At 44.0% G+C, this 121896-nt stretch overlaps 1 protein-coding gene across 3 annotated transcripts; it reads right to left on the bottom strand.

The window, feature by feature from the left end:
* Positions 1-54548: 54548 nt before the first annotated feature.
* On the bottom strand, positions 54549-121061 carry LOC134896886 (receptor-interacting serine/threonine-protein kinase 4-like). 3 transcript variants are annotated; one of them, XM_063913960.1, is made up of 13 exons: positions 120986-121061; positions 108522-108683; positions 106739-107060; positions 102603-102751; positions 99234-99283; positions 85394-85552; positions 83151-83236; positions 74386-74521; positions 74175-74269; positions 71089-71131; positions 64239-64303; positions 58413-58452; positions 54549-55378 (listed from the first exon to the last, which is right to left on the bottom strand). In XM_063913960.1, the coding sequence occupies exons 2-13, from the start codon at positions 108653-108655 to the stop codon at positions 54999-55001; spliced, it is 1659 nt and encodes a 552-aa protein (XP_063770030.1). In that variant the 5' UTR covers positions 108656-108683; positions 120986-121061; the 3' UTR covers positions 54549-54998. The 3 variants fall into 3 exon arrangements, with proteins under 3 accessions (XP_063770030.1, XP_063770041.1, XP_063770048.1); XM_063913971.1 differs by lacking the exon at positions 120986-121061 and having other exon boundaries at positions 106739-107047; positions 108522-108594; XM_063913978.1 differs by lacking the exon at positions 64239-64303 and having other exon boundaries at positions 55255-55378.
* Between the last annotated feature and the right edge of the window lie 835 nt (positions 121062-121896).

Genomic DNA, 121896 nt, shown 5'->3' on the forward strand with positions numbered 1-121896 from the left:
CGCACTCGAGATGGTGCCAACGACAAAGGCGGTGGACGCGCCGTGGCGGCCAGTGGAAGAGGTCGAGGTCGCGGCAGAGTGGGTTGACCCCCACTGTACCGGAAGAAATAGTGTTCAATCTATCTTCTCATGTCCTTACACCTATTGAATTACAGGTTCTGAGCAAGGGATTGTCATTTGTCCCTACAGTTAAATTTAAACCATTGCAATGGGAAATTGAGAAATATAAGCTGAACAGACAATTGAAGTTACATGAACACTTTAATGGGGCAAGGTCAAGTCAGAGCCCTACTGTGACTGAAGCACTACCTGTCCAATTGTCTCGTTTACAAAATCGCAGCAAATTTGATCCAGTATCATATAATGCGGCTATTAAAACCTATGGACGCTTACTTGATCATAATGTATCTACTGATGTAATTTCCCATTTGAATATTAATGGTTACAATAATCTTAGCAAAGTGGAATATGATGCTTTGAGAGATTTGTCATCGTATACAGATATCACAATACGCCCAGCCGATAAGGGTGGGGGTATTGTGATACAGGACCTGGGGACATATAAAGATGAATTGTATCGGCAATTAAGTGATACATCTGTGTATAGAGCTTTAGAAGGTGATCCTACCACTAGGTATGCTAAGGCGTTACATGATAAGTTAGAGATGGCAGTAAAGTCAGGGATTATCTCAAATACACTTATGAAGGCACTGATTGTGGAACACCCGGTAGTCCCAGTGTTATATTCCCTACCTAAGATTCATAAACGACTTGACAATCCACCGGGTCGCCCTATTATTGCTGCCCGTAAGGGCTTATTTCAAAATGTGGCAACCTACTTGGATTCATTGTTGCAACCGTGTATTGTCAGCCGTAATAGATATCTTCTTGACACTACTTCGCTCATTAATCAATTACAAGCCTTGAAGAATATTCCTATGGGCAGTATTTTATGTAGTGTTGATATTGCTAGTTTATACACGGTAATCCCTAATGAAGCTGGCTTATTGGCAGTTCGTAAATTGATTCAAGATAATTGTTTGTATTCCGGCTCTGATATTGATTTTGTGCTGGACCTCTTAAATATGACCTTGACACACAATTACTTTGTGTTTGATGGCAGGTTTTACCTGCAGATTGCTGGGTGTGCGATGGGGTCCCCTGTGGCCCCGTCGTACGCCAATGCATACATGTTCACAGCAGAACAAGAAATTTTCTTTAACGATACAGCTGTATCTGATGCAATTTTTTTGTATTTGCGTTACATAGATGACGTGTTGATTATTTGGTCCCGTACAGAGGAGGAATTCTGTGCTTTTGTCAACAATTATAATTTGTCTGAGCACCCTATTAAGTTCACCTTCAATACCAGCAAGGAAAGTGTGAATTTTTTGGATGTTCAGATTAAGTGTATTGATGGTGTATTGACTACGAATTTTAATCACAAAAGCACTGATCGTAACACCTTACTTCATTTTGAGAGTTTTCATCCTTATTCTTCTAAATTAGGCCTGCCCTATTCTCAGTTTTTGCGGGCGGTGAGAATTTGCAGTAACAAACAGGATGCTATCTCTCAGGTTGATGGTATGATAGTAAAATTTAGACAGAGGGGATATCCTTTGAAAGAATTGTTAGCAGCCAAAGGGAAAGCCCTTATGCAGGATCGACAATCCCTGTTGCTATCTAAAAAAATGAAACCTGTTTCTAAATGCCTACCATGGGTTAATCATTTCAATACTGACAGTACATCAATTGCCCGCACGGCGAAAGCTTTGTGGCCAATTGTACAGACCGACAAAGATTTAAACCTGACGGATATTACTATTATGCCCACCTATACGAGAGGTAGAAATTTAAGGGACTGGGTAGTCAAAACAGATGTAACGGGGCTACAATCTAGTCAAAGTGAACAAAATATGTTTCTATGCTTATGCAAGGGTTGTTTTAAATGTTTAAATTGTATCACCTGTAGATCTCTACTGACTGGTAATACCTTTAATCATCCGTTTAGCGGTAGGAAATATAGTATCAATTACAGAGTCACATGTACGACCAAATTTATTATTTATTTGATAAGTTGTCCTTGCGGACTCCATTATGTCGGCAAAACCGACCGTACTTTGAGGGAACGGATGGCTAATCATAAAATGGCCATCAGGAATGCAATTCAACACGGCACTAGTGACCAGCCGGTCGCTCGTCATTTTATGCAGGCTAGGCATAGCATAGCCTGCTTAAAATATATGATTATTGATCATGAACCAGCTAGATTAAGAGGGGGCAATAGATCCTTACGTCTGTTGCAAAAAGAATCCAAATGGATTCATGAGTTGCAAACCCTAGCACCTAAAGGGCTTAATGAATCGCTGGGTTTGCATAGTTTTTTATAGCCCATGTAGTGAGTACCCTTTGAGTATAGCATCTAATGAGTTAATGAGAAAGTCTTGATGCTGACTAGCACTTGTGGAAGTTTCTGTGGAGGTCAGATGGTGACTGCACATGCTGTTTTGCATATATATCGCATCTGTGTCTGTCTTTTATGTGTTGGTTTTAATTGTGAGTCTTGAAATGTTTTTAAATGTATTTCGAGTCATTTTCACTTAATTATTTGTTGATAGTAATTAGATACTATCTTAGTGTGATGCTTCTGGTAGGCGGGGAGGCTGGATGACGTCACTGGTGGGTGTCAGAACGCCAGAACCACGCTGGAGCTCACTGCACATGTGGGGGGAATAAAAAGGTATGTTTTGTTCTGTTATTTTGTAACCTGAGGACGAAGAATAAACTTCGAAACGTTGTTGCTGCAACCTGCTGTATTGTATCTTTTGTGACCAGTGTGCCGCCTACAGTGGATTGTTATATATATATATATATATAATATGGAATACATATATTTTGGCACTTAGGATGCCAAAATACCGTCAGCGGCATCCCAGAGATTAAAATCCTGACACTTACTAATTAAGTAATCTAACCCTGATCCCTAACCCCCCCCCCCCAAACCCTAATACACCTTTCCCGCAGCCTGACCCTAATTGTCCCCCCTCCCCCCCAGCTTACTCCTAACCCTAACCACCCCCTTCCTGCAGCCTAAACCTCCCCAGGTGTGCCTAACCCTCCCCCCACAGCCTACACCTAACCTAAACGTCCCACACGGCGGTCACGGTGTAAGAGGGTATGGCTCAATCCCGGCTGCACGGAGGACACAGGTGCAGGCCAGGGAGAGCAGACGCCGGACGCTGCCAGGAAGCAATGTATGGCGCGGCGATTGGCCGGCCCTCCCTGCACTGCTACTCACTTCTCGGCAGCATGAGGATGAGTTGCGAGGTGAGGACAGGCGGAGGGAGGCGGAGGGAGGCGGACGGAGGGCGGGGGTGGAGAAGCCCTCTCCACGTCGGGTGAAGGTACCGCCGAACCCTCCCTCCCCCCCCCCCCCGGCTCGAGCAGCTTTGTTGTCTCCGGCGCAAGAGGGGGAGGTGGTAATAGCTGCCTTATCTGACACCGAGTTAACAGGTAGCGGTTGCCTGACATCCCAATTTTTTTTTTTTTTTTTTTTGCTGCACACAGCGCCGCCTTTCAAGTGCTGCCGCCCATAGGCAGCTGCCTAATGGTGGCGCCGGCCCTGGTAGGGATATAACCAAAGTCATCATCGTACAACAGAGGTTCAACCAGATTCATGACAGCTCTGTCACCTTCTACCCCGTGTTTCTCAGCTACACCATTATGTTCCCCCCTACGTCCCCTAGCCACACCATCATCTTCCCCCTGCATCTCTCAGCCACACCGTCTTCTCCCCCCTGATACTCTCAGCCACACCATCATCTCCCCCCAATGTCTCTCAGCCTGCGTTCCCCCCTTCCTTCATTCTGTGTCTCTCAGCCTGTGTCCCCCCTTCCTTCATTCTGTGTCTCTCAGCCTGTGCCCCCCCCTTCATTCTGTGTCTCTCAGCCTGCGTTCCGCCCACTCCTTCATTCTGTTTCTCTCAGCCTTCGTCCCTCCACTCCTTCATTCTGTGTCTCTCAGCCTGCGTTCACCCACTCCTTCATTCTGTATCTCTCAGCCTGCGTCCCCCCTCCTTCATTCTGTGTCTCTCAGCCTGCATTCCCCCCACTCCTTCATTCTTTGTCTCTCAGCCTGCGTTCCTCCTCCTTCATTCTGTGTCTCTCAGCCTGCATTCCCCCCACTCCTTCATTCTTTGTCTCTCAGTATGCGTTCCTCCTCCTTCATTCTGTGTCTCTCAGCTTGCGTTCCCCCTCCTTCAGTCTGTGTCTCTCAGCCTGCGTCCCCCCTCCTTCATTCTGTGTCTCTCAGCCTGCATTCCCCCCACTCCTTCATTCTTTGTCTCTCAGTATGCGTTCCTCCTCCTTCATTCTGTGTCTCTCAGCTTGCGTTCCCCCTCCTTCAGTCTGTGTCTCTCAGCCTGCGTTCCCCCTCCTTCATTCTGTCGCACAGCCTGCGTCCTCCATCCTTCATTCTGTGTCTCTCAGCCTGCATCCCCCCCCCCCTCATTTTGTCTCTCTCAGCCTGTATTCCCCTCTCCCCTTCATTCTGTCTCTCAGACTGCATTTCCCCACTCCTTAAGTCTGTCTCTCAGCCTGAATCCCCCCCCCCACCATCATTCTTTCTCTCAGCCTGCGTTTCCCCCCTTTATTCTGTCTCTCAGCCTGCATCCCTCCCCCCACCATCATTCTGTCTCTCAACCTGTGTACCCCTCACCTTCATTCTGTCTCTCAGTCTGCATTCCCCCCCCCCATCATTCTGTCTCTCAGCCTGCATCCCCCCCTTCATTCTGTCTCTCTGCCTGCATCCCCCCTTCATTCTGTCTCTCAGCCTGCATCCCCCTTCATTCCGTCTCTCAGCCTGATTCCACCCCCCTTATGTCCCTCAGCCTGCACCCCCCTTCATTCTATATCTCAGCCTGCATTCCCCCCTTCATTATGTCTCTCAGCCTGCACCCCCCTTCATTATGTCTCTCAGCCTGCACCACCCCTTCATTATGTCTCTCAGCCTGCTCCCCCCCCTTCATTATGTCTCTCAGCCTGCATCCCCCCCCTTCATTATGTCTCTCTGCCTGCATTCCAGCCCTTCATTATGTCTCTCAGCCTGCATCCCACCCCCTTCATTATGTCTCTCAGCCTGCATCCCCCCCCCTTCATTGTCTCTCAGCCTGCATCCCCTCCCCCTTCATTGTGTCTCTCAGCCTGCATACCTTCCCGTTCATTCTGTCTCTCAGCCTACATTCTCCCCCCCTTCATTCTGTCTCTCTGCCTACATCCCCCCCCTTCATTCTCTCTCAGCCTGCGTTCCCCCCACTCCTCACCTCTGTGTCTCTCCCACTTTTTCCCCTCCACTCCAGGCGCGAGGGGAAAGCAAGGAAGGCATGCAGCAGGAGGAAGCTTCCGCTGCGCTCCCAGCATGCAGCGCTGAACCTGGAAGAGCCGCTGCTGTTGGCTGTGCCTTTCTGCGGTGGTGTGGTGCGGGCGGGTGTATAGCTAGTTTTGAAACTGGCTATATACAGTCAGCGGGGGTGCGGCGTGATTGCAGCACTTAGTGCCGGGGAGGAGGGGGTGTGGACACTGCAGACGTGTCCCAAGTCCGTGGATGGGATGGGGGTCCGGGTGTGAGTGCACGGCTCTATTTGGTGTCAGCCCATGGATGAGGGACACCTGGGTGCGGGCCACAGCCGCCGCACCCCACTCATGACGCCACTGGTACCGTGGTCTTTTCCAATTTATGAAGATCTGAAGATATGCACTTATAGCTGGCATAATAGTCAGCTATCGTGGGGTCAGACAGAGTTAGAGGTCTATTTATTAACATAATTTTTACAAAAATAATGTGCAAAAAGGGTGTTTTCACACCCTTTTCACATTACAGGTTGAGTATCCCATATACAAATATTCAGAAATACGGAATATTACGAAATACGGAATTTTTTGAGTGAGACTGAGATAGTGAAACCTTTGTTTTCTGATAGCTCAATGTACACAAACTTTCTTTAATACACAAAGTTATTAAAAATATTATATTAAATTACCTTCAGGCTGTGTGTATAAGGAGTATATGAAACATAAATGCATTCTGTGCACTGCAGTATTAGACTTAGGTCCCATCGCCATGATATCTCATTATAGTATGCAATTATTCCAAACTACGGAAATATCCAATATCCAAAATACTTCTGGTCCCAAGCATTTTGGATAAGGGATACTCAACCTGTATTTTAGTATCACCTGAATGTATTAAAGGGTATTTGGAGCAGTTTTCATGAAAAACTGCTCCAAACCCTTTAATTCACTTTTTTTTTAGTAAGCCACATCGCATTCCCTATACTTACTAAAAAACAAAATGTGAAAAAATACTGCAGTGTGCCCTGTGACAATCTCGCCAGCTCAGGCTGGCGAGATCACAGGGCAGCACTGCGATCTGCACCCTTTTGCCCTGCTTTCTCTGCCCCTGGCAGAGAAAGCTGAGTGGGGACACACAAGCTGATCAAAGTTTAAAAAGGAAACAAAAAGTAAAAAAAGCAAAAAACCATACTCACCTGTCCATGGAGCTGGTGTCGACTGATATACAAAAAGAAAAGACAACTCCTTTTTATGGGGCACTCATATTATTAATCTAAAACGTAACTTTTATTGAAATTGGACTCACATTTACATACAACATCTAACATTTATTCCATAAGGATATTTTGTGGTATGACTGGCTGAGCCTCTAAGCTTATCTCCCTATGTCGTGTTTCTTATTATATAAGTATAACCATCCCCAGTTGATAATATAATACTCCTTTAGTATGACTATAAACTTCATAAAACAAAACAAAACATAACCAGCACCACAGTACACCTTTTTAGAATACACACTGTGGCCGAAGTTTTGAAGTCAGTAGGTAGTGTATGTTCAATTAAATGATTAAACTTCATTAGAAATTTTATAAAAGTACCATACATTTGGGAGAGGGAAAATAGGAAGGAGAAAAAAAGGGTTAGAAGGAAGATGGGGAGGAATCGGTGACTAAATGCCTGGTTTCTGCTTTTGGAGATCTGCTTGAAAAGCATCGAATCTCCAATGAGAGAACCAACTGGAGCATATGCACCACTCCCAAGACCTGTATCTGCTGTTAACTTTATCTGCCCAATCTAGGGCAAAGTTAATGAGAGTGCAGGGGAGAGGTCCCTAGCCAGTATTAAATACCTATATTGCTGACTAATTATAAGCCCTTGATTAGTTTCAAATACAACGTTTACTTGAAGTATCAACTTGTTATGTACATTCACAATAAATTATGTAACATTTGTGAAAAAACACTCAGAAGAAAAAGAAGCAAAATTGCTTTAATGCCTAAATATATCATAACCAACAGATGCAATAATTTCTATGAAATACAACTTTCATATGCACCAACAACCAGGATGTCTACTGTCCCCAATCCTGTCTATAGACATCGAATTGAGGATGAGAGAGTCCTTTTAGGTGTTTCTGCAATATGAAAATAGAGTGCTTCTGCTGTCGTTATCTCAATAAATGAGTTAAGCCGATGAGAGAGCACCGAAATAATAAGAAGATAAAAGGAGAAGAAAATTTGTTTTGAATGATACAAATAATAAAATTCTATTCTTGTGAGTGTATTCACTGCAAATCTCGATATATATCAATTAACCCAATATCTGTTTCACCTTCCCATATAATTTTCATTTCAAGATAATTGAATAATGGGTAAATACTCCCAATAGGGTGTGGGTTAATCAGTTAGAAACACGATTTGTGTGATATATTCAGTACAAATATAGTGATATTTATCAAAGGTACGTCCAATATAAATGGATTTGCATTATATTTGCACTTAATAACAATATTGCATCATGTTTGCAAAAGCGGCATCATATACATGGGTGTCACCCAAACAGCAGCACATATACAATAGGAGATTATAACCACCTTATTTGTCTAATTAATTCACATTATGCAGTTTGGAAATAAAATACCTAGATTAATGTGCCAATTCTTGCTGGTAGATATTTAATTTAAAGTAAACAATGTTACTAATCTGCTGTCTGTTCTTATCAATCTTTCCCTGCTGCTGATAGTGTGTGGCTCATCATAAATCACATATCACAAAGTCCATAAGCAGTATGGGGGACTGTTGTTAGTAGCGTGCAGCCCACCTCTAATTAGATTAATTTTCAAACGGGTAACAGTATAAAACAAATGCTGTCCCGATGTGCGGCTCACTGCAGCTTGTAACAACCAATATGCAGCTCACCTCATATATCCTTGACAAATGACGTTTTAGTCGGGTGATAGTGCATAGTAAACACTGATCCCGGCGCACGGCTCGCCGCAATTAGCATTGGCATCTATACAGCTCACCTCAGAGTACCAAGTCCCAGTCAGATGTTTACCGTCTGGAACCGCTGCGGGCGGCGTGTGGCTCGTCGCTATTGCCGGGTCAGTGTAAAGAGACAGCAGAAGGAGTTGGGTGACATCCACGTGCGCCGCTGGACCGACGTGCACGTTTCACCTGGGCGGCTTCGTCAGGGGTAGTGAAGCTCTACCTGCCGGTCGTCCTATTTACCTGAATAGATGTAGCTCAATTAACCAATCACAGCAAACATACGGTCCGCTGCAATGTGACTTAGTCAGGCTGCATTATGGGATACGTAGTTTAAACTCCCGTCCATATTATGTAATTCCTATAGATATAGGTATATTATTTTGCCCAAACAAAAAAATAGAACGTAGATTGGAATATAAAGAAATCTATAATGTAGCAAATTAACTGTGGTGAAAAACCAAAAGGACAGTTCTACAATAATGAATTGAAAATAAAAATAAAAATAAAATTAAAATGAAAATAGTAATAATAATAATATAAAAAATATATATAAAATATATATAATGCACACATAACCACAAAAATCTTTATTCTTGGACACCCCCTTAAAATATAGGCCGTATCCAAAATTGCACTTTTAAGATTATATAACGACATCGTCCCCGCCTGCAATGCGTGCACTCAAGGACGATATCGGTAAACATAGACCAAATCAAAATTCAATGTTTTATATGTTAACATTATACATACATATATTAAGCTTTATTAGCCTGCTGGACAATCACCTATATGATGTTAAAGATATTACTTGATAGGTAAGTATAAGAAGAGATATGTAGAGGGGATATATGCGCATAATGCACAGAATAAGTATATATATATATATATATATATATATATATACATATACACATACATATACATCAACATACATATATATATATATAGAAATGAATGAATGAATGAAATGAATATTCCTATGTACATAACCACCTACATCTGAATGCACATGCAACCACATGCATATGAAAATAGTAATTATCATCAGGAGGTGAATGTGTATTCAAAGAAATGCTCCAAAATTTTGACTCTCATTAAGCCCATCCGGACTTAGAGTTCCCAGTCTAAATATCCATTTGCTCTCCTGCTGAAGAAGAGTCCTATTAAGATTTCCTCCCCTAATTCCCAGATGAATTTTTTCTAAACCAAAGACCTTCAGATTTTTGCTACAATCTCCATGTTTACTGTACATATGTCTTGCTACAGGGGAAAGTTTTTTCATCTTGTTTAGGTCAGAGGTGATGTTCCTTATGTTGCCAATATGTTCCAATACTCTCTGCTTAAGTGCTCTTGATGTCATTCCAACATATTTCATTCCACACTCACATTGTAAGCAGTATATTACTCCCATGGCATTACAGTTAATGAAAGATCTAATTTCCACCTTATTCCCTTGTCTGTCATAGGTATATTTAGTCTTGGTCATATATTGGCATGCCTTACAATTTCCACATGGGAAGGACCCATTGATTGTAGGTGTTTTTCTTGATGTTCTTTCAAAATGGCTATCTACCAGAATTTCTCTCAAATTTTGAGACCTCCTCCAGCTCATGGCTGGTTTTAAGGCAAGTTTTTTACTCAGGTCTCTATCAGTATGTAAAACTGGCCAATGATGTTGTGTGATGTTCACTATCTCTTGCCATTCATGGCAGAAGTCGCCTACAAATCTAATCTGATTTGTTGTACTGGGTTTAGCTTTGTTTTTGGGGAAGATTAACTCTTCTCTTGGGATTTTGGATGTTATATAAATTGCCTTTTTTATACTTCTGTTGCTATATCCCCTTTCTCTTAGGCGCATCCCCAACTCTTTGCTCCTGCTCTTAAAGGTTTCCAAACTGGAACAATTCCGGCGTAACCTCAAAAATTCACCTTTCGGTAGATTTTTAATTGTTGGTGGAAAATGACTACTATTTCTGTGGAGAACACTATTCGTTGCTGTGATCTTTCTATATAGGTCCGTAGTCAATTCTCCTTCTTCATTTCTATTGATTTCTAAATCCAAGAATGTGATTGAATCCTTACTAATATCTGATGTTAATCTCAGGTTCAACTGGTTGTTATTGAGATGTCTAATAAATTCTCTCAACAATGCCTCCGTATTATTCCAAATCATCAAGACATCATCAATATACCTAAGCCAGACTACAATGAATTGCGTGTACTTTTCATTGTCTTCTGTGAACACGACCTCACGTTCCCACCATCCTAAATAAATGTTCGCATACGTGGGTGCGCAGGCCGCACCCATCGCAGTTCCACGAGTTTGTAGATAAAAGGCATCCGCAAAGGTAAAGTAGTTTTTTGTAAGGACGAATCTCAGCAAGTCAATTAAAAAGGTATTGAAGTCCACAGTATCCTTCATCTCCAGAAAATATTGTACTGCTGCCAGACCGTCCTGATGGTTGATGCTCGTATACAACGACTCTACATCGAGGGAAACTAAAAGATGTCCCTGTTCCACCTTGATGCCCTGTAGCTTACGTAGGACATCCGATGTATCCTGAACATAGGATGGTAGACTTACCACGTGTTCTCTTAGATGGAGATCCAAAAAGACACTTGCTTGCTCACTCAGTCCGCCTATTCCAGAGACTATAGGTCGACCTGATGGAAGGTCCCTGTTCTTGTGGATCTTCGGGAGCATGTAAAACGTTGGAACTTTTGGGTTTTCAACTGTTAAGAAGGTATGTTCTTGTTTGGTAATCGTGCCTTCTTTCAATGCTCTTTCAATCATTCTCTTGTAGAAGTAGAGATAGTTATCCGTGGGATTGAAAATAAGACGCGTATAACATAAGGTATCCTGTAGCTGTCTCAAGGCCTCTTTAGTATATTTATCCTTAGACCAGAGAACTACGTTTCCTCCCTTGTCAGATTGTTTTACAATCGTATCATCCCAAGTTCGTATGTCCCTTAGGGCTTCCTTCTCTCTTCTAGTCAAATTATCTCCCAAATTAGGTCTTGTTTTAAGTGACAATTCCAATTTATCCAGATCCTTGGATACCATTTCTCTGAAGATCTTGACGGCTGGGCATAAAGTCTCTTGTGGATAAAAGGTCGATTTCCTTGTACAAGTCGGGCGACTTTTACTACCTTCCTGAGCATCATCCACCAGTATCTGGTCTACAGGAACAGACAATTCCTCCAAGTCTGACAGTGCCCTCAATTCCAAATCAGTCCATTCACAGAAGTCTTCTTCCCTTGATACCAGAGGTAGCATCTCCTGATCTAAATTCTTTCTCTGTTCATGGAACTTAATAAGTAAAAGCTTTCTACAAAACAGATTAAGGTCCTTTTCCCATTTAAATCTATTCATTCTGGAAACAGGGGAGAAGGAAAGTCCTTTACTCAGGACTGACTTATGATCTTCAGTTAAAATTCTATCAGTCAAATTTATGACTTGGAGAGAGTCACATGCACTATTGGGAGTTATTTCCTGAATCTCGGAGATTGTCTCTGTGGGAGTGGTGTTCCCCAGTTGTCTTGATTTCTTCCTCTTCTTTTTACTTCTCCTCGTCCTCCTCCTTGTTTTTTTTGTACCGACCCCTTTCCGTCCTTGGAAATTCTAAAAAATGCGCTTCTGAAGCATTCATCTGGGAATAGGTGGTTCCTGTTTTCTGATAACGCTCTGGATACTCCTCTGTACCAGAGGAATCTGCTTCAGATGAAGAGTATTGGTAGCTACCTGCCTTTTGATGTTCCTTTGGGTATGGCTTTTTCCATTTAAAGATGTTACCTGTAGCATAATCCCTCTTGTCTCTGATGAATTTGTTCTTTTTTCTGTCTATTATCATTTGTTCATAGCTCTCAAGATCCTTTTTATTTTTTTCAAAACATTGCTGGAAATTTATGTCTTTTTCCCATGCTTCCAAGTTCTTACCTAGGGCATCAATTTCCTTGTCAATCTCTTCCAGGATTAAAAGGTCGTGTTTCAGTAAAATATGAAGGAGTTCTGTAGAGCATTTATGTAATGTTTGTTCCCACTCAGATTTTAAGGTGGGTGTAGCCAGTTCAAAGGTTGGAAAGATCCTTGGTCTAAGTCCTCTAGGAGAAATTTTGTGTTTTATATATTGTTCAATTGTCGTTTGATCCCATGTTGTTCTCTTCTGTTTTTGTAACAATTTCTTGAGGCTAATAAAGTCTTTTTCCCAACTAGTTTGCCCCGCAATATCGGAGATTGTATTGGGAAAGATATTACTGTAGTCTTCATTTGTCCTCCGTTTGTTAACCAGTTCATTCTTCAAACTAAATGTACTCATTCTTGTAGTATACAAATGCCTTTGATCTCAGAGAACTTATTATAGCTCTTACTCATTAATTAAATTCCAATCATAAGCCTTGCAGGTAGAAACTAATAATTCATAAACCATGTAAAAAAAGATTAATAATAATCTACTAGTATACAAAATTGCGTATGAAAAAGTCTAAGTCCAAAATCGAAAAAGAGGAAGTAATCTGACTTATTTAACAGAAGCCTAAGCGAAGGCTTATATCAATGTTACTCGTGCTGCCCCCCCAGAAGACTGGGGTTCAACCCAGTAACTTTCAAGCGAGACTGGATTTGTTGTGGGGGAAATAGCGCACTGAGCTACCCTTCTAATGGTATATTATATACAGAAACCGGAATACAAGGAAATTATTATAGATTTAATATTACCCTTTACTTATAGGAAAAATATCATTTTGACTCATCAAATTAGTAAACACCCGGCGGTGCTCCCTTGAGTTGTGGAGAACAAATCGACTGATATACAAAAAGAAAAGACAACTCCTTTTTATGGGGCACTCATATTATTAATCTAAAACGTAACTTTTATTGAAATTGGACTCACATTTACATACAACATCTAACATTTATTCCATAAGGATATTTTGTGGTATGACTGGCTGAGCCTCTAAGCTTATCTCCCTATGTCGTGTTTCTTATTATATAAGTATAACCATCCCCAGTTGATAATATAATACTCCTTTAGTATGACTATAAACTTCATAAAACAAAACAAAACATAACCAGCACCACAGTACACCTTTTTAGAATACACACTGTGGCCGAAGTTTTGAAGTCAGTAGGTAGTGTATGTTCAATTAAATGATTAAACTTCATTAGAAATTTTATAAAAGTACCATACATTTGGGAGAGGGAAAATAGGAAGGAGAAAAAAAGGGTTAGAAGGAAGATGGGGAGGAATCGGTGACTAAATGCCTGGTTTCTGCTTTTGGAGATCTGCTTGAAAAGCATCGAATCTCCAATGAGAGAACCAACTGGAGCATATGCACCACTCCCAAGACCTGTATCTGCTGTTAACTTTATCTGCCCAATCTAGGGCAAAGTTAATGAGAGTGCAGGGGAGAGGTCCCTAGCCAGTATTAAATACCTATATTGCTGACTAATTATAAGCCCTTGATTAGTTTCAAATACAACGTTTACTTGAAGTATCAACTTGTTATGTACATTCACAATAAATTATGTAACATTTGTGAAAAAACACTCAGAAGAAAAAGAAGCAAAATTGCTTTAATGCCTAAATATATCATAACCAACAGATGCAATAATTTCTATGAAATACAGCTTTCATATGCACCAACAACCAGGATGTCTACTGTCCCCAATCCTGTCTATAGACATCGAATTGAGGATGAGAGAGTCCTTTTAGGTGTTTCTGCAATATGAAAATAGAGTGCTTCTGCTGTCGTTATCTCAATAAATGAGTTAAGCCGATGAGAGAGCACCGAAATAATAAGAAGATAAAAGGAGAAGAAAATTTGTTTTGAATGATACAAATAATAAAATTCTATTCTTGTGAGTGTATTCACTGTAAATCTCGATATATATCAATTAACCCAATATCTGTTTCACCTTCCCATATAATTTTCATTTCAAGATAATTGAATAATGGGTAAATACTCCCAATAGGGTGTGGGTTAATCAGTTAGAAACACGATTTGTGTGATATATTCAGTATAAATATAGTGATATTTATCAAAGGTACGTCCAATATAAATGGATTTGCATTATATTTGCACTTAATAACAATATTGCATCATGTTTGCAAAAGCGGCATCATATACATGGGTGTCACCCAAACAGCAGCACATATACAATAGGAGATTATAACCACCTTATTTGTCTAATTAATTCACATTATGCAGTTTGGAAATAAAATACCTAGATTAATGTGCCAATTCTTGCTGGTAGATATTTAATTTAAAGTAAACAATGTTACTAATCTGCTGTCTGTTCTTATCAATCTTTCCCTGCTGCTGATAGTGTGTGGCTCATCATAAATCACATATCACAAAGTCCATAAGCAGTATGGGGGACTGTTGTTAGTAGCGTGCAGCCCACCTCTAATTAGATTAATTTTCAAACGGGTAACAGTATAAAACAAATGCTGTCCCGATGTGCGGCTCACTGCAGCTTGTAACAACCAATATGCAGCTCACCTCATATATCCTTGACAAATGACGTTTTAGTCGGGTGATAGTGCATAGTAAACACTGATCCCGGCGCACGGCTCGCCGCAATTAGCATTGGCATCTATACAGCTCACCTCAGAGTACCAAGTCCCAGTCAGATGTTTACCGTCTGGAACCGCTGCGGGCGGCGTGTGGCTCGTCGCTATTGCCGGGTCAGTGTAAAGAGACAGCAGAAGGAGTTGGGTGACATCCACGTGCGCCGCTGGACCGACGTGCACGTTTCACCTGGGCGGCTTCGTCAGGGGTAGTGAAGCTCTACCTGCCGGTCGTCCTATTTACCTGAATAGATGTAGCTCAATTAACCAATCACAGCAAACATACGGTCCGCTGCAATGTGACTTAGTCAGGCTGCATTATGGGATACGTAGTTTAAACTCCCGTCCATATTATGTAATTCCTATAGATATAGGTATATTATTTTGCCCAAACAAAAAAATAGAACGTAGATTGGAATATAAAGAAATCTATAATGTAGCAAATTAACTGTGGTGAAAAACCAAAAGGACAGTTCTACAATAATGAATTGAAAATAAAAATAAAAATAAAATTAAAATGAAAATAGTAATAATAATAATATAAAAAATATATATAAAATATATATAATGCACACATAACCACAAAAATCTTTATTCTTGGACACCCCCTTAAAATATAGGCCGTATCCAAAATTGCACTTTTAAGTTTATATAACGACATCGTCCCCGCCTGCAATGCGTGCACTCAAGGACGATATCGGTAAACATAGACCAAATCAAAATTCAATGTTTTATATGTTAACATTATACATACATATATTAAGCTTTATTAGCCTGCTGGACAATCACCTATATGATGTTAAAGATATTACTTGATAGGTAAGTATAAGAAGAGATATGTAGAGGGGATATATGCGCATAATGCACAGAATAAGTATATATATATATATATATATATATATATACATATACACATACATATACATCAACATACATATATATATATATAGAAATGAATGAATGAATGAGATGAATATTCCTATGTACATAACCACCTACATCTGAATGCACATGCAACCACATGCATATGAAAATAGTAATTATCATCAGGAGGTGAATGTGTATTCAAAGAAATGCTCCAAAATTTTGACTCTCATTAAGCCCATCCGGACTTAGAGTTCCCAGTCTAAATATCCATTTGCTCTCCTGCTGAAGAAGAGTCCTATTAAGATTTCCTCCCCTAATTCCCAGATGAATTTTTTCTAAACCAAAGACCTTCAGATTTTTGCTACAATCTCCATGTTTACTGTCCAAGGACGGAAAGGGGTCGGTACAAAAAACAAGGAGGAGGACGAGGAGAAGTAAAAAGAAGAGGAAGAAATCAAGACAACTGGGGAACACCACTCCCACAGAGACAATCTCCGAGATTCAGGAAATAACTCCCAATAGTGCATGTGACTCTCTCCAAGTCATAAATTTGACTGATAGAATTTTAACTGAAGATCATAAGTCAGTCCTGAGTAAAGGACTTTCCTTCTCCCCTGTTTCCAGAATGAATAGATTTAAATGGGAAAAGGACCTTAATCTGTTTTGTAGAAAGCTTTTACTTATTAAGTTCCATGAACAGAGAAAGAATTTAGATCAGGAGATGCTACCTCTGGTATCAAGGGAAGAAGACTTCTGTGAATGGACTGATTTGGAATTGAGGGCACTGTCAGACTTGGAGGAATTGTCTGTTCCTGTAGACCAGATACTGGTGGATGATGCTCAGGAAGGTAGTAAAAGTCGCCCGACTTGTACAAGGAAATCGACCTTTTATCCACAAGAGACTTTATGCCCAGCCGTCAAGATCTTCAGAGAAATGGTATCCAAGGATCTGGATAAATTGGAATTGTCACTTAAAACAAGACCTAATTTGGGAGATAATTTGACTAGAAGAGAGAAGGAAGCCCTAAGGGACATACGAACTTGGGATGATACGATTGTAAAACAATCTGACAAGGGAGGAAACGTAGTTCTCTGGTCTAAGGATAAATATACTAAAGAGGCCTTGAGACAGCTACAGGATACCTTATGTTATACGCGTCTTATTTTCAATCCCACGGATAACTATCTCTACTTCTACAAGAGAATGATTGAAAGAGCATTGAAAGAAGGCACGATTACCAAACAAGAACATACCTTCTTAACAGTTGAAAACCCAAAAGTTCCAACGTTTTACATGCTCCCGAAGATCCACAAGAACAGGGACCTTCCATCAGGTCGACCTATAGTCTCTGGAATAGGCGGACTGAGTGAGCAAGCAAGTGTCTTTTTGGATCTCCATCTAAGAGAACACGTGGTAAGTCTACCATCCTATGTTCAGGATACATCGGATGTCCTACGTAAGCTACAGGGCATCAAGGTGGAACAGGGACATCTTTTAGTTTCCCTTGATGTAGAGTCGTTGTATACGAGCATCAACCATCAGGACGGTCTGGCAGCAGTACAATATTTTCTGGAGATGAAGGATACTGTGGACTTCAATACCTTTTTAATTGACTTGCTGAGATTCGTCCTTACAAAAAACTACTTTACCTTTGCGGATGCCTTTTATCTACAAACTCGTGGAACTGCGATGGGTGCGGCCTGCGCACCCACGTATGCGAACATTTATTTAGGATGGTGGGAACGTGAGGTCGTGTTCACAGAAGACAATGAAAAGTACACGCAATTCATTGTAGTCTGGCTTAGGTATATTGATGATGTCTTGATGATTTGGAATAATACGGAGGCATTGTTGAGAGAATTTATTAGACATCTCAATAACAACCAGTTGAACCTGAGATTAACATCAGATATTAGTAAGGATTCAATCACATTCTTGGATTTAGAAATCAATAGAAATGAAGAAGGAGAATTGACTACGGACCTATATAGAAAGATCACAGCAACGAATAGTGTTCTCCACAGAAATAGTAGTCATTTTCCACCAACAATTAAAAATCTACCGAAAGGTGAATTTTTGAGGTTACGCCGGAATTGTTCCAGTTTGGAAACCTTTAAGAGCAGGAGCAAAGAGTTGGGGATGCGCCTAAGAGAAAGGGGATATAGCAACAGAAGTATAAAAAAGGCAATTTATATAACATCCAAAATCCCAAGAGAAGAGTTAATCTTCCCCAAAAACAAAGCTAAACCCAGTACAACAAATCAGATTAGATTTGTAGGCGACTTCTGCCATGAATGGCAAGAGATAGTGAACATCACACAACATCATTGGCCAGTTTTACATACTGATAGAGACCTGAGTAAAAAACTTGCCTTAAAACCAGCCATGAGCTGGAGGAGGTCTCAAAATTTGAGAGAAATTCTGGTAGATAGCCATTTTGAAAGAACATCAAGAAAAACACCTACAATCAATGGGTCCTTCCCATGTGGAAATTGTAAGGCATGCCAATATATGACCAAGACTAAATATACCTATGACAGACAAGGGAATAAGGTGGAAATTAGATCTTTCATTAACTGTAATGCCATGGGAGTAATATACTGCTTACAATGTGAGTGTGGAATGAAATATGTTGGAATGACATCAAGAGCACTTAAGCAGAGAGTATTGGAACATATTGGCAACATAAGGAACATCACCTCTGACCTAAACAAGATGAAAAAACTTTCCCCTGTAGCAAGACATATGTACAGTAAACATGGAGATTGTAGCAAAAATCTGAAGGTCTTTGGTTTAGAAAACATTCATCTGGGAATTAGGGGAGGAAATCTTAATAGGACTCTTCTTCAGCAGGAGAGCAAATGGATATTTAGACTGGGAACTCTAAGTCCGGATGGGCTTAATGAGAGTCAAAATTTTGGAGCATTTCTTTGAATACACATTCACCTCCTGATGATAATTACTATTTTCATATGCATGTGGTTGCATGTGCATTCAGATGTAGGTGGTTATGTACATAGGAATATTCATTTCATTCATTCATTCATTTCTATATATATATATATATATATGTTGATGTATATGTATGTGTATATGTATATATATATATATATATATACTTATTCTGTGCATTATGCGCATATATCCCCTCTACATATCTCTTCTTATACTTACCTATCAAGTAATATCTTTAACATCATATAGGTGATTGTCCAGCAGGCTAATAAAGCTTAATATATGTATGTATAATGTTAACATATAAAACATTGAATTTTGATTTGGTCTATGTTTACCGATATCGTCCTTGAGTGCACGCATTGCAGGCGGGGACGATGTCGTTATATAATCTTAAAAGTGCAATTTTGGATACGGCCTATATTTTAAGGGGGTGTCCAAGAATAAAGATTTTTGTGGTTATGTGTGCATTATATATATTTTATATATATTTTTTATATTATTATTATTACTATTTTCATTTTAATTTTATTTTTATTTTTATTTTCAATTCATTATTGTAGAACTGTCCTTTTGGTTTTTCACCACAGTTAATTTGCTACATTATAGATTTCTTTATATTCCAATCTACGTTCTATTTTTTTGTTTGGGCAAAATAATATACCTATATCTATAGGAATTACATAATATGGACGGGAGTTTAAACTACGTATCCCATAATGCAGCCTGACTAAGTCACATTGCAGCGGACCGTATGTTTGCTGTGATTGGTTAATTGAGCTACATCTATTCAGGTAAATAGGACGACCGGCAGGTAGAGCTTCACTACCCCTGACGAAGCCGCCCAGGTGAAACGTGCACGTCGGTCCAGCGGCGCACGTGGATGTCACCCAACTCCTTCTGCTGTCTCTTTACACTGACCCGGCAATAGCGACGAGCCACACGCCGCCCGCAGCGGTTCCAGACGGTAAACATCTGACTGGGACTTGGTACTCTGAGGTGAGCTGTATAGATGCCAATGCTAATTGCGGCGAGCCGTGCGCCGGGATCAGTGTTTACTATGCACTATCACCCGACTAAAACGTCATTTGTCAAGGATATATGAGGTGAGCTGCATATTGGTTGTTACAAGCTGCAGTGAGCCGCACATCGGGACAGCATTTGTTTTATACTGTTACCCGTTTGAAAATTAATCTAATTAGAGGTGGGCTGCACGCTACTAACAACAGTCCCCCATACTGCTTATGGACTTTGTGATATGTGATTTATGATGAGCCACACACTATCAGCAGCAGGGAAAGATTGATAAGAACAGACAGCAGATTAGTAACATTGTTTACTTTAAATTAAATATCTACCAGCAAGAATTGGCACATTAATCTAGGTATTTTATTTCCAAACTGCATAATGTGAATTAATTAGACAAATAAGGTGGTTATAATCTCCTATTGTATATGTGCTGCTGTTTGGGTGACACCCATGTATATGATGCCGCTTTTGCAAACATGATGCAATATTGTTATTAAGTGCAAATATAATGCAAATCCATTTATATTGGACGTACCTTTGATAAATATCACTATATTTGTACTGAATATATCACACAAATCGTGTTTCTAACTGATTAACCCACACCCTATTGGGAGTATTTACCCATTATTCAATTATCTTGAAATGAAAATTATATGGGAAGGTGAAACAGATATTGGGTTAATTGATATATATCGAGATTTACAGTGAATACACTCACAAGAATAGAATTTTATTATTTGTATCATTCAAAACAAATTTTCTTCTCCTTTTATCTTCTTATTATTTCGGTGCTCTCTCATCGGCTTAACTCATTTATTGAGATAACGACAGCAGAAGCACTCTATTTTCATATTGCAGAAACACCTAAAAGGACTCTCTCATCCTCAATTCGATGTCTATAGACAGGATTGGGGACAGTAGACATCCTGGTTGTTGGTGCATATGAAAGCTGTATTTCATAGAAATTATTGCATCTGTTGGTTATGATATATTTAGGCATTAAAGCAATTTTGCTTCTTTTTCTTCTGAGTGTTTTTTCACAAATGTTACATAATTTATTGTGAATGTACATAACAAGTTGATACTTCAAGTAAATGTTGTATTTGAAACTAATCAAGGGCTTATAATTAGTCAGCAATATAGGTATTTAATACTGGCTAGGGACCTCTCCCCTGCACTCTCATTAACTTTGCCCTAGATTGGGCAGATAAAGTTAACAGCAGATACAGGTCTTGGGAGTGGTGCATATGCTCCAGTTGGTTCTCTCATTGGAGATTCGATGCTTTTCAAGCAGATCTCCAAAAGCAGAAACCAGGCATTTAGTCACCGATTCCTCCCCATCTTCCTTCTAACCCTTTTTTTCTCCTTCCTATTTTCCCTCTCCCAAATGTATGGTACTTTTATAAAATTTCTAATGAAGTTTAATCATTTAATTGAACATACACTACCTACTGACTTCAAAACTTCGGCCACAGTGTGTATTCTAAAAAGGTGTACTGTGGTGCTGGTTATGTTTTGTTTTGTTTTATGAAGTTTATAGTCATACTAAAGGAGTATTATATTATCAACTGGGGATGGTTATACTTATATAATAAGAAACACGACATAGGGAGATAAGCTTAGAGGCTCAGCCAGTCATACCACAAAATATCCTTATGGAATAAATGTTAGATGTTGTATGTAAATGTGAGTCCAATTTCAATAAAAGTTACGTTTTAGATTAATAATATGAGTGCCCCATAAAAAGGAGTTGTCTTTTCTTTTTGTATATCAGTCGATTTGTTCTCCACAACTCAAGGGAGCACCGCCGGGTGTTTACTAATTTGATGAGTCAAAATGATATTTTTCCTATAAGTAAAGGGTAATATTAAATCTATAATAATTTCCTTGTATTCCGGTTTCTGTATATAATATACCATTAGAAGGGTAGCTCAGTGCGCTATTTCCCCCACAACAAATCCAGTCTCGCATGGAGCTGGTGTCCACTGCTCCAGGGAGCGCTGCCGGGCGCCGGGTCCCCCATGTGCTGCAATGTGACCCCGGTGCTGTAAAGTGATGCAGCAAAGCAGCAGCGCACTTTACAGCACTGGGGGTCACCGCAGCACACAGGATCCGGCGCCTGGCAGCCCAGCAGGAGCAGCGCAGACCGGCTCCCTGGACTGGTAAGTATATTGATCTGCTATGGGGGGTCCGCGGCGTGCGGAGGTAGTCACGACAAGAGGGGTCGACCGGGTGGTGGCGGTAGCAGCGATGTCAGCGGGGGGCGGCACATGGGCAGGAGAACATCGGGGTATTTTTTATGAAAAATACCCCGATGATGCTGCTGCGGAGTGTCATCGCAGGGACAGAGCTTGACCGCAAGCTCTGTCCCTGCACAGGGCCGGATCTAGGGGGGGGCGAAGGGGGCGACCGCCCCCCCTAACACAGTCATTGCCACACCCACTTTTGAGCAGAAGAGAGCTCTCCGGGCTTATACCACAGCAGCACAGAGGAGCCAGGAGAGCAAGGGTTACAGAGCATTTGCCCCTCACTTGCTGGTGTGTGGGTACTAGGGCTAATAAATACAATTACCCCATAGCACAGTCACATGTACATAGAACAATCAGAAAGCTCTATCTCAGTCTCACTCAAAAAGTTTAGTCAGAATTGAGAGAGGAGGAGTTAGGATTGCAGATGGGAGGAGTTGGGACTGTAGAGGGAGGAGTCAAGATTAAACAGTAAACCGCCCCCCCTAAAGAAAAGTCTAGATCCATCCCTGTCCCTGCATGCAATAATTGATATATCCCTGCGATGTAATCAATGTAATCAATTATCGCAGTGCGAGTTGGGGCGATTTTATCACCTGTCCTTGATTCGGATGGTGATAAATAGGCACCTTAGTGGTATTTCACTAATTCTACTTTTAGTGAAATACCACATCACATTTGGTATATATAATAAATCTTACACTAGAATAGAGGAGAATTCAATTAGGCGCGATAACCCATTTCACAGTAAAAACAGGAATTTTATCGTAATCCGTGATAAGCACTATTCAATTTTCTACGATAAATTACAGATGATAATTCTGCATAGGTTTACCATAAATTTCACTTCACCACCTCTGAGCAGGTGATAAGCTTGGGGAAAACCCCCCTATTTTAAGATAATAATGTCAGGATTTGTTTCAGAACCCCCGGGACACCCCCCTGAATGACTAATTAGGTACTTAGAAGTTTTGGGGTACAACGTATGGGACAGGTACATTGGGGTGCTTTATGAGTGAGATAAGTGTTTTTAGGCTTGCAGATAGGAGTCTTTTTTTTTTTTAGGGAAGTTTTTTGAAAGTGCCTTAAAATGACCAAAATATATATACTTATACCCATTTTTATATACCCCACAATTTAATTTGAGCACTTATTTTGATGAAAACACTTGCTTTATATTGTTATTTTTTTACTTTTTTAGAAAAATGCATACAGCCATTAGACATAATTTAAGTACCCCAAATCTCTCTATTATGACGACTAATAGACTTCTGTACTGCTTTCCTATATTAGTTTGGTTTTCTTTGGAGCTACAGACAGATTTCTCATACACTTTTCTCTGGTTTTGACAGCAAGAAATATTACAAGAGTCCCGTTTCTGTGAATTTGCAATTGAATAGAGTGAAACGTGGGAGCGTGCAAACCAGCGATAAGCCGCTATTCACACACCAGGGATAAGCCACTTTTCAGAGTACTTTATTTGGTGATGTCCATGAAAAGTCAGCTCGCTGTAAAGTACCGCGTTATCGCTGAATTGACTTCCCCCACAGTCTGCAGACTCCATTGTAAAAATAACTAAAGGCAGTGAACTTCCCGGACTCCCGGATGAACAATAATGAATGAGATAGAGCAGCCACACTGAGCGATTTCATGAACGACTGAACGATATGCACCGTGTCGTCAATTATATTGCCAGAATTGAGCTGCAGAGACAGACAGACTACCTAGTTTACGACCCACAGGAGCGCATCGTTCATCATTTGCACCAGCCAGACTGGGCAATATATTAAACTATGTCGCTCAGAAGGGTGAAAATGATCGATAACGTTTAAAATATCGTCTAGTGTGGCACTGCCTTAAGTGGTTTGAATGTTGCTGCTTTATTTTATTGTAATGTTTTCTTATTAATATCATCCTACACATTCTAGTGCTAATTTACCATCTGCTAAGTCATGGTGACTATTCTGCACTATTGTTTGTTTTGTTTTGTTTTGCTGTTGTGTTGTGTATATGCTATCATCCCTGTAAGTGTGTGAGTTTTGTGTATAAGTTTACAATAAGTTACATTTTAATTTTCTATGACATCACTATTTGTAACTAAGCAATGGTATTACTATATAAAGGTGTATATTTAATAAATGCTGGATCCTCTCCGATGGAGAGGATCCGACAGTTCACTATTCAATGCTGGCCAGCATTCCGACAATGCAGATTCGCCTTGTTAACAAGTCGAATCTGCATTACCATAAAACTGTTTAAAACAGCCGTGTTTTCGACAGAAACACGTGGATCTGCGGCTAATCCACCGATCCACGTGTTTTTTTTTAACGTCAAGTGCCGGTTTTTCCGACAGTCAAAAAAACGGCACCTTCATTGAATAGGTCGAATGCAAATTCGACCTATCCTGTCGAAAAGTGTCGGTATTTCCGACTGAATACACCCCATAGTAGTAAATATGAAAGGAAATGTCCTGAAACAATGGCTGCACTCTTCCTGAATATGCTGGCTTGGCAGCTGGTAAAGGTATTGGGGTTGTATATTTGCCAGTGATTGAAACCTATGCTAATGCCATACTTAGAACTGTTCTGTGACACATCTGCAGACACAGATTCCAGAAAATTCATAAACCAATATAAACATTTTGTAAATCATTTTGTCATAATCCAAATAATAATCATCATGTTTGCAAATAAAAGTTAATTACAGGCAATATGTGGAATTTATTACATGCACTTCCCACACAGTAATGCCCATTGCAAATATGCACAATGGTTTATTTTTCATTAAGTTTTAATTTCATTTACTTTTGACCTTTTCATTCAAAAGCAAGTTTTGCTTGTCTCTAATACGAAACTCATAGAAATCTTTGCCAATAACTCATTGTTCATATGTCTGATATGACTGTCACAACAAATAACTGTCCCACAATCTGCTGCAGTCCCTCCATGGTACATCATATGGATCCTTAATTTTTTTTTTATTTTTTTTTACCAATGGCTGTTCACTACATTTCCCCCATAATGTTCATTAGGTTTGTCAGAATGTTAGTGGATATTTCTGAATCTTCAGGATAATCTATTGGAGTGACAAGTGTAACGAATGGTTATTGTGCATCTTTTCTCTTGTCTGGAACAGGGCATTACAGGTATACCTGGCTAGTATATAAACAGCCTACAGGAATGAAGTGTGATGAACCAATTCTAAGGTGGAATTCAATTCTTATATGCCCTGGCAGCCACTAGATGACGCTCAACGGAGAAATTCTATTTTTGCTTCTGTTGGACACAATCAGCTGCCGATGCCACCATTTCAGCTCACACACACTGAGGGTGGCGAGCTGAAATGTGTGAAAAGTGATATTTGGTCACCCAAATGGCACTTTTCACGATCGCACACATTCGTTTAGTCAGATTTCGCTGCTTTACATGTCTACACTCAACACTGATGGGCGCAGTTGGTGCAATAACAGGCATCAATTGAATATTGTCCCTGCAATATCCCGTCACTTTACACTTTAGCCTATGTGTGAGCATAAGAATGTTTGCATTGGTCAGTTTTACACAGATACAGTACAATGTAAGGTCAAAGGATGGGATTCTAGAGGACAAACATATGTAACAAGCAAGGGGAGTCATACAGCTGCATATTTTTCCAAGCAAAAATTCTAAGTATCTCTAAACATTGCAAATGAAAACTAAATAGAGATGACATAGGTACAAGCTCATACTTGTCAGTTGACTCAAATCTCCATGTACAAACTTCGGTTTAAAAAAAAAATAAGCCTCTGGTGGATATTTTGGGCCTGATTCAGAGTGGTTCACAATCACATGTACGAGTTGTGATGGATCTTGTAATGTTTAGCAACTGCATGTGTGTCAGAGCCTGCACATGCAGCTGTCATATGCAGAGGCAGAACTCTGGGAGGCAACGGAGTCTGCTGCCGCCGAGCTCCTGCTTTGAAGGGGGGCACCTCTCCTCCTGTTCTATGTATTCAGCAACATTAATCAATTAAGTTAATTGACAGCAGCCGGTATCTCTTCCGTAGCCGACTTCCCCACTAGTCACTACGCCTTACAAATGACACCCTCTTTATTATAGATACACTGGAAGCAGACACCTTACTGATGAAGCTATTTGCTCCTATAAAGGAAGCATGAGAATTCTAACTATATGAAGTTATTTCTCTGACAATTACAAGTAACTTCATATAGTTAGAATTCTCATACTTCCTAATCAGGAGCAAATATCTCCATCAGTAAGGTACATGCTTCCAGTGTAATAGGTTGTGGGTTCTAATCCTGGATATGACACTTGTAAATTAATTGTCAGAGAAATAATCAGCATTGGGAGGGACTGAGCAGATCTATGTAGTGTGTGGTTGGACCCCTACATAGATCTGCCTAGTTGCAATGGTTTTGTAGTAGCTTCATATAGTCTGCAGGCTTGCTATGCAGGTGCAAATGTATATATATAGGGGACACCAATATTTTCCTTGCCTCCGGGCAACTGGGTCAAACTTACGCCACTGGTCATATGCATCTGAGCTGCGTCATTCACAGTCTCCATGTGCGTGTGGGTGTAACTCGGCAGCAACTGGGCATTTGAACATAGGATGATAGTGGCATTGGGCATGTAGATGAAATTGCGGGCTGTTCAGATGTGTGCGTACACAGAGATACTGCTGGTTTAGATTAGAGATGAGCGGGTTCGGTTTTACTCGGATTTACTCGGTTCTCAAAACGGCATCTTATTGGCTCACGGACGTCACGTGTTTTGGATAGCCAATAAGAAACATTCGGATAAAACCGAACTGGCGTTAATTCTGGCGTTACATCCGAACCCGCTCATCTCTAGTTTAGATATATCTTTTACAATCCGCAGATGTATACGGGCAGCGTGGTCGCATAGATGTGGCCAACTTTAAATATTGACAAAGATCTGCATTTATTTCTCAGCACACAGTACGGCTGCAGATGCAGCAGATTTGTGCTACACTTAATGAGGAACTTTGGCTGATTCTGAGTCAGACGCAGATGCAGCTTTCCTTGTGTCTTTTGCTGCAGTAACATCTATACACTGGTGTATTTATAATGGGTGCAGTGTGTGCAGGGCACCCTGCACCCATTAATTGAAATACTTACATTCCAGAGTCCCGCGGCGCAGGAGCGACGCCATTTTCACGCATGCACAGTAGGAAAATCACTGGGAAAATGGCCACAGTGCCATTTTTCCAGAGATCTGCGCATGCGCTGTAGACCTATGGGACAACGCTAGGGTCCCCTAGGGACCCAAGTGCCCAGAGTCTACACAGCGCTGATGGCTAGAGAGGAGGGGGCCCAGCCGGAGCCTGTACACGGGCCTCCTCCTCTCTAGAAATGCCCATGCATTTATGACAAATGCTAATGCCACTACAAAGCCCTTCTCTGGTTTACAGCCTTGCGTCCAACTGTGCAAAGAATGAGACGCTCACTTGCACCATCAGTTCCATAATCAAAACTGGTTCCAGCCCTATGCAGAGTGCCAGAGTCTACTACTCAAAACTGCACCGCAAGTGAAGTCTGCACACGGGCCCCCTCCTCTATTAAGCTGCCCCTGGAGAGGATGGAGGAAGTGAGAAGTTTCAAGTACGTACAGTAGGAGTGCATCAGTATCTATTTACTGTATAGGAAAGTCTTAATCACACTCCGATTGTAACGAGTGGCTGCCAATACTCCAAGACACAGTTTCTCAAACTCTACCATTACAGTCCAGGTTTTAAGCAGTGACGTGCGGTGAGGTCAATGGCTGGGGAGGCACTGGCCAGTGTGGGTGAGGCAATGATGCAATGAGCGAAAGAAAGACAGAGAGTGAGGGGGTGGCTGGGGGATAGTGTTAGAGACTGGACAATGAGAGTGGGGTCACATAGGGAGAGGAATAGGGGCAGAGAGAGGCGACTAGGGAAGGTATTATAGAGGGTGTCAAAAACAGTACAGTGACAGAGCAGTCACAAAGGGAGAGGGGCAGGGACAGGGGCAGGTGGAGATACTGAAGGTGGCTGTGGTTGTAGGGTACTAGAGACAGGACAAAAAGAGCAATATTCAATTGATATTTCGCGCTCGATCTCCCATCAGAAGTGACAAGAGATCGCGGGGCGATATTCAATTGTCCCCCGTTATTGCGCATATCGCACCCATAGTAGTCGGGTTTAGCCGCAATCAGGAAAAGTCCCATTTTGGCACCCAAACAGGTCACTTTATCCCCGGGGGTAGCAAGATGAAACACTTCAACAGAAACAATTGAATAGCTGCCGGCGGGCGTGATAGGGGGTAGGAGGGGGTGGAAACATTTCAATTCTGCCCTAAGAGTTGTCACCAAGCAAGAGGAACTGGGGCATAGAGAGGACTGGGGGGGGGGGGGGGTAATAGGGGGTGTCAGAGTCAGGGCAGTGACAGAGCAGTCACACAAGAACAGGGACAAAAGAGAAGGGCAAAAAGAGAAACAGGAGGGAGCTGTGGGGTAATAAAGAGTGTGCGGCAGTCACACAGGGAGAGGGGAAGTTGGAGAGAGAGCGGATGCTGTATGCGGTAGAGACAAAGCAGAATGAAAGAGGAGAGAGATACAGGAATGATGGAGCCGCAGCAGCCGGGTCTCACCTTATCCATCACTGCATGCCAGTGGCACAAGTTCATCCCTGTCGCCCAGAGGCAAGTTGGAGTTTGGTGCCCCCAACCCCTCAAAAAAGGGGAAATTATATATAATTTTGGGCTAGGACAAAGGTGACAGGACAAGGAGGAACAGTGCCAGGACAGGGGTGAGAGTACCAATACTGAGTTGACAGAGACAGTACGGTGGGGCCAGGACAGACTGACAGAGAGGACAGGCACAGGACAGGGGTGACAGGGCCATGGCATAACAGAGGAGACAGGAGAGGATGGTGTCAGGGCCAATACAGAGATGACAGGGACAGTACAGTGAGGAAGAACAGAAATGACAAGGCCAAGATAGAGAACCAAGATAGAGGTGACAGGGACAAGAGAGAGGTGACAGGGACAGGATCAAGACATAGGGGAGAGAATAGGGGTGATGGGAACAGTACAGAACAGAGGGGACAGGAGAAAGAGGTGACAGGGCCAGCACAGAGGTGACAGGGCCAATACAGAAATGACAGGGTCAGTACAGTGGGGAAGAACAGAAAGGACGGGGCCAAGATAGAGTACCAAGATACAGGTGATAGGGACAGGATAGAGGTGACAGAGATAGGACCAGGACATCGTCAAAGGGACAGGACAGAGGGGACAGGATAGAGTGGTGACAGGGCAAGGACAGAGATGACAGGGACACGATTGAGGTGACAGAGGCAGAACCAGGACAGGGGGACCAGGACACAGGGGACAGGGACAGAACCAAAGGGATAGGAGAGAGTGTTAACAGTACCAGGACAGAGGTGACCGGGTCAGGACAGGGGTGGCAGGGCCAGGATAGACGGAACAGGACAGGGGTGACAGGGGCAGGAGAGAGTGGAGACAGGGCCAGGATAGAGGTGACAGGTACAGGACAAGTGTGACAGGGACAAGAGACAGGGCCAGCACAGGGGTGACAGGACAAGGGGGACAGAGGAGAGACAGGACCAGGACACAGCCCTGAATTCAGCACTGGCATGACAGAGTGACATCACTCAATCAAAAGTAATGAGAAATATTCAATGCCCCCTCCTTCCCCAACTCGTGTCCCCCCCCCCCCAACTCCCATAGGGCTTGAAGTTACAGAAATAGATGTTGACTCCCTTCTGCAGGGACAGACACAATACCTTCCCCTCTGCAAGCCTGCCCTGTTCTGGCTCCTCTGTCAGGTAGGACGACGTCCCCTTCCATAGCATCAGGTCACAAGGGAAGGAGCGCTGATGATGATGATCGGCGCTCCACTCCTACAGCACGAAGAAGGACACAGAATGGACAGCAGGGGTGGACATAGAGCGGGGGAGCCGTAGTCAGCAGGCGTGGACGCAGAGTGGAGGAGCCTGAGGCAGCAGGGGAGGACACGGAGCGGGGGAGCCGGAGGCAGCAGGGGAAATCAGGGAGCGGGGAAGCCAGCGGCAGCAGGGGAGGACACAGAGCGGGGGAGCTGGAGAGATCACGGAGCAGGGGAGGACACGGAGCGGAGGAGCCTGAGGCAGCAGGGGAGATCAGGGAGCTGGGGAGCCAGAGGCAGCAGCGGAGGACACGGAGCAGAGGATCCTGAAGCAGCAGGGGAGATCAGGGAGCGGGGGAGCCAGAGGCGGCAGCGGAGGACACAGAGCGGAGGATCCTGAAGCAGCAGGGGAGATCAGGGAGCGGGGGAGCCAGAGGCAGCAGCGGAGGACACAGAGCGGAGGATCCTGAAGCAGCAGGGGAGATCAGGGAGCGGGGGAGCCAGAGGCAACAGGGGAGGACATGGAGCGGAGGAGCCTGAGGCAGCAGGGGAGATCAGGGAGCGGGGGAGTCAGAGGCAGCAGGGGAGGACACAGTGACAGAACGGGGGAGCAGGAGGATATATGGAATGGGCAGCCGAGCCCCACCAATGGAGTTATGTATGGGCGGATGCAGAGGGGCTGGTCAGGCAGAAAGCCAGTCCATCCAATCAGGGAGGATCAGACAGCAGTGTGTCACGCCCCCTCTTGATCCGTCCCTGTCATTGAGGCAGAGAGAGAGGTGCCACATCCCCTCGTTATTTTCAATGCCTTTGTCCTGCCCACGGCCGTGGCCCCCTACCCCGCTTCATACAGTTTAATATTGTCAGTGGCCTCCCATCCATGTATGGCTAGGTTTTTTACAGCAAAAAATTACTAGAATAATACAAAGAAGTTAAGGTGTGTACACACGGTAAGATTTTTTCATTCGATTCTGACTATATAGTCAGAATCGGATGAAAAGATAGTGCAGATCGCAAGGTGACAGTCACCTTGCGATCCCGATCCGATGCCGATGCGCGGCCCCGCGCGGTCGGCATCGGCAGAAAAAATAGGCTGTGCAGGCAAGTCAATCCTGACTATCTCTATAGAAGAGATAGTCAGGATTGACACTTAGCCAAAATCGCACATAGCCAGCATCGCAAGCACACTCATTATGTGCTTGCGATACTGGCTAAGTGCCGACCTGGCCCCCTGTCGCACGGTGAGAATCGGATAAGTCCGAATCTCACCGTGTGTATGCACCCTTAGTTATAACACAGAATCTGCATTATAAATATCTTCTTTGATTTATTCTAATCATCAGATCAGAATATGGCTGGGGAGGCACTGCCTCTCCTACATCCCCTGACTGCACGTCCCTGGTTTTAAGTATATGCATTCTCAAGTCCAGATGGGTAAATTAAACTGACAGATGTTCTAATTGAGGGGCAGATTTATCAAAGAGAGAGATAAAGTGGAGAGAGATAAAGTACCAGCCAATCAGCTCCGAACTGTCATTTTCCAAACAGCCTGTAACATGGCAGGTGGAAGCTGATTGACTGGCACTTTGCCTCTCTCCACTTTATCACTCTCTTAGGCTTAGTACATCTCCCCTTTAGTGTGTACGCAGCTTAAGTCACCTGTGCTCTAGCATGCATATCTTTAAAACTGTAATGGCGGAGTTTGGGAAACTCTGCTGCAAGATAACAGTTGATCTTTTAGGCTATGGATCTTGGATATTGGGAGAGAAAACAGCACCATCTAGTGTAGCATATATGGAAATAAAATGTTCAAACTCCTAAGAATTTCCCAGAAAAATGAATGTGCAACAAGAAAAATAGGTATAACCTGCGTGGGTGTGATATGAGTTGCCGGCGGTCGGGTCCGTGTTCTCTGCCGGGGGGGGGCAAAGAAATCAGTGCAGGAGGCAGCATATCGCCTGAGCTGGTGTAATTATCACAGGGCTCATTGTGGGTTTTTTTCCACAATTTTTTGTGGGGAAATTCGTCCAGATCGCATTTCCCACTATAAGTATGGGGAATGCGACCTGGGTTACTAAAAAAAAAAGCGAATTAAGGGTTTGGAACAGTTTTTCATGAAAACTACTCCAAAAGCCCATTAATACATTCAGGTGATACTAAAATAATGTGAAAAAGGCGTGAAAACACCCTTTTTCACATTATTTTAGTACAAATAATGTTAATAAATAGGCCCCTGATGTCCAAGTGCACAAGAGTTAATCCTACTGTAAATGTAAGTGAGCACAACAATGGGAACTTCTCTGTAATCTGACACTTATTAAATGGCAACATTAATTGCCTCCCAGCAGCAAATGGACACAGTTGTTATGATTCTTTTTTTATTCAAAGGTTATTTATAGCCTGTAATAGGCTTTTTATATGTTTATTTGGTATATACCATTTGTGTGTGATATATTAAAATCTAATCGTTTTGTGACTGTGATATTCTGCATATATTTATAAGAGGATTTTTTTGTAAAGTGTGATTATATGTATATATCTGAAACAAGCCTGGTGTTTATTTATTTATATAAGAAGCAAACGTCATATGTAGAAGTTTTTTCTATAGATTTTTCCAACATTCAAATTGAGTTTCAGTGAGCAGTGATTATTTTCTTTCTACGTAATCCTAAATGTAAATCAATATCACCGACCTCCAGCACACATGCTATATTATACACACAGCAAATCTCTGCATACCAGCTCAAAATTCTAAAGGAGTTGTACCCAGGGCCGTCTCTACCATTAGGCAGCTTTAGGTGGCAGCCTAGGGCTGTGAAGGCACATAGGCGGATGTGCCATGGCCGCTCCTCATAGCCCTGATGCACCTCCTCCAGGTTCCTGAATCCCAGATCTCCAGCAGCACCTGACGCCTATAAGAGGAACCATGCTAATTATGAAGGACAACAAGAAAACAACTTTTAGGTAAGTAACCCACGGCAGAGCCGGCCCTAGGCATAGGCAAACTAGGCAATTGCCTAGGGCATTTGGTATGCCTAGGGGCATCAGCAGCTTCTGCTGATTAAAATGATATGTGGCATGCCTATATTCTATGTGTAGCATTTCATATACAGATACAGCCACAGTCTCACACAGAATATAGGCATGCTGCATATCATTTTAATCAGCAGAAACTGATTGTGCATCCTTGCCACATAGTAATGCAAATAAGATGTATTTTCATCAAAAAATGGCGCCCTATGTTAGCATTGAGGCAAGAATTATGAGGACACATCCAGTGTCGGACTGGGGCATAAAGGGCCCACCGGGGAAATGCAGTGGTAGGGGCCCATATTTAGGGGTGTGGTCAGTCTCCAGAGGGTGTGTGGTCAGCCACCACATTGGTTTTCCTATGCAATAGAGAGTGAATGGCCTGGGCCCCTTGATAAATATATATAGTAAACACCGCTAGTGCATGCATGATAACGTACCAGATTAATAACAGCAATGTACTGTAGAAAATACACCATAGTAATGTGCAGTATAAGGTAACATATGCATCATTTATTTGCACAGTCTGGAAACTGATCCCTGAAGGAGGAGGTACAGGTGGTTTCCCATGTACCCCTGTGGGCCAGTCCAACCCTGGACACATCTATATCCAAGCAGAGGCAGAGGTCACAGTGTTAGCGGTTATGTGAGTGCTGTGTGCAGGTGGGTTGGTTGTGCAGTAGTGTTCGGCATATGTGTAAGGGGCATTATGTGTGTCATGTGTAAAAATGCATTAATAATGTGCAACATATGTGTAAAGGTGGGTACACACTAACAGATATATCTGCAGATCAAATGATCTGCAGATATATCTATGGACGGATCGAGCAGTGTGTTCAGCATACACACTGCCCGATCCGTCGGGGACTGACGTCATGAACTGGGCGGGCGTGTACACACGCCCGCCCAGTTCAGCTGTCAATCACCGCCGGCCGCCGCAGCATGTGTACGGGCGGTCGGCCGACCGCCCCGTACACACACAGCGACGCGCCAATATATTGGTAGATATATTGGCCGTCGACTGTGCTGCGCGGCCGCCGCGATACGTCTGTGAATGACGGAGTTCACAGACGTATCGGCCGTACACACTGGCCGACGGTCCCGCGATATATCGGCCGTTCAGGAGAACGGCCGATATATCGACCAGTGTGTACGGGTCTTTAGGGACACTCTGTGTGTCATTACGTGTATAAGGGAATTAATAATGTGCGGCATATATGTAAAGGACATTATGTGTATAAGGGCACTAATAAAGGTTGTCATAATGTGTAAGGCGCATTATGTATATAAGGACATTAATAATGTGTGTCATGTGCAAGGGGCATTACTGTGTGGTATTATGTGTATAAAGGCATTACTAATGTGTGGCATTATGTGTATAAGGTGCTCTACTGTGTGGCGTAATGTATAGAAAGTGCACTACTGTGTGGTCTAATGTGAAAAAAGAGCAATATGGTGTGGTATAATGTGAATAAGGAGAGATTCAGTGTGATGTAATGTGAATAAGGGGCACTACTGTGAGGAGTAATGTATATAAGGTATAGTGGTACTACTGTGTAATGTAACGTGAATTAGGGACACTATTGCATGATAAAATGTGAATAAAGTTTAACTACTGTGTGGCGTAATTTGAATTAAGGGTACTATTGTGTGGCCATGCCCCTTGCCAGCAAGAACACACTCCTTTTTGGGCTGTGCGCTGAATGTGCGCACTGTTCCTATTTAAAATATAGGGGGTAGGAAAACTTAAATAAGGACTGCTATGGGTGAGGGGTGATGGTGCTGGGAAAGAGGTGCAGGGTCTGAGGCAGAACTAGCGGTGGTGCTAGGGGGCACCAGCCAAACTCTTGCCTAGGGCATCATATCGGTTAGGGCCGGCTCTGACCTACGGGGTTTCTGCAGGACCACAGACAGTGCAGATCTTACAGCCCGATGGGTGGTTTGCACTTGTAAACAGCAAAATAGGGAAAACACAGGCACTGGGGCACAATACAGTACATATGGAGGAGGGGGTCAGTAATGAACTTATAGATGGGGGATGCAACCAGTGGTGCTGAGAGAGGGGGCGGGGGAGGGTACAAATTACCCGGGCCCAGGTCTGATGGAGGGGCCCAGTGAGAGTCCAGTAGGGGCCCCCCTCCCCCTTACCTGGCAGCAGCAGCTGCAGCTCTTCTTTTCAGCCCAGCACACGCTGCTGTGTGTTGGGCTGCAGTGTGGCCATGGAGGTGCTTAAAATACAATTTTTTTCAGTATTTTTTTCTAAGTGTGCTTGGCCACACCTCCTGTGATTATGCCACGCCCCCTTAAAAGTACCTGGGCCAAGTCCGGCTCTCAACTGCCCTGGATGGAACACAATAAGGAGCATACAAATATATGTATGTGTGTATACAGTATATGTACGTATACCCATACAATTAAATATCCCCACCAAACCCCATATGCAGATGAGTGCATCTATAGGACAAGTTGGGTCTGAATGCGTGTGCATGCATTTTATGGAAAGTGGCTATTTTGGATCAAGTGAGTGCAACTGGAAGCATTTTGGAAAGAGTGATGTGGCTGGTCTGAGGTTGTTTTCAAATTTGTTTTTAATTGTTGAAATTTAGGGTAATTTGCAGCCCTTTTGAAGGATGGAGGGTCACATGTGTCCTTTGAATTGTAGCAGGGTGGCTGTCACCAGTATGGAGGAAAAGCACAGTCAGTAGTCACTAGAATGTTCTCTGTTTTCTACAACAATCACTAGAATGTTATTTGTATTGTCAGGGGGGTCGAGAGCCAGGATGGGCCCAGGTACTTTTCAAGGGGTGTGGCCTAATCGCAGGAGGTGTGATCATGTACCCTTTGAAAAAAATAGTATATTAAGCACCTCCATGGCCACACTGCAGCCCAGTACACAGTGGCGTGCAATGGGCTGAGGAAAATAGCTGCATCTGCTGCTGCTAGGTAAGGGGGAGGCAGTGGTGCAAGTGGGCGGGTACGGGTGGGTACGGCGTACCCGTAAGAATTTAGCCGTGGGTACGCCGTACCCACACCGACGGGCCGCCGCTCCTCGCACCGCCGCTGATGTGAGGGAAGGAGAGCGCAGCCTGTGCCTCTACTTCCCCTCAGTCTCCGGCGGGTGTCATAGTTTAATTCAGCGCCGATCCGTGAACCAATCAGAGCTCGCGGTGCGAGCTCTGATTGGCTCACGGATCGCGCTGAATTAAACTGTGAGACACCCGCCGGAGACTGAGGGGAAGGAGAGGCACAGGCTGCGCTCTCCTTCCCTCACACAGGACGGCAGCGGCCAGCGGCAGCGGTGAGCAGGGAAGGGGGGGGCATGTTATACCTGGCACTGGGGGATATCTGGCACTGGGGGGGCATTTCTATCTGGCACTGGGGGATATCTGGCACTGGGGGGGCATTTCTATCTGGCACTGGGGGATATCTGGCACTGGGGGGCATATATACCTGGCACTGGGGGATATCTGGCACTGGGGGGCATATATACCTGGCACTGGGGGATATCTGGCACAGGGGGGCATGTATACCTGGCACTGGGGGATATCTGGCACAGGGGGGCATGTATACCTGGCACTGGGGGATATCTGGCACTGGGGGGGCATGTATACCTGGCACTGGGGGATATCTAGCACTGGGGGCATATCTGGCACTGTAGGGGCATTTCTGTATCTGGCACGGGGGGCAATGTATATCTGACACAGTGGGAGCATTTGTGTATCTGGCACTGTGGGGCAATGTGTATCTGGCACTGTGGGGCAATGTATATCTGGCACTGTGGGGCAACGTGTATCTGACACTGCGAGGCAATGTATATCTGGCACTCTGGGGGCATTTCTGTATCTGGCACTGTGGGGCAATGTGTATCTGGCACTGTTAGTCAATGTGTATCTGGCACTGTGGGGCAATGTATATCTGGCACTGTGGGGCAACGTGTATCTGGCACTATTGGGGTCATACGTGTATCTGCCCCTCCCCCATATGTGTATCACGCCCCCATTTTCATTGGCCACGCCCCATGTGGAATTTGGCCACACCCATTTTTTTGCACGCGCGCCTTCGGCGCGCGCACACAGTACCCGTAAGACATTTTTTCTACTTGCACCACTGGGGGGAGGTGACCTGGACCCTTACTGGGCCCCTCCATCAGACCTGGGCCCAGGTAATTTGTTCCCTCTCCCCCCATATCTCAGCACCACTGTGTATTGTACAATGATCGTTAGAATGCTCTGTGTATTATGTTTTATTTATTAAGAATCATATTGAATATTGATTGTTAAGATGCTGTTTTATATATCTATACAATTGTAGCGTAAGGACGATTTTTATGAGTGACTTATTTCTATGGACCCGTTGCCTGAGCAGGGCACATCATACACCAAATTGAAGCTCTTGGCCCTTTAGATGGGCAGAATTATATTGACATTGTGATCAGTTGTTTTAATTCAGAGTTATGTGGCAAAATGTCCGCCAGCCAATTACAACACATCACCATCGAGCGCTTTCATAATGTGACAGTTGGTAAACACTGCTTGTGTACCTGCTAGGGGGGAGCTGGAACATGTGACCTAGAGAGGCCAATCCCACCTCATTTTTTAAATCCCAGGATTCTGGGATTGTCCCACACACAGATAATACTCTGCGATCACAGGTTATAACTTTACAGGCGATTCTAGTGACAGCCATTTTGTGGCCTGTGAGATCTTTCTCAAATTAGTCCATTTTAGGAAAGGGAATAGAGGCCAGCACTCTTTTAAACAAAGTTAATTTAATATACCAAAACAATCCATACAGATGGATAGATAGTTCGCTCCTAAACCAAGCCTCCTCCTATCCCCTTGTCTATTAGACATTTTTCTGACTTGCTGCAGGTGGTAGATGTTTGGAGAGTTAAGTATCTCCTAAACAGGGAATACACTTGTTTGTCTGCAGCTCATGGCATGCTGTCTAGCATAGACTACATATTAACTTCTATAAAACTTTTTTCTAGTGATGTGCACCGGACATTTTTCGGGTTTTGTGTTTTGGTTTTGGATTCGGTTCCGCGGCCGTGTTTTGGATTCGGACGCGTTTTGGCAAAACCTCCCTGAAAATTTTTTGTCGGATTCGGGTGTGTTTTGGATTCGGTTGTTTTTTTACAAAAACCCCTCAAAAACAGCTTAAATCATAGAATTTGGGGGTCATTTTGATCCCATAGTATTATTAACCTCAATAACCATAATTTCCACTCATTTTCAGTCTATTCTGAACACCTCACACCTCACAATATTATTTTTAGTCCTAAAATTTGGACCGAGGTCGCTGGATGACTAAGCTAAGCGACCCAAGTGGCCGACACAAACACCTGGCCCATCTAGGAGTGGCACTGCAGTGTCAGACAGGATGGCACTTCAAAAAAATTGTCCCCAAAAAGCACATGATGCAAAGAAAAAAAGAGGCGCAATGAGGTAGCTGTGTGACTAAGCTAAGCGACCCAAGTGGCCGACACAAACACCTGGCCCATCTAGGAGTGGCACTGCAGTGTCAGGCAGGATGGCACTTCAAAAAAATAGTCCCCAAACAGCACATGATGCAAAGAAAAAAAGAGGTGCACCAAGGTCGCTGGATGGCTAAGCTAAGCGACACAAGTGGCCGACACAAACACCTGGCCCATCTAGGAGTGGCACTGCAGTGTCAGGCAGGATGGCACTTCAAAAAAATTGTCCCCAAACAGCACATGATGCAAAGAAAAAAAGAGGCGCACCAAGGTCGCTGTGTGACTAAGCTAAGCGACACAAGTGGCCGACACAAACACCTGGCCCATCTAGGAGTGGCACTGCAGTGTCAGGCAGGATGGCACTTCAAAAAAATTGTCCCCAAACAGCACATGATGCAAAGAAAAAAAGAGGCGCACCAAGGTCGCACCACAGGTATAGAATGTAGATGGATAGTATACTTGATGACACAGAGGTAGGTACAGCAGTGGCCTTCCGTACCGTACTGCTATATATACTGGTGGTCACTGTGTCAGCAAACTGCAAAACTAAAATGCACCACAGGTATAGAATGTAGATGGATAGTATACTTGACGACACAGAGGTAGGTACAGCAGTGGCCTTCCGTACCGTACTGCTATATATACTGGTGGTCACTGTGTCAGCAAACTGCAAAACTAAAATGCACCACAGGTATAGAATCTAGATGGATAGTATACTTGACGACACAGAGGTAGGTACAGCAGTGGCCTTCCGTACCGTACTGCTATATATACTGGTGGTCACTGTGTCAGCAAACTGCAAAACTAAAATGCACCACAGGTATAGAATGTAGATGGATAGTATACTTGACGACACAGAGGTAGGTACAGCAGTGGCCTTCCGTACTGTACTGCTATATATACTGGTGGTCACTGTGTCAGCAAACTGCAAAACTAAAATGTACCACAGGTATAGAATGTAGATGGATAGTATACTTGACGACACAGAGGTAGGTACAGCAGTGGCTTTTCGTACCGTACTGCTATATATACTGGTGGTCACTGTGTCAGCAAACTGCAAAACTAAAATGCACCACAGGTATAGAATCTAGATGGATAGTATACTTGACGACACAGAGGTAGGTACAGCAGTGGCCTTCCGTACCGTACTGCTATATATACTGGTGGTCACTGTGTCAGCAAACTGCAAAACTAAAATGCACCACAGGTATAGAATGTAGATGGATAGTATACTTGACGACACAGAGGTAGGTACAGCAGTGGCCTTCCGTACCGTACTGCTATATATACTGGTGGTCACTGTGTCAGCAAACTGCAAAACTAAAATGCACCACAGGTATAGAATCTAGATGGATAGTATACTTGACGACACAGAGGTAGGTACAGCAGTGGCCTTCCGTACCGTACTGCTATATATACTGGTGGTCACTGTGTCAGCAAACTGCAAAACTAAAATGCACCACAGGTATAGAATGTAGATGGATAGTATACTTGACGACACAGAGGTAGGTACAGCAGTGGCCTACTGTACCGTAATTCTACATATTATATACTGGTGGTCACTGGTCAGCAAAACTCTGCACTGTACTCCTCCTATATATATATTATACTGGTGTTCCCCAGTCCCCACAATAAAGCAGCACACTGAGCACAGATATGGAGTGTTTTTCAGGCAGACAACGTATACTGGTGGTCACTGTCAGCAAAACTCTGCACTGTACTCCTGCTATATAATACAGCTGCTCCCCAGTCCCCACAATTAAGCAGTGTGAGCACAGATATATGCAGCACACTGAGCACAGATAAGGAGCGTTTTTTTCAGGCAGAGAATGGATAAAACTGGTGGTCACTGATCAGCAAAACTCTGCACTGTACTCCTCCTATATTAATAAAAAGCTGCTCCCCAGTCCCCACAATGATATAAGCAAGCACAAATATTTGCATCAACTCAACAATGAATAAACGGAGAGGACGCCAGCCACGTCCTCTCCCTAACATTTCCAATGCACGAGTGAAAATGGTGGCGACGCGCGGCTGCTTATATAGAATCCGAATCTCGCGAAAATCCGACAGCGGGATGATGACGTTCGGGCGTGCTCGAGTTAACCGAGCCATACGGGAGAATCCGAGTATGCCTCGGACCCGTGTAAAAAGGGTGAAGTTCGGGGGGGGTTCGGTTTCCGAGAAACCGAACCCGCTCATCACTACTTTTCTCCTCTGTGATAGATTCTGCCATTGAATTGATCTATTTGTCAGATATGGCTTACCTTAGTTGATAGTGATTCCTATAAACCATGTAGATTTCCATCCGTCCTCTCAGATTAAGTGGGATATCCTATTAGTCTCGGTAAAACATCGGGTATGAAAAACGTTTTTTGTGATTTTTCCTGATGTTTCCTGATTGATCGCCTGTAAAAAAAAATGCCCTTTCTCCCCAAAACACACTGGTTCAGTGAAACCTGTGTGTTTTCGGTACAAACAGCCCCGTTTTCGCACGAAAACAGGGCTGTTTCCGGGCATTTGGTTTTGTCTGCCTGAGGCAGGTGAAACACAATCCCAGATAAGACGCGCCTCGAGCCTAATTAGATATCCCCCTTCGGGACAATTAGCAACGGTAAATTACCGGGGATAATAGGATATCCCCCTTTGTGCAGTTCAGAGGTATGCTGGAGTCTAAATAGCAAAAATATCTGCTTAATAACCAAAAACACTCTATTGATCCTCTGTTGGGACGCTGCTAAGTCTGTCCTTAGTGGGAAAATTGTCTCATTTGTTAGAAAGCACAAGCGAGATATTGATTCCCAATTTTTACTAGTTGAAACCGACCTCACAGAGAAACTTCAGAAGTATAAATCTTCTCCATCTTCTGTACTTTAGGATGGTTATCTGCAGGCTAAAGCCCGCTGTGATGCCCTGTTCCAAAAGATGGAGCAACGCCATACCTTATATAAGAATTCACATTTCCACAAGTTGTGTAACAAATCAGGTCGCTTATTAATCCTGATTAGAGGGGATCATCCACCCTCTCATATTAAAACTCTTCGTAGTCCTGATGGTTCTTGCACACATAAGAGCCATTAAATTAAGATACAGTAGTGTATATACACAAGAGCCAATTGATATACCTGAAAAATGATGGTTTTGGCCCCATGTCACTTTACTTCCAATTTTGCAGGATCAATGCTTACTGGCCCTATTGACAAGGAAGAGTCCCTGGGGTTATTAAGCAGCCTAAGCCCTTTAAGGCTCCAGGGCCTGACGGGCTGTCGGATTTGTGATTCTCTTCTGTAGTCTATAATTAAATTTTATCTAAACTTTATATTTTAGCTTGGCGCTTATAGAAGTCCTGCCTAAACCAGACCGTGATCCTGAATTACCTGCATATATAAACCAATTTCACTGCTCAACATTGACTATAAAATATTGACGAATATTTTAGCTATTAGAGTGACATACAGTATATTTTACTTGGCATCATTTTGAAGGATCAGATGGGCCTCATTGCTGTGTGTGAGACAATCAGTAGTGAATGTTTACAGGGTGATGGCCCACATACAGATGTATTCTCATAAGTTGTTGTTGCGTATGGTAGCGTGGAGATGCCGCAATGCCTAGCATACTGTTCCTAAGGGTACGGTCGCACCATTAGTGTCTATGGCAGCAAATGCTCACCCGAGTGCTGGGTTCTTTCCTACGGGTACCCGGAGCATAGTTTCCAACTACCTGAGTTCTTCACCTTGCTGGCTCCCCATACACTTTCACGGTAGTGTGAGCAATGCTTCCTGCTACCGCCCGCGACTTTTGCCGCTGTACGGGGTCGCAGGAGTGTGCGTATGGATACTCCTGCTAGCATACACTGTACTACTAGCCTGCAATGGATCTGGACACATTTGTACAGTTTGCATTTGGGTCGTCAGGTATGGATCCCCTTGTGATTTCAATGGATGGCGAGAAGGCTTTAGACCTCATTACTTGGGATCATCTGTTACAACTGAAGGATCCTCTTCTTTGATGAGTCCGTGTTCTCCGAAGACCTTCTGGACAATGACCCTTGTACACCTGAGGTTGAGACTCGTAAAACTCTTGCCTTTAGGTCTTCTTGCATATAATAGCTGCTTTTCCCATAAGGTGGAATGTGCCTACTGGTATTGAGATGCCACCAGGACTTATGCCGCTGGCGGTAATACGAACTCAACCCAGAGTGACCCGAATCAATGCCAGTATAGAAGAAATCACTAAAACTAAACTAAAAGATGAAGAATAGAAAATACAAGTCAAGAGAAAAGACAACACTGCGGAGAGGAAGGGGACCAGAAAAGCATGAGAAATATGTTTGGCATGTTTAGAGTATGAATAAGGAAGATGATTTTACTGAAGAGAACGAGGATAAACAATACACACTTTAACACAGAACTCTCTCAAACTCTGGGCAGCTTTTGAGCGAGGGGAGTACATAAAGTACGCAAACAGTCAATACACTAGAGAAAGACGTTAGACAAAACAATGAGATAGAGCTACTGACAGTGGGAGTACTGAAGGTATGCAGGAGAGATATATAACAGAGGAAACACAAGACTGTATAGCAAGAAGACGAGGAGTAATATTAGCAGAAATAACAAAAGCAACTAGACAGATTATGCAACTGACACAGAGTTGGATGCTAGTAATTATGTAACTAACACAGAGCCAGACACAGGAATACTGCAAAGTTGGATGCTGCTGATAATTATAACAATAATTATGAATTTTAATTTATTAATTACCAGTTATTTATACAGCACACACATATTCCGCAGCACTTTTACAGAGAATATTTGCCCATTCACATCAGTCCCTGCCCCAGTGGAGCTTACAATCTATATTCCCTATCACATGTACACGCACACACATTAATGCTAGGGTTAATTTTGCTGGGAGCCAATTAACCTGTCAGTATATTTTTGGATTGTGGAAGGAAACTGGAGCACCCAGAGGAAACCCATGCAAGTACAGGGAGAATATACAAACTCCACACAGGGCCATGGTGGGAATCAAACCCATGATCTCAGTGCTGTGAGGCAGTAATGCTAATCATTACACCATCCGTACTGCCCCAAATAGGGAAGTCTTTAGTCTATTTTTAAAGGATTCTAGAGTGGCGGCTTCTCGCACTGTGTGGGGAAGAGAGTTCCATAGAGTCGGAGCCACAAAGTTGAAAGCTCGACTCTCCAGATGAATTCCAGGAGATTCTAGGTACTGCTAGTAGTCCTTCATCTACAGATCGCAGTAATCGAGTTGGGCAGTAAGGAATCAGAAGCAATTGCCTTGGGCCCTGGTCATGTAGGGCTTTGAAAGCGAGTATTCCAGTCTTGAAAATGAATCGCCATTTTACAGGTAGCCAGTGAAGGTAGTAGAGAAGGGGGCTATGTGGCTGGAATGGGGCTGGTTGGTTAATAGTCTGGCAGCTGCATATGGTTCCATCTGCAAGTGGTGCAATTACTTTGCTCGGAGACCAAGGTAGAGGGCATTGCAGTAGTCTAGATGATAAAACCACTATCCAGGACAAAACCAAGATTCCGCATATGTTCAGTGTTTTGTAATTCCGAACCCCAAAGTCCTATCAGTTAGCTATGCTGCAGTCTTGTCCTGTGAACTATCATCAGGACTTCTGTTTTATCAGGGTTCAGTCTCAGCCAACTGACACTCATCCACTCCTGGAGCTCAGCTAGGAAGCCATTTAGAGTTGTTATTGGGTTATCAGTACCTGGAGTAAAGAACAGGTACAGTGTGTATCATCTGCATAGCAGTGGTAGACCAGGCCATGGCATCGGATTATTTCACCCAGTGGTAGCAGGAATACTGCAAAAAGCATGGGAGATAGTATAGAAACCTGTGGGACACCACAAGTCAATGGCAATGGTGGTGAAGAGTATACTCCAGACTAAACGCTCTGTGACCTGCCAACGAAAAAAAAGATTTGAACCAGCTAAGTACTGTGCCATCCAGACCACAGAAATTCTTCAGGCGCTCAATTAGAATCCCATGGTCCACGGTGTCAAATGCTGCAGAGAGATCCAGAGGGATTGAGAATGAACAGTCACCTTTGTCTCTTGCCATGAGTAGATCATTAAGCACATATACCAGGGCTGTTTCATTGCTATGTCTTCTCCTGAATCCTGACTGGAATGGATCGTAAATGTCCTGGGTTGACAGGCGGGTTTCTAGTTGCTTTGCAACCATTTTCTCATACTGATACTGGCCTGTAGTTGGTCATGCAGTCAGGGTCTAAATTCAGTTTTTTAAGAAGTGGTCTGACTATTGCTTCCTTTCTCCGGCAGGGTCCACAGGTTATCCACAGGATAACAATGGGATATGATGAAGACTTCCGGTGGGTGTGCCTAACGCAGAGGCCGCTTCCTACTGTAGGCTCCCCATTCCCCGGTGATTACCATCATTTTGGGACCACCATCACCCCCCGAACCGGATGCAGACTTCTATGAAGTGACGGGGATAACAGCGGGCAAGACATGAACATCGCGGTCGGCTCCCCGCACTACACCACACCGGATTGTGTGCTGGCTCCCTGCATGCGGTAGCCATCTTGGGAAACACAGAACGGAGCTTTCCTCCACCCAGGTACCGCGCAGGTCGCTGCCTGAACTGCGGCTCCCCTTCCCTGTATGGTGGGCTGACTTACCCCTCACTACAGCCTGCAGCTTGGGGTGCTGCTGGAGGATCCCTGTGTGTGCTCTCCTGTGAGGGCTGCACTGCTGGGCAGCTTACACTCAGCGCCCCCCCCCCCCTCCCTGCCATACTGCAGTAACACAGCTCTGCCTCAGTGTAATATGTGATCACGGACATCTCCCCTCCCCTGACATCCACTACCCTGCGTGTTGTCTAACCAATGGCTCCTTTTTGTGAACACACCACTGCACCATATTATCTTACTATATTAACCTGCGCTATTATGGAGAAATATGTGGCTAAACGCCCAGGAACACTAAAGGTTCTCAAGATCAGAAACAAAAAGAGAAGCTTTCTGCAATTGCATCATCTCCTCTCCAAGCCTCCCCCTCCAGAGATGATTCTCTGCACTCACCTGATCTGACCACCATTTGCTCTACCTCAGCAAAAAACATCCAAAGAAATATCAGACATATTGTCTCCTTTACTAGATGCCAAATTGGCCCCTTTTACTGAGGCCGTGACCTCAGCAACTGCGCTTCTGAAACAACAAACTTCTCATTTAACGGAAGCCGAACATAAGATTTCAGCTTTAGAGGATGAATTAATGGAGGCGAAGAATTTATTGCATACCCAGGATACTAATATGCTAGCGTTTCAAGATAAATTGGAGGAACGTGAAAATCGGAATCGCCGGAATCATTTGCATTTCATCGGTTTGCCAGAAACATTGAAGCCTAAAGAACTGCTTTCTATTGTGTCCTCCTGGCTGCCCGAAGCCTTGGGACTCCCGTCATCAGCCAGACCGTTCCAAGTGAGAGAGCATACCGTGTCGGCCCAGATCGACGTGACAAACAACCACAATGTCCCCATCCAGTAATATTTCGCCTTTTGAATTATCTAGATAAGGTATTGATTATGGATGCATATCGAAAGTTGAATGATCTAAAATACGAGGACACTCAAATCTTATTATTCCAAGACTTTTCCCTTCAAGTCTCCACCAAATACCGGGAATTCTCTCCCGTCCGCACTGAGATGTTTTCCAGGGGAATTTGTTTTGTGCTTTTATACCCCGCCAAACTCCGAGTGCACCATAATGGTTCCACCACCTCTTTTGAAACTCCACAAGCTGCAAGGAACTTCTTATCTTCTTTGAACTCTGCTTCCCCAAGATCTTCCGTTGCTGATATGGACTGATACCTGCACTTGATAAGTATCGGAGATATTGTTTAAACCAGCTGTTACTTCTGTTATTAATAAGTTATGTGATGTCAGGGAGGTTCTGCATTTATTGCAGCAAATCACATTTACTGTGCCTGTTTGGCTGGGTTGGGACCTAGCGCTCCTTTTCTTTTTCCATGTCTTTTCTACTACTCTTCTATTTTTCTTCCTCCTTTCTCCTTCTATCTAATCATGATGTAATTGTTATTCAGTTTACTCTGCCTTTTAGGCCTCCATATTGGGTTCTTATAATTTTGAAAATTATTGACAGATTGTACTTGTATTTTTCACGTTCTTTTTCACACACTCACATCCCATGTATCTATTTTAGGATATTCCCGGACATATTGTCTACAGGTTCCCATTGGCCTACTTGCTGGGATAGGCTGATAACCAATGTAACTTAGTTTCACTGTTTTAGATTCTCCAAGCGAGGTATAGGATGATGATATGGCATCCACGTTAGATAATGTTTCCCCCCACTCCAAAACCTCTCTTAAATGCATATCCTGGAATGTTGAGGGATTGAACACCCCCATCAAACGAAAAAAAGTTTTGACTCACCCGAAAAAACTTCACCCGGATGTTGTTTTCCTCCAGGAAACATACTGGAAGGCCTCCGACCCTAACACACTACATAATACCTGGGTCCAAGGTTTTAAATCAACCTCATATCATAGTAAGTCTCGTGGGGTCCTCATACTGTTTAGTAAATCGGTCCATTATGTTATTTGTGATGAATGATGTGACCTGGATGGCCGTTTCTTTTTTTTGAAGGTTGATTTGGAAGGTGAATTGTACAAGTTAGTTTGCTTATACGCCCCTGGCCTGAATGCCTCCGTTTTTTCCAATATTTTTTCCAAACTGCAATCCTGGGCAGAAGGGTTTGTGATCGTAGGTGAGGACCTTAACGCAATTATGGATCCAGAACTAGATGTTTCAGGAGGCCCACAACACCTCAATACAACCAGGTCACCCCCTCCAACAGTCTTTCTTCTCATTGATTCCCTCACCCTTATAGACTCTTGAAGATTTTTCCACCCCATCTCCTGTGAATACACCTTTTATTCCCACCCACAAAATTCCTTTTCCTGTTTAGATTACCTGCTGGTATCGAGTTCTCTTCTACATAGAACAGGTAGCTATAAAGGAACATCTTGTTGTCAGACCACACCCCCATTTGGATGACCATCACCTTACTTACACCTAAAACTTTTTCATATAACTGGAAATTCTCTGATTATTTGGCGTCTACTGATAATTTTATAACTCACTTGACACAATCCTTTTCTAACTACCACGCAGACAATAATGTACATTGTTCAGACATTAACCTTTTTTGGTCAGCATCTAAGCCGGTCTTAAGAGGCCATATCATAGCTTATGTAGCAGCCAAAAATAAAACACTTGCTCAACGATTTTTCCAAGCTTCCACGGCAGTTTCTGCGGATACTCTGCCTTACTAGCAAGTCCCTCAGAATCCTCACGCCTCTTATGTAAGCAGGCCAAGGATCTCTATGATACTCTCTGTTCAGAGAGGGCCCAGATGAACCTTCCGCTTCGCTCTGCTAACTGATTACCCCCTCCCACTCCTACCTACAAGATTTTGCACGTGCTGCTCCCTATCTCTGCAATGCTCTACCTCTCCCCATTTGACTCTCTACCTCTCTACAAAACTTCAAACGGGCTCTCAAGACCCACTTCTTCATCAAACGCAGACAACTCTCCTCCTAACCCTCTTGTCTACGCTCACTGTCTACCCCTTCTGTGTCACTCCGGTCTGTTAGCCCCTCACCTTTTAGATTGTAAGCTTGCAAGAGCAGGGACTTCTTTCCTCATGTGACTTGCCTTTTCTTACACTATCTTATAGTTGCGACACAGATTCGATCCCGATGCGCGCTCCCGTGGGGTCGGTATCGTAAGGCTAGATCGACTGTGCAGGCAAGTCAATCTTGACTATCTAGTGTACAATATAGTACAAAGTATAGTCAAAATTGGCACTTATTCAAAATCGTACATAGACAAAATCTCAAGCACAGATAGTCAATATCTGTCCTATCTGTGCTATCTGGGCTCTGGGGAGTTCAAGGGAAATCGCATAGTCAAAATCGAACATAGCAGGGATCTCACCGTGTGTACACACCCTTACTGTCATTTCTTGGTCATCAAATGGCCTAATTATACCATGTGACATTTACGCAGTAATGCAACAGATTGTATATTATTGTTTATATTGTTATATATTTGTTGCACTGTATGGGCTGAATTCAAATGATTTGGGGCCTAATTCAGACCTGATTGCTGCTGTACGTTTTTGCAGAGGTCTGCGATCAGATAGCGGCTGCCCATAGAGAGTGAAAACCTGCAAGTGCAAGTGTGTGAATGCATGTGTACACGTGCGAAAACTTTGCCAGACAGCGGACAGCTGCAAATCCGTTCACAACTCACTCACCATCTAATGATTTTTCCAGTCAGTGCGTAGCCCAGGACTTACTCCTACAGTGCGATACGAACAGGCTGATCAGGGCTGGAGCTGATGTCACACACCCTCCCAGAAACCGCTTGGGGAATGGCTGTGTTTTTCCTTAGACTCCCAGAAAACGGCAAGTTACCACCCACAAGCGTCCGCTTCCTGTCAATAAACTTGCGTACGCCTAGCAATTAAAATTTTCACACCATTCTTTCGCAGTTTGGCCTTGTACCTGCGCATTTTGATCCAAACTCATGCGCTGTCATTTGATAATGGCCGGTCATGTGAAATCACACAACAGCGATCAGGTCTGAATTAGGCCCTTGGTTTGGAAGTCTTTTAAGTTTGCACAAATGTTTTCGTGTCTATCGCGCCCAATCACTGAGTGTTTGGCTGTGCGATGTCATTGGGCGCATCTACAGGGGTGGGAGGCGATACAGATTTAGGGTGGCGATACAGATTTTGGGTGTTTTTGCGCTGTTTGGTAAACACCCTCAAGTGCCATCTTTTTGTGCAGGCTGCATGTGAGGCATCCCCGGACAAGCTGCAGCGCTGGGTTTTTTTGTTGTATCCACGCATTTATTTTCTAGTGCCTTCTATGTCTTATTCAGCCCCCTTTTGGCATCCCTTTGCTGGTAAGTTAGGAAGGACTCTTTTGTCCCAAATGCTGTAGCTGACACTATGCCGTGGTCAAAAGCGTGAGAGCTGCATGGGAATCATAATGGTGTGTGTGTGTTTGTGTGTAGAGGTGAGTGGGAGTGTATGTGTGTGCATGTGTGTGGAGCTGAGCGGGAGTGTATGTGTGGAGCTGGGTGGGAGTATGTGTGTGTGGCAGTGCTGAAAGTAGGGTGGTACGGAGTACCACACCGCCGGCACCACAGGGTCTCCGTCCGAAATGAACATGTAACACCTGGCAACGAGCAAGAAACCCCTGGCAACGAGCGTGTAGTGCGGTAAGTCCTACTAGAGGCATTATGTGTGTAAGCGGAACTGCAGAGGGCATTATTTGTGTAAGTGACACTAGTGGGGCATTATGCGTGTAAGTAGCACAGCAGGGGGCATTGTGTATGTGTGTAAGAGCACTACAGGGGGGTATTATGTGTGTAAGCAGCACTGCAGGGAACATTATGCATGTAAGCGGCACTACCATGGGGGGGCGCAAAATGTATCATTACGCCACTGCATGTATAGCGTTACCCAGACATGCCGGGAACGCTAGCGCCGCCAGGAGAAGATGCAGAAAGCTGCATCTTTTGCCATGAAACCCCTGGCAGCAAGTAAATAGAAGCCTTACTGTGTGTTATGAGCCGCTGCGGTGGCTCATTCCTGTTTGCATTCTGTTCATGTATTTTATGTTACATTTCTGTTTGCATGCCAGAGTTTCTCATGTACTTGTTTAGCGTACTGTTGCGGGCCGCCCTTGGTGAGTCTGTGTAACTGCGGCCTGTTTTCTACAGTATATATGTGACCTGTGCAGCCTCACCTGTCAGATTATTAGGTCATTATGTGGTGAGTCTGTGTAACTGCAGTCTGTCTCTTGTATTTGGCCTGTGCTGTCTCACCTGTCAGTTAAATAGGCCATTACCTTGTGTCTGGCTTCCAGCCATCCTGATTGGGGCATGCTTCCTTTATTACCCAGCCTGCCCTGCACCTGGAGCCAGTGATATCTTCAGGTCCAGTTTGTATCTGTGTCCAGACCCTGTCCAATGGTGGAATCTTGTATTTGTGCTATTGTATTCCTTGTGGTATCCAGTTGTAATACTGTGTACCCTGTCCTGATAGAATCCAGAGTTCATTACTCCTCACCTGAGTTCCTGCATTCAGTGAGAACCTGTCAGCTTCCTGTAATCCTGTCTGCCAGCCTCTGGTTAGTCTCTTGTTCCAGTAGAGATTCCTGGTGTTCCTGTTCTCCGCTTCCAATCAGGAGGTTCCTGTCCAGCTCGCCTTCAGATCTGGTTCCAGTGGGACTCGCCTGTTTCCAGAACACCTCAGAATCCTGGCAGTCATTAGATACCCTGCTCGTGGTACCGTGAGTTAGCGGCTCTGCTGCATGTGATGACAGAAAGTCACATCTTCTATCTCTCTTTCAGTTGTGTCGTTTCTGCGGAGGCTTCCGCACTGCTTTAGTTTCTTGATTGCGATGGTGTCGCATTATGTGGCTTGGCCGCAATCCTTAGTTATATTCCCGAAATATAGCGACGGGTTCACATTCTGCGGTTCGGCCTCTTGTCTTGGTCACTGTGTCTTGGTTGGGCGGCAGTGTCGCACGTAATTTGTTCATTGTATTTTCCTGTGTTCTTTTCTGTGGGTAGTCTTTCAGGTTTTAGTTAGCTTTACCCTTACTCACTCGCAGTCTCGGTTGGTGCCTTGTCACCTCATAAGATCTGGGGGCATCGGAGTCTGGGTTGATCTAATTCGCTCATTCAAACGCGGCTGCTAAAGGCAGAAGACTAGCTCTGCAGGCACCATCCAACCACTGGGAGGAGTAACGGAGTCAGAGGTAGAGTAGGTGTAGCTGCGGTTACTCATTCCCAGCCGCAGCGCCACACGTGAGTTCTGGAACTCCCTAGTTGCCACCCAGTCTCCAGAGTTCCAGATACTTGTTTCCTAACACTATGGGGCATAATTAGTAAGGGGCATGTTTTCGTGTAGGACATAAAATGGTGTCAGTGGCATAACTGTGTGTGGTATATTATGTAATAGGCATTACGGTGTGTAGTATAATATGTAATAGGCATTATGGTGTGGCATAATGTGTAATGGGCATTACGTTGTCTGGCATAATGTGTAATGGGCATTACGGTGTGCGGCGTAATGGGTATTACGGTGTGTTGCATAATATGTAAGGGGCATTACGGTGTGTGGCATAATGTGGCCATGCCCCTATTGTCATGTAGCCACTCCCTAGTTTTGTGTGGCCACGCCCCCTCATGACACATGACCACACCCATTTTTACTATCAGTACCACTGAGAAAAAATTTCTAATTGCACCACTGGTGTGTGGAGCTGAGCGGGAGTGTGTGTGTGTGGAGCTGCGCGGGAATGTTTGTGTGTGTGTGTGTGTGGAGCTCAGTGGGAGTGTGTATGTGTGGAGCTCAGTGGGAGTGTTTGATTGTTGAGCTGAGCGGGAGTGTGTGTGTATGGAGCTGAGCGGGAGTGTGTGTGTGTGTGTGCTCACACTGCTGAGGTGCCCTAGGATATGTTGATCAGTGGCAGTCCACCCAAAAGTAAGTCTATTGCATAGGTTGCTGGGTTAATATTTGTGTATTTGGGTTCCTGAAGATGATCATGCCTGTATGTTTGTTTGCCAGGCAAACTGATTTTCACTTTCCAAATAGACATTTGTGTGGTGCGTACTGATATGTGAAAATAGTTTTCTTTTTAGGTTTTGTGTCTTTATTTATTTGTATGGTTGCTGAAACTGTAATGTTTCCCCCCTCTTTTATAATAATCTGTTCTGTCTGTGGCCGATATTCAATTACTACTGGTTATATTGCTGTTATTTTTTTTTGTTTATTCTGGTGGTCATTAGCCAGAGCCCAGCATTCCGTTAGTCTTCATCACAAGTGAATTGTGTTTTATGTACTCTTCCCTCCCACTTTTTTATTGCCATTTTTGTAGGCTAACCGCAACTCTCTCCTCCCCTCCCTGCCCCTGCTTGCAGCCTAACTCTAAACATTACCTCTACTCTACTTTCCGTACTGTGTAAAAGGGGCCTCTACCTGCCGTACTGTGTAAAAGGGAGATCTACCTGCCGTACTGTATAAAAGGGAGTAATGTGTAAAATGGGGCTCTACCTGACGTAATGTGTGTAAGTGGCGCTACTGTGCGGCGTAATTTGAATAATGGAGACTTCTATACAGCGTAATATGAATTGGTATTATTTTGTGGCCACGCCTCTTCCCCATTAAGCCACGCCCCTATATTTTTACGCATGCCTATAGCGCGCACTGGCCCTGTTTTGTATATGGGGGGCGCCGATGCTGTTTCTTGCACACAGCGCTAAAATGTCTAGTTACGGCACTGGTCTAGACCTATAGCCTGTCCTGCTAACCCCCCACACATATAATATGCATCCAATGGTGTTTAAAGCAGGTAGGTAGGTGTTAATGGCTCATGTAATGCACAGTTAAAATGAGCAATACAAAAGATTTCTGACTGATTCCATTTATTTATAAACATACCCACGTAGGTAATCATGCAAATAAAAAACACCAGAAGATAAATTTCCCAGTAAAAACAAGAGATCAACTACACTTAATATAAATAGTGCAGAGTAGCAGAAGGTTTACAGAGTGCAAGCTAACAGTGGAGTATAATAATGGTCCCAAAAGAGGTTTGTCCTACAATGGGTATTACCATCCGCCAACCCAACCAAGGTTCCCCAAACAACATATAGGTGTAAATGGGAGAAGAATTGCAAATGCCAGACATGGCAGGAAACAGTTCAGTCAGCAGATCCGAATGAGTATATGTGACATGAAAATAGTAAGGCCCACCATCAAATAATGTGCAATACTACATTGGAAAGGGATGCATTTGGCATCTCGTTGGTCGTGACCGATGCCGGAATCCTGACACCCGGACAGCCAACATCCTGAAAAAGAGTATTGGGGTCGGGGTTAGGGTGAAGGCCGGCGGGGGGTTAGGGTTAGGCACTAAGGGGGTAGGCACTAGCCGTAGCCGACACCTCTGGAGGGTTATCCCTAGCTGACACCCCCAGAGGGTTAGGGTAGTGGAGAGGGGTAAAATACTTACCCCCATCAGGTGTCAGAATTCTCACTGTTAGGATGCCACAGTTGGTCATGTAACCGCTGTCATTTCATACCCAACTCATTGGGAATCAGCAAGGTAAATATCCTTCTGCAAAATGTATCTTGCTTTGTCCATAACATGACGAAATCAGACTGTTCTGAGGGACAACACAGTAATGATTTGCTATATAGAAATAGAATTGGTTGTAGTTTTTAGGAGGTCTGTCTGTTCCAGATAGTAAAATGCTCAATCACATATTGAAATGTTGCATTGTGAATCAGGACCGGCATAACTGATCCAATTATAGCTCAGCAGAGGAGCCAATTTGGTTTCCTGGGACACAGATAGAAAGCGTCTTATTCAAGGTAACAATGGGTGAGTACTGGGAGCCTTATTCACATATGCCATAATAATCTATACTAATATACAAAAATAATAACATTTATTACTGAATCTTGTCCACTCACAAAGGACAAAAAAAAAGTCTTTGACCTTTCTGTACTGCATGAAAACTAAACTAATATAATTGCACTGACTGAGAGGTGTGCATGCGTGCCGCAATTATATCCATGGGAAACACAGGACTCTTCAAATAGTAAAATGTCCTTCGTACTTACCGTACCAATTCAGAGCTGATCGTATCTACCTTCAGAATCTCAGGCAGCACAGGGCCAGTCCGCCGCACATGTCAGGACCTAACCTTCCCCCGCACGGTGGTGATGCTTTGGCACCCTCCAAGTAGCTCCCTGCTGGCAGGCGGCTAGCCACCATGTTCTGGGTGGCAGCAGCTGTGTGTGACATCACGCAGCCGCCGCGGCACACCCCAGCAATGTTCTGAACATGCCTGCGTTGTCTGGACTGCCCCCCCCCCCCATGCCGTTCTAATGCCTCTGCGTGCACACTCCCCAAAAGGCGTCAGAGTGCAATCGCTGCCATTGCATTGGACCCTAAATTCATGCATGTTTTGAAATCATTTCCATTTTCACTTGTAAATAACAAAATAAAAAAAAACAGGTCACCAAATAATTGGAAAACAATTTAAATTTAATTGACTCCTGTGTTACAAATCAATTAATTGAAGTTTAAAATTACCCTGAGGATGCAATCTGACTTAATGATAGCAGGTGATTTTTGTTCAGAGGACAGTCAGTTAAGGCCATACTGTATTTCACTGACTTCCAACACATGATGCTGAAACAGCATCCTCCTAATTTACATGGGATAGGATACACGGCACTAGGGTTGCCAGGTCTGCATTTAAAACCAGACACATATGAAATAAACTTGTTGCATGATGGCATTGGAATATATGCAATTGTTGTTCAGGCATGCAGTGTGCTCTATTAAAAATAGCATGGCTTTAAATAACTAATATGGGAACATGATCTGCCATGCTGTCTTGGGTCAGAATGTTCCATGTGAGCCTTACTCTCCTGTGAGGAGGGTATTGGAATTCTTCCTGTACATAAAGTTATTGATCAATGTCATGGTTTTTTGGGCAATACTTTAAAATCGGGTCGGCTTGCTTGGGTGTTTGGTAAATTATTGACTTGTCCTTGCGGTGAGCCACTAATTGAAGTGGTATGTAATAGAGGGATTTGGATTGGTTGGTCACGCTTTGGTTCGGTCTCCTGCTTGCATAAAGTATGGCCCGAAGAAGCTTCTCTTGACGGCATGGTGGGCTGTGGTTGAGCGGTCGGTATTGGCCCTGTACTCAGTGGTGGACTGTAGTTTCTATGTATGACCTGGCCAGGTCGTGTCAGTCTAATGTTAACAGGCACACTTTGATATGTCCTCACAGTCATGGTATTGTTATCTCCAATCTGTATTGGGCCTGCACAGTCATGAATATTTACTGTAGTAGCTGAAATGACAAGTAGACATGTTGGTTTGCCTTCCTTCCCAATATAACAGTAATGAAACATTCGGGCTAAGCAGGACAAACTGCATTGTTATTGGTGATACCAGTACAAAAAGAAACAAACAATACTGTAACATCACGACTATCAACCATAGCTACTCAGGTTGTATATACTGTATGTTCGGTCTCACATTCCAGCCACAGAACAGGAGCTTTGTGACATTTTGGAAGTAGGTGTGGCCAGAAAGACCAATGAGGCGCTTTTCATTGGCATTCCCATTGACACCAGTTGCAGCCATTTTAAAGTAGTAAATAAATGCTCACCAAGGGGGTAATTCCAAGATGATCGCAGCAGGATTTTTATTAGCAGTTGGGCAAAACCATGTGCACTGCAGGGGAGGCAGATTTAACACGTGCAGAGAGTGTTAAATTTGGGTGTGGTGTGTTCAATCTGCAATCTAATTTGCAGTGTAAAAATAAAGCAGCCAGTATTTACCCTGCACAGAAACAAAATAACCCACCCAAATCTAACTCTTTCTGCACATGTTATATCTGCCTCCCCTGCAGTGCACATGGTTTTGCCCAACTGCTAACAAAATTCCTGCTGCGATCAACTTGGAATTACCCCCCAAGTTAGGTTGCAGAAAAGCATTACATAAAGTTCTGGAAACTTTTCTTGTGAAGTTTACCAAGTTCTACTTCTAATGCAGTACCGTGCAGTCTTGACTATGGGGGTCATTCCGACCCATTTGCACGCTGCTGTTTTTCGCAGCCGTGCGAACGGGTCGGTACTATGCATGCGCGGTGGATGCAATGCGCAGGCGAGTCGTTGCGCAGCGACGACTGTCGCTGGGCAACAACAAGAAGAACGAAGAAAGCGATCGCTTCCACAATCGCAAGAAGATTGACAGGAGGAAGGCATTCCGGGGCGTCAACTGACCATTTTCTGGGAGTGGTGAGTCCAACGCAGGCATGTCTAGGCGTTTGCAGGGCGGGTGTCTGACGTCAATTCCGGGTCCGGACAGGCTGCGGGTAAGTAACTTGAAAGCTACTTAGAAACTGCACAAAATGTTTTTGCACAGCACGGCTGCACAAGCGTTCGCAGCCTTGCTATGCAAAAAACCCCTCCCCCATAGGCGGCGTCTAGTTGATCGCATGGCCAGCAAAAAGTTGCTACGTGCGATCAACTCGGAATGACCCCCCATAAGCATAATTAGAATAATACAAAGAAGATATTTATAATTTCTAAATATGTTCTTTGTATTATTCTAATTACTTAACTCGCTATGTTTGTTTTGCTCTGCTGCTTATACAGGGAGAGTTTACAGGTGAGGGAGCCACAACCTGAGCCTCCCTTGATGGTCGGACACTGCGTGGCTAAAGCCTGTACTATGCCACACCGCAGCCAATAATACTGCAGTGGAAAAGGACCAGGGGAGGCAGCCGTTACAACTGCCTCACACAGGGCTGGGCGTGCCAGCTAGAGGACTGGAGGGAGACTCCGCTTCCAGTCCTCATAATTCTTCTCACTGATGCTGCAGGAATAGGGTGTACCCAGAGGTATTCGGGCGCTATAAGAATGAGGTGCTTTACTGGGCTGCAGCCAAATTTAGAGGGAAGTCACTCCCACTGTAACAAAGATGCAACAAAAGGAAGGCTGCGCTCAGATAGGAAAGAACAATGACACTTTCGCACAATTATCAATTTTAAATCCGGGTAAACTATCCCCTTTTTAATTTACATGAATTCATGTTGTATGTTGTTTAATGCATAGTATATTGGCTTTTATTAAATTGATAAATGTGGCGAAAATATCATTGTTCTTTCCTATCTGAGCGCAGCATTCCTTTTGTCACTGATGCTGGCTGCTGGAGTCTGAAGGCTGGGCACAACACCAGTTTCCTCCCACTGAGGGAACATCTACCTTCAGCCCTCACAGCTCTTCTCACTGACACAAGCTGCTGGAGTCTGAGGGCTGGACACAAGACCAGTCTCCTCCCACTGAGGGAACATCTGCCTTCAGTCCTCACAGCTCTTCTCACTGACACAAGCTGCTGGAGTCTGAAGGCTGGACACAACACCAGTCTCCTCCCACTGAGGGAGACTCTGCCTTCAGTCCTCACAGCTCTTCTCACTGACACAAGCTGCTGGAGTCTGAAGGCTGGACACAACACCAGTCTCCTCCCACTGAGGGAACATCTGCCTTCAGTCCTCACAGCTCTTCTCACTGACACAAGCTGCTGGAGTCTGAAGGCTGGACACAACACCAGTCTCCTCCCACTGAGGGAGACTCTGCCTTCAGTCCTCACAGCTCTTCTCACTGACACTGGCTGCTGAAGTCTGAAGGCTGGGCACAACACCAGTTTCCTCCCACTGATAGAGACTCTGCCTTCAGTCCTCACAGTTCTTCTCACTGACACTGGCTGCTGGAGTCTGAAGGCTGGGCACAACACCAGTTTCCTCCCACTGATGGAACATCTGCCTTCAGTCCTCACAGCTCTTCTCACTGACACTGGCTGCTGGAGTCTGAAGGCTGGACACAAGACCAGTCTCCTCCCACTGAGGGAACATCTGCCTTCAGTCCTCACAGCTCTTCTCACTGACACAAGCTGCTGGAGTCTGAAGGCTGGACACAACACTAGTCTCCTCCCACTGAGGGAGACTCTGCCTTCAGTCCTCACAGCTCTTCTCACTGACACTGGCTGCTGAAGTCTGAAGGGGTGTATACTGGCGGCTGGGCTCCCGGCGACCAGCATACCAGCGCCGGAATCCCGACCAACGGCATACCGACAGCGTGGCGAGCGCAAATGAGCCCCTTGCGGGCTCGCTGTGCTTGCCACGCTGCGCTCGCTCGGTATGCCGGCTGTCGGAATTCCGGTGCTGGTATACTGTGTGCCGGGATCCCGACAGCCGGCAAGCTGAAGACCACCCGTCTGAAGGCTGAGCACAACACCAGCCTCCTCCTACCAAACAGAGAGCCATTTTAGTGCACAGTACTGAATCTAAAGTCTTCAAGTCTGGTCAGTAATGTACTTACGTGGAAAAGGAGACTGAGGATATGAAGGAGGATAGAAGGCCTGAAAAGAGAAGAAAACATACATCTAAGTACATAAAGGGGACAACTCTACATAGATGCATATCATTTTGGTGTTTGTGGTATATAAGTTACATACTAATAGAGATATTACTAATCTTGTGCTTTTATTGGAAGGTTGCTCAAGGTAGTCCACTGATATAAAGGAAACATGTAAAAGGTAAAAAGTAGGAAGCCAAGGCAACTTATAGTCATCTATATGGCAGATGATTTTCCCTAATTAGGAGAGTAATGTCTGGCGAAACAAAGAAGGACAAATATTTGTCATAAAGTAAAAAAGAGGCAGAGGTGGGAACATTATTTAGCTGTGGTGGTATATAATAATAAGTAGCACAGAATTCATAGGAGGCGAAAGGGAAGTGAACAGATGGAAAATATACACTGTCACCTAGAACTCGGGGGTATGGATTGTGAGTGGGGGACAGTCCAAGATAACAGAGCTATCTAGCTGAGTCAGACATAGAGAGCCAGGTTTAGGTATTATTATGTAGTTACAAGAATAGATAAAGTAGTTACAAGGATAGATAACTCCCCCCCCTGAACTGGCATACACTATTCAATTATTGGGCCAATCAGCTGATAATTGGCTGATTGGTCTGATAATTTTATAGTGTGTATACTAAAGTATTAGCCAATAAACAGCTTTAAATGCTTCTGCAACAGTCAGATCAGGAGGTCGGAACAGCGTGTGCTGCACATGCTATATTATTCCCAATCTACCGATCCCGTCGAAGAGATAAAAAGAAAGTACAAACTAAGTAAGAAATTGCTCAGCGATCCGATAACCGGTACTTTAGATCAGAGCGTTTATTGGATATCGGAGTGTCATCAATTATCTTAGTATACCCAGCTTTAGTTTTTAACATTGACAGTTTCCGATCTGGGACAAATAAATCCACACCATAAATTTACCCATACATGTTTACACTATGGGGGTCATTCCGAGTTGATCGCTCGCTAGCAGTTTTTAGCAGCCGTGCAAACACTATGCTGCCGCCCACTGGGGAGTGTATTTTCGCTTTGCAGGAGTGCGAACGAAACACGTTTTGTGCAAAACAAGACCAGCCCTGTAGTTACTTATTCTGTGCGATGATTGCTGCGACGAGTGACACGGCAATGACGTCAGATACCCACCCAGCAAACGCCCAGCCACGCCTGCATTTTTCCAAACACTCCCAGAAAACAGTCAGTTGACACCCATAAACGCCCTCTTGCGTTCGACTGTGCAATTGGAATCGTCGCTAGAACCAGTGCAAACCCGGACGACGCGCATGCACATTGCGGAGCATACGCATGAGCAGATTAGCCGTTTTTTTTACTAATCGCTACACAGCGAACAACGGCAGCTAGCGATCAACTCGGAATGACCCCCTATGTCACACCCCTAGTTACAAGAGATGCAGTCAATTTACCGGCTGTCGGGATCCCAGCGTTCAGGAGACCGACGTCGGAATCCCGACAGCCGGTGAATACTGACAGCTGGAATCCCGACCACCGCTGGGTATTCCTACTCGGTTGGTGGTTCCACACCACCAACTCAGTGGAAATAGAACCTGTATCGAGCAAAGCAAGCCACCGGGCCTAGTGTATGGCGAGTGCAGATAACCCGTGATTCTGGCAGATGGGATGCCGCTGTCGGTATAGTGACAGCCAGAATCCCATCTGCAGGGATTTCATATATGTACCAATCATAAATCTTTCCCCTCTTGCTCACAGTAAATTAGGAATGTCCCATGAAAATCTGTTTACTACTGTGTAATGTAAATCTAAATGCTTTTTCCATTTGATTGAATGGTATATTGTTATACAGATGTGTCTACAGAACCTTTGCTCAAATCGTGCCAAATAGCTGAGTTTAGTGCGCCACAGGTTAAGCGACTTGGGGGGTCACTCCGCCTATAGGGGAGTGTATTTTCGCTTTGCAAGTGTGCGAACGCCTGTGCAGCCGAGCTCTGCAAAAACATTTTGTGCAGTTTCTGAGTTCACCTCAGCCTGTCTGGTCCCGGAATTGACGTCTGACACCCACCCTGCAAACGCTTGGACACCCCTGCGTTTTCCCAAACACTCCCAGAAAACGGCCAATGGACAACCATAAACGCCTTCTTCCTGTCAATCTCCTTGTGATCGGCTGTGCGAATGGATTCTTCGTTAAATCCATCGCTCAGCAACGATCCGGTTTGTACCCGTATGATGCGCCTGCGCATTGCTGTGCATAAGCATGTGCAGTAGTGACCTGATCGCTGCGCTGCGAAAAATGGCAGCATGCGAACAGGTCGGAATGACCCCCTTAGATGCACCAAGTGTCTTTTTCTTTAAAGATATGTCTTTACATACAAGGGTGCAAGGGTACACAGACTAATGGGGCTAGCATTATATTTATTTGTGTGTGCAACTGGGTAAAAAAAGGCTACAGACAGGATTTCCGATATGAGCTGCCATGCCAAGTCTCCCATCACGTATCACAGGGCCAGCGCTACCCGCTCAGCAAAGGGATGCCGAGCAGGCATTGACCTGTGTATGTGTGTGGCATTGTGTGTATTAGCGGTGCTATTATTGTGGGCATTATGTGCGTAAGCAGCGCTACTATTGTGGTCATTATGTGCATTAGCTGCGCTACTATTGTGGGCATTATGGCCCTCATTCCGAGTTGATCGCACCAAGCAACTTTTTGCTGCTGGTGTGATCAACTAGCCTCCGCCTATGGGGGAGTGTATTTTAGCATAGCAGGGCTGCGATCGCTTGTGCAGCCCTGCTATGTTAAAAAAGTTTCCTGCAAAACAAGACCAGCCCTGGACATACTTACCCTGTGCGACGGATCCAGCGATGATGGGCTCGGCTTTGACGTCAGATATCCGCCCTCCATTCGCCTGGACACGACTGCGTTTTTCTTACCACTCCCCATAAACAGTCTCCAACGGTCAGTTGACGCCCCGGAATGCCTTCCTGCAGTCAATCTTCTTGCAATCGCCGCTGCGGCAGTTTTTTCCACTGTCAGCGTCGTTGCCGTTGCCGGGCAACGACGCGTGTGTGCATTACGGCCCCCGTGCATGCACATTACGGCCCCCACACGTGTGTAGTAGTGACCCGGTCGCAGCTGTGCAAACGAAAGCACGCTGTCATTGGGTCGGATTGACCCCCAAAGAGCGTAAGTGCAGCTGCTACTGTATTGTGAACATTATGTGCATAAGTAGCGCTACTGCAGTGGGCATTATGTGCTATTGCTGTGGGCATTATGTACATTAGTGGCACTACTGTTGTGGGCATTATGTGCATAAGCGGCGGCTATTGTGGGCATTAAGTGAGCAGGTGGCGCTACTGCTGTGGGCATTAGGGAGGTCATTCCGAGTTGTGCGCTCGCTGACGTTTTTCTCAGTGCAGCGATTAAGTGAAAAAAATGCAAAAATGCTAAGTACTTTCACACAAAACTTTGTAGATTTACACAAGCTCGAGCGACTCTTTTTTATCGCTCAAGTGATCGTAGAGTGATTGACAGGAAGTGGGTATTTCTGGCCGGAAACTGGGCATTTTCAGGGAGTGTGCTAAAAAACGCAGGCGTGCCAGGTAAAAACGCAGGCGTGGGTGGAGAAACTGTGGACGTGGCTGGCCGAACGCAGGGCGTGTTTGTGACGTCAAACCAGGAACTAAACAGACGTGATCGCAGTCTAGGAGTAGGTCTGGAGCTACTCAGAAACTGCAGGGAATTATTTAGTAGCAGTTCTGCTAATCTTTCGGTCGCTATTCTGCTAAGCTAAGATACACTCCCAGAGGGCGGCGGCCTAGCATTTGCAATGCTTCTAAAAGCAGCTAGTGAGCGAACAACTCGGAATGAAGACATATATGCGTAAGCGGTGCTACTGCTGTGGACTTTATGTGCATTGGCCAGGGCCGTAACTACATGTGTGCCAAGTGGGCCTGGCACACAGCGCAGTTGCCCTGAGGGCGCATGGCCAGCGGCATGTAATGAGTCAAATTGACTCATTACATGCCGCCTCTGCTGTGTGCGCCGTGCGCCGCCGCGCTGTGGAGGAGGGAGCAGCAGCGGAGAAGGAGGAGGAGGGAGGGGGACTGGAGCGCAGCAGCGCTATTTCATTGGTAGTAAGCGCCGCTGCAGCAGTCCCCTCTCCTTCCGTATTGGCTGCCCGGCGCTGCTGTGGATGCTGGGATGCGGTTCCTCCGTCCCAGCATCCACAGCAGCGCCGGGCAGCCAATACGGAAGGAGAGGGGACAACTGCAGCGGTGCTTACTACCAATGAAATAGCGCTGTTGTGGCTCCAGTCCCCCTCCCTCCTCCTACTTCTCCGCTACCTGCACCAAGGGAGCTGCCAGCACGAGGAGCCTGTCAGCGGGGAGATGGTAAGTATATATCTCTCTCTCTCTTTCTCTCTGGGACACTGTCTGCCATAATGTGTAAAAAGGGGGACACCGTCTGCCATAATGTGTAAAAAGGGGGCCTGGCTGCCGCAGTGTGTAAAAAGGGGGACTGGCTGCCGCAATGTGTAATAAGGGGGACACCGTCTGCCGTAATATGTAAAAAGGGGGCCTGGCTGCCGCAATGTGTAAAAAGGGGGACGCTGGCTGCTGCAATGTGTATAAAGGGGGACACCGTCTGCCGTAATGTGTAAAAACAGGGACGCTGTCTGCTGTAATGTGTAAAAAGGGGACGCTGTCTGCCGTAATGTGTAAAAAGGGGGATGCTGTCTGCCGTACTGTGTAAAAATGGGGACGCTGTCTGCCATAATGTGTAAAAAGGGGGACACTGTCTGCTGTACTGTGTAAAAATGGGGACGCTGTCTGCCATAATGTGTAAAAAGGGGACGCTGTCTGCCGTAATGTGTAAAAAGGGGGACGCTGTCTGCCGTAATGTGTAAAAAGGGGATGCTGTCTGCTGTAATGTGTAAAAAAGGGGACGCTGTCTGCCGTAATGTGTAAAAAAGGGGACGCTGTCTGCCGTAATGTGTAAAAAAGAGGACGCTGTCTGCCATAATGTGTAAAAAGGGGACGCTGTCTGCCGTAATGTGTAAAAAGGGGGACTGTCTGCTGTGATGTGTAAAGAGGGGGACTGTCTGCTGTGATGTGTAAAAAGGGGGATGCTGTCTGCTGTAATGTATAAAAGGGGCTCTACCTGGTGTAGTGGCACTATTGTGCAGCGTAATTTGAATAATGGAGACTACTGTGCACTGTAGTATGAATAGCTATTATTTTGTGGCCACGCCCTTTCCCCATGAAGCCACGCCCCTATATATTTTCCACGCGCCTACAGCGTGCACTGCCCCTATCTTACATGGGGGGCGCCAATGTCGTTTCTTGCACACAGCGCTAAAATGCCTAGTTATGGCACTGGCATTGGCAGCACTACTGCTGTAGGCATTATGTGCATAAGCGGCACAACCACTGGGGGCATTATGTGTGTATGAGGTGCTACTGCTGTGGGCATTATGTGTGTAAGTGACGCTACTGTTGTGGGCATTATGTGTATAAGCAATGCTACTGTGGGCATTATGTGCGTAAGCAGCTCTACTATGGACATAATGTATAAGGGGTGCTAATACTGTGGGCATTATTTGTGTAAGCGGCACTACTACTGTGGGCATTGTTTGTGTAAGAGGCACTACTGTGGGCAATATGTATAAGGGATGCTACTACTGTGGGCATTATGTGTATAAGCAGCACTATTACTGTAGGCATTATGTATATAAGTAGCACTACTGTAGGCATTATGTGTATAATGGGCGAGTTAATGCTGTGCTATGCAATTCATTGGCAACTTACAGGTACACGTGGTAAATATTGATATCCAGTAGCATGTGAAGACCAATTGAAAGGGAATGCTGCACCTAAAAAAATCAGAGAAAGAATGTTTGCAGGGCTATTTGTGTGCTCAATCCTTAAAATCAATGTAGCTTTGCATAATCTAGTGGAACAACAAACAATCAATGCATTGTGTATTAATACAATATTATAAGGTACACACACTGTGATACAAATGCAGTGATACTGCTACTGACCAAAATGAAACATCAATGAAAAATGTATAATTATTATTAATAACAGTAAAAATGTACTTGATAATCTTTATATATTTTATATATATATATATATATATATAATTTATATGCAGAATAAATATATATATATATATATATATACATACATACATACATACATACATAAAGGCCCTCATTCCGAGTTGTTCGCTCGCAAGCTGCTTTTAGCAGCTTTGCACACGCTAAGCCGCCGCCTACTGGGAGTGAATCTTAGCATAGTAAAACTGCGAACAAAAGATTAGCAGAATTGCGAATAGACACTTCTTAGCAGTTTCTGAGTAGCTCCACACTTACTCGGCATCTGCGATCAGTTCAGTCAGTTTCGTTCCTGGTTTGACGTCACAAACACACCCAGCGTTCGCCCAGACACTCCCCCGTTTCTTCAGACACTCCCGCGTTTTTCCCAGAAACGGCAGCGTTTTTTCACACACATCCATAAAACGGCCAGTTTCCGCCCAGAAACACCCACTTCCTGTCAATCACATTACGATCACCAGAACGAAGAAAAAACCTCGTAATGCCGTGAGTAAAATTCCTAACTGCATAGCAAATTTACTTGGCGCAGTCGCAGAGCGAACATTGCGCATGCGCAATTAGCGGAAAATCGCTACGATGCGAAGAAAATTACAGAGCGAGCAACTCGGAATGACCACCAAAGTACATATATTGACGTGTGTGTGTATATATATATATATACATACACACACACACACACACACACACACACACACACACACACACACACACACACACACACACACACACACATTCATACATACATACATACATACACAAAATACACATACATGCCTGTAAATACATACATATGATACACAGTCACACACATTTCATATACAGTATTGGTGGTATACTGTACATACCACCAGCGACTGGGAGCAGTGGGAGGCGGGAGCAGACTGCCAGTTCAGTGAGGTGGGAGAGAGCTGCTGCGGCTGAGCATGCGCAGCCAGCAGCTTTCCCCGGACTTTGTGCAGAGAGCTACGTAGCTCTCTGCTGCTGCAGTAGCTCCGTGGCCGCGGTCACAATTGCAATCACGGCCTTTGCTGAGACGGAGACACTGCTGTCTCCATCTCACAAATAAACATTTAGCTCATCAGGGGGGGTTTCCAGGCACTCAGAACCCCCCCCCCCTTCCCCCCCTGTGTGCGCTACTGGTACTTGATAGATATCATTGTCTTATTGTATTTGGAAACAAAGGGCCTGATTCTGAGTCATGCGCAAATAGAAATACTGATGGCTCTTGCAGCTTTCAGTATCCTGCGCCAAAGTAAGACTGCACATACACACACTGACAAAGACCACTAGTGCATACTGACTGATGTGTCCATCAATGGACCACACTTTCCAGAAATAGGTGTTTCTGGACGGTAAGAGGGCAGAACAGATCCATCTTGTGGGAATGAAATGAGAGTTCCATGGGCATGTAAGCCAGCATCCGTGCTCATGCGAAGTGTGCAGACAGAAATTGTTTGCCTGCTTTAGATGGACCTTTTGCATCCAGCAAAAGTATGTGGACTTGCAAAAGGTGATGATGAGTGCAGATGCAGGGATCTTTGGTATATATGGGTGGATTCTGGCATTAGCATACGGAAGTAAGGAGCCTGCCACAGTTGTACAGAAAAACTACCGCAAATGGGTCCAACTTACTGTACTATCAGGCCCAAAGTGTTTAAGTAACTTTTTAAAAACTCACTACCTTGCTGTCTGCGCGCTTTACATATTTTCATCCCATGAGGCATATGTAATAGCATCTGAGTTTGACGGAGGTGTGGGATGCCGGTTGATCTCTGACTTTTTTTGAAGTGGCAATCATTTAAACGGCATGGTTTTGCCTTGTAAATGATTGCCGCTTTAAAAATACCTCAGAGATTGGTCGGCATCGTGCACCTCCGCCACAATCGGCCGCAATTAAACATGCCTTATTTGTATTTTTATTTTGCCAAGTTCATTGGAGGTTTATTTTGTACTGAAAATGTCCCTTCTCTACTGATCTAAGTGTTTAGTAAAGATGGTAACGAGAGGTGCGGGGGAGTGATTATTTAATGAACTACTTTGTATACAGTGTGTGTCATTTTGTACGATTTTTCTTACAGGTGCACTATAGGTACCACTGTCTGCAAGGGGATGCTGGCATTTGCAGTTCTCCAAATACCACTATGCCCTGACAGCCATTTTGATTTGGCATAACATAGCTAGCTGGGACTTGTAGTACATTTTTATTAACCACAAGTTGTGTGGGGGATAGCCCAGGGTTGGTTATTCTTAGGGAGGATTGCTTTTTTTGCAGGCCTCTGATCTGACCAGCCTAGAGCAGGTTGGCACTATGACGAAGGGGATCATAAGTCGAGCTATAATGCCTCCAGCCCTGACTGGTTATATCTAGTGCAGCTTGGCGAATCAGCTCTTCCCAACATTGATAACAGGCAGAGCGGGACTCCTTTGTGCGGCGGAAAAGGGAGTGTGGCTTCCGAAAGGGGTGCGGCTACATGAAACACCGCTACCGCAAGCCACGTCTCCCCAATTTCGTCCCTCTGTAATCCGCACAGCGTCTGTTCACCACTGCTGCAGTGAGTGACAGGAGACTCACAATTGCCCCCTCCCCCACCGCGGGACGCTGTGGCCCGCGGGTGGGACAGCGGGCCAATCCCTGGAAAAAGGGACTGTTCCACAAAAATTGGGACAGTTGGGAGGTATGCATAATCATGAGGCACCGTGGTAATAATAACTTTCACTGGCTTAATACCACAACACTCCAAGCGAGGGATTTGAATACCACCAAACCTCCGATTCATACACTTAACTGGTGTGCGATCAGTAATAGTGTATTTATATGGTATGTGCACTTTGTTAATTATGGGTGTAGTATGGTATGCCGGCGGTCGGGCTCCCGGCGACCAGCATACCGGCGCCAGGAGCCCGACCGCCGGCTTACCGACAGTGTGGCGAGCGCAAATGAGCCCCTTGCGGGCTCGCTGCGCTCGCCATGCTGCGGGCACGGTGGCACGCTAAGCGAGCCACGCTATTTTATTCTCCCTCCAGGGGGGTCGTGGACCCCCACGAGGGAGAATAAGTGTCGATATGGCAGCTGTCGGATTTCCGGCGCCGGTATACTGTGCACCGGGATCCCGACAGCCAGCATACTGAAGACCACCCGTTAATTATAACTTTCAGTTGAATCCTGCTGAATTTAAAATACAAGCATGCATTCCATGCGGGACAAACCTACCAAACATGAATAGTCACCTAAAACAGCCACTCCTTCCCGTGGTGAACTTCTTGGATATACAAGTTGTGACAACCCGGGTTTCAACTCCGATTTCGTATTGAGATACAGTATGCTGTTTTTTTCAACTGTTTTCGGTAGGAACGGATTTTTTGTATATGAAGGATGTTTTATGCAATTATTTATTCATGTTTGGTATGTGTTGCTTTGCTATTTCTGATGCTACAGTAAATAACATTAACAATCCTTTGTATCCTTTAAGTTTTTCATTTCTAAAGATCTCACTACAAGCTGGTGACTAGTAAGCAAAGATCAGGGGACCTTTGTTAGAAAGCTGTGTGCTAGTACACTGTGCTTACATACTTGAGAGCTGTATATAACGCAAACAAAGTCGTCATCCATTTCCCAAGTCAACAGGCTAAGCTAGAACATCACTTGAGACAGAGGGCCTAAGGGGTCATTCCGACCCATTCGCACGCAGCGGTTCTTCGTTGTGCCGTTGCCTGGGGATGATCGTCAAGAAGATTGAAAGGCGGGAGGCGTTCCGGGGCGGATATTCACCGTTTTCCAGGCGTGGTGAGTCCAATGCAAGCGCGGCTAGGCGTTTGGAGGGCAGATGTCTGACGTCAGGACCGGAACCTTCATCGCTGGATCCGTCGCACAGGGTAAGTAACTCTTTCCCTGGTCTTGTTTTGTAGGAAACTTTTTAGCATAGCAGGGCTGCACAAGAGATCGCAGCCCTGCTATGCTAAAATACACTCCCCCATAGGCAGAGATTAGTTGATCACACCAGCAGCAAAAAGTTGCTTGCTGCGATCAACTCGGAATGAGGGCCCTAATTCAGACCTGATCGCAGAAGCAAATTTGTTAGCTAATGGGTGGGTTATATTGTTTCTGTGTAGGGCAAATACTGGCTGCTTTATTTTTACACTGCAATATAGATTCAGTTTGAACACACCGCACCCAAATCTGTCTCTGCACATGTTATATCTGCCCCCCCCCCCCCTGCAATGCACATGGTTTTGCCCATTTGCTAACAAATTTGCTGCTGCGATCAGGTCTGAATTAGGCCCAGTATTCTGATGTGTGTGGTCCAATGGAAGTAAAGTCGATACAGATACTTTGTGACATTTATAGATTACTTCACAAGGATGACACACATGTATTTCATCAGAGAGAAATCTCATGTGGCTAAAAGGATTGCAGAATACAAGGGACTTAGAGAGAATGAAAAAGGTAAAAGACTCAAGACCCTGAGATCTGAGAATGGTGGAAAATGTCTTAACACAGGTGGAACAATTCTTAAGAAAATATGGAATAGAGCATCAATTGAATAATGCCTATATTCCTGAGAAGAATGATGTCCGCGAACAAACAAACCATACACTAGTGGAGAGAGCAAGATGTATGCAAAAGGATGCAGGTCTAGACAGGCAGTTTTGGGCAGAAGCTAAGTCCCAGGTAGTTTATCTCAAAACCTGTTCTCCTACAGCTGCACAGAAGGACATAACAGCTAATAAAGCATGTACATAAGACATCTGAAAGTATTGCCTATGTGTATATACTAAAACAGAACAGACGCAAGCTGGATCCAAATCATTTAAGTGCACCATGCTTGGCTATTGCAAAGAGAGCAAAGATTACAGATTGTGAAATGCAAACACCAGTAAGATTAAGTCACAAGATGTTACCTTTAGAAACAGTGCAAGTTATAGAAAAGCTGGAATCTGATATGTGTCACTGGGCATACCAGCAGTTGAAGATGTATCCGAGTCAGAGACTATTAGCATGGAAGTTTAACTATAGAAAAGATCTTCTGCAGGATCAAATATTGGCAAACTACCTAAGGGGAAGAAATGAGAAATTCCCAAACATCGCATTCTGTGAGCCTCGGGACATTCAGAAGTCAAGGTCCTATTGATGTGAGTGGAAGTCCAAGATAGGAAGAAAGACTTTGCAAGATTTAAAGGTCACAAGTGTAAAAGATACCAAGAATCGTAAAGGTGACAGCAGTCCCAAGTTTGTGAGTCAAGAGACTATTGCCATGGTCCATAATGTCAGTGAGGAGGCTCACCAAGAAGACCAGAACAGAAACATGTGATATGATGCTTTATTATGTGTTTAACCTACTTTTCTACAAGAAAGTTGAAATTAAATGTTTGTGTAATATGGATAAACTTGTAGCAAGGGGGGTTGCTCCCCACTGTGCATACATGCTGGGCACTAGGACCCAGAGAAGTCTGTCCTCCAATCTGATGTATCACTGCACATGTACTGTAGCCATGTTATAGATCCATCTTTAGTGCAGTGAGAGTGTATAGAACCCCATGTTCTTCAAAGCTTTAATCCCTCACAAGTGTGTATACAATAGTGAGTAAGACTGTACATGTTATACATCAATAAACTGATGTGGAAGAATTTGGTGTCCATCCAAATTATGGACCAATTTACTAAGGACCATGGCCCTGATTCAGATTTGTATGCAATTGCAATCACTCTTAAAGCGGCAATCAATTAAACCAGGTTGGTTTTGACTTGTAAATGATTGCCACTTTAAAAATTAAGGGTCTTCTTGCCCTAAGTCCCGTACTTCTGGCAACTTGGACCCTATTACATTTACCCTATAGTTTCTGTGCCACAAGTTCTTCATATGTCCATTAAGTTAAAATGATTGGATACATGTCTAACTTATTTAACTTATTTCATGAATTTTTAATTATTGCATTGACTAAATACAGTATGTTCTGTACTTAGTGAATGTATGGTTAGAAATATACTTTTTTATTTTTTTACAATTACATATATATGTGTGGAAATTGTCAGTGAAAGGGACTATCATCCTTGCATTAAAATGTTGCTTTAACATTCAAAGATAAATTTAAACATATGTTGTTTATTTAACTGTTAAGGTGGGTACACACTGGGCAATGTGCTCAGTGAGTGACATCGTCTAGTGTGTCCCCCTACCAGGCCGGGCCATTCGACAGCAGGCATACACACTGTGTGATATCGCTAGCGATATGGCACAGTGAAGTCATGCCGCGGCCGGCCGCAGCTTTGGACAATGAGTTCAAATTGAGCTGCATGCACGGCTAAGACCAAGGGGTCATTAACGACTCTCGGGGCTGCACAAGCTCATCATTTACAGTGTACACACTAGTCGATATAGTAAACAACGTCACTCAGGAAGGGTCAAAATGAGCGACGTTGTTTACTTTATCAACTAGTGTATACGGGCCTTTAAACTGTTGAACTATTCATTGTTTATTGTATGCTGTTCATAAAGGAGTAAGTTCATTGCTGCAAAACATTAAGTACATTAGAAGATTACCTGGGTTATGTGGTCTTGTACTCATAGGTTGGTAGGTAGGTCGCTGGATAAACAAGACAGATACATATGTAATAACTCATAGCTTTAAATGTAAACAATTATTACAGAATCTAAAACAATATAAATATTATATATACTGTATAAAGCAGGGGTCTTCAACCTTTAAGACAGTGTGGGCCACATAAAAAAATGAAACGAAGCCGAGGGCCACTAAGCTATACTGCGGTATTTAGAATCTAAATTTTAATTTATGATTGTAATGAGACCTTTTCTAGACTCATAAGACCATAAAAAAGACTTCAAAAGATAATTATTGTAATTTAATGAATGAAACATGGTCTACTTTACCTTTGTTATTATAATAAGTTCATATCAGTGGGAAACTTGGCATTGTTTTTGCTTGGCCAGCTTGTCGATGTTGGCATCAATGTTAGAAGTCGCTATGCGCAGAGTATTCTCAAGATGTTGGTCTGTAAGCACTGAACTGGACTCATACGGCAGTATCACTGGACTGGTGGGTATAATGTGGGCATGCTTTCACAATATTGCTGCTGTCTGTCTGTGATGGGGGGAGGGAGGGTATGATAGCGCCTATGTCAAGACATAGGTGCTATCATACCCTCCCTCCTCCCCATCACAGACAGACAGCAGCATTGTCAAAGCATGCTCCCTGCCATCTCTGCTCTTAATACTTAATACACCCCCTGCTGGGTCCCCCGCCACGCCCCCTGCCCTCAATACTAATTTATTCACTGCCATGCTCAGGCTGCCGCACCCCCGTCCCCGCCGCTCCCGCACGCCGGGTTCCTGCACTGCCCCCTGCCCTCAACACTTATACACTTTTATTCTCCTGCCGCAGCCCCCCCCCCCCCCGCGCCGGGTCCCCGCCGCACACAGCCATGCTCAGGCTGCATACATGCTGCCGCACCCCCTCCGCTCCCGCCCGCCGGGTTCCCGCACTGCCCCCTGCTCTCAATGGTAACTTGCCGCACCCCCCCCAGCCGGGTCCCCGCCGCTCTCACCCACCTATTCAACACTGCAGGCGGAGGGAGACACAGGGAGGGAGACACAGTAAGGGTGACCAGACCACTGACCAGCCTAAGAGGAGCTACTCCCCTTCTTCACAGGCAACCAGTGACAGTGCGGGGGAGTCACATGACTCCGGGAAAGGGAAAAAAAATAAATTTTTTTTTTGTGTTCATATGTGCGCTGCGGGCGGGCGCGTCGGCGGGCCATGGAAACCATAGCAGCGGGCCACCTGTGGCCCGCGGGCCACGGGTTGAAGACCCCTGGTATAAAGCATCGAGCCACAAACTAGATTCTTATATTGCAACTCACAGTACATAACCATTAGATATACCACTCTAAACAGACAGCAACCCTAGAATCAGATATACCTCTCTAAACAGACAGAAAACCTAGAATCAGATATACCACTCTAAATGGACAGCAAACCTAGAATCAGATATACAGTACCACTCTAAACAGACAGCAAACCCAGAATCAGATATACCACTCTAAACAGACAGCAAACCTAGAATCAGATATACCTCTGTAAACAGACATCAAACCTAGAATCAGATATACCTCTCTAAACAGACAGCAAACCTAGAATCAGATATACCTCTCTAAACAGACAGTAAACCTAGAATCAGATATATAGCATCACTCTAATACCTCTTATACACTGCAATCTGGGAAATTGCCAGGTCTATTAACACAGCAAATTCCTATGTCTCAGCCCGACTCTGGTAAAGAGCAGGTTTGGGAACCCAGGACATCATCCGAGTAGTTTACGTTCACACTGACAAAAATCCCAGGTTGATGCGTTTTCATGTTCATAAACCTGAAAATTTGAAGTCAGTGGAAAAGGGGCATAAACGGACAGTAAACCTAGAATCAGATATACCACTCTAAACGGACAGTAAACCTAGAATCAGATATACCGCTCTAAACGGACAGTAAACCTCGAATCATATATACCACTTTAAATGGACAGTAACCTAGAATCAGATATACCACTCTAAACGGGCGGTAAACCTAGAATCATATATACTACTTTAAATGGACAGTAAACCTAGAATCAGATATATCACTCTAAACAGACAGTAATTCTGGAATCATATATACCACTCTAAATGGACAGTAAACCTAGAATCAGATATATCACTCTAAACGGACCGTAAATTAGAATCATATATACCACTCAAAACAGTCAGTAAACCTAGAATCAGATATACCACTCTAAACGGACGGTAAACCTAGAATCATATATACTACTTTAAATGGACAGTAAACCTAGAATCAGATATACCACTCTAAATGGACAGTAAACCTACAGTAGAATCAGATATTTTCACTCTAAACGGACCATAAATTAGAATCATATATACCACTCAAAACAGTCAGTAAACCTAGAATCAGATATACCACTCTAAATGGACGGTAAACCTAGAATCATATATACTACTTTAAATGGACAGTAAACCTAGAATCAGATATACCACTCTTAATGGACAGTAAACCTAGAATCAGATATATCACTCTAAATGGACAGTAATCCTGGAATCATATATATTACTTTAAATGGACAGTAAACCTAGAATCAGATATACCACTCTTAATGGACAGTAAATCTAGAATCAGATATATCACTCTAAATGGACCGTAAATTAGAATCATATATACCACTCTAAATGGATAGTAAAGCTAGAATCAGATATTTTCACTCTAAACGGACCGTAAATTAGAATCAGGTATACCACTCTAAATGGACAGCTCTGGGCATATTGGGAACATTTTCTGATTAGGGTAACGACTTTTCTATCCTGTATTGAATATAATATGGTTCTCTTACTCAAGGCAGTTGAGACATCAGGCCTGGGTGATAAAAGGGGGTGTGATCAAATCTGGAAGGCATGGCCATGCCCCCCTCAGGAAAATGATTAGTAAATACTTATTGCACTCTGGAGGGGGACATTTCTCTTCCTCAACAGCTTGACGTATGTCTTCCAGACTCCTTAAATGATAATTGGCCTGGGTAATTAGTACGTGCTCCCCCTCACTTTCAGCAGCCCTGCTCTTACCGATGCCATTGGTTGCTTTGCTTGTGGTAAGGGTTGCCCAGGAACCCCTGTATACTGGCGCCGTGTTTTTGGAGAGCTATTTACAGGCACAGCTTCTGTGGGTAGAAAGAAATTTCAAACTGATACCTTTCCAAATAAAGCTTAGCCATATGAAGAATAGATAGATAGATAGATAGATAGATAGATAGATAGCTTTATGCTTTCTACATACGCTGTAGGACAGATGGATGTTCAGACATTTGCATAGTCTGAAGTCTTTCAGTCATAGCTACCATCTCTGTGGTGGTTACAGATGCAGATATTGTACCCTTGGTATGTGAGTCTTCTGTTGTCTTGTCATATGAATCCTGAGGAAGAATCCATGGAAATCATTATAATTATCATCAAAACAGAAAAACATTAATGTTCAACTATGTCCAGAAAATAATTGAGCTAAATCCTTCAGTATTTTTAGAAGCAAAATGTTTATTTTCTGTTTTTATTTAAAAATTTATGTGAAAGGAATTTCAAGTTACACAAAGCAAACAAACGTCAAATAAAAATGATGTAAAGTTTCAGGTAAGTTCTCAAAAACTAGAAAAGAAAGTTCTGACAATATAAGTGATCTCCATCTTTAGAGGCTCTGTTGAATTAACTAGAATTGGTTCACTAATGCCCCTTTTCCTCCAAAATGTCAGGTTTGACCCGAGTTTTTGATAGAGATGTGCGCCGATCCCCTTGTTTTGGTTTTGGGTCTGTATTAATTTAGTGTTTTGGATCTAATTTAACAAAACCGCCCTAATGAATCTGAATTTTTTTTTACATTTGAAATGCTAAAAACTGCTTAAATCGTGTAATTTGGATCTTTTTTTGCGCCCACGGTACTATTAACCTCAATAACATTCAATCAATTTGACAACCTCACAGTTTTGTGTTCACCAATATTGGCCAAAGACTGGCTGGCAAAACTAAGCAACAGAGCGCAAAGACACGGTACTTTACAGCACATCTATGAAACATTGCCACACAGCAGTGGCAGACAGGAAGATGGTATTTTGATAAATGATATGACCTCATAGAAAGTAACCAAGAATGTTTTCATTAATCAAGAACCAGCTCAGAGACCCGAGGGAAGTAGAGGGAAATGTAAGTGGAGCATATAGTGGAAGGTAGGTAAAAGAATTATAGATTGATCCAATAGATTATAAAAAAAATTGAAATGTGGACTACAGTATATCGACATCTATTTGTAGCAAATTAGAAGAGAAAAAGGCCATAAACGAATAGAAAAATGATTGAATAATTTATTAATTCAAATTAGCAGCATGTTTAACTTGCTTCTTTCAGGCAGGCATTACAGGGCCATCCCCGCCGGGTCCACCAGTAGCCTCAAAAGTTTCTTTCCCCAAGCGGTCAGCCTGCTGAACTCCTGAACATTGACTGACTAGACGTACATGTAACTCACTTGTGTCCCTACGGTATATCTATCTGTATGCCTTTACTTGCCCCTCCCCCCCACCTTCTTATCTGTTACCTACTTGGCTGTTGTATAGCAAACCGAAGACAAATTCCTAGTACAGGTATATACAAGTATACCAGGCCAATAAAGCTGATTCTGATTAACGTGTAAGGACAAGCTTAAGACCTGCACCTGTTCTGCAGCAAATTAGGAGAGAACAGACCATAAAGGAAGAATAAAAAAAATATTGATCAATAAATTAATAGCAACATGTGTGAGGCTGAGATCAAGAGCTGTACTTGTTCTGCAGCAAAGTAATAAAGAAAAAAAGGCCATAAAATACACAAATGATTGATGAATTAATTAAAGTTAACATATGTGAGGCACCACATCATTTCTGGTTAAAAATGCATTGCAAATTAGTACAGATTTTAGAGCAATAACCAAACCAATAAAAATGTTACTCTCTGCAAAATAGATCATCACCAATGCTCCCAAACAGCCCATAATTTTAAGCAAAGCGGTGCAAGATGGAATTGTACTTGGGATTTCCCACCCTTAAATTGTATATTAAATAGGACATGCACAGTTTAACAAACCAAGCTCTTCAGCAATAGGGACTGCCACTTTTGTGGCTGTAGTGCTTGGTTTGTTTGGGCCTCCACAAACCAATTTTTTGGTAGGACTACCTCTGATCATTAATGAGGAGGTTGATAATGAGATGGTAGAGATTGCATGGGCTGGTCCAAACTGGCGGTAGCTGATTACGGACTGCTTGTTATTATTTGACAAATTTATTATAATTTTGTAAAATAAATGTCATGAACTTGCAAATGACATAACATGGAGGAGGTGCCTAGATGGTTAACATCCCTACCTCTACTTACTTTGGCCTTACAAATGGAGCAGATGTCTTCACAAATATTGTCAGGATTTGTGTAAAAATAATCCTTGACCAAAGAGGTGGCTTTCTTGGTGTGTGTGCCCAGGCATCACAATGATTTTCTTTTTATCAAGGGCAAGAACTGCTGCCCTGGTGGCTGACTTACACAAACAACATCCTCATCATCATCTTCATCATCAATATCCTCACTAGCATCAGACAGTACACAAATATCCTCCTCATCCTTTTGCATTTCCATGCTAGCATCCTCATCACCATCTTTACTTGTACTGCTCATGTCCACATTTTCAGATGGTGCAGACATGGTGGAAGGAGGTTTCTCTATAAGTAATATATCAACATTGTCAGACTCACACATAGCTAACATGGACACCCCTAGACTTGTCTCAGTGATTTGTGAGCACACAGTTTGTTCTTCAGTCTTAGTGTTCTTTTTTGAGGCACTAATGATTTGTCAGTTTTTAATGTGACACCTCTACCTGTTCTTTTAACATTGTGAAAGGTTTCAATTTCAGATGCCCTTTCCTAAACTTTCTGCCCCTGAACCACTTTCAGCCTATGTTGTAGTACTAGAAAAAAAGCAATTGTTTCCCCAGCACACTGAATGGATAACAGTAACCAGATATAAATCCCACATGATAATAGAATTCAGAGATCTTCGTTACACATATTTGCGCAAATGTGTGGTTAAGCCCCAAAGCCGCATCAAGGCCTCTCTGTATATTTGGGGTCCCTAGCGCTATATCTAGGTGCAGGGTGTGGCACCCCAAAACACCAGAATGAGCCATAAAGCACAGCGTGACATACCAGTGTAAAAAACTATAGTGTTAATAAATTAGTATTTAGGAAGCCGAAGCTATAGAGGGGGTGATACAAACATGAAATGTAATTAAAATAGAGAATTAGTGTTAGAAAATTAATAAGTGAAAAGTGTTAATAGAATGTAAAGGTATGCCACACTAAAGCCATCCAGCTCAGCCAGTCCAGAGGCACCACACCTCACACCTCCATGGTGGTGTGAGGTGTGGTGCCTCTGGACTGGCTGAGCTGGATGGCTTTAGTGTGGCATACCTTTACATTCTATTAACACTTTTCACTTATTAATTTTCTAACACTATTTCTCTATTTTAATTACATTTCATGTTTGTATCACCCCCTCTATAGCTTCGGCTTCCTAAATACTAATTTATTAACACTATAGTTTTTTACACTGGTATGTCACGCTGTGCTTTATGGCTCATTCTGGTGTTTTGGGGTGCCACACCCTGCACCTAGATATAGCGCTAGGGACCCCAAATATACAGAGAGGCCTTGATGCGGCTTTGGGGCTTAACCACACATTTGCGCAAATATGTGTAACGAAGATCTCTGAATTCTATTATCATGTGGGATTTATATCTGGTTACTGTTATCCATTCAGTGTGCTGGGGAAACAATTGCTTTTTTTCTTGCTCAGAAATACCCCTTCCTTTCGAGCACCTGAATGATATCACTAAGCTAATTGAGCATTTACCAATCTATATGTATGTTGTGAGAGGCAGAGAGGTTTCTGCATTAGGAGGAGGTGCAGGCCCTGACATGCCACATGGAGCATTATGGGGTTGCTCCAAGGTAAGTAGCTCTTAGCTTAGACATATTTTAGTAAGGAGCCATTATCATGTGACTCCTTGCTGGTTAATATTAGACCCAGATTGGGGTAATGGAGGTGTGAGGTGTGGTGCCTCTGGACTGGCTGAGCTGGATGGCTTTAGTGTGGCATACCTTTACATTCTATTAACACTTTTCACTTATTAATTTTCTAACACTATTTCTCTATTTTAATTACATTTCATGTTTGTATCACCCCCTCTATAGCTTCGGCTTCCTAAATACTAATTTATTAACACTATAGTTTTTTACACTGGTATGTCACGCTGTGCTTTATGGCTCATTCTGGTGTTTTGGGGTGCCACACCCTGCACCTAGATATAGCGCTAGGGACCCCAAATATACAGAGAGGCCTTGATGCGGCTTTGGGGCTTAACCACACATTTGCGCAAATATGTGTAACGAAGATCTCTGAATTCTATTATCATGTGGGATTTATATCTGGTTACTGTTATCCATTCAGTGTGCTGGGGAAACAATTGCTTTTTTTCTTGCTCAGAAATACCCCTTCCTTTCGAGCACCTGAATGATATCACTAAGCTAATTGAGCATTTACCAATCTATATGTATGTTGTAGTACTATCATGACTGGCAGTAGCCATAGCACTAGTACTCGGTTACTGCTTCTGCTCTTCCATTGACTGATCGTGATCATATTGACTCACAGCGCTTATATTATTAACACAGTGGTGGCATGGCACCTTCTGAACATTATTGTAACAGAATGCCACTGCCTGGCCCTGAACACATAATCTTCTTTGTATTTTAATTTTTTTAATTTTTTATTTTATTTTTCTTTGTTTTTATTTATTTTTAGATTTATTTTTTAACAAATGACAACAACCTCACACTGCAATTCACATCCCTTATATTATTAATGCATGGGTTTTGTCTGGCTCTGAACACACAGAAGTATTAGAAAAAAAGAACACACACTTTTTTCTGCTTTTAAAATTGACAACATTCACACTGCGACTTGTTTTTTCCTTCATTTTTTTTAAGGGTTAATGGTGTCCTGTATTAGAAGCTCTGGGCTGCACTGCAGTCAGTGACAAAAAAAAACCACCACCTGTGTGCACCAAGGGTTAATGCTGCAGTTAAGTTACAGGACCAGTGTGACACACTTAGCCAAAATGCAAGTACAGTGCATCTGGAAAGTATACACAGCGCTTCACTTTTTCCACATTTTGTTATGTTACAGCCTTATTCCAAACTAGAATAAACTAATTTTCCCTCAAAATTCTACACACAATACCCCATAATGACAACGTGAAAAAAGTTTTTTTTTAGATTATTGCAATTTTTATAAAAATAAAAAACTAAGAAATCACATGTAAATAACTATTTACAGCCTTTGTTCAATACTTTGTTGATGCACCTTTGGCAGCAATTACAGCCTCAAGTCTTTTTGAATATGATGCCACAAACTTGGCACACCTATCTTTGGGCAGTTTCGCCCATTTCTCTTTGCAGCACCTCTCAAGCTCCATCAAGATAGATGGGAAGTGTCGGTGCACAGCCATTTTCAGATATCTCCAGAGATGTTCAATCGGATTCAAGTCTGGGCTCAGGCTGGGCCACTCAAGGACATACACAGAGTTGTCCTGAAGCCACTCCTTTGATATCTTAGCTGTGTGCTTAGGGTCATTGTCCTGCTGAAAGGTGAACTGTCATGCCAGTCTGAGGTCAAGAGCGCTCTGGAGCAGGTTTTCATCCAGGATGTCTCTGTACATTGCTGCATTCATCTTTCCCTCTATCCTGACTAGTCTCCCAGTTCCTGCCACTGAAAAACATCCACACAGCATGATGCTGCCACCACCATGCTTCACTGTAGGGATAGTATTGGCCTGGTGATGAGCAGTGCCTGGTTTCCTCCAAACATGACGCCTGGCATTCATGCCAAAGAGTTCAATCTTTGTCTCATCAAACCAGAGAATTTTGTTTTTCATGGTCTTAGAGTCCTTAAGGTGCATTTTGGAAAACTCCAGACGGGCTGCCATGTGCTTCTTATTAAGGAGTGTCTTCCATCTGGCCACTCTACCATATAGGTCTGATTGGTGGGCTGCTGCAGAGATGGGTGTCCTTCTGGAAGGTTCTTCTCTCTCCATAGAGGAATGCTGTAGCTCTGACAGAGTGACCATCGGGCTCTTGGTCACCTTCCTGACTAGGGCCCTTCTCCCCTGATCGCTCAGTTTAGACGGCCGGCCAGCTCTAGGAAGAGTCCTGGTGGTTCCGAACTTCTTCCATTTACGGATGATGGAGGCCACTGTGCTCATTAGGACCATCCAAGCAGCAGATATTTTTCTGTACCCTTCCCCGGATTTGTGCCTCGAGACAATCCTGTCTCAGAGGTCTACAGACAATTCCTTTGACTTCATGCTTGGTTTGTTCTCAGACATCCATTGTCAATTGTGGGACCTTATAAAGACAGGTGTGTGCCTTTCCAAATCATGTCCAATCAACTGAATTTACCACAGGTGGACTCCAATTAAGCTGTGTGAACATCTCAAGGATGATCAGTGGAAACAGGATGCACCTGAGCTCAATTTTGAGCTTATGGCAAAGGCTGTGAATACTTATGTAAATGTGATTCTTTAGTTTGTTATTTTTAATAAATTTGCAAAAATCACAAAAAAACTTTTTTACGTTGTCATTATGGGGTATTGTGTGTAGAATTTTGAGGGAAAAATTTATTTATTCCATTTTGGAATAAGGCTGTAAAGTGACATAATGTGGAAAAAGTGAAGCGCTGTGAATACTTTCCGGATGCACTGTAATATAGATGTTCCTACACTATAAAAATAAACAAGAATGTTTTGCTAACTGCCTACTTCCATCAAAACTAGCTTGGCCTGTATTAACACTAGGGACACGTGGGTGAGTGTTCTTACTTTGTAATCTGTAAAAGCGTCCTCCCCTCCAGCAGTCCTATGTGAAAGGCGCCTGAATCACTGCAGGGGACTTCTAGCGAATCTAAAACATGCAAGATCCAATGCCAGGAAGATGATGTTTTGCCTCTTTTTGGAATCCTAGCCTGGCAGGAACACTTGAGCCATGGCTTGGATTCACCCGGAAACCAGAAGTTCAGATGGGCTTGGAAAACCGAGCCTGCTCATCTCTAGTTTTCGAACATGGGGGGGTCATTCCGACCCGATTGCTCGCTGCAGTTTACCGCAGCGCAGCGATCGGGTCGGAACTGCGCATGCGCCAGCACCGCAGTGCGCCGGCGCATGCCAGCCATCGTTGCTTAGTGATCGCCTCTGAGGCAGAGTCGGTCGCTGGGCGGGAGGGTGCTGGATGGTGGCGTTAAGCCGCCGTTTAGGGGGCGCGGTCCGGCCAACGCAGGCGTGGCCGGACCATTGGGGGGGCGGGCCGCGGCGGCTGTGTGATGTCACACACAGCTGCTGCGACCCAGGGCAGCGAAGAGGTTCTCCTGGCCAGCCGCAGGAGCTGCGCTGGCCGGGAGTAACTCCTGAGATACAAAAGCATTGCTGCTGTGCGATGCTTTTGCATTTCTGCGGGGGGAAGGGGGGGGGGGCGGGATTATGATATGACCTTTTAATGTAAATTACCATCTAACAAAGTGAGAGTCTTTTTCAGTCGCGGATTTTTCCTTTGGGCTGCAGCCCCCCAGTAAAATCCGCCACTGCAGGAAGTGAGCCAGTTGCCGTCTCTGACTGCTCTGACTACACAGTGACTGGCAGTGATGACTTCTGTTAGAAGTTCTACCTGCCAGTAAATTCCAGCACAGGCAGTCTCCTGGGGGCAATCGGCGCATGCGCAGTCAAGCAGTGGCTTGACTGTGCATGGGGAAACCCCAGATTCTATGGCATGCAGCCGATACAGTCCATACAAGCCGGTGGTTTGCGCATGCGCAGTCATGCCACGGCATGACTGCACATGTGCGATCCCGGGAGCTGACAGTGACTTTCCTCCTCTCCTGGGACCTGGCCCGCGGCAGCCCCCCACCTCCTCAAAGGTAGGAGCTGCTGCTGGTCATTTTATTTTTGCATTGGGAATGGCTAACACAGAGGAATGGCCCAGATATATACAGTACCATGTCACTGCAGTGGCAGTATAAAGGTAGGAAATTCTTAGCTCAGATAATCAATATTCATTTCCAAGTTGAGGTTCAAAATTAAAATGGGACACAATAGGCAAAAAAGTGTTTTAGCCCAGATGCAGCTAACTGTACAAATTTAGGCCCAGGTCTATCAAGCCTTGGAGAGTGATACATTGCAGTGATAAAGTACCACCAATCAGCTCCTAACTTCCATGTTACTGGCTGTGTTTGAAAAATGACAGGAGCTGATTGGTTGGTGCAATTTATCACTCGCCAAGGCTTTATAGATCTGGGCCTAAAATCTGTAGTACAGTACAGGTTGAGTATCCCTTATCCAAAATGCTCGGGACCAGAAGTATTTTGGATATCGGATTTTTCCGTATTTTGGAATAATTGCATACCATAATGATATATCATGGCGATGGGACCTAAGTCTAAGCACAATATGCATTTATGTTACATATACACCTTATACACACAGCCTGAAGGTAATTTTAGCCAATATTTTTTATAACTTTGTGCATTAAACAAAGTGTATCTACATTCACACAATTCATTTATGTTTCATATACACCTTATACACACAGCCTGAAGGTCATTTAATACAATATTTTTAATAACTGTGTGTATTAAACAAAGTTTGTGTACATTGAGCCATCAAAAAACAAAGGTTTCACTATCTCACTCTCACTCAAAAAAGTCTGTATTTCGGAATATTCCGTATTTCGGATATTTGGATATGGGATACTCAACCTGTATATCCTTGTGGTGGGCACAGCTGACTGCATCTTAGGTAACATCTTACTTTATGGGTGTATACTGTACCATTGCTTTATTGCTTTCATAAACACTGAGCCAACATGCACTAGACATTTGCTGCACAAGAAATCTTCACTACCAGTTTTGTAAGTGGAACATACTCACGAGTTTGTCCTGCACGTCTCTCACTGCTTTTTTAATCTCCCTTTTATCATATTCAGAGTTAAATCTCTCCCACTGGCTACAGCAATCTGCAAGAAGAAAACACAAAATATCATGTCTCTTCGTTTCTCATGCCCGACCTATTACACTCAAGGCCCGTACACACTGGGCGATATATCGACTGTTCTACTGAACGGCCGATATATCGCTGGTCCGTCAGCCAGTGTGTACGGGCGATATGTCTGTGAACTCCATCGTTCACAGACATATCGCGTCGGCCCTGCAGCACAGTCGATGGCCAATATATCTACCGATATATTGGCCCTTCGCTGTGTGTGTACGGGCGACCAGCCGACCGCCCGTACACATGCTGCGGCAGCCGGCGGTGAATGAGAGCTAAACTGGGCGGGCGTGTGTACACGCCCGCTCAGTTCATGACGTCAGTCCCCAACGGATCGGGCAGTGTGTATGCACAGCACACTGCCCGATCCATCCATAGATATATCTGCAGATCAATTGATCTGCAGATATATCTATCAGTATGATGTACCCACATTCAGAATGGCTGCTGGAACTCCTCTGCTGGGGTCAGGAAATCTGCATTTCAATCATGCTGCAACTTAGGGGGCACTGTGAGCCATCTCACAGGACCCGTTCTGCACATGTGCAGTCCACCCACCATTGGAGCTGCACACAAACCATCATGTTTACGTTCAACTCTGATCCAGCCACTGTGTCACTTGCCAGGAAATGAGAAAACTTTCACATAGACATGGAGCCAATCCAAGCTCACAATGCAGTCAATTAGGGGTCTATTCATTTAGCAGTGAAAAGTATGGAGAAAAGGACCAGTAGAGAAGTTGCCCATGGCAACCAATCATCTTTGAAGGGAGCCTTTATCAAGTACATGTTATAAAATGTAAGAGAGATGCTGATTGGCTGTCATGGGCAACTTCTCCACTGGTCTTTTTCTCCACTGTTTTCACTGCTTCATGAATAAACCCCTTAATGGGCTATTTTATTTATATGCATACTTGCCTACATTTCTATTGTCCTCTGTGGGAGAAGCCCGGAGAGGACTAGCAGGTGGGCTGTGATAGGGGCAGAGTTGGAACACTTGTGTCTTTAAGCCCTGCCCCCTCATGGTACTGTGCCACAAATCACACATATTTTAATAGGAAGCGGGGCATAAATGGCGCAATTAACAGAGTCACATGACTAAGCCCCACCCCCTCCGCACAGACTGCGGATTCCCTTTATTGTTCTCCCCATTCTGCCGACTTCACTAGGAAGTGGGTAGGATGTGAGAGGAGTGGACACTCTTCCGGGGATATACCTATCTACTGTATTATAGAGTTTTTTTTGAATTTTTGTTTGTTTTATTAACATTAAACCGAATAGCAAATACGATTTTTGATTTTTGCTATGCAAACAAATGTTAACTTTTCCTGTGCTTATGATTTGCATTTTTGTAAGTACCCCTAACGTACATCTGGTGCAATAAAGCAAAGTGAAGCCCATTCTGGCAAATAAGGGGCAAAGCTGGGACCAATTTGGTTGCTAATTAACAAGGCTACAATGAATTCATTGACCCATGCTGCAAACAATCTATACAGCAAGTGGCATGGAGTTTCTATCAGCCAACAACATTATTGGCAGATAGAGCCTTATTTGCCATTTTACTCCAATCGGATGTTAGATTTCAATGATGGACTGGAAACCAATACTCTCTCTCAGGCACAGCCAGTACATTGCACAGACTAGAGCATCTTCTGTACAGTATGTAGAATTTAGTAGGGATAACTGAGCACTGTACTGCACCAAGAAGCATTCTTGAGAATGAATGAAAAGTCTTGCTGCTTCTGTGATCCATTTTACATTTACAATGAATACTGACTGCTTTTCCATTGGACGATAATAATAATCCATATGTTTTTCCTGTTAATTATCTATAAATATGCTGTGAACAGTTGCAAGATACAGGAAACAGAAAGTGAACAGCCCTAAAATACAGTTGATATATTGTCCAGGTTTGCTTTTATTACTTCTGATAAGGGGCTAGATGCATCATCGCTTGGAAAGTGATAAAATAGAGAGTGTAAAAGTACCAGCCAATCAGCTCCTAACTACCATGTCACAGGTTGTGTTTGTAAAATGGCAGTTAGGAGCTGATTGGCTGGCACTTTTTCACTCTCCATTTTATCACTTTTCAAGCGATGATGCATCTTGCCCACAGTGTTGCTTACCACTGAAGGAAGGTCTTTTGAGCTTGTCATTATGCCAGCACTTCATAGTCAATTGGACTGCCTCATGTAGAGATTTGACATAGTTCTCATTTTGCAGTGACTTAAGACATGGACGCTGGCCTTCCATAACAAGCAGACGGATCAATACAGATTTGTTAACTGATAGAAAATAAAACAAATGTATTCAGTTATTTGTGATCCATGAGCATACATTGTATAGTTTGCAATCCAAGGGCCTAACTCAGATCTGATCTCTACCCTGCAAATTTGCAGAAGTATGTGATCAGATAGTCACCACCCATAGAGTGAAAACCCGCCCCGTGCAAGTGTGCAAAAACATGCGTACGCCATGCGAAAACTTTGCCAGACAGCTGCAAATCCGTTCACAATTCACTCAACTTCGAATGATTTTTCCAGTCAGTGCGTAGCCCAGGACTTACTCCTACAGTGTGATAGAATCAGGCTGATCGTGCCGGAGCTGACGTCACACACCCTCCGAGAAAACGCGTGGGAACAGTTGCGTTTTTCCTGACACTCCCAGAACATGGCCATTTACCACCTCCAAATGTCCGCTTCCTGTCAATCAATTTGTGTACACCTTTTGATCTAAATTTTTGCACCATTCTGTCGCTGTTTGGGCTCGCGCCTGCACATTGCGGTGCATACGCATACACACTCATTCCATGATAGGAGCTGTGCGATTTCACACAACAGTGATCAGGTCTGAATTAGGCCCCAGGAACAGTTTTCTCTGGCAACAGAGGACACTATAGAAGACCCAGCCAAACATGGTGGAAGTGGATAGTGGAAGTGAGGTAGGATATCTCAAACCAGTAGACATAATTTACAAGTATCCTTTCAATATTATAACATGAATAACAAATAGGTAAAGGTAAAGGTCACAGTTACGTGATAAACTATGGAAAGAGAGAAAGAAAAATAGATTATGACCATGTACAGTATCTTCTAAATGGTATTTAATATTCCCCAACATTAATTTTTACAGGAAGTGATAAGTTGCTTTAGATGTTTCCTGGAGTAGACACAACTCAGTTATATTATATTAGAAACATATTTTCAGTATGGGATGCGATTATGTGACCGGCGGTCACTATACCGACGCCGGGATCCCGAACGGTGAACAGCTTGACAGTCTGCATGCCGACCAACAGGGACTATTCCCACTCGTGGGTGTCCACGATTAGAACCTGTGACGAGCGCAGCAAGATACTTCATTGCTCTCGCCCCCGGCGGCCATCTAAAAACCGGGATCCCGCCGTCGGCATACCTACACAATCAAGACCGATTCAAACTATATATTTAAATGTTAAAGCCCTCACTCACTGACTGACTGACTGACAGACTGACTCATCACTCTACGTAAATAGAATTTTAACAAACCACCCCTATGTGGGTGAAAAGGGGGTTGACATAAAGACATCATTACCGATGCGTGGTTTGCTTTGAACGATAACGCCCAAATGGACAAACGGATCAAAATTTGGATTGCACCCCCCCCCCCCCCGTGTGTAGAATTTAATAAACTACAAAAGTCACTTTTTTCCGTATCTGCAGGTAATGCAAGAACCATGGATTAATATTTACTTACATTAAGATGTCTCAAATTTACAGCTCTATAGATTTACAACATTTTCACATTTTCAACACTTAATTTATTTTTACAACCATGAAAATCAGAAATTCCCGGACGAAGAACAGCTATTTCTATTATATGAAAAAAGTCATGTCTGTGAGAAAGGGCCTAATTCAGACTGGAATGCTGCAGCGGCAGCACTCGCAGTGTGAAGCCCTGTGGTGTGTGTGGACATGCGGTAGCCACACTGCGATGGCATCTCAGTGGTGCTTTTGCCTCTGCCTGATTGACAGAGGCGGTCGCAGGGTGGGTCATCAGCATTGAGGGGCGCGGTCTGAACAACGCAGGCGTGTCCAGACTGTTTGCGCGGTGGGCTGCGGCGGCTGCGTGATGTCACACACAGCCGCTGCATCCAAAAACAAGGTAGGTAGCCACCAATCCTTTGCAGCTAGGCTGTGTAGGCAGGGAGCTACTCGCCAGGTGTGAAAGCATTGCCGCTGTGTGATGCTTTTGCACATAGGGGGGGAAGGTAGGGCCTGGCATGCGGGGCGGACTAGCTCTGTGCTGGGTGTCCCCCCCCCCCATATGTCAGAGATTGAGATCGTAGAGGTGCATTTTTTCACACATCCACGATCACCTCTGAATCACCCCATAAGTGTGGCTATATGTCGCATTTCCGGTACCTCCGGACTTACAGATTTTTGGGCTGCATTCAAAAATTTGCGAGTCTGGGGAGAGCTGGGGCCATGAGAGGGCAAGTTATTGTGTCATTAGCAGCGTTTCCACTTACCCCTCTCACATCTAATAGAACTGACCCCATTAACTGCAAACTTTCTTCTTTTAAAGGAAATATTTTTATTATAAATATTCTAAATTTTTACTGTGAAAAACACAAACAAAATAACTACAGCTGAAACAAAACAAAACATTTAACAAGATTTACAAAAATATATTGCATAGGAGTATCATAGTAATACAAAAGTAACCTGAGGGAAATATCACAAATATACTGTAGAATGGCACAATCAACTAAGATAGATTATGCAACAACTACGCGGGGCCAAAAATCCAAAGACATAGCTGCTGTGCTAGAGCATCCACTCCTGGACCATGGGGGTGATTCTGATTTGATCGTAGATGTGCTATATTTAGCACATCTACGATCAGTCACACAGACATGAAGGGGGACGCCCAGCACAGGGCTAGTCCACCCCGCATGTCAGTCCCTGCCCCGTCGCACAAGTACAAAAGCATTGCACGGCGGCGATGCTGTTGTACTTCAGGAGTAGCTCCCTACCAGCGCAGCTCTTGCGCGCTGCCAAGGACTACTCATTGCTGCTCGGGTCACAGCGGCTGCATGGGATGGCACGCAGCCACCACGACCCACCCTTCAACAGTCCGGGCACGCCTACATTGCCTGGACCGCGCCACCTAACCGGCGGCCACATGCTGCCGGCCCGCCCCCTCTTGTCTCTGCCTGTCAATCAGGCTGAGGTGATCACAGGGCTGAGACAGCCATCGGCTGTCTGACATGCGCACTTCAGACCTCATCGCTGCTCTGCGAAAATGCACAAAACCAATCAGGTCTGAATCAGCCCCTAGGCCCTAAGACAGTGATGGCAAACCTTTACACTCCAGCTGTTGTTGAAATACACATCCCAGCATGCCCTGCATCAGTTTTGCTATTTGGCCTTGCTAAAACTGATGCAGGGCATGCTGGGATGTGTAGTTCAACAACAGCTGGAGTGTCAAGGTTAGCCATCACTGCCCTAAGATGTAATCTGTCCATCTGGCACTTCTGACAAATAAAAAAAGGGTTGATAGGGATGGGGTGTGGGAAACATTCCACACTACTGTAGATCCCTCCTCAGTTCTCCACTGGACATAAAATATGCCACAAGGAGTATCTGGGAAGGAATACCTTCATGTGTTAAACCAACTACCTTTATATTACACAGGATCCAAAAAGGAGAAGGGGTCCTGAATTAAACTTAATGGGTTGGTGGTGCTCCATAGAGTGGGAATTACATTAAACTAAGACTAGAGAAAAAGAAGGCTTTTTGGGGGGGCACCCCAAATACATATGTAAAAATAAAATATAACCTTTATTAGATATGTATTAAAAATAGATAAGGGGTCAAACCCTGGCGAATATGTGTATAATAAAATAAAATCACATATACTGTATGTGTACCGACTGTATCATGTTTCAATATTGTTTTTATAGGTTTTTAATTCTCAGTAAAATTGCCTTGTTTAGTGTTCATTGGTTACAGTAACTTTTTGTTTTTAATAAATGCAATAGCTGCATAAACTAGCAGACCCAGTGTAAATCAATTCTAACTGCAAATAATTCCGATTTTATATATATATATGTATATATATGTATGTGTATATATATATATATATATATATGTATTACCCTAGCACTTCTATCAAGTAATGTAGAGATAATCAAGTCCACACCTTTAATTGTATTATTTCACTGTCTTCTAGCACTCTTATCAAAGGTATTTCTATCCTTAATGTATCAGTATTATCACGAAAAGATGAAAGAGGAAACAATTCTCTATGCTTTACACTCCTGTGGAGCTGGAATGTTTCCAATTCTGGCATTTCGCAGGATACATTTGGTACTGTGTCAACATTACATGCAATTTGTGTCCATTTATCACAAGATATAATGCGTGATCTATCAACATTACTCATAATTTGTATCAATTTCTCTGCACGATGATAATAACAGTTTTTTCATCTTGCATATAAAAACAAATGCTATTGCAAGTATGCGAAATGCAATCTGGAATGCAAATGTAAGGGCTTGAAAGAGAATTTTGCTAATTCTCCTCCAACTGCTTTTTAGTACAATTTGGTGATACTAAAATAATGTTAAAAGGGTGTGAAAAAAACTTTTTTCACATTATTTTAGTAAAAATTATTTTGCTAAATATCCCGTAAGCATACACCAATGTGATTGTGGGTTGTTTAATGTCTATCTGTCGGGTGTCACTTAGGTGGTGTTGTATTTTTACAGTGAAATAGATGTGTACATTGATGAATGTTATCCTGGGTATAGTGTTGCAAGGACTGGCAGAGTTGAGGCAGCAAATCATTTAAAAATAACCTTTTCAGTAGCATTCACATAGAACTGAAATTAGATGTCTGTGTCTTTCAAGGAAAGATCAGTAAAGAGTTGCAATACTTGAGGGTTGATAGGTTAGAGTTAGACAGTTAATTACTTTAATATTGTCAGCATCTTGTGTGAGAAAATAGAATAAGATGTTGCACAAGAGACAATAACTAAATGTGATTCTAAATCCAGGATTACATAACCACTGTAAGGAGATGCAGAGTTTCATCTCTTAAGCTGTGCGTCTCTGTCCATTTACTTGCAGAAGTTGGTATCATCAGTATCAGCGCACACTTGCACTAGCCCTATACCTGTGTAGTGTATGCACATCTCAGCACAGACATCAGTTCCGACCAGTGACAGCTGCTGCCCCTGGGCTACAGCACTGACCACACATTGCAGGGGGTAGCCGGTGAGCACATATAAACCTACATGCAATGTTTTATGGGACACAATGCTCAGCTTGTCTATCTTCTATAAACCCACCCTCAGACTCCTGTGAACCTAGTCAATGGGAGTCTGGGGTCGGCCTTATAGAAGGTAGACAAGCATACCTCCCAACCAGAGGTGGATTTACCGCTAGGCAACATAGGCACACGCTTAGGGCCCGGCAAGTTCCAGGGCGCCCTGGTCGGCCGCGGAAGCCAAGTCACCGACGGTGAGGGAGCAGAGCTGCAGAGCGCGAGAGCACTTTTTAAAAAATACATCTGCGCCTGCCAGTCCCAGCAACTACCAACGAACATTGATCGGACAGCTGCCGCTGTGAGCCAACCCCAGTGTACGCCCACAGTCTAGGTAGTGCCTCCTCCTCTCCTTCACTGTGTTGTGCACGTGATAAACACGGAGGGCGGGATGTACTAAAGAGAAAATGCAGTAAAACCCCGTATTACTGCATTTTCGTATGTACTAACCCCCGACCGCCGCGTTTTCGCCCCATAGGGTATTGCCATCTTTTTATGGCGATACTCTATAAAAGCCTATGGGATTCTTACCGCCGCATCCCGCCGCTCCCCCCCCCCCCCCGTGCCGCACACGACGACCCTTCTCCCCCCGGCATACCTGTGCTGCTGCGGCCCCCCTCCTCCTTCTCCCCCACAGCAAAGCCTTATCTCCTTCGGGCTACAGGGGGCGGAGGAGTAGCCCGGGGACTCCCTGAACACGTCACCTCCCGGGTCTGGGAGGTGACGGAGACCCGTGCTGACCCCCGCCGACCCCTGCACACATCATCGCGGGGGCTCCCTATACCGCACTGCGATACTAATCGCATATGTTAGTACATATGCGATTAGTATCACTGTGGTAGGCGGCGATGACATATAGTACATCCCGCCCAGAGTGTGGAGAGAGTAGCTCAGAGGACTGTGAAGTTCATGCTGCCGAAGTGAGGATCACAGACGTGAGTGCTGCCTTTAGTCTGTGTGTGGAGCAATAGCGCTCCACAATCAATGTGTCACAGCCGGAGAAGAATTGGGCTGTGTGACGGCTGGGGGTGTCAGCAGAATGGGCGGGGGATGTTCGTGAGGGGGTGTGTAATTGGGCTGTGTGACGGCTGGGGGGTGTCAGCAGAATGGGGATGTTCGCGAGTGGGTGTGTGATTGGGCTGCGTGATGACTGGGGTTGTCAGCAGAATGGAGGGGGGGTGCCTGCCAGGGTGTTGCTGCTATTACAGTTTAGAGCTACAGAGCCATGATTAGTGTGTGGGTGCGTTGTGGAGGTGGGGAAGGGGGGAGGTTTATGAGAGGTGAGGTGCCTGCCAGTGCTGTCTTTATAGTCGAGAGCAATATGCTCAGACACCAACATCCAGCAGTGGGGATGGAGGAGGATCATCTGGCTTGAATCCCGTAATGAGTATAAGGGGCTGTACCTGGTGCAATGTGTATAATGGATGTACCTGGCACAATGTGTATAATGGATGTACCTGGCACAATGTGTATAATAACATATTGTTACATAGTTGTTGAGGTTCAAAAAATACAATTGTCCATCGAGTTCAACCTATAGTGCTATATGCTGTATTATCTCCAATCTACGTATAACCTTCGATGCTATTATCTGCTAAAAATTTGTCTAATCCTTTCTCAAATTCCTTAATTGAATCCGACATTACCACTCTCTCCGGCACTGAATTCCATAAACTTACTGTCCGCACTGTGAAGAAACCTCTCCTGTGCTTGGTCTTAAACTTCCTCCCCTCCAACCTTAGAGGATCCCCACTTGTCCTGTGTACAGAGCTCTTAATCAGTAAATCGCCTGAAAGTTCCTTATATTGCCCCTTGATATATTTGCAGATATTAATCATGTCCCCTCTTATGCATCCTATCCAGCCTAAGTAGCCTTTCCTCATAATCCAATGACTGTAGGCCCTTAACTAATTTTGTAGCTCTCTTCTGAACCCTTTCTAGTTCAACTATGTCTTTTTTATAGTGTGGAGCCCAAAATTGTACACAGTATTCTATATGGGGCCGAACCAATGATTTATACAGTGGCAGGATTACACTTTCATCCCTGGTCTCTATTCCCCGTTTTATGCATGCTAATATCCTAGTGGCCTTTACTGCAGCATCTCGACATTGCGGACTACTGCTAAGTCTATTGTCAATGATCACCCCCAAATCTTTCTCCAATAATGATTTTCCAAGAATGACCCCATTCAGTGTATATAGAATGCCTGTTTGTTTTTGATCCCGAAATGCATAACGTTACATTTCTCTATATTGAACCTCATATTCCACTTTGTGGCCCAACCCCCCAGATTAGTTTATATTAAACAGCAGAGGGCCTAGTACAGATCCTTGAGGTACACCACTTAATACTTTAGTCCAACTCGAAAATGTTCCATTGACTACTACTCGCTGTTCTCTATTTTCCAACCAAGTTTCGACCCAAGTACAAATGCTGTCTCCAAGCCCCAGCTCTCTTAATTTGAGACACAACCTCATGTGAGGTACTGTGTCGAAAGCTTTTGCAAAATCTAAAAAAAAAACACATCCACAGCATTTCCCTTGTATAATTTTGCACTTACTTCTTCATAGAAGTTGATTAAGTTAGTTTAGCATGACCTATTTTTCACAAATCCATGCTGGTTCTCACAAATTATGTTAAGGCATTCCAAATACTCCTGAATGCTATCTCTTAATACATCTTCCATTATTTTCCCCACTATAGATGTTAGGCTTACTGGTCTGTAATTCCAAGGATTAGATTTAGTTCTCTTTTTAAAAAGTGGCACCACATCTGCAATTCGCCAGTCCATTGGAACCACGCCCATTGTGATGGAAGCTTTAAAGATTAAATGTAATGGCCTTGCTATCTCTGAGCTTAGCTCCTTGAGAACCCTTGGGTGCAGTTCATCCGGCCCCGGTGATTTATTGATCTTAATTTTATCCAGTTGTTCTTTGACTACATCCTCACTTAAACATGAGAAATAATTTTGATCCTTAACCCTACTTTTATAATTTTTTGGGGGTGACTGTACCTGGCGTAATGTGTATAATGGCTGTACCTGGCGTAATGTGTATAATGGTGCTGTACCTGGTGTAATGTGTATAATGGTGCTGTACCTGGCGTAATGTGTATAATGATGCTGTACTTGTCATAATGTGTATAATGGTGCTGTACCTGGTGTAATGTGTATAATGTGCTGTACTTGGCGTAATGTGTATAATGGCTATACTTGGCATAACAGACACTACTGTGTGGTGTAATGTGACTAACGGACACTACTGTGCGATGTAATGTGACTAATGGACGCTGCTGTGTGGTGTAATGTGACTGACAGATGCTACCGTGCGGTGTAATGTGACTGCCGGATGTTGCTGTGCATTGTAATGTGACTAACGGATGCTACTGTGCAGTGTAATGTGACTGACGGACGCTGCTGTGCGGTTTACTGTGACTAACAGACACTACTGTGTGGTGTAATGTGACTGACGGACGTTGCAGTGTGGTGTAATGTGACTAAAAGACATTACTGTGTGGTGTAATGTGATTGACGGATGCTGCAGTGCGGTGTAATGTGACTAACGGACACTACTGTGTGGTGTAATGTGACTGACGGACGCTGCTGTACGGTGTAATGTTACTAACGGATGCTACTGTGCGGTGTAATGGGACTAATGGATGCTGCTGTGCGGTGTAATGTGGATGACGGACGCTGCTGTGCGGTGTAATGTGACAGACGGATGCTGCTGTACGGTGTAATGTGACTAATGGACGCTACTGTGCAGTGTAATGTGACTAACATGCTGTTGTGCGGTGTAATGTGGCTGACGGACGCTGCTGTGCAGTGTAATGTGACTGACGGATGCTGCTGTGCGGTGTAATGTTACTAACGGATGCTACTGTGCGGTGTAATGGGACTAACGGATGCTGCTGTGCGGTGTAATGTGGATGACGGACGCTGCTGTGCGGTGTAATGTGACTGACGGATGCTGCTGTACGGTGTAATGTGACTAATGGACGCTACTGTGCAGTGTAATGTGACTAACAGATGCTGTTGTGCGGTGTAATGTGGCTGACGGACGCTGCTGTGCAGTGTAATGTGACTGACGGATGCTGCTGTGCGGTGTAATGTTACTAACGGACGCTACTGTGCGGTGTAATGTGACTGCTGGACACTACATGAAGCCACGCCCCTTTTGTTTTTAATGCATCCCTTAAGTGCGCACAATTCAGTGCTCTACGCAGGGGTGGCGAGCTGAAATGCGTGAAAAGTTACTAATTTGGGCGCCCAAATGGCACTTTTTGCGATCGCGCACAGCACTTTTGTCGGGTTTAGCTGATTTACGCGGTTAAACCTGACCTCTATGTTCGCGATCAGCGAGAAAACCATAAATAATTGAATATCACCCCTGTGATCTACCATCACTTTAGACGGGAAATCAGGCGCGATAATCAATTGAATATCTCCCATATTATTATGGATTGTTTGAGGAAAGGGGGCCCCAAATCGATGTCTTTCTTAGGGCCCCATGAGGTCTAAATCCTCCTCTGCTCCCAACTGTCCCGAATATAGCAGGACAGTCCCTCTTATTGGAAACTGTCCTGCTCTCCCTCCCACAGGCGGGGTGGCAGATTGGGAGAACCAGTAATCACTGCTGCTCTTTTCTATAAAGCAGTTGGTGATCACTGAATAGAAGCCGTGCGCATGCACATATAGGCTGATGATGATGACTGCCTTCACAAGTTGATGGATGGAGGCGGTGCAGGTGCATACTGTAGGAGATACAGCATATAGGGGGAAATCTGCATTTTTTTCTGAAGTCGTAAAATGGAGCAATTGCACCCGCTTTATAGTCAATCCAGCCCAACATGCATCTCAATTTATCGCTGAAGAAAAATGCTCATAAATGGTTCTGCACATTTGTCATGAGAAAATGCTACATCACTGCATCATTACTGCCTGCTTTTACTCAAAGGCTTATGAACAAGAATTTAATGTTTATAAGAACATTGCCTATAGGGAGATAAAGCTGGGCTAGCCAAGTATTGTTCCATGTAATCAGTCAGTTGATTCCTGCAGTGACCTTAAAAATGGTAACAAACAAAGAGTCTGACAGGTGCAGAAACAAATCATACCATAATCTCATACATTTGCATAAATTAATTTACATTTGTATTTATGAACGACTAGCAACGCTTACATAAAGAACTCTAATATATGGTCTTGGAGCAGTTTATGTGAGGAAAAAAAATGCATCATTTTCCATGAACATAAATTGCAACAAACATTTTACTTTTATATACTCAGTGGTCACTTTATAAGGTACACCTGTACATGAAATATCTAATCAGATAATCAAGTGGCAACTGAATGCATAACATTAACAGCATGCAATTATAGCCAAGAGGTTCAGTTGTTGTTAAACACCAAAATGGGTAGGAGATGTTACTTAAGTGACTTCCCTATGGAAGCATTGTTGGTGCCAGATGGGGTGGTTTGAGTATCTCAGATACTGCTGATCTCTATTAGGATAATACAGATGGAGATAATGAGGGCCCTAGAATTGCTTCAAGAATCCTTCACCTATAAAAGTTGCAATATAACCACAGGTAATTGGAAGCAAAAGCGTCACTAGGTTCAGTGACCCCGGTGCGCTGATAAGCCCCCCAAAAAGAGGCATGGCCTCACGGGAAGGGGTGTGGCCTCACAACCTGACTTTATTTTCATTACTTCGGGGAGTATGCCTAGCATTCCTGACTGCACTGCCGGCTCATACACTGTGGCAGGAACTGAGTGCTGCATGTGATGTCACAGTGCAGCACCCAGCTCCTGTCACTGAGGAGGAGTCAGCATTTTGGTGTCGCCCCACTGCATACTTGCCTACGTGACCCTCTCCATGAGGGAGAAAATACTCTGTTCCTGAACTTTCCTGGTAATGTATGATTGCCATCACCTGTGGTGAAACACCTTTCTTATCAATTATCTAGCTCACCACAGGCAGAGCCGGCCCTAACCAATATGATGCCCTAGGCAAGATTTTGGCTGGTGCCCCCTAGCACCACCGCTGGTTCTGCCTCTGACCTTGCACCTCTTTCCCAGCACCATCACCCCTCACCCATAGCAGTCCTTGTACCCCCTATATTTTAAATAGGAACAGTTCGCACATTGACGCACAGCCCAAAAAGGGGCATCTTCTTGCTGGGAAGGGGCATGGCCACATAATAGTAACCCCAATTCCAATTATGCCACACAGTGCTGCAACTTTATTCACATTTTATCTTGCTATAGTGTCCATAATTCATATTACCTCCCACAGTAGTATCACTTTACCTTATAAACGTTACTCCTCACAGTAGAGCCCCTTATTCACATTACATCACACTGAATTGCTCCTTATTCACATTACACCACACCCTATTGCTCTTTATTCACATTAGATGATACAGTAGTGCCCTTTCTATATGCAGCGCCACATAATAGAGCACCTTATACACATAATGCCACACATTAATAATGTATTTATATACAATTCCACACAGTAATGCCCCATACACATATGAGACACATTAATGTCCTAATAAACATAATGCACCTTACACATTATGACAACCTTTATTAATGCCCTTTTACACATAATGTCCCTTACACATAAGCCGCACATTATTAATGCCTTTATACACATAATGACACACATAGTGCCCCTACACATTTGCTGCACACTATTAGTGCCCCTATACACATAATGACACACATACAGTAGTACCCTGTTACACATATACCGCACATTATTAATGCCCTTATACACATAATGACACAGTACCCCCTACACATATGTTGCACATTATTAATGCATTTTTACATGACACACATAATGCTCCTTACACATATTCCGAACACTACTGCACAACCAACCCACTCACATGCACACAGCACTCACACTTCCACTAACACTGTGACCTCTGCCTCTGCTTGGATACAGATGTGTCCTCACAAATCTTGCCTCAATGCTAATGTCGAGCACCTTTCTTTAATGAAAATACATCTTATTTGCATTACTATGTGGCTAGGATGCACAAGCAGCTTCTGCTGATTAAACTGATATGCAACATGCCTATATTCTGTGTGAGACTGTGGCTGTATCTGCATATGAAATGCTACATACAGAATATAGGCATGCCGCATATCATTTTAATCAGCAGAAGCTGATGATGCCCCTAGGCATATCAAATGCCCTAGGCAATTGCCTAGTTTGCCTATGCCTATGGCCGGCTCTGACCACAGGTGATGGCAATCATACATTACCGGGAAAGTCCAGGAACAGAGCATTTTCTCCCTCATGGAGAGGGTCAGGTAGGCAAGTATGCCCCACTGCAAGTTACAAGTTTCAGCCACTTTGAGCTGACTCTACAGGGTGTGAAACGCCCCCTGTAATGATTGGCAGGACAAGATAATAGCGCATTTTCTCCAGGCACAAGAGAGGTGCTTATTGTACACTGAGCGGCTTCTCCCACAAAAACCCAACCAGGGCGGCGCCTAATTGCCACCTATTCCAGCCATTGGATGGACAATTAGTTTATGAGTTCTCCCCAACAGAGAGCCTCTAACCACTAAATTCCCTGCAGAGCAGGACATTGCAGCTTGTGGAGGACAGCAGCAAGCCCCATCTCAACTGCAGTGTGAGGGAGACTGGGCAGCACAAGTATTTCAGTCGCGGCGCCTGGAGTCACATTCTTGGTACCTGCAAAACAAACGTGTTGCCCAGAGGTGCCCTGGTCATCCACAGAATCTATGAACCGCAACCTCTCTCCGGTAGCCCAGACACTTAGGAGGCAGGTGTGGCAGACAAAGTGCAGAAAATCTCTTTGCTGCCCTACTAGAGGAGTTCAGTGTATGCAGCTGTACACGTGAAAAAGAAAAAGTGAATAAAAAGTGTAGAAAGAGAGAAGGAAGCCCATAAACAAGTTTAGTTTGCATGTGTCTGCTCCTGAAACAGTGCCCTCTGTACCCCACAAAATGCCAGTGTCCCCCAGATTGGATGCTAGAGAAATTACACTTTCTATAATACATTTATACTACAGGTTGAGTATCCCATATCCAAATATTCCAAAATACGGAATAATCCGAATTACGGACATTTTTGAGTGAGAATGATATAGTGAAACATTTGTTTTTTGATGGCTCAATGTACACAAACTTTGTTTAATACACAATGTTATAAAAAATATTGTATTAAATGACCTTCAGGCTGTGTGTATAATGTGTATATGAAACATAAATGAATTGTGTGTATGTACACACACATTGTTTAATGCACAAATTTATGAAAAGTATTGGCTAAAATGAACTTCAGGCTGTGTGTATAAGGTGTATATGAAACATAAATGCATTCTGTGCTTAGATTTAGGTCCCATCGCCATGATATCTCATTATGGTATGCAATTATTCCAAAATACGGAAAAATCCGATATCCAAAATACCTCTGGTCCCAAGCATTTTGGATAAGGGATACTCAACCTGTATTAGCGCAGAGGTACTTAACTTGGTATTTAGCTGATGACCATAATAAACTTGGGAAGCACTTTCCGTACCCATACAGTTCAATAATATATTGATGGGGGGCCCATTTTTTTTGGAGTCCCTACATACAGTCTATGTATTCCAGCATAAGCCTTACCAGGATAAGGGTCTTCTCCTTTAAGCACCACAGCAGACAAAATGGCAAAACTAAAAGAGAGAAACATCTGATTAATGCTATATACCATAGATATGAATATGACTACATCATCATGAGTTGGAAATGTTTACTGAGAATTCTTGTGATAAATGCAGTTTGTAAAAGATATGAAAGATTCTTATTATCACATCTTTATGGCAGATTTAAAGTGTTTATGGAGTAAATTTACTAAAGTGCGGGTTTTTAGAAGTGGATATGTTTTCCATTGCAACCAATCAGATTCTAGCTATTATCTTCTACAAGATGCTAGATAAATTATAAGTAGAATGTGATTGGTTGTGATGTTCAATATCTTCACTTCTAAACACCCACACTTTAGTAAATATACCCCTCTGTATCATGGGGAGAGCAGCCTTAAATCTATCAAAAACTGGTACAATTTGAAGATTTGAGTGGCACTCGTGGGGTCAATCCCTCTCTTCTAGGCATTCTCCTCTACTCCACTTCCACCTCTATTCCTCAAAGAGGATCCCCTTTTGGCCTGCTACACCCTCTTCAAACCAAACCCAAGCCTGGCCTGCATACCCAACAGAGTCTGGGCTTCTGGTGAATGATCCACAGTTAGTAGAGTAGGAGTATAACATTGTCAACCTAACCTGAGCAAACTAACTTCCAAAAATAAAGGGCAGGGAAGCCACTAACATTTGTTGAACCTATCTATTCATTATGTATATGTTTGTATATAGTGTAACCGTGGTGGCACTCCAGAAATATTTTTGTCTTGTAATGTTCAACGTCTGGAATCAAAAGAGAAAAACATTGCCTATTCCTGGTGTAGATAAACAGGGAAGGAAATACCATACAGTGGATTACCCGGTCATATATATCCAGCAGTATACGGTATCCGTTCACATGGTCGACCATGTTATGGTTGACAGTCATTAGGTCGACCACTATTGGTCGACATTGACATGGCCGACATGGACACATGGTCGACACATGAAAATGGTCGACACATGAAAGGTCGACATGAGTTTTTTAGCTTTTTTTTCTTTTGGGGAACTTATCCATACTTTACGATCCACGTGGACTACGATTGGAACGGTAATCTGTGCCGAGCGAAGCGGTAGCGGAGCGAAGGTACCATGCCCGAAGTATGGCGAGCAAAGCGAGCCATGCGAGGGGATGCGGTGCACTAATTGGGGTTCCCAGTCACTTTACGCAAAAAACGACACCCAAAAAAGTAAAAAAACTCATATCGGCCTTTTCATGTGTCGACCTTTCATGTGTCGACCATGTGTCAATGTCGACCATGTCAATTTCGACCAATAGTGGTCGACCTAATGACTGTCGACCATAACATGGTCGACCATTCATACCGGAACCGCAGTATACACAGGACCACACCAGAGCTGAGTACTACACATTCTTGTAGTACCATGGCTCTCAAACATAGTGTCAAGATGAAACTGTCAGCAGCCATCTTGGAAAAGGATCTAATGCGTCTAGAAAGGTCATCATGGAGATAGCGCAGGAGTGCTCTATGTCACCAACAAAATGTGTTACTTGTGGCTTGTCTTCCTAGTTTGCATTTCAGCTTCAGTGTCTATGTCAAAACTACCATTTGTAAATATATGATTGTGTTGGCCGCTACTTTTTGCCTGAGCATGATTTACTAGTACCGTTTGAAGCAAAAAGTGGCCATAGACTGACTTTCTTTTTCCTTTTTTTTGCCGAACTACTATATTTAACATCTATGACATTTCCAGTGCCAGTTGCACCACCATGACCATATGTAAATTTGTCATTCACCATGATTTATGACAACTTAAGGGCCAATTTATCACCATCCGTATCTGAGGATAAAATCAAATCAATGCACTTATTGATTACATCGCAAGGATATATAAATAATCGCATGCAGAGATAGAGCTTGCGAGAATGCTCTGTCCGTGTGATGCCATTCCACAGCTTTATCAGGGTATTTTTCGTAAAAAATACCCAGAGTATATGCTGCGCATGTGCCGCCGCCATAGCTGTTACTGCCGCTGCCATAGCTGCTACCGCCACCACTGGGTCGACCCCTCAGTTGCAAATACCTCTCTCACTGTCACAAAACTCGACCACTGATAATACTTACCGACCCGGGGATCTGTGGTCAGAGCTCCTGGAGGGCTGCCGGTAGTCAGGGCTCCCTGGAGGGCTGCCACTTTGCAGCATCATTGTACTGCACTGGGGGTCACAGGAGCCCCGATGAACGGCAGCCCGCACTGGAGCACCATTCACCGATGTCTGGGTAAGTGAGTATGATTTTTTTTTAAACTGTGATCAGCTGATCACACTACTGGGTCCCTGCACAGTGCTGTGCAGAAGTACAGAATCCGCAATAACGCTGTCTCAGGATAGCGTTATTATCATAGGGCTCACTATGGTATCATTTAAAAAAAAAATAGTACATTTGTGCAGATTGCATTTCCCATTATAAGTATAGGAAATGCGATCCTGGTTACTAAAATAAAAAAAGTGAATCAAAGGGTCTAGCACCAAAAGCCCTTTAATACATTCAAGTGATACTACCATAATGTGAAAAGGATTTGAAAACACTATTTTAGTGAACAAAAAGGTTAATAAATCTGCCCGTTAATCTTTCTTCTTTCCACATGAACTTTGTTTCCACTAATAGATAACATTGAATTATTAGCAGTACTATTGCCAGTGCTGCCAGTGCTAGTCTATAGACTGATATCACTGAATACAGGGCCTTATTCATCTTGTAACTGCCCATTTTTTTTGCCCAGTGCACACATGCAGGGGCCATTCTGCACGCATGCAGGCCAGCCAATGTGATCACATTGCATTGATGTGAACACCTTTGCCTGATTGACAAGCAGAGGCGTTCACGGGGCGGTAATGCAGCTTTGGGGAAGGGGGGCGGCTATGTGGCATTGCGGGGGTGTGACATCGGAAATGGGGGTGGGTTTAGGTCGGCTGCGTGATGAGGAAATGGCAGTGTATATGCAGTCGGATCAAGCATCTCAAGCGGTGATAAAATGTACCACAGTGAAAGGTGAAGGAGGAGCACCAGAGAGAGAGAAGTTCTTGCTCTTGGTGCTGTATAAATAGGCAGTTATATATTTTCTGAGGAATAAGAAGATATTATTGAGCACAAACGACGAAGCAAAATTTCACTAAGCTACTCTTTGAAGAAAACCAAAGAGTAAAGGGGAAAAGGTTGGTTTGTGTCCTGCCACATACAGTATATACTGTGCAGTATGAACAAAAACATATATCCCCATCAAAGAATGGCTAACATTACCTAGTGAGACTATATGTCTGCAAATGTGGGTTCAGTACATTGTATGCAGTTACCTGTAAACATCAGTTGATTTGTGTGGTTGATACCCTTCTTGAAATGCCTCTGGGGGCATATACTCTAGGGTCCCCGCAACTCCTTCACCTTGATCAAGCTTGCAGCTAGAGGAGCTGCTTGTATACTTAGAGAGACCAAAGTCTGTGATCTGAAATGACAGACATAAACCATTAGTGACTATGGACCTGATTCCAGTGAGGTCACTATTTCGATATTTACGCATGATTGAAAGTGACTACGCTTGCAGTTAGGATTTATTAGTAAATTACTGACAGGCCCGTTTTGTGGGAGGTACTGTATCAGGGAGTAGCGGCAAAAATGCAGACGTGTCATGACCATTTCCGGGGCATGTATCTGCCTTCATCTGCAATCTCATACATAGAAAACAAATATTTGTACGCAGCTCCAGGGATCTGTGAGGCTGCCAGTGGGTGTCTCAATACATTTCCAGGTGGCTGTGGTGTTAGCTGTGGTATTTCCGCACGATGGCTGATTTAGCGACCACGGCGGAATCAGGCCTTGTGTCAACAGACTGACTAAATACCAAGATTTTTAATTATAGAAATTTCTGAAAGTATAACAGGTATAGGTGACAGTTTCATTCTAGTAAAAAAATGCATCAAAAAAGCTTGGCCTCTATTACACCTGTACAGCCAAAAACGTTTAAAAAATGTACGTACCGTCCCCTCACTTTATTACAAACTACCCAAAATGCAGATAGCCATTCATTCCATTGTGCACTGGTCTTGTCTCACAATTTATTAGGCATGCTATAAATAGGAGTGTCGACAGCATATGGTCAACATGGCATGAGTGTCGACACTCAGAGTGTCAATAATGGTCATTTACCCTAAACCTAACACTAGTTGCAGCCTAACCCTAACCAAATCTGACCCTAACCCCAATTGTGGCCGGACACTAAATTCATATGTCGACATTATGGTGTTGACATCCTGAATGTCGAAATAATGGCTACATACCGCCATAAACGTACTTTTTCCTATTATAGCTTTACTTGTTTCACAGCATGCCGGTGATGCATGTGTACTTGGGCATGTCCTTTGTAGCATCCACTATTGCTTAGTCCAGGGGTGGCCAGACTTTTGGAGCTGGCGATCTACTTTAAAAGCTAAATAGCTTTCGCGATCTACCTGGGACAATAGCAAGTGACAAGGGCGCACGCCCCCAAAAAGGGTGAGGCATAACAACAAGGGGGTGTGACCTCCTCGCTGCACAGGGTATAGGGACTGTCTCACCTGAAATTACAAATTGGCCCCCCACAGGTAAAAACCTCAAACACATTGGCCCCCACACATTAGTAAAAACACATTGGCCCTCACACAGGAGTAGAAACATACTGACCCCCACACAGAAAACACTTTGGCCCCAACACAGGAGCAAAAACACAGTGGCCCCCACAAAGGAGTAAAAACACATTGACCCCCACACAGGAGTAAAAACACATTGCTGCATACAAGTAAAAAAAAAAATTGTCCCCCACAACAAAAAAACCCCATATATTAAATTGTCTCAGCTCCTCCTCCCTCCCCCTTCTGCATATAATACTTCAATAACAAATGCTACCTACTGAGCAGACAGCCAGGTGGAGCAGCAGCTCCCCATGACAGCGTGCCAGGCAGTCGCAGGAAGAGAAGCAGCAGTGGTTGGCTCCCCACGGCGCTCGAGTGACATCATGTCACCACCGGCACGCTTGGGAGCTGGTTAAGTTATGTTGGTTGCGATCTACCAGCAGATGCTCTGTGAGCTACCGGTAGATTGCAATCTACCTTTTGGTCCTTTGCCTGAGCAACAGGAGCACTCTAAGCAAACCTGTTACCGACTGACGATATTTGACCTAACTATTCTTGTGACTACACTTGTGCTGCCTGCTGCCAGTCTCTGACCACATATACAAATACCAGCTGATGCTTTTTTGATAAGTGAAAACAGAAATACTATAATTGCAAAATTACCCTTACATTTAGCACTTTTTTACTCCCTTTGTTTACATTTAGATTATTGTGAGAGAAAAAATTCACAATGTACAAATACAAACGGAACAAAAAGAAAGTAAAATCAACTCCAACAAACATACAATAATAAAACAAATCACCAAAGTAACTTTTCTGTATTGAAATTGAAGAAGAATTTTATAAAGCCGCATTGTATCGTAAAACAAGGACCTGGTGCCATAAAACAAGGCAAAGAGAACGAGGAAAGAAATGTACTGTACAGATTACTTATCAGTGGCCCAGTGTATCTGCAGCCCCATGCTCTGCATTTAAATAAGAGGGAATGAAAGAGACAAGTCTGTCTATAGCCAAGGAGGGGAGACTTGTAGTTCAGGCGAGCCATCTGGAAATGAAGTACGCATACATGTGTGATGACTCTCACCATACAGATGCCTGCAGATTTTCCAGCTATAATACAAAGTAATACAGGAGTAATTCAGAGTTGATCGCAGATGTGCTAAACTTAGCATATCCATAATCATTTACTCTGACATACGGGGGGACGCCCAGCACAGGGCTAGTCCACCCCGCATGTCAGGCCCTACCCCCCCTTCCCCCGCACAAGTACAAAAGCATTGCGCTTTTGTACTTGATAAGTATCTCCTTACCTGCGCAGCTCCTGTGCGCTGGCAGGGAGCTACTGGTTGCATCCCGGGTTGCAGCAGCTGCGTGTGACGTCACGCGACTGATGCGGCTGCCCCCTGCACGGTCCGGGCACACCTGTGTTTCCCGGACTGCTCCTCCAAAACGGCCAGCATCTCTTGCATGCACATGCGCACTGAAGCGCATGCGCGCTGCGGTGCATGCGCAGTTCAGACGTGATTGCCTGCTGTGCAAAAATGCACAGCAGCGATCAGGTCTGAATCAGCCCCAATACAAGCGGAAGTTTGGCAGTGCTAGCCCCCTTGACATCTCAGTTCTAGTAAGCATGGGCAGTTTATCTTGCCATTCCACCCAGATCAGACAGAACAGATATCTATTTTGTAGAATATCCAAAGTGGGATACATTTCTACAAGTTAAATCATCTTTACAAGATAAATCCTACCTGTCAGTGACAAGGGCAATTTATGCCAAACTTACAACCTAGTTTTAATCGAGTCCAACTGTGGATGAACATTCAGCCCAACATAGGGGGTAATTCAGACCTGATCGCCGCTGTGCATTTTCGCACAGCGGGCGATCAGGTCCAAACTGCACATGCACTACAATGCGCAGGCGCATCGCACGGGTACAAAGCGGATTGCCGCTCAGCGATGTGTTTGTGCGAAGGATCCATTCGCACGGGCGATCGCAGGGAGATTGACAGGAAGAAGGCATTTTTGGGTGTCAACTGACCGTTTTCTGGGAGTGGTTGGAAAAACGCCGGCGTTTCCATGCGTTTGCAGGGAGGGTTCCTGACGTCAATTCCGGTCCCGGACAGGCTGAAGTGATCGCAGCGGCTGAGTAAGTCCTGCGCTGCGCAGAGACTGCACAATATCTGTTTGTACAGCTCTGCTACACATGCGTTTGCACACTTGCACAGCTAAAATACACTCCCCTGTAGGCGGCGACTATCTGATCGCAGCAGTGCAGAAATCGTTTGCTAGTGATCAGGTATGAATTAGGCCCATAGTCTGACGTATAACTAGAAACCCAGATAATGTATTTAAAAAGGAACACCCACTGAAGGTGCGAATCGGGAAGGGGAGCTGATATGGAGACAAGGAAAGGGTGCAAACTGCTCCAGTAACTTTTTAATCACTTTTACATTAGCTCTCACTTTGTAAAATTGACAACTATTGCAATAATACTTCTATTATGATGTACAGCACATTTTGTGTGCTTTCAAATGAATCGCTAGTGCTACTAATCCTACCTATTATGTACTGCATTATAATACACACTCTATACAGTTAAAAAGAGTTGAGTCTATGAAGTAAAGTTTAGTTTCTCTTAGTAATCAGTCATCTCAGTTGCTGTTGAGAACGAGTCAGTTGGGTGAATGGAACAGACCACAGTAACACAATCAGCGCATGGTGCTATTGTTTTTTTTTTTTTAATCAACATTTCAGTTTAAACATTTATCATGTACAGTATTAACTTATACATAATCATGCATTTAAATATTAGTCATGAATCTCACCTTAATATGCAGGTCCTCATCTATAAGGATGTTCTTTGTTTTCAGGTCCAGATGTAGAAGAGGAGGGGACAGGGTATGCAGATAGTTCATACCTAATGCCACCTCATACAGAATACGGAATTTCAAGGCCCAAGGCATGGTTCCAACTCTGTCCATCAGCGTGTCTAAACTGCCATTCTCCATGTACTCCATCACAATGCCTGGAGATTTATTTGAACTGCCCTCCGAGATCCCATATAGACGTATTATGAAGGAGCAAGATGATGCAGAATCCATCTTCTCTGCTTCGGAAAGGAGATCTTCAAGACCCTGTGATACATTCCTGTAATAAGTGGAATTATATTTTGCTTTACTTTTTGTGGCCCGTGCCACCTACTTTCATGATATGGTGGCTGAAACAGAATTATGCATGTTTTAGCGTCCAGGCGTTTCCATTAGTCTGAGATTTCTTCTGACATCACTAATGCAACCCCTAGTAACAGACGATGAAATATAAACTCCTATCCAGGCACAAACTAGCTAACTAAACTCTGAGGTAAATTAATTGAATGCAGTATTTCTCGCCCAATTTTTGCTATCCTTACTTACTGCCAGGTAAATTATCTGACAATTATATGTCACCCTGCTAAAATAGCGCCCTTGTTTTAATGTCAATGTTTTGGCTTGTGTCTTAAGATGAGGTGTAAAGAGGGAAAGACAATATCTATTCACATGTATAGTATGGTGATTCGTCATCCAAAATAACATTATACAGAATGCCCAAAAAAAAGTTTTCTTCTACAGTAACTGTTAGCAAAATAGTTAAATGAGGAGGGCAATGTCATAGGTAGCATGGGAGAAAATGGACAATTTTTATACGTATGTCATTCAGGCAAATTCTATTTATTAATATACACATATACACATATATATATTCTAATATGCCACCCATATATAGATTGTCAGCGGCATCCTGATGGTGAGAATCCTGACAGGGGTATGGTAAGCATATTCCCCCCACCCCTCTCCCTCTAATCCTAACCCACAGTGTTACTGTGCATGCGTGCCGAACGCGGACTAGCAGCCAATCAGGAGCTGCAGCTGTCGGTCTGCGAGCTCTGATTGGCTCACAAACCGGCGCCTCATTTGGGGAAACGCCGCGGCTGGAGACTGGATGAGCACTGATTGAGGGGCAGGAGAGGCGCGCTGTGCGCTCTCCTCCCCTCACACACAGCACAGCAGTGGCTGCAAGCATGGCGGTCGGGCCGGCGGTACTGCGTACCGGTTGGCAACTTCTTTCCTGTAAGCAGTACTACCGCTATACTTGCAGCACTGCCCCCACACAGCCTAACTCTAACCCTCCCCAGTGGTGTCTAAACCTAACCCCCCCTTCCTTCCTGCAGCCTAACTATAACCCAACACCCCTCCCCCCACAGCCTAACTTTGCCTTGTAAATGATTGCCCCATTAAAAAAATGTTCAAGTTCGTCATTACATCCTGCCCGATGCGCTAAATTTACTAAAGCTTATAAACAGAGAATTGGTGATGTTGCCCTTAACAGCTAGATGCTGTCTAACATTTCTCTATTGTATTTTAGAAAATGATAGACAGCATCTGATTGGTTGCCAAGGGCAGCATAACCAATTCTCTGTTTTAGATTTTTTTGTAAATTTACCCCTTTGTATCTAAATGTACCAACTGTGCATAGCATAATATCCTACACACAAGCCTTACAGCAGCATTGTAAAAGTGGGTAAACAGACAGTCAGTAAATCATGGCATAGACTACACAGGTGATACTTACTCTTTAAGTTCCTTCACTGCCACAGTTAACTTGTAATCATTGTGCTTTACTTTGTATACAGATCCAAAGGATCCATTGCCAATTAGTCTCCAATCATGTAGAGAATTGAGGGGCACATATTTTTTCTTGCTCATTCCTCAAGCAAAAGTTAGTCCATTTTATCTAAAGACAAAGCAATATACCAAATAAGAAGAGTTGAATATATGTCAATGTAAGTACTTTTTAAAAGAGCAGCTTTTCCAACCTTCAGCTACTTTAGGCCAGCTGTAGGCAGTGTTGGACTGAGGCATGAAGGGCCCACCAGGGAAATGCAATCACAGGGGCCTACTAAGGGGCACTGCCATATGCTAAAAGGGGTGTGGCCAAGTGACCAGAGAGGAGTGACCAGCCATTAAAGGCACCACCTAACATAGCATATAAAGAAAAAGAGCTCCACCTCGCTGCCCACTTCAAGCTGTTGTGTATGTGTCTGGGTTAGTGCTGAGGGCAGTGACTGGGGAGGCACTTAGTGATGTGCAAACCACCCCCCCACATACAAAAAAAAAAAAGCATAGGGTTCCCCCTATTTAACCAAAACCAGCACTAGGCTGAACCAGCCAGGGGGGATAATGCCATAGCAGGGGAGACACTCAGTGTGGGGTCCCCCTGCCATAGCATTAACCCCCCCCCCCCAAAAATCAGTCAGCCCATGGTTGGCATTCCTCAGAAAGTAGGGACCCAAAAAAATGAAAATGGGGTCCCCCCTCCTGAGCAGCAACCAGCACTGGGCTGAAAGCCCAGTGCTATGCCCCGCACCCCTGGTAGCGGTGGGTGATGGGTTCATGGCATACTAATATTGTTTTTTGCTGGTGGCCTACAGGCATTGGCGTTTCTATAATGGGTGCAGTGTGTGCGGTGCACCCGGGCCCCTGAGTCCCCGGGGGGCCCACACCGCACACACTGCACCCATTTCTCCTATACTTACCTTTCCGTAGTCCATTGCTGACCGTATGTGGGCCCCCTCCTCTCCTGTAGCCATCGCGCCGCTGCTAGCGCACTGACCACCAGAGACTCTGGCACAGTGCCAGAGTCTACAGCGCATGCGCAGGACTTTGAAAAAATGGTGCGGCGGCCATTTTTCGGAGTCCTGCGCATGCGCTGTAGACTCTGGCACTGTGCCAGAGTCTCAGCGCTTAGAGCGCTAGCAGCGGCGTGATGGCTACGGGAGAGGAGGGGGCCCACACACGGAGTCTGCACACGGGTCCCCTCCTCTCTAGAGACGCCCCTGCCTACAGGCACCAGGAGAGAGCAGTAATATATGTGCCTGGGTTACACCAGGAGAGAGCAGTAATATATGTGCCTGGGTTACACCAGGAGAGAGCAGTAGTATATGTGTCTGGGTTACACTGGGAGAGAGCAGTAGTATATGTGCCTGGTTTACACTGGGAAAGAGCAGTAGTATATGTGCCTGGGTTACACTGGGAAAGAGCAGTAGTATATGTGCCTGGGTTACACCAGGAAAGAGCAGTAGTATATGCGCCTGGGTTACACTTGGAGAGAGCAGTAGTATATGCGTCTGGGTTACCCCGGGAGAGAGCAGTAGTATATGGGCCTGGGTTACACCAGGAGAGAGCAGTAGTATATGCGCCTGGGTTACACCGGGAGAGATCAGTAGTATATGTGCCTGGGTTACACTGGGAGAGAGCAGCAGTATATGCACCTGGGTTACACTGGGAGAGAGCAGCAGTATATGTGCCTGGGTTACACTGGGAGAGAGCAGCAGTATATGCGCTTGGGTTACACTGGGAGAGAGCAGCAGTATGTGCCTGGGTTACACCGGGAGAGCAGCAGTAGATACACATAAAGACCCCAGTATAGTGCCAGATACAAATAATGACCTAGATAGTGCAGTGCCAGATACACATACACCCCCAATAGTGCCAGATACACATATGCCTCCAGTAGTGCAGTGCCAGATACACAGATGCCCCCAGTAGTGCAGTGCCAGATACACATATGCCCCCAGTAGCACACTGCCAGATACACAGATGTCTCCAGCAGTGCTTTGCCAGATACACAGATGCCCACAGCAGTGCAAGTTATACATATGCCCCAAGTAGCGAACTGCCAGATACACAGATGCCACCAGCAGTGCAGTGCCAGATACACAGATGCCCCCAGCAGTGCCAGATACACATACGCCCCAAATAGTGCAGTGCCAGATACATAGATGCCTCCAGCAGTGCCAGATACACAGATGCCCCCAATAGTGCCAGATACACAGATGCTCTCTGTAGTGCAGTGGCAGATACACATACACATCATTTTTTTATTGCGAAAAATTATCCAATATCACATATCTGTGAGTGGTAAAAGTATGTGAACCTTTGCTTTCAGTATCTGGTATGACCCCCTTATAAATGCATGTAAGCATTTACGGTATTTGTTCATTAGTCCTGAACATCGGCTTGGAGGACATTTACCCAAGTCCTCTGTACAAAGCAGCTTCAACTCTGTTATGTTGTTGGGTTTCCTCCCATGAACTACTTGCTTCAGGTCTTTCCACAACATTTCGATTGGATTAAGGTCAGGACTTCGACTTGGCCATTCCAAAACTTTACATTTATTCTTCTTTAACCATTCTTTGGTCAAATGACTTGAGTGCTTTGGGTTGTTGTCTTGCTGCATGACCCATATTCTTAAGATGCAGCTCATGGACAGATGTCCTAACATTTACCCTTTAGAATATTCTGGTATAATTCAGCATTCATTGTCCCATCAATGATGGCAAGTCTTCTTGGGCCAGATGCAGCAAAACAGGCCCAAACTATAATACCACCACCATGTTTTACAGAGGGTATGAGGTTTTTATGCTGGAATGCAATGTTCTCTTTTCTCCAAACATAACGCTTCTCATTAAACCTAAAAGCTCTATTTTGGACTCATCTGTCCACAAAACATTGTTCCAGTAGCCTTCTGGCTTGTCCAGGTGATCTTTAGCAAACTGCAGATGGGCAGCAATGTTCTTTTTGGAGAGCAATGACTTTTTCCTTGCAATCCTGCCATGCACACCATTGTTGTTCAGTGTCCTCCTGATGGTGGACTCATGAACATTAATGTTAGCTAATGTCAGAAAGGCCTTCAATTGCTTATAGATTATCCTGGGTTCCTTTGTGACCTTGCAAACTATTAGACTCCTTGCCTTTGGCGTGATCTTTGTTGGTCGACCACTCCTGGGGAGGGTAATAATGGTCTGGAATTTCCTCTACTTGTACACAATCTGTTTATTGGTGGAGTCCAAACTCTTTAGAGATGGGTTTGTAACCTTTCCAGCCATTTAAGCATCAACAACTCTTCTTCTGAGGGCCTCAGAAATCTCCTTTTGTTTGTGGCATGATACACTTCCACAAACATGTGTTGTGATTCGTGAACATCAGACTTTGGGGGTTATTCCGACCGGATCGCACGCTAGGTTTTTTCGCTGTGATGTGATCAGGTCAAATCTCGGCAAAACTGTGCATGCGTATGCACCGCAATGCGCAGGCACGTCGTACGGGTACAAAGTGGATCGTTGCTGAGCGATGGATTTAATGAAGAATCCATTCGCACAGCCGATTTCAAGGAGATTGACAGGAATAAGGCATTTGTGGGTGTCAACTGACCATTTTCTGGGAGTGTTTTGAAAAACGCAGGCGTGTCCAAGCGTTTGCAGGGCGGGTGTCTGACGTCAATTCCGGACACGAAAAGACTGAAGTGATCGCAGCGGCTGAGTAAGTTCTGAGCTACCCAAAAACTGCACAAAACTTTTCTGGACCGCTCGGCTGCACAAGCGTTCGCACACTTGCAAAGCGAAAATATACTCCCCCATAGGCGCGACTATCTGTTCGCAGTGCTGTAAAAAATAGCTAGTGAGCGATCAACTCAGAATGACCCCCTTTGGTATTCCTGTTCTAATTTAAAAATACAGGTTGTCCACTCCACACTTGATTGTCAACCCATAGACTGAAAATAACTGACTCTAATTTCACCTTCACAATATCTGCTAAGCCTAAAGGTTCACATACGTTTGTCAATCACAGATACGTGATATTGGATCATTTACCTCAATAAATAAAAATGAGCATGTCTAATTTTTTGTCTCATGTTTGATTTGGTTCTCTTTATCTACTTTAAGGACTTGTGTGAAAATCTAAGTTAGTTTTAGGCCAAATTTTAGCAGAAATATAGAAAATTCTGAAGGATTCACAAACTTTCAAGCACAATGGTTTAATATGTTTGTAGACAAAAACATTATTAAGTACTGTAGTTGGTAGTCAGACAAAAATGAATATCAGACTTATTCAGGTGGCTTTCAATAACCTTTGGCATCCACAAAATATATTTATATTGGGGGTCATTCCGAGTTGTTCGCTCGCAAGCGGATTTTAGCAGATTTGCTCATGCTAAGCCGCCGCCTACTGGGAGTGAATCTTAGCATCTTAAAATTGCGAACGATGTATTCGCAATATTGCGATTACACACCTCGTAGCAGTTTCTGAGTAGCTTCAGACTTACTCGGCATCTGCGATCAGTTCAGTGCTTGTCGTTCCTGGTTTGACGTCACAAACACACCCAGCGTTCGCCCAGACACTCCCCCGTTTCTCCGGCCACTCCTGCGTTTTTTCCGGAAACGGTAGCGTTTTTTCCCACACGCCCATAAAACGGCCTGTTTCCGCCCAGTAACACCCATTTCCTGTCAATCACATTACGATCGCCAGAACGATGAAAATGCCGTGAGTAAAATTCCTAAGTGCATAGCAAATTTACTTGGCGCAGTCGCAGTGCGGACATTGCGCATGCGCATTAAGCGGAAAATCGCTGCGATGCGAAGATTTTTACCGAGCGAACAACTCGGAATGACCCCCATTGTTTGTAAAAACAGAAAGTAACTAAGGCTGAGCATACTCCGTTAGATGTGATAATTCATACCGTAGATACAGCAAATGTTTTTTTAGCCACCTTTTTCATATTACGTAGTACAGAGTCATAGGGTTATATTTATTAAACACATTTTGCAGGAATTCCACTCAAAAAATGACATTTTCAGGGGATACCTGCAAAATGAAAGTATCCACTGAATGTATTTACAGGGATTCTGCAGTTTCGCAGTTTCAGAATGCAATTAAAGCCAATTAAGTCTCTGTGGGGGATGCTATAATGTGAGATTTACCAAGCTCCAGTATGCAAAGCATTCCGGAGGTAGGCCCTGTTAGCTAGCGACATTATAGCTTATGCGCTATATTGTATATCACATAATTTACTGGGACGTGTGTAAAGTAAAGTGATTGTTACTTTGTGCTGAGGGACCTTGGGCAGCTAACAGTGTATCCATAGCCACTGGACAGCACATGCACGACAGGCTGGTACCATGTGGGTACTGCACCCGTGTGGGTACCATGTGGTCACTATGACTGAACTGCGCATGCGCAAAAAAAAAAAAAGTACTCTAAAGAAGGTTGATTTTATTTGCCCAATTATTCTCTGTACTAAATATAAAGGCGCAGATTCTGGCTGCATCTATTGACTTTCGCGTGTTTGACACTTAATGCATATGCCCTGGTGTACATCTGTGCATCCAAATGTGCAAGGACTGAGAAGCACACTGTCAGCGTCGGTAGATGTTGAAATACCGATTGGTAGTGACAAAAAAAACAACAAGAAACGCTCAACTCCATGAACGCTGGCATTGCGTGCCCTAAATGTGGTAAATACTGTCTAGGTGTACCGGTTTATTATCTGTAGAGATGATTGAGAACCGACACCCAGGGCCGGTGCAAGGTCTCTATGCACCCTAGGCAAAGCTTCAACCCGGTGCCCCGTAACCTGCAACCCCCCTCCAGGAGGTGCATCAGGGCTATGAGGAGCAGCCGTGGGGGTGCCCCTCAGCAGCCATAGTTACATCTGCATCCTATGTGCCTTAACATGACTTGATGTTACTCATGTCAGCACAAAGGAAGCACCGAGACACTATGTGGTACAGCCTGATAGTGGTAGCTGCACTTGATTAGACCCGCAGCAGCAGCCAGCGCAGTGTAAAAGGAGGAGGCCGCATACAGAGACATCCTTCAGTTTTTTGCTAGATGAATTCAGTGGTGCCCTCCAGGAGCCTAAAGCTGCCTAATGGTAGAGCCGGCCCTGCCGACCCCCCCCCCCCCCCCCCCGAACCTTGGCTTCCGAGTCTGTACCCGAGCCGGGCTCGGATCTTCCCTCTTGACTCGGAAACCCAAACTCGGCAAAACGTCATCATCCCGCTGTCGGATTCTCACGGGATTTGAATTCCATATAAGGAGCCGGGCGTCGCGGCCATTTTCACTCCAGTCTCGGAGAGTGTAGTGAGAGGACGTGTCTCCGTCCTCAGTGTCTGTGTGGGGGCGGGAAAGTGGCGTGGCGAGTCTACTTACTGCTGTCTTGTGCTGCTCAGTCCAGTCCAGTCACAGTGTTGGTGTCCTCTGCTGCTATATGTCCCCAGTGCTGCTGGCTGCTGTATAAGTCCCTTGCATTTTTGCTGTGTTGTCTTGCATCAGACCAGGGGTAGTGTCTTGTACAGCATCAGTCCAGTGACCAGTCACAGTGGTGGTATCCTCTGCTGCCATATATCCAGTGTTACTGTCGTATAATTCCTCGTGATACTGGCGTATAATTCCTGTGATATTGCCGTATAATTCCCGTGATACTGGCGTATCATTCTTGTGATATTGCTGTATAATTCTCTGAATACTGGCATATAATTCCTGTGATATTGCCGTATAATTCCCGTGATACTGGCGTATAATTCCTGTGACATTGCCGTATAATTCTCTGAATACTGGCGTATAATTCCTGAGACATTGCTGTATAATTCTCTGTGAATACTGTCGTATAATTCCTGTGAAATTGCCGTATAATTCCTGTGATATTGCCATATAATTCCTGTGAGACTGGTGTATAATTCCTGTGATATTGCCATATAATTCCCGTGATACTGGCGTATAATTCCTGTGACATTGCCGTATAATTCTCTGAATACTGGCGTATAATTCCTGTGAAATTGCTGTATAATTCCTGTGATATTGCCATATAATTCCTGTGATACTGGTGTATAATTCCTGTGATATTGCCATATAATTCCCGTGATACTGGCGTATAATTCCTGTGACATTGCCGTATAATTCCTGTGATATTGCCGTATAATTCCCGTGATACTGGCGTATAATTCCTGTGATAATTCCCGTGATACTGGCGTATAATTCCTGTGACATTGCCGTATAATTCTCTGAATACTGGCGTATAATTCCTGTGACATTGCCGTATAATTCTCTGAATACTGGCGTATAATTCCTGTAACACTGCCGCATAATTCCTGTGATACTGGCGTATAATTCCTGTGACATTGCCGTATAATTCTCTGAATACTGGCGTATAATTCCTGTGACATTGCTGTATAATTCCTGTGACATTGCCGTATAATTCCCATGATACTGGCGTATAATTCCTGTGATATTGCCGTATAATTCCCGTGATAATGGCGTATAATTCCTGTGACATTGCTGTATAATTCTCGGAATACTGGCGTATAATTCCTGTGATATTGTCGTATAATTCCCGTGATACTGGTGTATAATTCCAGTTATCCTGCCATATAATTCCATATAAATCCATATAATTCCGTATAAATACAGTCCAGTGGTGCTGCCATATAAGTTCAGTGGTGCTGTCCTGTGCTGTATATTATTTACTCCAAATAAAGGCGTTATTAATATTTAATCCATATAATTTTTACAGGGTTTGCCCTGTGAGGTGTAGGGGTACGCTCTCTTGTGCCGCATATTGGGGGTAATTCCAAGTTGATCGCAGCCTCAAGTTTGTTAGCAATTGGGCAAAACCATGTGCACTGCAGGGGAGGCAGATATAACATGTGCAGAGAGAGTAAGATTTGGGTGTGGTGTGTTCAATCTGCAATCTAATTTGCAGTGTAAAAATAAAGCAGCCAGTATTTACCCTGCACAGAAACAAAATAAAACACCCAAATCTAACTCTCTCTGCACGTGTTATTATCTGCCTCCCTGCAGTGCACATTGTTTTGCCCAACTGCTAAAAAAAATTCCTACTGCGATAAACTTGGAATTACCCCCATTGTGTTATATAACTCCAGAAAAATAATGTAAAACAAATATTTTGAGGAGTTAATAGGGAAAGATGAAGAACCACTTCCTCCTAGTGCTGAAGCTGCTGCCACTAGCCATGACATAGACGATGAAATGCCATCAACGTCATCTGCAAAGGCCGCTGCCCAATGTGATAGTAGAGGGCATGTAAAATCCAAAAAGCCAATGTTCAGTAAAAAGAACCCAAAAAAGAAATTTAAATCATCTGAGGAGAAACGTAAACTTGCCAATATGCCATTTAAGACACGTAGTGGCAAGGAACGGCTGAGGCCCTGGCCTATGTTCATGGCTAGTGGTTCATCTTCACATGACAATGGAAGCCGTCATCCTCCCGCTAGAAAAATGTAAAGAGTTAAGCTGGAAAGAGCACAGAAAAGAACTGTGCGCTCTGAGATGGTATCACAAATCCTCAAGGAGAGTCCAATTGTGTCGGCGGTTGTAATGCCTGACCTTCCCAACACTGGACGGAAAGAGGTGACTCCTTCCACCATTTGCACACCTCCTGCAAGTGCTGGAAGCAAGGCCGGATTAAGGGCCACATGGGCCTTGAGCTGAAAATTTCCAAGGGCCTATACTAAGAAGTGGAGGAAATGTGACTAGTGCTGTGTGGGTGTGGCCAGAGCCATATGGGTGTGTACATCCTATACACTATGAATCCTAATTACTTCCTAAATACATAAACATAGAAAATATGCATAATTTTGTGAGAAAACAAACAATTTGAATACTTATGATTTATGATTGTTTGGCCAGCTGTGTGCCTGGTCACCATCCTGCTGCTAGCAGGATGGGCCTATTTTTATGTGGAGGCCTGGAGCTGTAGCTCCATCCGCCCCATTGATAATCTGGCCCTTGCTGGAAGGAGCACCCACAGTCCAGTTCCTGATATTGAAATTGAAGATGTCACAGTTGAAGAAAACCAGGATGAGGATATGGGTGTTGCTGGTGCTGAGGAGGAAGTTGACGATGAGGATTCTGATGGTGATGTGGTTTGTTTAAGTCAGGCACTGGGGGAGACACCTGTTGTCTCTGTCAATCTGTAATAAGTAGGGGTAAGGATGTTAACCACCTAGGAACATCCTCCCTTATACGTCACCTGCTGCGCATTCATCAGAAGTCACTGTCAAGTTCAGAAACTTTGTATAAGAGCGTAAGCAGTCCACTGACACCTAAATCTCTTCTACCTCCTGTACCCAAGCTCCTGCAAGCCACACCACCAACTCCCTCTACGTCAACTTCCTCCTCAGTCAGAAACGTCCGTAGTCCTGCAGGCCATGTCACTGTCAAGACTGAGGAGTCCTCTCCTAACCCTGGTTCCTCCGTAGGATCCTTGAGTGGTACGCCTGCTGTTGCTGCCGCTGCTGTTGTTGCTGCTGGGAGTCGATCGTCATCCCAGAGGGGAAGTCGGAAGACCACTTGTACTACTTCCAGTAAGCAATTGACTGTCCAACAACCGTTGTGAGGAAGATGAAATATGACAGCAGTCATCCTTTTGCAAAGAAGATAACTGAGGCCTTGACAGCTATGTTGGTGTTAGAGGTGCGTCCGGTATCCACCATTAGTTTAGAGTCACTTAAAGAATTGTTTGAGTTACTGTGTCCCAGGTGTCAATTCCCATCTAGGTTCCACTTCTCTAGGCAGGTGATACCGAGAATGTACACAGACCTCAGAAAAAGAGTCACCAGTGTCCTAAAAAATGCGGTTGTATCCAGTGTCTACTTAACCACAGACATGTGGACAAGTGGAATAGGGCAGACTAAGGACTATATGACTGTAACAGCCCACTGGGTAGATGTATGGCCTCCTGCAGTGGCACCAGTAGCAGCATCTTGCAAGCGCCAACTCATTCCTAGGCAGGCTACGCTATGTATCACCGCTTTCCATAAGAGGCACACAGCTGACAACCTCTTACGGAAACTGAGGAACATCATCGCAGAATGGCTTACCCCAATTGGACTCTCCTGGGGATTTGTGATATCGGACAACGCCACCAATATTGTGCGTGCATTACATGTGGGCAAATTCCAGCACGTCCCATGTTTTGCACATACAATTAATTTGGTGGTGCCGAATTTTTTGAAAAATGAGAGGGGTGTGCAGGAGATGCTGTCGGTGGCCTGAAAAATTGCGGCCCACTTTCGAACCTGAACCTGCCCCGCCATCAACTCAAGCAAGAAGTGGTAACGAGGTGGAATTCAACCCTCTATATGCTTCAGAGGATGGAGGAGCAGCAAAAGGCCATTCAAGCCTATACATCCATCTACAATATAGGCAAAGGAGGGGTAATAGACCTGACTCAAGCACAGTGGAGAATGATTTCCGTCTTATGCAAGGTTCTCCAACCCTTCGAACTTGCCACACATCAAGTCAGTTCAGACACTGCCAGCTTGAGTCAGGTCATTCCCCTCATCAGGCTTTTGCAGAAGCAGCTGGATAAATTGAAGGAGGAGCTAAGACAGAGCGATTCCGCAAAGTATGTGGGACTTGTGGATGGAGCCCTTCATTCACTTTGCCAGGATTCAAGGGTGGTCAATCTGTTGAAATCAGAGCACTACATTTTGGCCACCGTGCTCGATCTTAGGTTTAAAGCCTATGTTGTATTTCTCTTTCCAGCAGACACAATTGTGCAGAGGTGCAAAGACCTGCTGGTTAGTAAATTGTCAACTCAAGCGGAACGTGACCCGTCAACAGCTCCTCCTTCAATTTCTCCCGCCACTGAGGCTGCAAGGAAAAGGATAACATTTCCTAGCTCATCCGCTGGCGGTGATGCAGGGAAGTCAGGAGCGAAACCCGACATCTGGTCCGGACTGAAGGACCTGCCAACGATTACTGACATGTCTACTGTCACTGCATATGATTCTGTCATCATTGAAAGAATGGTGGAGGATTATATGAGTGACAGCATCCAAGTAGGCATGTCAGACGTATGTATACTGGCAGGAAAAAGAGGCAATTTGGAGGCCCTTGCACAAACTGGCTTTATTTTGCCCCCCCTCCAGTGTGTACTCCGAAAGAGTGTTTAGTGCACCCGGTAACCTTGTCAGCGATCGGCATAGGAGGTTACTTCCACTAAATGTGGAGAAGATGATGTTCATCAAAATGAATTATAAAGTCTTCCGGGAAGACCTTTACCAGCAATTGCCTCCAGAACGTTCACAGGAACCTGTGATGGTGGATTCCCGTGGGGACGAATTAATACTCAGTGAGGAGGATGTACACGGTGAAAGGGGTGAGGAATCGGAGGATGATGATGAGGTGGATATCTTGCCTCTGTAGAGCCAGTTTGTGCAAGGAGAGATTGATTGCTTCTTTTTTGGTGGGGGCCCAAACAAACCAGTCATTTCAGACCCTGTCGCTGAAATGATGGGTTTGTTAAAGTGTGCATGTCCTGTTCATACAACATAAGGGTGGGTGGGAGTGCCCAAGGACAATTCCATCTTGCACCTCTTTTTCTTCTTTGCATTATGTGCTGTTTGGGGACTATTTTTTTTAAGTGCCATCCTGTCTGTAACTGCAGTTCCACTCCTAGATGGGCCAGGTGTTTGTTCCGCAAACTTGTGTCGCTTAGCTTGGCCATCCAGCTACCTAATTGCACTTCTTTTTCTTCTTTGCATCATGTGCTGTTTCGGGACTAGTTTTTTTAAGTGCCATCCTGTCTGTAACTGCAGTGCCACTCCTAGATGGGCCAGGTGTTTGTGCCGTACACTTGTGTCGCTTAGCTTAGTCATACAGCCACCTCGGTGCAACTTTTAGGCCCAAAAACAATATTGTGAGGTGTGAGGTGTTCAGAATAGACTTGAAATGAGTCAAAATGATTGTTATTGAGGTTAATAATACTGTAGGAGCAAAATTACCCCCAAATTCTGTGATTTATTTTAGCTGTTTTTATGTTGTTGTTTTTAAAAAAATCATCCAGATCCAAAACCAAAACCAAAACACGAAAGGGTGGTTTTGGCTAAACCAAGCCAAAACCAAAACACGAAAATGGAATTAGAACCAAAATCAAAACACGAAAAGTGCCAGCCGCACATCTCTAATTATCTGTTTCTGTGAAACATGTTTCTTGTTTTAAGCATCTGTGTATTATATGAATGAAATGTGCTAGTGAGCCGCACAACACCCAGAATGTGCTGACTGTACAGGAAATGCAGCCGGTCACAGTTTCACTTTCTTTGGAACTAGTTTGAGTCAGGATTCAGGTCTGACAGCACAGAAATCTACATTATCGCAGCTGCCCTGACACTGAACAGATTAAAAGACCACAATCCCGATATAAATTGGCTGTTTGTAGGCTATACTCACGGCGCAATCTGTCTGGCTGTGCACACATCTGTACAGGGAAGTTGTGTTGTCACAGTGATGCAATCTTCTGCCCTCCCTAAGGGGAGTGACTGGAGAAGGAATGAGCTCCTGCAGATGTGCGTACTCTGTCACTCCGACATATCAGTCAGGTGTGTTTACATGGTTCTGCTCTCATGTCTAAAGGTCCCCATACATCAACAATCAATTGGGGCAATTTGACACTTTGCAGATGACTGTAAATAAATCTGCAATGTATGGGTTCACAGATTGCAGATTCTGATCAAAAATCAATTGGGATTGTTAAATCAGGTTTTTTCAACATGATTAATTTTGCAGATCAATTGGGGCTGTAGCTTGCTAGTGTATGTTGACAATCAGCAGATTTGCAGACTGTTTCTAGTAAACTGATGAGCCTTTCAAGATTGTCACGTCTCTGTTTGCTGAAAATGGCTGAAAAATATCTGTAATGTATGTGCACAGATTAGTGGATTAAGGAATCTTTAAACTGGGGCAAAAATCACAGAGTCTGTGATTTTTTTTTTTTTTTTGTGATTGCTGTTGTATGGGGCCCTTAAAGCTGAATACACACTATAAGATCACAATCACGAAAATCATGTAATGTACGGGAGCACTGGAAAACAGACAAAATGTTCATTCAGAAAAATTGGTTAAATCTGTTTGATTTAACCAATTGATCCGAACAACCATTTTTGTTTTCTGGATTTTGGGAGCAAATAGTTAATTGTCATTTGCTCCCAGACAATACCAGATTTTTGTTGCAACCAGCCAGATTGGACAGAAAAAGACAATGAACAATACACTGTTGTGACTGTCAAAGTCAGAAAAATATCATGCTACACGTTGCCATATATTCACCTCATGCGCGTGCCTGCTGCACGTGCACATTCTCT

This window comes from Pseudophryne corroboree, chromosome 1 (assembly GCF_028390025.1).
Source record: "Pseudophryne corroboree isolate aPseCor3 chromosome 1, aPseCor3.hap2, whole genome shotgun sequence".
Lineage (NCBI taxonomy): Eukaryota > Metazoa > Chordata > Amphibia > Anura > Myobatrachidae > Pseudophryne > Pseudophryne corroboree.

Bases quoted from the DNA above. Each gene is read 5' to 3' on its own strand.
- LOC134896886 (XM_063913960.1), bottom strand. From the start codon at position 108,655: ATGAGCAAGAAAAAATATGTGCCCCTCAATTCTCTACATGATTGGAGA. The intron at 74,270-74,385 runs GTATGTAGAAAG...TTCTACCCACAG, and splicing joins ACATCCATCTGTCCTACAGC to AAGCTGTGCCTGTAAATAGC. The intron at 64,304-71,088 runs GTAATCTTCTAA...TGATTTTTTTAG, and splicing joins TACAAGACCACATAACCCAG to GTGCAGCATTCCCTTTCAAT.